The sequence below is a fragment of the Notolepis coatsorum genome (genome assembly GCF_963971535.1).
Source record: "Notolepis coatsorum genome assembly, chromosome: 18".
Lineage (NCBI taxonomy): Eukaryota > Metazoa > Chordata > Actinopteri > Aulopiformes > Paralepididae > Notolepis > Notolepis coatsorum.
In genome coordinates this window covers 84,793,182-84,937,360 of record NC_140182.1, presented here as the reverse complement: position 1 = coordinate 84,937,360, position 144,179 = coordinate 84,793,182, and the positions used below count along the sequence as shown (strand labels likewise).

General features: G+C 44.8%; 2 protein-coding genes across 2 annotated transcripts in view; one reads left to right on the top strand and one right to left on the bottom strand.

The window, feature by feature from the left end:
• The first annotated feature begins 43,065 nt into the window (after positions 1-43,065).
• ankrd26 (ankyrin repeat domain containing 26) lies at positions 43,066-130,592 on the top strand. Its single transcript, XM_084334562.1, has 41 exons — positions 43,066-43,221; positions 44,196-44,520; positions 45,206-45,320; positions 45,448-45,621; positions 58,735-58,841; positions 59,534-59,671; positions 59,792-59,949; positions 60,482-60,518; positions 60,608-60,671; positions 60,858-60,915; positions 61,007-61,194; positions 63,748-63,946; positions 64,072-64,133; positions 64,227-64,323; positions 66,790-66,872; positions 68,574-68,643; positions 68,740-68,784; positions 69,758-70,048; positions 70,136-70,237; positions 70,318-70,394; positions 74,498-74,673; positions 75,496-75,717; positions 76,007-76,037; positions 76,192-76,333; positions 80,216-80,429; positions 80,701-80,884; positions 81,497-81,643; positions 83,551-84,013; positions 84,395-84,900; positions 85,102-85,254; positions 86,815-86,990; positions 87,778-87,871; positions 88,906-88,983; positions 90,366-90,500; positions 93,292-93,404; positions 94,259-94,409; positions 96,015-96,305; positions 98,732-98,967; positions 110,352-110,583; positions 127,837-127,882; positions 128,054-130,592. The coding sequence occupies exons 2-41, from the start codon at positions 44,321-44,323 to the stop codon at positions 128,194-128,196; spliced, it is 6,198 nt and encodes a 2,065-aa protein (XP_084190688.1). The 5' UTR covers positions 43,066-43,221; positions 44,196-44,320; the 3' UTR covers positions 128,197-130,592.
• A 4,984-nt stretch (positions 130,593-135,576) lies between these two features.
• LOC311245417 (myoD family inhibitor domain-containing protein-like) overlaps positions 135,577-144,179 on the bottom strand; it is a gene marked incomplete at both ends in the record, with an annotated part of 9,361 nt that continues 758 nt past the window's right edge. The window contains 2 exons of the mRNA XM_084335260.1: positions 135,577-135,848; positions 137,175-137,444. Coding sequence (XP_084191386.1) covers positions 135,577-135,848; positions 137,175-137,444 — 542 coding nt within the window. The remainder of the gene's footprint in view (positions 135,849-137,174; positions 137,445-144,179) is intronic.

Genomic DNA, 144,179 nt, shown 5'->3' with positions numbered 1-144,179 from the left:
GTGCAGGTCAGGGTGAGGTAGAGAGGAGTCGGCCGCCGCCCCGTAAAGAAACTGCTGGGTGGCTTTGACCAGGTCCGTCCAGCTGCTGAACTGCGAAACATCGGGTGTTTGGGATGCCGGATTAATCTGTGTGAGGCCACAGAAGATACTCTGCTTGAGCTCGGCCGCATCTTCTGGGTCTGTAGAGGTGGGAAGCAATGGCCATCTGTCGGGTGGACCACGGAGGAATGATGGTCCTTGAATCCACCGATTTGGTGCCGCCAGTTCAGCTAGGGTTTTGCCGCGGGTGAGATCATCGGCTGGATTGTTGGCTGTGTCCACGTAGCGCCAGGTGTGCAGGGCTGTCAGGTCTTGGATCTCGGAGACCCTGGTTCCCACGAACACCTTGAACCTGCAGGACTCTGATGTCAGCCAGGTTAAGACTGTGGTAGAGTCAGTCCAGAGAAAGGTCTGGGAGATGCTTAGGGTGAGCTCCCGATGAATCAGGGAGCACAACTGGGCTCCTGCCAGTGCTGCACAGAGCTCTAACCGTGGCATCGACTGCTGACGCTTTGGGGCCACCCTAGACCGTGCCATAACAAATGAGACGTGGACTCTGTCATTACTCCTCATTGTGAGGTAGGCTACCGAGCCATACGCCTGTTCAGAGGCATCAGAGAAGATGTGGAGAGTGTAGTCTGTGGCTTCTGTGGCAACCTCCAGCGGTGCGTAGCTTCGCGGTAGGGAGATGTTCGGCAAGTCAGGGAGTTCCCTTTCCCAGCGTAACCAGGCCTCAAGGATGTCAGGAGGGAGATTTGGGTCATCCCAGTCCCTCTTCTTAGCCCACAGTCTCTGGACTATAACCTTGGCCCGTGTTGTGTAGGGAATGATGGCTCCAAGAGGGTCATATTGGCGGGCTAGCACCCTGTAGACATAGCGCATGGTGGGAATCTCGCTCTCCAAAGGCTTGGACTTGTAGCCAAGTTGATCAGTTGGACAATGCCACCGTAGGCCCAGGGCCGGCTCCTGGGTGTCAGTGTTCTTCTCTACAAGCCATAGCTCTGTGCTGTCCGATCTAGCGGTGGAGGGCAGATGGGAGACCGCGGATGGGACGTTACTCGCCCACTGCCGGATCTCGAATCCTCCCAAGGCTAGACACTGCCGCATCTTGTCCACAAGGTGCTTGGCAGCCTCTGGCGTTGAAAGGCTCTGGAGACAGTTGTCCACATAGAACGACTTCTCTATGGACTGCAGGATATCCTCGTTTCCCTCCACATGATCTTTGACATGCTTCTGCGGTGCAAATGTTGCGCAGCAGGGGCTGCTTGTGGTCCCAAACGGCAAGACTTGCCATTGGTACACGTCCGGTTGCTCCTCCCTTTGCAGGTTTCGCCAGACAAACCGCAGCAGTGGCTGGTCCTCAGGTAACAGCCGAACTTGATGGAACATCGCTCGGATGTCCCCACTAATGGCGACGGTGTACTGCCGGAATCGCAGGAGGACCCCGATGAGCGATGGTCCGAGGGTTGGGCCTGGAAGAAGTTGCTCGTTGAGGGAGAGGCCGCGACAGGTGAAGGAGCAGTCGAAGACCAGACGATCCTTCCCATTATGGTGGACAAGGTGATGGGGGATGAACCATGACTCGTCAGACTTGGTCACCTCTTCTTTACCCAGCTTGGTAACACATCCTCCATCGATGAGCTTCTGGATCTCTGCTCCATAGATTTGAGCCTTGGCTGGATCCTTTACCAGTCGTCGCTCGGTGCTACGGAGTATTGGCATGACTGCTTCGGCAGTGGCTTTCAGTGGCGGCGCGTCCTTTACGCGGAGCAGAGGCGTGGCGTATCGGAGTGTGTCACCAACCTTCACCCTCTCAGTGCGTGCTTCCAGGATGCCCACAGCCTCGTGGTCCAGACGGGACCTTACTGCTAGCTTTTCGCTTCTAAATGGAAGCACATCAAGCTGCCAGAGACGTTCAACGTGTTGATAGAGGTCGTCCGGTGCAGACTTGAGAGAGGTAAAGTAGCATGAAGTAGCATGCGACGCAAGACCATCTGGGCCTTGGAGTGCCCAGCCGAGCGCTGTGTGGACTGCTGCGGGTCCACCTTTGGGGCTGAATCTGATGGGTTCTTGCGGTGTGATCAGATGGGTGCAGTCTGCACCAATTAGCAGTAGTGGATGCACTTGACTGAAGTCCTGCAATGGGAGCCCCCTCAGGTGGCGATAGCGTTCCTGAAGTGCCGTCACAGGGTAAGACTGCTCTGACAGGGCTAATCGACCCGCTGTGAAGGCACCCTTCACCAGGTGCTGTTCAGAAGGATGAGTCAGGGAGGCCACATGGAAGTCTACAGACTTGCCAGTGAGGCGAGCCACGTCCTGGCGAATCGTCCGCAGTGCGTGGGACTCCGCTTCGCCTGTAAGGTCCAGGTGTCGAGCTGCAGCTGGCAGTATTATCGTGCGTTCGGCTCCATCGTCTAGGATCGCATAAGTGTGCAGTGACTTGCTTCCGTTGGTAATGACGATTGGTACCACCTTAAGGTACACCTTCCCTCCTCGTCTGGAGTTGGAGAGAGAGGCGCCCTCCTTCGGTGTGATGAGGTAGAAGCGGGGGCCTGGCTTGGCAATGGCGTGGAGGACTCTGAGGTGGACCTCCTGGCAATCACTGCATGCTTTCCTCAAGGTGCAGGCATCTTGCTCGTGGCTGGTACGACCGCAATGACGACAACGTTTGCCATTTGCTATCCACTCCTCAACCTTTCCTGGCGAGCATTGGACAATGTCTGGACACTGCGATAGGTAGTGCTCGGCACTCCTGCAGAAGAGACACATCCTCTTGAACTGCTGCTTCTTGGCTTCTGATCGAGATGTCTCAGCAGGCTGACGGCTGTCATGTTCAGGCTTGTCGGAGCCATGATAAACGTGGAAAGGCTGGTTGCGAGGTCTGGGTGGGGGAACTTGCTTATCTCTCTTAGGGAACTGTGTCCCTTCCATCCGATGGCGCTGTGCCATTCTCTCCGACAGTCTTTGAGCGTCAGCCTTTACCCTGAGCCAGTCGGCGAGGTCTCGAAGGTCGTACGGGTTTAGGCTGGTCGTGTCGAGGCGACCTCGAGCCTGTAGGTGCTCCACAAAGCCATCTCTCACTTGCGTAGGGAGTTTACACAGGAGCCGGTCCACATGGCCGGTCGACCTGACTTCCATCCCGTTAGGTCCTTCCAGTGATGTGAGCATTCCCACTAGCAAGTCGACGCTAAGGGCGAAGCTCTGGAAGGCTTTGGTATCTCCTGCTTTGAGATCAGGAGCGTTCAGTAGTGCGGCAATCTCGCTTTGTGCAAGCTGATATGGCTGTCCGTATTGCCGCTGCAAGGCCTGCATGGCGGCGGTGTAGGGTTGCGCATAATGCCTGCAGGACTGGGCTATCAGCTTAGCCTCATCTAGAACCAGCTGCTCCATAAGTACACGGTACTTGTAGTGCTCAGAAAGTTCAGGGTGGGCATCGAGCAGGTGATCCAGCGCCATCTTAAGGTCTGTAAACTCTCTCTCGCTGTCATGGACCAGGTTAGGCAGTTTAGGTACAGGGACTGGCTGCCTGGGAGGCTGGAGAGCGTATGGATCCTGTAGTGCTGTGTACTGGGCCTGACGGACATACTGGACCGGTGGAACTGCTACATGATAGTAGGGTGCTGGACCGGGTGTTGGATGCACCAGCTGGTAGGCTGGCTGAGTCGATGGAGCAGGCTGAGGCTGATACACTGGTTGTGGATGGTGGCTCAGTTGGTGCGGCAATGCTTGGTACACTTGCTGAGCAGTGATGATTGGTTGAGGCCGATATGCCCTCGCTGCTGCAACAGCGGTTGTGTATGGTGAACATGCCGCTGTCCAGGAGGGTAGTTGATGGGTAGACTGCTGAGGTGCACCTGCTGTATGTTGGCCCACTGGCTGGAGAGCAGTTGCAGTGGGCAACCGTTGTGCAGGGTAGAGCGCTGTTGCAGTCTGGAGTTGATAGTTAGGCTTGCTGCCTTTGGCCCGGTGTACAGGTTGTGGCTTGAGACTGTAACGTTGCAGTTGTTGGGCACAGCAGCGGTATTAGTGGCAGCGGGCTCGACCATGGTGAGCGGCTGGGTGGGACACTCAGACTATGATGTGACAATGGTGGTGGAAGGCGTAGGGGCATGGTAGAGCAAGGTCCTCTTGCGTCAGAGGTGCCACCTGTTAGGCTCCGACTGTGGTGGCTCTGCTCTGATGGGGATGGCGATGTGAGCCCCACACACACTTCCCGCTGGTCAGGCCGGGTGTTAGCATACGGTGATAGGTCCCCGTGTCGCGTCTGATCGACTGCTCCCGGCAATGAGTGGCAGGGAGGGGGCCCGAGCGCAGTGTGGAGCTGGTCACCTGTAGCTGCAACCTCGGTCTGCAGGCTGAGTGACCGCAGCTGCTGTGCGGTGGCACCTTCGCTGTCATCTGGTAGAGGCGGTGCAGTATTAGGCATGAGGGACTGTGGTAAGCTAACCTGATAGCCTTGCAGGTGTGCTGGAAGCTGTCGCAGCCTTCCTCCTCGTCTTCCATTTTCGTCTGCTGCTGTTCTCTGTGTGTCCATGGCGCCGTCGTGGGTGAAGTTCTCCGGCTCGAAGGACCAATATTGAAGATATAATGCTTGTTTGCAAAGTTTGCTGGAGCCACTTCATCCAGAAGGGCACACCCCGGTCAGAGAGCGGACGCAGACACAGAGAACAGTCCTTTCGTATTTATTAAGGATTCTGTTGTTGAGCGATATGCTTCCATCCAGGTCGTAGGGCTGGATGGAGCAATCAAAGATTGAGTGAGTGGTGTTCTGCAACAGATAAGCAGAACACACAATAATTAACAGAGGTACATGCTTATTAATCATAACCTGAACACACAGCAAAATATGCTATCTAGCATATTAGCATTGGCCGCATGGACCAAACATAATGCACACAACTGAAAAGATGCTATCTAGCATATTAGCATCGGCCGCATGGACCAAACATAATGCACACAACTGAAAAGATGCTATCTAGCATATTAGCATCGGCCGCATGGACCAAACATAATGCACACAACTGAAAAGATGCTATCTAGCATATTAGCATCGGCCGCATGGACCAAACATAATGCACACAACTGAAAAGATGCTATCTAGCATATTAGCATCGGCCGCATGGACCAACATAACAAGTAAATGGCAGAATGCAATGGCATCCAGAACACACAACTGAAGAGATGCTATAGCATTATTGGCATTAGCATAGCTCAATTAGCAGCATGAATTAACACAACGTAGCAAACCAAATCATAGTCACACATGCATGTCACAGCATCTCAACACATAAGGCAGGCTACATATGACATGTATCTATCATTACCATAGGCACTATATTTGTAGGCTATTGGTGACTTACTTAGTTCATGAACGCACTCTCTCACTGGGAAAGCAGACAGCAATGGAACACATGGGCGGCAAGATGGCCGCTGTATTTAAACCCATTAGGACCCCTGGGCTGTCCAGAGAGATGCCAGACTATAAATAATAGGACCCCTGGGCCATCAAAGAAGTGCCTGACTGGAAATGACAATACACAGCATAACAAATCATGGGGAATTTACAACAGTAACACTCCAAAAATACCATACATCAACATAAGATATATAGCCTAAAAATTATCCAACTTTTCAGTTATTCTCAAGGACGTAGTCATGCAAAAACTGAAAGAATGAGGCCATTTGACATCAGGCACATTATTTTGACAGTGACGGTTAGAGCTAGGAGAGATTTTTGTACAGCAAGAGGGGAGGCATTGCTGATTTAAACATGCTTCTCATTTATTTGGTAAAAAAAAAGGTTTACCTTTAATAATGTTTGGCACACAAAGACCGAACTGACTGAAAAATATAGGCAACATTTGTCAAAGTATTAACTTGTCAATATACCCCCCCTCCCCACTAATCAAACTGGTGTCGTGGAGTCACTTCTCTGTGAGCGTTTCCACGGTTAGCTTGCGGCTAACATTAGTAAGCTCGCGGCTAAAGTTAGTTAGCTCGTAGCTAACGTAACGTTATATAACCGAACAATACACACATGCCCCGAATGCGTACCGTTCGGTAGGACCTCCACGGTTCAAGTTCAAGTTTCAAGTTTCAAGTTCAAGTTTCTTTAATAGTTGTCATACAGAAGTACAGAATACTTTTATACAAAATGCTTCTTACTGTTGCGCTCCAGAGACTGTGCAAGACAAGATAAGTATGAAATAAAATAACATAGTAAAATTAGAAGTAAAAAAAAAATGAGGTCACAGTGTTCAGTTTAGACATATGTACAATGTTCGATGCAGAATAGACGTAGTTACCATACAATATACAATACTGTGCAGTGTACTAATATACAATACTATATAGTGCAAGGCAGAAATGGAGAAATGGGACGAGGTGCAATTTAGGTACAATTCACAGTAGGTGTACGAGTTGTAGTGCAAATCCTTTATCAATAAATATAAGTGTAAGTGTGTTTGTGTGATCTAAAGTGTGGAGAGTGGGTGCTGCAGTGTGTTGTTTGTTTGAGTGAGTGTGTGCGTGTGGGTGTGTGTGCTGTGTGCATTTGATGGTTGTTGCATAGTGATTATTGTTCGTTTAGCAGCCTGATGGCCTGGGGATAGAAGCTTCTTCTGAGTCTTTCTGTGCTCGCCTTAAGACTCCGGTATCGCTTGCCTGACCGCAGCAGTTCAAAGAGGCAGTTGTTCGGGTGGCTCGAGTCCTTAATAATTCTCTTAGCCTTCCCCTTGCACCGCTTGTTGTAAATGTTCTGGAGGGTGGGAAGCCCCCCTCCAATTGTGCGTTCGGCTGAACGTGTCACTCTTTGTAGTCTGCTACGGTCTTGTGCAGTGCTATTCCCAAACCAGGAGGTGATGTTGCCGGTCAGGATGCTCTCTATTGTACATGAGTAGAAGTTCCTAAGGATCTTCTGACTGACTTGGAACTTCCTTAGGCGCCTGAGGAAGTAGAGGCGTTGTCGTGCCTTCTTCACAACACTGTCAATGTGTGTGGTCCATGTCAAGTCCTCGGATATGTGGGCTCCAAGGTACTTGAAACTGTTCACTCAGGGGCATGTGTGTATTGTTCGGTACACGGTTCGAATGCGTACCGTAACCGTTCCACCCCTATAATGTATACATGCCCTCCCCAGTCTTTCACAAGTAATACATTGTTTTATGCACATTTGTCTAATTCTTCTCTCGATTTATACTTGCCTCAACATATGTTATATCACCACAGTATTCTAAGTGTGAATAACTGCTTCATTTTGTCGTACACACAGATATGCATACAGCCTTTCTGAAGTCATCAAATATCACATAGTATTCATTTCATCTTCTAAATCAATGTACTAAATAATTTCTTCATGATACAAAGGCATCATATAGGCCTGATGGTTCCATAGGTCCTATAATAATACTTTCATATAATATGATATTATATTATAGCTGTAATGTGTTTACAAAAACACTGGCGGAAAAGTGTGTCTCTGTAGTGTCGAGATAAAAGCACTTGCCTACCAATGCAACGTGAAATTATACATTTTCTGAAAACGTAAACAGTTCACATTGTTTGAATATTTAACATATGTACTTATTTGTAATACGCAATGTACATTGTTGATACAATATGTACATATATGGGTTATGGCTATAACATAACATACATATGTTTTTTCCTGTGGTCGATTAGTACTTTATTTGCACATTAGAACGGGCTGGCAATAAGCACAGTGTAACATTGTAAGACTTGATGTCCAAAGGTTATATATATACAGAGAACAAGGAAGCAGTGGCCTCTAAAACAACAGTGCAGGTCAGCTGTTGTAATAAACATCCCATTACACTAGTGTAAACATACACAAGGCAAGAACAAAACAAGGATGTTAAGCAGAGTGAAATGTCTTTGCCATTTGGGAGCCACTTCATTCCAAAGTGCATGTCCTAGTACCATAATTAGTGCGTACACGCTTTAGTACAGGAGGATGGGCGGTCCCAGTGGGACCCCTAACCCTGGCAATGTCAGCGCTACAGAGCTGCAACCGTTGAGCTACACAGGACCATAATTTCCTTCCTCAATTAAATTAAATTAAATTAAAGCCACTGACATGGGATACACTTCACTATGCTCCATGCCTAATTGCCTACAGGGCCTAAAATGATAAGATCTAGTGAAGGAATGAGTTATTTTCTGCTATAATAATTACTGTTTGAATTAGTTGTATCTGTGTTGTAACATGATATTCACCATTAACCTTGTACTGGCTATAGCTTCTGAACAAGTAGTAGTATAACCCATAGAATTATACAGAAGTTCTCCACTTCATTCTCCACATGGCTAGGCTATTTCACTTCAATGTTTACAGTAATTACCAATGAAAAAAACAAACCATTGGCTAGCCGCGTACAGCAAAGACCCTCTCTGATTGGTTTAGCGCCGAAGGGTCTCTTCCGCCTTGTACATATATATTCTCTGCTTCAAAGTGGTTATGCTTTGGCCCTCTTTCGAAGTGGGTTATGCTTAGAGTTAGAGTTAGGGTTAGGGTTAGGGTTAAGGTTAAGGTTAAGGTTAGGGTTAGGGTTAGGGTTAAGGTTAAGGTTAAGGTTAGGGTTAGGGTTAAGGTTAAGGTTAGGGTTAGGGAACAACATATCAATTGTTGTTGAATATGCGGAAGAGACCCTTCGGCGCTAAACCAATCAGAGAGGGTCTTCGCTGTACGCGGCTAGCCAATCAGAGAGCGTCTTCGCAAACATAGGCTACGGAAAAAAAACGCTCCCAGCATGCCACGCTATCATGCAATACATCATTGGAAAGCCCTGGATGTCCTCTGTAGAGTCCAGCAGGAATTGGCAGCAGATCAAAAGACTAAATGGAGATCCATGTGAACAAAATGTCAACTATAGAGGACACAATTCAATGGGCTGGGTCTCAGGAGGATATTTTATATATAATTTAGTACTCATTTTATAGGGTGAATGTGTAAAATTTTTAAATAAGGTGAACACATGATATAGTAATAAGTGAATGAGCGAGGTCTAGACCATTTCCTGCTTGCTGCCAGTGCCAAGAAACCACTGAGGCAAAGTGAAAAGAATGAGAAGGTCTGTCATCCTCAAAAGACAGATAGACACGTTACAAAGCAGTGCGTTCACTTCTTGGTATAGCGGCCTGTGCTGTTGCCCGTGGCATGGGAGACCCGGGTTCAAAACTCCCTCGGGGCATCGAAGTTTAAGGTGCCGATGTCACAACCGTTACATAGGTTTACATATATTTAATTAATTGCCTGAGATCATTGAAGAGGCAGGATGGCCTGGAGGTAAAGAGGCCGACCAGTAATTGAAAAATCACTGGTTCCATCTCTGCACTGACAGGAGGGTGTATTCCAGTGGTGAGCTGGTGACTGAAGCAAGGCACTGAACCCCAAAACTGCTCCAGGGGTGCTGCACTACTGTGGACGAACCCTGTGCTCTGACCTCTCTGAATAAATGCATGTATGGGGGACTGTGTGTGTATGTGTAATTAGGAGGGATATACAAAAAGACCAATTTCAATTGCCTCAAGTACATTGACAATAAAGTAAAATCTCGTTTTAGGGTGGTTTTTTCAACCTACTTTTCCCCATCAGTCCTTTGTGCCAGTAGCCATCAGGCTCCACAACCGTGGGCAAGGACTGACTTGGCTGACAGCTGGAGAACTTGAGAACTGTTTGACTCTTAACTACTGAACCCTGCATGGACTCTGGCACACCTTGCACAAGGACTCACACATCACTCATTAATTTACCAGCACCTTGTATCTTAATTGTATACGCACATCTGATGGAGATTCAGTGTTCAGAATAACAGAACATGAGGTGAGGAGGACCTTTAAGAAAGTGAATATCAGAAAGGCAGCAGGACCGGACGGCATCCCCGGCCGCGTCCTAAAAGTCTGTGCCGACCAACTGGCCCCGGTATTCACTGACATATTTAACCTGTCCTTAGAACAGGCTATCATCCCCACCTGTCTGAAGAAGTCCACCATCATCCCTGTACCCAAAAAATCTACGCCCGCTTGCGGCTTGCCTCAACGACTACCGCCCTGTAGCTCTCACCTCCATAGCCATGAAGTGCTTTGAGAAGCTAGTGAAGGGCTACATCTGTTCCTCCCTCCCCATCAACCTGGACCCCCTGCAATTTGCATACCGCCCCACCAGGTCCATGGAGGACGCCATAGCCCATGTGCTGCACACAGCACAACAAGAGGCAGGGGAACTATGTGAGAATGCTGTTCATCGACTACAGCTCAGCATTCAATACCATAGTCCCCTCCAAACTCATAGCCAAGCTCAGGGACCTGGGCTTGAACTATCTATGACCTCTGCCAGTGGGTCTTGGACTTCCTGACGGGTAGACCCCAGGTGGTAAGAGCAGGCAACTGCACCTCCTCATCCATCACGCTCAACATAGGGGCCCCCCAGGGCTGTGTTCTGAGTCCCCTCCTCTACTCCCTGTACACACATGACTGTGTGGCACAGCGGAACAACAACACAATCATCAAATTTGCTGATGACACAGTAGTGGTGGGCCTGATCTCTGCCAACGACGAGAGGGCCTACCTGGAAGAGGTAGAGAATCTGTCGCAGTGGTGTCAGGAGAACTGCCTCTCCCTGAACGTCAGCAAAACAAAAGAGATGATTGTGGACTTCAGGAGGTCGGGGGTCAGGGACTACAGCCCCCTCAGCATCGACGGGGCACCAGTTGAGAAAGTGAACAGTTTCAAGTAGGAGTCCACATATCCGAGGACTTGACATGGACCACACACATTGACAGTGTTGTGAAGAAGGCACGGCAACGCCTCTACTTCCTCAGGCGCCTAAGGAAGTTCCAAGTCAGTCAGAAGATCCTTAAGAACTTCTACTCATGCACAATAGAGAGCATCCTGACTGGCAATATCACCTCCTGGTTTGGGAATAGCACCGCACAAGACCGCAGCAGACTACAGAGAGTGGCCCGTTCAGCCGTACGCACAATTGGAGGGGGGCTTCCCACTCTCCAGAACATTTACAACAAGCGGTGCATGGGTAAGGCTAAGAGAATTATCAAAGACTCCAGCCACCCAAACAACTGCCTCTTTGAACTGCTGCGGTCAGATACTGGAGTCTCATGGCAAGCACAGAAAGACTCAGAAGAAGCTTCTATCCCCAGGCCATCAGGTTGCTCAACAAACAATAACACTATGCAACAACCATCAAAAGCACTCACAGCACACACATCCACACACACTTTAAACAAACAACTCACTCATTGTGGGGCGTCCAATGATTGAAGGGTTGGTGGTTCGAATCCCGCTCAAGCCCATGTCCATCCCACTGCCGTTGTGTCCTTGGGCAAGACACTTAACCTACTTGCCTCGTATGAATGTGTATGCATGTGAATGAATGTTGGTGGTGGTCGGAGGGGCCGTAGGCGATGATTATTCGCCACGCTTCCGTGAGTCTGCCTCAGGGCAGCTCTGGCTGCAATTGTAGCTTACCACCACCGGTATGACTGTGTATGAACGAATAATGGACTCTGTAAGCGCTCTGGGGTCACTGGGGTGTCATGAAGAGCGCTATATAAATCCAATCCATTATTACTGCAGCACCCACTCTACACACTTTAGAACACCTAAACACACTTTATATTTATTGGCAAAAAATTTGCACTACAACCCATACCTCAGTACACTTTACTGTAAATTGTACCTAAATTGTACCTCATCCCATTTCTGCTTTGCACTATATAGTATATTGTATAGTATATTGTATGGTAACTCAGTTACTTCTACTCTGCATTGAACATTGTACATACTGAACACTTGTGTCTACGTACGTGACTTCTATTTTATACTTGCTATACTTATTTTATTTTATACTTATCCTTTTGTCTAGCACAGTCTCTGGAGCGTAACAGAAAGAAGCATTTTGTATAAAAGTATTCTGTACTTCTGTATGACAACTAATAAAGAAACTTGAACATCTATATTTATTGATAATCTGCTTATTTATACCAGGATAGACAAAGACTCAGTATAGAGTATTGCACATCGTACAGAGTAGACTTAGCTACAGTATATATACTGTATTTGTACATGGGTTGACTTATATCTGTATATTATACCAGGGGGGGCTGTACATGTGCATTGGGTTATTATCATTGATAAAGTACACATGTATCACCCTTATCTTTATTGCATATTTGTATCTTGTCTTATTTTTATTGCATATTTTATCCTGTTCTTTATTATCTACCACACCTTTTATTCTCATATTTGTATTATATATATATTTATTATATTACTCTGCCTGTACCTCCCCTCCCCCGCCCCTGTGCTGTTATGACTCCTGAATTTCCCCAAGGGGATTAATAAAGATACATCTTATCTTATATTTCAGTCTTTCAAACACATTACCAATAGATTTATAAAAGCAAGATTTAATGACGTGTTTTAGTTAGGCTATTGAATGACTATATATAAATGAAAGATAGCGGCTTGCAATGCCAAGGTTGCTGAGCCCCAGACCAGACTGTCAACATATTGTGGAGTAGTGGCCATACATGATTGCAAGGCAATTGTCACCATCAAGTGGCAAAACTTTGCTAATGCAGAAGAGGTTGTCAAAGCAAAGATACAATGAAGATAAGAAAGAAAGAAAGAAAGACGGACACAGACAGGCCGACAGACAGACATAGCTGGTCTGTAATCTATGTTCCAATCAAAGTTGGAGGTTGAAGGTTCCAACTTTGACAAAAATATATGCAATGGAATAGAGGCCTTGTTTGTGTTTATATTGTTTATCTGTCCTCCAACATGGCTGCTTATAACAAAGCAGCCATTGTTTTGTACATGGCAATGGAAGAGACAATGGTTGTGTTGATAAATAATAATAATAATAATAATAATAATAATAATAATAATAATAATAATAATAATAATAATAATAATAATAATAATAATAATAATAATAATAATAATAATAATAATAATAATAATAATAATAATAATAATAATAATAATAATGCAGGACCTGTCGCAGATGTTTTTAATTGGCATGGTTAACAAACTACCCTCCCACTCAGGGCATTATGGGGTAGAACACATAGTAGCATACTACAAAAACCTAGGGGTCCACAAAGACGACTTCAAACTGGAAATGGTAACAACAGATGAGGTACTCAAAAAACTGAGCGCCCTCCAACCGAACAAGGCCACTGGCCATGACAACATCCCCTCCAAATTCCTCAGAGACTCAGCAGCCGCCATCACCCCAGTCATCACACACATAATAAACCTCTCCATAAAACAGGGACACGTCCCCAAGGACTTCAAAATTGCGAGAGTAACACCCCTGCACAAAAAGGGCAGCAAATTAGACCCAGGCAACTACCGCCCTGTTTCTATCCTTACCTCCATCTCGAAAGTCATGGAAAAAATAATATACGAACAGGTCGAAAGGTACCTGGCGGAAAAAAATCGAATCTACGAATTCCAATCTGGCTTCAGAACATCCCACTCCACTGACACATGCCTCCTTTAAACGACCACATCAAACAAGAGGTGGACGTGGGCAAATACTGCGGCATGGTCATGCTGGACCTACAAGAGGCCTTCGACACTGTCAATCAATCAAATCTGCATATGGCTCGCTGATAACAAACTATCATTACACCTGGGCAAAACGGAGTCCATTCTCTTCGGTTCAAATAACAAACTCAGCTGAGACACAACACTCATCCACTAGCTCTAGAGGATGGAGAGAATTCGGTTGGAAAAATGTGATGAGATTTTTTTATTTAAACAATTAAAAAGGCAACAACCCTGCTGGAGACAGTGTGGACAGATGAATGCCAACCACTCTCACATATTTTGGCTATGTGATAAAGTGCAACCATTTTGGAAGAGTGTTACACAGGAAATGTACAGAATTCTTAGCTATGAATTCCCCATGGAACCCCAGCTGATATACCTGGGTTTGATCGCAGAGGAGACCATACACAATGAAGACCTGTACCTGTTCAAAATCATGACAATAGCTGGTAAGAAGGCCATCACAAGGAGCTGGCTCAAAGAAGCTGCTCCAGACAAAGAGACATGGAGGGGCATAGTGGAGGAGATAAGCGACATGGAAAAAATGACATTCCTGCTGAGAATGAAGGCCGAGACGTACGACAGACGCTGGTCGAAATGGACAACATATGAGCCGTCAGACGGTTAAAGACTGCCATGACACAAACAAAACAGACCTGACATATCAAGAGCAAATACAGCTCTCTCTCCCCCCCCCCCACCATACAACACTGTATAGTCATGTGAGTCATGTTTGTCTTGTCTGTCCTGTGGTGGTGGTTGTCATATTATTAATGTAAATGTATGCTTATGAAAAAATTTAAAAATAAAGAGTTATAAAAAAAATAACAAACTCAGCAATACCAACGGCTTCTCAGTTACAGCGGGTGACAATATTGTCACAAGGAAAGATGAAATTACATACCTATAGGTTCCATCCTAGAGGCAAATCTTTCCTGTGACAAAATGGCATCCAATGTAATAAAAAAAGTCAACCAACGAACTCGATTCTTGTACCGGATCTCCTCTCTGGTAAACAAGAATACCCTGAAGACTCTGGCAGGAGCACTCATTCAAGGGTACTACGACTATGCTTGCACCTCATGGTACCAAAGCACCTCAAAGGCGCTAAAAACAAAATTACAAACATCTCAAAACAAACTGGTCAGACTACTGCTTGACTTTACTCCTAGAACCCACCTCACCCCTGCCCACTTTGACAACCTAGGATGGCTTAGAGTAGACGACAGAGTACAGCAACTTGCAATGGGCCTGGTCTACAAGATACACTACACGACTAAGGTACCCATGTACATGTCAAAATACTTCCCAAAGGTCAGTGAATATCACGATCACAACACCAGAGGGAGCTCCACAAATCATGTTAAACCCAGATTCGGCTCAAACAAGGGACTAAACACATTTCGCAATTATGCCACATCAATGTGGAACGCCCTACCCAAAGCTGTAAAGGAATGTGAATCACTACCCACTCTCAAAGAACACCTACGGGAAACTGCAATTCGAAACTGGCCCCTGTAAATGTCCTAACCCAACCCCCTCCAATGTACAGTAAATGACCTAACCCAAGAATACATGAGACCCTCCTCTTGGAACCAAGTATGGTTTAGTCAATATTCCAATGTACAGTTTTGCTTGTACAGTTTCACCCACCCACCCCTCCTACCTCGTTGTTGGCCGCCATGCGTTGAGTGCCAATGACGAGAAATCTCGTTATTTAATCGTTATTTCTTTTATTAGCGATATCCATTCATTTTTCATCCATCCAGCCCCACGTTATCATTGGGACTGGCTCTGAGCTCGAAAAGGGCAAATACCGCCACCTGTCGTCTCCCGGACGGTATTGCACCCATTGGAATGGAGTCAATGGGAATGCATCAAATAAAAACTCTGGGCTCCACATTTTACTTCTGAGGCATGTAACCTGAGTCTATTGCATCCACTGAGGGAACTGGAAGAAGCGTCAATTATGTGTTTCGAGGTATAACGTTGGATCAATAAACGCGATTGATATTTGGAATGCCGATCAGGAATTGGATTAATCTTTTTGCAGAACATCTGATGTAAGGTAAGGACTTTATTTGACCAGTATTGGGTTAATCAGAGTTTTTTTTCACAGCGAACACAACGTGTCTCCTATGTGTGTATGTGTGTGTGCGTAACGTTAGCGCCAGGCAGGGCATAGGTAATCGATTTTTCAGCCTGCTTCTCTAGCGTGCATAAGTACACATATACTATCGATAATCTAGCGTTTATTTGAAAACTATTCATAAATAGGCCGAAAAATGACAACGTGTTTTGTGTATTCCAGTAAAGAGCTATTTTCGCAGATTTTTCTGGAATCACTAGAAATCTTCAAAACTATACTCATATTCAAAACAGTATAAAACGGAAATGTACTGATGAAAAAACAATCCGTTTCATACATGTTGACTGCAAGCAAGTCATTGATAAGCGACGGGCGTATTAAACACATAGCCATCATTTAAGATATAGTTTATGCGTTCGCAAATGTGCTCGTCCTCTCATTGACTAAAGCGCTGGCACTCAAGCTATAAATTGCGCACCCCCTGCTGGCAACCAATGTGTTAAGTGTCATGCACATGCACATGCAGGTGTCAATCAACTCAGTACACCTGCAAGCCTTAATTGATTGAAATCCTGTGGTCAACATAGACCAATGAAAGAGGATATCCCTACTGAGTACAATGGCACAACCCGCAAGTCTCTATGACAAACGGTTCAAAAGATACACAAAAGGGGAGGAGCCTAACCATGGGGGCGTGGTCAACATAGACCAATGAAAGAGGATATCCCTACTGAGTACAATGGCACAACCCGCAAGTCTCTACCACAAACAGTTCAAAAGTTACAAAAAGGGGGCACGGCCTAAGGATCAAGGGTTAATCCCCTGAAGGGGGAGGAGCCGAACCATGGGGGCGTGGTAAACATAGACCAATGAAAGAGGATATCCCTACTGAGTACAATGGCACAACCCGCAAGTCTCTACGACAAGCGGTTCAAAAGATACTAAAAGGGGGCGCGGCCTAAGGATCAAGATGAATCCCCTATAGGGGGAGGAGCCGAACCATGGGGGCGTGGTCAACATAGACCAATGAAAGAGGATATCCCTACTGATTATGATGTCATAATAGAACATTCTAGAACATTTGTATATCTATTCAACAATTCTCTCAGAAGATCTCATTGTGCATTTTGAAACAGGACTGATCAGTCCTGTTCAGACAGATAGACTAAACAACACATCCACAAAAGGAAAAGGAAAGGAAAGGTGAGTGTCCACAACGGCTAGCTAGCTGTTCTACTTGAATACTGAATGTTAATATTGAATCAGACTAGGGCTGGGCGATATAACGATAACGATAATTATCGCGATATATTTTAATAATCAATATCGGGGGAAAAAATATCGAAAAAAGATTTTAATTTTTTTTTTTGTGACCTGCAACAGGGCAGTTTTAAAACCAGAGACAGTTGACAGACTTGTCTTTCTTGCCTACAACTTAAAGTAATGGCTTTGCTTGTCCAAATGACAATACTGACCACATTGAGATTTATTTTTCTCTTGTCCATTTATTTTGTTTGCTTTCTAATTTAAAATACAGTTTGAAACCGTCTGTACACAGTAGGCTATGTGTGCTAGTCTCCAGTCACGGTGCACATGTGCGGTGGTTTGTCCACCAAAAAAGCGCCAAAAGATAGAAAAGAAACTAGTAGAGCCAGAACTGTTCAACTCCCCTGGAGCCACAGCCAGCAGAGAAGCCTCTTTACTTTCGCTTTCAAACCAGCTGCAGCCTGAGAACGGGAGTGTGAGGGGCTGTAACACTAAAGATGGCGGCAACGACAAAGAATGGCTGCAAATACATCCGTTGTTTAAATTTAAATTTTCTTTTTTTAACTTATAACAATAATAATAATAATAATTCATTACATTTATATATCGATAATATCGAATATCGAGTGATATGATATTGTTATCGATATCGTTATCGCGATATCACAGTGGTGGCTGGTGAATTCTTCTCCAGGGGGGGCGCTATACCAAAAATTTTGCAAACATGTACAGAGGACGTATCACAATGTCACACACACACAAACACGCGCATGCATGCATTGGCGAAACCACACACTGAGTATAGCCTACTATCACCATTGCCATCAATCAATATATGATCAGTCAATGCAGCCACATTTCCAATAGCGCCTACACAAACACGCATGCACGCACGCTCTCTCTCTCTCTTCCAGTCGGGAGCACTACACTAGCACTGTAATATCTTTGTGCATGCTCCCACGCAGGGGAGGAAATTAGGCCATTTTACTCGCCAAATGCGAGTATTCTTTATGTTTGGCGAGTGTTGGTGACAGGTATACACAACTCGGGTTGTTAGGGTCACGTCATTCACAAATGGGTCACGTGGTGTCGTAGTAGTAAAATCACCTGTTCACCGGCGGGTTTGTGGAACAGTAACGTTGAGGGAGTGAACGGGGAAGTCACACTTTGCTGACCGCACGCACGTTACACTATGATGAATCAAACCGTGACTCATTCTATTTTTTGATACTATATGAACTGTTTTTAACTCCAATAAACTAACCAAACACAGTATCCTGGATCCGTGATTATGTGGCGAGCGGCGCGTCTGGCAGGTACCATTATTTCCCATGTTAGTCTCTCTGTGACTGCAGTAAGTTTGAACAGTCGCCATACATTTGTCAGCAAACGGTGACACTGAACGAAGGATTGGATCCACGAAAGGTCCCGATAAGTCAGACATTATTGGACGAGGAGCAAAGGAGCAACGCGCGCATGTAAACAATGGGATGATCGCACGCACGCACAAAGGACCGGACCGAGCCAGCATACGTCAACGGATTTGCGGTAATGTAACCCGACCCGTTGCGCAGTGTGGACCCATGTTGGTTCGTTTGGAACTATTTTGAGCTGGTTCTACCGCTGAGTGGAAAACTGTTATTATGCTGAAACACGCTGTGGATGTGTGTGCGCGCCCCGCCGGGCAACATTTCTATCATGTGTGTGTGACAACAAACAATTAACGTGCGCTGCACTGCACTGCTCTCTTGCTGTGGCTGATATATGTGGCGGGTTTTGCAAATGCATTGAACATTGGAATTGGATTCTCATAACTTGTGATAACTTTCTTGTGCATTCAAAATGAGTGGTTCAAATGTTGGGAAACAGGACAAAGAAAAGAGAAAAATAACTCTCACTGCAAAAGCTCTTGCAAATAAAGTCGAATCACTCCAAAAGAAATGCAAAGGGAAAGTGGAGGAAATAAAACGTCTGATAACCTCTGTCAAAGAGCTCATGAAAAATTAGCAAAATGTTGCACTGGTTAAAGCACAACTTGACGTTTTGATGCAAGTGTCTGACAATGCTAATGAACTTCATAACTGTTTCCATGCCTCTTATTCTACCCGATGAACAAGAACAACAAAATTACTGGTTCTCAAAGGTCAATAAACATAAAGATGGATTCATTAGCGATGTTAATGCCTGGTTTTCAGTAACCAAAGGAAACACACCTCAGTTAGAGGCTCATAACAGGCCTACTGAAATGCAGCAGCATGAGGTTGCAGAGGAGGAAAATGGAGGACATGGGGGTGTGGGAAATGTGGAAGTGACGGGGCCTCAGTTGCACAGTACTCGTTATGCTCAAGAGGATGTTCAACCAGGGGACAGCATATCCAACCATAGTAGCAAGAATTATGGTTCAAGATCTTCTAGATCAAAGGTTTCCTCGAATGCATCCACACGTCTCAGAGCCGAGGCCGACATGGCCGCCTTAATGGCTCTGCAAAAGTTGCTTGAACAAAAGCATGCTCTTGAAGACCAGGAAGCTCAAATAAAGAAACAAGCAGACATAGCAAGGCATGCTCTACAGGACCAGGAAGCTCATATAAAGAAACAAAAGGAACAACTTCAGTTGGAAGTGGACATAGCTGCATCGGCAGCAAGGCTGAATGTTCTGAGAACCTCTGGGTCAGGGCTGTGGAGTGCTGCTTCTCGTAAATCGGATGGAATGGAATCCTACTTTGAAAAGGGCCTCAACATTAATGCAGAGACATTTTTATCACACAAGGATGGAAGAGGACAACCTGCATATGTTGAAGGCACACGGCCAAAGCAAAGGCAATCTGACGGAGCCAAATACCTCCAGAAGCCCTCAGCACTCACACAGACCCAGACTGTGATCTCAAACGCTACAGGGTACCCAGCACTCACACCGAGACAGAGCACGGTCCCAAAGACTACATGGCCTCCATTGTCTTTGCATAGAGACATACAACCTGTTTCCAGGAACAACAGCAGTGAGCAGAACAACATAATGTCTATTATGCAAAAACAAAACGACCTCACTTCCATGTTGGTGCATCAGCAATGCATTGCTTCACTGCCTAAAAGAGACATCCAACCATTTGAAGGTGACCCTCTGCAGTACCATGGCTTTATACAGTCCTTTGAACAGACTATAGAAAGGAGGACTGACAATGCTGTTGATTGCCTGCACTATTTGGATCAATACACCAGGGGGCAGCCTAAACAACTAGTCAAAAGTTGTCAACATATGACTGATGGCACTGGATATGCTACGGCGAAGGCTTTACTCCAGGAACACTTTGGGAACGAGCACGTCATAGCATCCGCTTACATGGACAAAATCTTTGCATGGCCAGCTATTAAGTCGGAGGATGGGAAAGCCTTACAAGCATACAGCCTATTCTTGCGCGGATGCTGCAATGCCATGAAAGACGTACATAATCTATGTGACCTAAACACATCTGCAAACATGCTTGCTGTCATCAAGAAGTTGCCCTACAAGCTGAGGGACAAATGGCGAACAGAAGCATGTAACATCCAGGAAAGACATCGCAAACGTGCTATGTTCACAGATATTGTGATTTTTATGGAGCGTGAGGTGAGAATCGCTACATACCCTGTATTTGGAGATATACAAGATGCTCCAGTGGTGGGGGCTTTCAAGGAAAGTGGCAGAGCTAGACCTGTGCCTCGTCTTCAGGCTAGAGGGAGTAGTTTTGCCAGAACGTATTCCCAGATTGAAAGGGATGCTCATTGGGAAAACAGAGTTAAGGTTGGATATGAGAAGACTTGCCTTTTCTGCAAAGAGGGTGGACACACACTGGAGTCATGCACTCTATTGGAGAGGAGAGCTCACAGCGAGAAGATGGAGTTCCTGAAGAGGAATGGAGTTTGCTTTGGATGCTTGTGCACTGGGCACATCAGCAGAGAGTGCAGGGAACGTCTGTCTTGCAAGACATGTGGCTCACGACACCCCAGCTTGCTTCACATCCACTCTAAGGAAAATGGAGATGCAGAGAAAGGCAGGATCAACTCGGACAGGGCAGTGGACAGAGCTCTAGTCGAAATCCATACCGGTGGTCTCACTGGGGCCGGTGATCAAGATTGCAAGCTCGCCATTGTACCGGTTAAGGTTAAATCAAGCAAAGGTCAACGGTCAGTGGAAACCTATGCCTTTCTAGACCCAGGGAGCTCAGCGTCCTTCTGCACAATGGGTCTGATGGATAAACTGGGACTCTCTGGGAGGAAAACAAGGATCCTTCTACGTACCATGGGCCAAGAAAAGGTGGTTGACAGTTGCATTGCATCTGACTTGGAAGTCGCTGGATTGGACAGTGACCAGTACTGTGCAATGCCCAAGATCTTTGCACAGCATCAAATGCCTGTCAATCGAAGTAACATCCCACGACGGCAAGACCTGGAAAAATGGCCTCATCTGAAGCATGTCTATCTGCCACAGATTGATGCAGACGTGGAGATGTTGATCGGTCTGAACGTTCCCAGAGCCTTAGAACCACTGGAAGTCATCGGAAGCATGGATGGAGGGCCATATGCGGTCAAGACGATGCTCGGATGGACTGTAAATGGACCACTTGGAGGAGATGGCAGTGACAATTCTGAGACTCAGTCTGCAGTCAGCGTTAACAGAGTCTCTGCTGTCACTCTTGACGAGCTCTGGAACCAACAATTCAAGACAGACTTCCCTGAAAACAGCCAGGATGAACTGCAAGGGCTGTCGAGAGAAGATTGTAAGTTTCTGGAAATGGCTAATGAGACTGTGAAACTGGTTGATGGCCATTATGTCATTGGATTGCCACTGCAGGACAGAACTATCATCATGCCCAATAATCGTAAAGTGGCAGAGCAGCGCACCCTCAACCTGAAGAGGAGGTTTAACAGGGACGTGTCATTCCATAAGGACTACACTGTGAGGTTTTGCCCGCTGCTCACCTACTCTTTCCTTCCTTTTAGCCTACTGTTTAGGAATTCCCTTCTCACTCACTCTCACTAGCCCCCACCCTCTCGTTCTTTACTCTCGTTTTCTCTTCAAGCAGCCACACCTGGACTACCTGTCATTATGTGTTTGATTGGTCTGGTGCCGAACTCACACTTTTAGTTCGATTATCAATTACCTCCCGCACCTGTGGTGCATTCTAATTAGTTCCCCTTTGGGCTTTAAATACCTGGCTCTTCCACTCTGTTCCTCGTGGGGTCGTGTTGTAACATGCCGTAACATTCGGTATCATATTCTCTTTCATCAAGACTCCCTCGGGAGGTCCTCTGTTCTGTCTCTGCTGTTTTTATCTCCGGCGTAAATATGTGCTCCAGCCTTCGCCTCCTGTCGCCGTTGCCTGAGGGAGAGACTGGACTGCGCTCCCTAGACTTCCACGGGAGGCATCCCAGTGATCCACTTCAGACCTCCACGCAGCAGTCGTCCTGACGCACATCCAGACCTCCGCGCTGCAGACGCCCAGACACCATCCAGACCTCCGAGCTTGGCACGCTCCTCCGTACCAGCGCGCACTCCCAGCAGGCGCGCATCATCCAGACCTCCGAGCTTGGCACGCTCCTCCGTACCAGCGCGCACTCCCAGCAGACGCGCATCATCCAGACCTCCGAGCTTGGCACGCTCCTCCGTACCAGCGCGCACTCCCAGCAGAACGCGCATCATCCAGACCTCCGAGCTTGGCACGCTCCTCCACGCAGACGCACTCCAGATGCGTCTCTCTGTACCGGCGCGCACTCCAAGCAGTGGCGCACCACTCTGACCTCCGCTCGGACAGCCGGCTCCCCGGTGGCGACGCTCTCGCCCCGCTGCTGTTCCAGCGCTCTTTGCGCACAAACGTCTGGGTGAGTTTTTACTGACTGTCTTGATCAAGTTCCGTTTTCGTGTGTTTCTTTAACACTGAAGATTACCACCTTTTTAATCAGACAGTCACTCACCCAGCGTGTGCCTTTGTTTGTTTTCACTGGGATATTATTTTTGGACTTTACATCTCCCACTGTGTGTTTGTTCACACCGAAGATAGTATTCACATTTGGATTGTTTTTGGAACTTTGCTCATTGTGTATTTTACACGAAGATTGTTTTTACTTGGATAACTTTTGTATTTGGACTAGTCACCTCTCCTGCACCTGCTCTGTTTTCCCCCTTTGTACTCTAACCCTCTCCTCTCTCCCTCTCGGCCCCGTCTACCCACCTTGGAGATCTGCCGAGAGAAGTCTGCAGAGCGGCCCTGATGTTCCCACCTGCTTTCCCAGTCCTCCCTGTCCCCAGCCCGCCTCCGCGGGCCTCTGTCCCTAGTTCTCCCCTCTCTAGTTCCTCCTAGTCCTCCCGTCCGGTCCTCCTAGTTCCTCCCTGTTTTTCCTGCCTTCCCTTGCTCCGGCCCTGTTTCCCTTAGCCTTCCCTTGCCTTCCCCTTAGCCAGCTCGCCTCTTAAAGGCACTGTACCTTTCCCTTCTTGTTATTCCAGTATTTTGTGTTTCTCCCTTAAAGGGACAGTGCCGGTTTTTCCTTTGTTCAATAAATGCCTGTTTCTTGGCTTACCCTCATACCTGTCTTGTGTTGTGCGATTGGGGTCGGTTACAAACCATAACATACACTGCATTTATGGACAACCTGATATCCAGTGGATACGCAGAGAAAGTGCCAGCTACAGGATTGGACCGAAGTGACGGCAAGGTTTGGTATATCCCTCATCACGGGGTATACCATCCCCAGAAAGGAAGGATCCGCGTCGTCTTTGATTGTACAGCATCATTCCAGGGTGCATCGCTCAATGCACATCTCTTGCAAGGACCTGACCTGACAAGCGGGTTGGTTGGAGTCTTGACCAGGTTTAGGATGGAGCCCATTGTTCTGATGTCTGACATTGAGGCCATTTTCCATCAAGTTCGAGTGCCAGAGGCAGATACGGACTTGCTCAGATTTCTCTGGTGGCCCAACGGGGACTTCAGTCAACATATGGTTGAATACTGGATGGTTGTCCATCTGTTTGGCGCAACATCATCACCAAGCTGCGCAAATTTTGCTCTCCGGAAATGTGCCGAAGATAACAAACAGCTCTTCAGTGAGCAAGTGTTTGAGACCATCATGCACAATTTCTACGTTGATGACTGTCTTGCTTCCATAGCCTCGGAGGATGAAGCCATATCCCTTTATCAGGACTTGATAACCCTCTGTGCCAAAGGAGGCTTCCATTTAACAAAATGGCTGAGTAACAGTCGCCGTGTGCTGGCGGCAATACCAGAGGAGGAAAGAGCAAAAGAGGTTAAAACCCTGGATTTGGACCAAGACATCCTGCCAGTTGAGAGGGCATTGGGAGTGCGTTGGTGTGTCCAGTCTGACACCTTTGAGTACAGTATAACCTTTCAGGACAAACCACTGACACATAGAGGAATCCTTTCTACTGTCAGCTCTTTCTATGACCCTCTTGGGATTTTGTCCCCTGTGGTTTTCACAGCCAAGAGGCTTATTCAAGACCTATGCCGGAAGGGGCTAGGGTGGGATGATGTCATACCAACATCTGTGGCACAGGAGTGGGTCGACTGGCTCAAAGAGTTACATCTGTTAGAGGGCTTCCGTGTCAGACGATGTTTAAAACCGCCCAACTTTGGAAAAGCAACCAGCGCCCAGTTGCACCACTTTGCCGACGCAAGTGAGGAAGGATACGGTACCGCCACCTACCTGCTGTTGCGCAATGACCAATCTCAGACTCACATTGCCTTCGTAATGGCAAAAATCCAGGGTGACACCTTTAAAGCCTGTGACAATCCCACGTATGGAGTTGACTGCGGCTGTTGTGGCAGCTCGCATGGACAAGCTATGGAGGAAGGAGCTAAGACTGCAGCTGCAAGACTGTTTTCTGGTCAGACAGTACTTCTGTGCTGAAATACATCAAGAATGAATCATCAAGGTTTCGCATCTTTGTAGCGAACAGAGTCACGCAGATCCTCAAGATGTCCGACGCATCCCAATGGAGGTATGTGAATACAGCGCACAACCCTGCAGATCTTGCCTCCAGAGGCAAGAAAGCGGAAATGTTCCTCAAGGACGAGATATGGATATCTGGACCTCCATTTCTCATGCAACCAGAAGAGACTTGGCCTGTTAACCCAGACAACTTGGGAGAACTTCCACCCGGAGATCCAGAAGTTAAGGTGTCAGCCGCCATTGTCTCCATGGAACAAAAGGAGGATGATGATGCCGTGACACGTTTGATCAACAGCAGCTCATCTTGGAGACGTCTCACAAGAGTGATGGCATGGATCCTGAGGCTCAGAGCCATACTTCGGAAAAACAGGAAGATGAGAGAAGTCACCGGAGGTGCTTCTCAGCCAGCATCAAATGCAACTGAACAGAAAGACGTTCTCGACAAGGAGACTCGGCTCTCATTGAAAGAAATCAAGGAAGCCGAACTGGAGATAATTAAGTTCAGTCAAAGAAGAAGGTTCTCTGAAGAGTTCTCTTGCCTCCAAAGGGGAGAGTTTGTGAAGGGGAACAGTCACATTTACAGGCTCAGTCCCATACTGGAAGATGGTGTGCTGAGGGTCGGAGGCCGACTTAGTAAGGCTGCTATGCCCGAAGAGTCTAAACATCCAGCCATAATAGCTAAAGATCTCCATCTCAGACCTCATCCTACGCCAGATACATCAGGAGGTTGGCCATGGCGGTAGGAACCATATGTTGTCAAAGCTGCGCCAGCGCTATTGGATTCCTGCTGCAGGTGTTGCCATAAGGAAGATCGTTTCCAGATGTGTCACCTGTCTTCGGCTACACAGAGTTGCAGGTCAACAACAAATGGCAGACCTGCCCAGTGACAGAGTTTCAACAGAAGAACCTCCGTTCACTTATGTCGGAGTTGACTATTTTGGTCCATTTGAAATCAAGCGTGGTAGGAGTCTTGTGAAAAGATATGGAGTAATCTTCACATGTTTGGCAATAAGGGCTGTACACATTGAAGTTGCCTCATCGTTGGACACAGATTCGTTCATCAACGCCCTGCGGCGCTTCATCGCGAGAAGAGGACAGATCAAAGAGCTGCGCTCTGACAATGGAACAAATTTCATCGGTGCAGAGCGTGAGCTGAAACGAGCTATTGAAGGATGGAACCTGGAGCAGATCAATAATATGCTCTCTGTGAAAGGAATCAAGTGGACATTTAACCCTCCTACCGGATCACATCACGGGGGAGCATGGGAGAGGTTGATTCGTTCCATCAGGAAGATTCTGAACTCCACTTTGAGAACACAGTCAGGATGAGGAAGGACTCCATACAGTACTCTGCAAAGTGGAGTCAATTCTCAACAGTAGACCTCTCACTAAGGAATCCACGGATCCTAATGATTTGGAAGCCTTAACACCCAATCATCTCCTGCTTCTTAAAGTCAAGCCCAGCTTACCACCTGGTCTGTTTCACAAAGAGGACAGCTATGCACGCTGAAGATGGAAGCAGGTGCAGTACATTTCTGATCTGTTCTGGAAAAGGTGGATTAGAGAGTATCTGCCACAATTACAGGAACGACAGAAGTGGACAAAGATCAAGCGAAACTTCATCCCGATGACATAGTGCTCATAATGGACGATTCCGCACCACGGAATTCCTGGATCATAGGGAGGATTACAGAGACAATGCCAGACAAGAACGGACTTGTGCGACAGGTCCGGATTAAGACCCGGACCAGCCTTCTCTGCAGACCTGTGACGAAGATTTGCCTTCTTCAGGAGTCAACAGAGTCATGAAGGTTTCGCTTCTTTCCCACGACTTTGGATTACTTTGACTTTTGAGTGGCATTGGAGTACTTTGAGTTTTTTTTCGTGACTTTGGATTTACTTGATTCTGGGGGGGGGGGGGGGGTCGATTTGAGAAGAGTATCAAGACCTTATGAACTATGAACTCCTTGCGCACAAAAAAAATCGCCAAAAAAAAAAAAAGTGGTGTTTTATATTAATTGAAGTATTGGTAATTATTACTGTGAAATGAGATTATGTAATAATTAGGGGCCGGTATGTTGGTGACAGGTATACACAACTCGGGTTGTTAGGGTCACGTCATTCACAAATGGGTCACGTGGTGTCGTAGTAGTAAAATCAGCTGTTCACCGGCGGGTTTGTGGAACAGTAACGTTGAGGGAGTGAACGGGGAAGTCACACTTTGCTGACCGCACGCACGTTACACTATGATGAATCAAACCGTGACTCATTCTATTTTTTGATACTATATGAACTGTTTTTAACTCCAATAAACTAACCAAACACAGTATCCTGGATCCGTGATTATGTGGCGAGCGGCACGTCTGGCAGGTACCATTATTTCCCCGTGTTAGTCTCTCGGTGACTGCAGTAAGTTTGAACAGTCGCCATACAGCGAGTGATTCATGAAGAGCACTCGCCACACTGGCGAGTAGTAAACAAAACAAAAAAATCATTCTGCAATCTGCCTATTCGCTCACTGGCACAAGCCAAACTCTGACTCCCCCCTTATGATTCCTCCCATTTGCGCCTCATAAAAATCCATAACCAATGAACATCATCGTTGCGCTCTAAGCTCCTCCAATGAACACTCGTTTTCTAGAAGATGCCGCCCATCTACGGCAAGTGGACAGACCACTCACACGTTATTTTTTTTCCTAGCCGCATTTCTGGCAGACGCTCTCCGATTGGCCACTGACTGACGCTCTCTGATTGGCCACTGACATGTTTGCCCAATCGCGTGATGAGCTGTGTCTTTGCCCATTTCCGCGTCGAACAGCCTGCAAACTACCTGGCGTTCTATCGCCATGCTCTAAGACAAACTCTAACCTTAACCAACTTCGAAAGAGTGCCTAAGCTTAACCGTCGAAAGAACTTGCCGTCACGCTCTAAGACAAACTAAGCCAAACTAAGAGTGCCTAAGCTTAACCAGTGTAGAAACAGGCGTCGGCCAATCAGAGAGCGTCTTGCCAGAAATGTGGCTAGGAAAAAAAATAACGCACCACTCACTCAAGTCAACCAGCATTAGCCGGCTAGCTACCTAGCATGTAACAAGCTACCATAACGCACGTTCAACATACTGAGCGGCTTTGCTTAAATGCAGCCGAGTGACATTTTATTATTACCGGGTTTCCCCCATATCACCACTCGCCCATATGCCCTTCACAACGGTGATGTTTTCATACTTGTCATTCAGAATACACCTGCTGAACCCCTAGCGTTGACAGGAGATTCGATTCCAATGTATTGTCATCATACAGCACAAGTACACAAGTACAGTACAACCAGAATACATTTGGCATCCAACCAGAGTGCAAATGTAACAAGTCAAGTTCAAGTTTTGTTTTATTTAGCTATTACATTACAGTGAAATGCTTGGTTCTTTCACTGCCCAGCCCAGTCCAGCCCAACCCAGTCCAACCTAGACCAGCCCAACTTTCCCTGCCCAACCCAGTCCAGCCCAGCATCTTTCACTGCCCAGTCCAGCCCAGCATCTTTCACTGCCCAGTTGAGCCCAACCCAGTCCAGCCCAGCATCTTTCACTGCCCAGTCCAGCCCAGCATCTTTCACTGCCCAGTCCAGCCCAGCATCTTTCACTGCCCAGTCCAGCCCAGCATCTTTCACTGCCCAGTTGAGCCCAACCCAGTCCAGCCCAGCATCTTTCACTGCCCAGTCCAGCCCAACCCAGTCCAGAATAGCTCCCTCCTTCATGTTAATATGTGATATCCTAATATTTTGAAGAGTAGAGACGGTGTGATTAATATATGTTTTATGCTAATATTGTGAAGAGTAGAGACACTTATTAATGTTTTTGTTAGGGTTTGAAACCGACCTCAACAGCATGGCACAGACAGGTAGTTCAGAGTTAGCCAAACACTAGGGCGTATTTATTACAGAATCAAAAAGAGCCAAATAACAATTCTGAATCAACAAAAAAGGAGAATGCCTTCGGCAGAGTTGTCTGCGGCTCTGCAGATCCTCCCGGTGTTTAGAGGTGGGAATCGGCGTAGGCGCCGCTGCGGCTCTGCAGATACTCCCAGCTCCAACTCGGAGTGGAAACGGAGAGAGAGAGAGAGATCAACAACAGTCCAACAGTACACAGAGGCAGTGCAGTTCAGTCCTCCCTTAGCTGAGTCCAGTATGAATTACAAGTGACTTGATCTTCGGTGTAAACTACACACAAGTTAGCTGAGTCCAGTACAAAACAAAAACGGTACTTCTTCAGTGTTATCCAAACACACAATTTATCTGAGTCCAGTACAAAACAAAACGGTACTTCTTCAGTGTTATCCAAACACACAATTTAGCTGAGTCCAGTACAAAACAAAAACGGTACTTCTTCAGTGTTATCCAAACACACAAAAACAGATCATCCAAAAAGGTTTGTTTCCAAAACTCACCAAAGCGCAAACGCGTAAAGCGGGCAACGAGGCGCAGCTCCAAACGGATGATCAAGATATTCACCAGCGGCGATCCAAAGATGTCCTGGAGGGAAAGTAGACGAGGCACAACAACGGGGGGAAGGCAGGCAGTAGCAGTAGTATTCAAAACGACCCGACAACGATTGAAAGAAGGTCAGAGTATATGAAGCCTCTGGAGTGCTAATCACAAACTACAACAGGTGCGTGATGGAATTGATAATCGCTCCTGAAGCGTGTGGCGGGGAATGGACCAATCATCACAGTACCTTAAGAAGCGTGTGGCGGGGAATGAACCAATCCTCACAAGTACCCCCCCCTCCACGGGAGCCACCCGGCGACCCACTCGGCCCCGGCCTGCCCGGATGGGACCGAAGGAAGCCGGCGATCAGGGGCACTGGAGAGGGGGACAGAGACAGAGGCCCGGAGAGGGGGACCGGAGATGGGGACAGAGGACCGGCGAGGTAGGCTGGAGATGGGGACAGGGACCCGGTGAGGGGGCTGGAGACAGGGACACAAGGGGAACCCCGGGGCGAAGGACTGGACGCCGCCTGAAGACACTGGGCATGACAGGAGGGGCTCCACCCCCTGATGGTGCCGGAGGACCAGGCGATGTGGGGCTCATGCAGCGCGAGCCAGGGCCGACCCAGGACTACAGGGACGAGAGGGGATCTGGTAATAAAAAACTGGAGTCTCTCAACGTGGTTACCAGCAACGGTGAGGAGGACAGGACAGGTGTGTTGAGTGATGTCAGCCAGGCGGCGATGATCCAGCACGAAAACCTCCAAGGGCCTCTCGAGGTCCTCAAGTGGAATGTTGGCCCGGGTGGCAAACTCAACGTCCAGGAAACTCCCATCAGCACCAGAGTCGATGAGTGCACCCACCGTTGCCCGCTGGTCCGCCCAGGCTAGGGTGACGCTCGTCAGACGGTTAGGTGGTGCACGGGTGGGGGAACAGGAAAAACGGCTCACCAGGATCTCCCGGGGTCCCGGCGAGCCTGGTCTTCTTGGCCGGGTAGGGCAATTGGAGACACAGTGTCCATCCCGGCCGCAGTAGAGGCAAAGGCCGGACCTGAGCCTGGACTCCCGTTCGGCCGGGCTAAGGCGGGTGCGTCCCAGCTGCATGGGTTCCTCCTCGGTCACAGCTCGGGAGGGAAAAAACCCACCAGTCACGGAGGAGGCAGGACGGTCAGCAGAACGGTCATGAGGACGGGGGGTCTGGGGAACGTCTGGGGGTCCCAGTCGTGCTCGCTCACACCTTCTCTCCCGGAGGCGTCCGTCGATGCGGATAGCGAGGCTGATTAGGCCCTCGAGAGAATCGGGCTCCTCTTGGGTCGCGAGCTGGTCCCTTACTGCGTCGTTGAGCCCCCTCAGGAAGGTGAGACGAAGCGCTAGATCGTTCCAACCGCTCTCCGTTGCGGCCAGTCTGAACTCCAGCGCGTAGTCTCTGACACTGCCACTGCCCTGCCGGGAGGTGCCCAACCGAGCTCCTGGGTCCTGGCCACGAGCTGGGTGGTGGAAAACCCTTCGGAGCTCTGCCACAAAGTCTGGGTAGGAGAAACAAAAATCGGCCCTCATAGCCCAGGAAGCAGTGACCCACTGTGCTACTCGGCCCGTGAGCAGGTTAGTCATGTAGGCTACTCGGGCTCCCTCTGACGAAAATCGGCTGGGTTGATGAAGGAAGACCAACTCACACTGCATGATGAATGTGGCACAATCCTAGAACCCACCTCACCCCTGCCCACTTTGACAACCTAGGATGGCTTAGAGTAGACGACAGAGTACAGCAACTTGCAATGGGCCTGGTCTACAAGATACACTACACGACCAAGGTACCCATGTACATGTCAAAATACTTCCCAAAGGTCAGTGAATACCACGATCACAACACCAGAGGGAGCTCCACAAATCATGTTAAACCCAGATTCGGCTCAAATAAGGGACTAAACACGTTTCGCAATTATGCCACATCAATGTGGAACGCCCTACCCAAAGCTGTAAAGGAATGTGGATCACTACCCACTTTCAAAACCTCTCTCAAGGGACACCTACGGGAGACTGCAATTCAACACTGGCCCCTGTAAATATCCTAACCCAACCCCCTCCAATGTACAGTCATTTACCTAGTATGGTTTTGTCAATAGTCCAATGTACAATTTTGTTTGTTTGTACAGTGTCTCCTCCCCCCCCCCTCAATGTACAGTTTTACTTGTTTATACAGTGTGCCCCCCCCCAACCACCTCCAATGTAAATTACCCAGTATGGTTGTCAATATCCCAATGTACCCAACCCCCCCCACCCAACCTCCTCCTATGTACAGTTTCTACGTCAAATGTATATACTCCCTTTTCTTGACTCCTTCTGTATCACAAACAGTACTGTATTTGCAAATCTGGTATGTCATAAATGTATAGATGTAGCAGTACTGACTATCTGTATGTCATGTATGTCATATATGTCCTGATGAATTGAAAATGGGGGACCCTGATGTAAACAAGACGAAAGTCTTTCTCTGGTCTGCATCCCCTTAACAATTGTGTGTATTGAGCTGTACTGTATTGTACCCATTCTGCAATCTGTTAATAAAGTTTTCAATCAATCAATCAAAACCCTCGAACAGACGTGGTTCGGAGAGACGGGGCTCCCGAGGTGCGAGGTCTGCCGCGGCTGCGGGTGGTGATCTGGCTGAGACTCCTGGGACAGGTGGGTTTAAAAGCAGAGTGTTTAATGCAGTACTGAGAGCCTGTAGCTGGTGCAGAATAACAGCCTGCTGATTACCCTGGGTAGTCTGCTGGGTGGCCAGAGTGTCAAGGGCATCCAGAATGAGCTGGACCTGGGCCCGGAGGTCCTGTAAAGCAGCCGCAGCCGCACCCAACTGTTGGGTGTGGTCGTTGACCACCTCGATCTGGACCGCCAACGCTGCCCTGACCCTGTCTGTGTCGGCTGAGGTCGTCATGGTCGGGTCGTAATGTTAGGGTTTGAAACCGACCTCAACAGCACGACACAGACAGGTAGTTCAGAGTTAGCCAAACACTAGGGCGTATTTATTACAGAATCAAAAAGAGCCAAATAACAATTCTGAATCAACAAAAAAGGAGAATGCCTTCGGCAGAGTTGTCTGCGGCTCTGCAGATCCTCCCAGTGTTTAGAGGTGGGGAATCGGCGTAGGCGCCGCTGCGGCTCTGCAGATACTCCCAGCTCCAACTCGGAGTGGAAACGGAGAGAGAGAGAGAGATCAACAACAGTCCAACAGTACACAGAGGCAGTGCAGTTCAGTCCTCCCTTAGCTGAGTCCAGTATGAATTACAAGTGACTTGATCTTCGGTGTAAACTACACACAAGTTAGCTGAGTCCAGTACAAAACAAAAACGGTACTTCAGTGTTATCCAAACACACAATTTAGCTGAGTCCAGTACAAAACAAAACGGTACTTCTTCAGTGTTATCCAAACACACAATTTAGCTGAGTCCAGTACAAAACAAAAACGGTACTTCTTCAGTGTTATCCAAACACACAAAAACAGATCATCCAAAAAGGTTTGTTTCCAAAACTCACCAAAGCGCAAACGCGTAAAGCGGGCAACGAGGCGCAGCTCCAAACGGATGATCAAGATATTCACCAGCGGCAATCCAAAGATGTCCTGGAGGGAAAGTAGACGAGGCACAACAACGGGGGGAAGGCAGGCAGTAGCAGTAGTATTCAAAACGACCCGACAACGATTGAAAGAAGGTCCGAGTATATGAAGCCTCTGGAGCGCTAATCACAAACTACAACAGGTGCGTGATGGAATTGATAATCGCTCCTGAAGCGTGTGACGGGGAATGGACCAATCATCACAGTACCTTAAGAAGCGTGTGGCGGGGAATGAACCAATCCTCACAGTTTTATGGTAATAAATATTTTAAAGAGTAGAGACACGGTGTGATTATTACTATGATTGAAAATCAATTTAGACGAAGACATACAAAGAAGTAATTATCACAATTAGCGATTTATTTATGGCTGGTAAAAAATCTGTTTGGCTGGTAAAAAAAATCATATACTCGCCAGTTGGCTGGTAAGCCAAAAAGTTTGTTTCCTCCCCTGCTCCCACGTGCATGCCCGTATTCCGATCCGTACAATAATAATCACAGATGTATATATTGTCATTTGAGACAAGTTACCAATGCATTGTCCCATGGGTTATGCCCCCCCACGGCAAAATTAATTAGTATCCCCCTCCTCTATCTCTCTCTCTCTCTCTCACACACAGCATTAAGTACCTCGTGGAATCCCAAGCAGGCAAGCACTACACAATTTAGAAGATTGCAAAGGATCAGACCTACAGTATATACCAAGAATAACTTCAGTGTACAGCATATTTAGCATATTGTTAAAAGAGCCAAGGCTGGCTTGCAAATTAAACATATGACTCACTTACCATCAGAAGAGTTGAAGGGGGCAAGAGCTGTCCACAAGCCTTAATCCACTTTAAAAAAATTAAATAAAGTATTTCATGTCCTTTACTCCAGTAACAGAGAATACGGCATTTACATGACTGCATCCAGCTAGCCATATAGCTCCTTGTTAGCCAACACTTCTTACCGAATCAGCTAGAAAAACGACAGAAGCTCTTTCAATCTGAGTTTTTCTTGCAGTGTCCGTCTTTCAAATGGTGTTGCTTTGATGGATTTAACAGAATTATCCATGGTAGCTAGCTAGAAATCGAAAATGAAAATACTCCTCGAGGCAAGTATTTTCTGTTTGAGGACTGGTGACGAGTGAACACACAGAGTGGAGCACAGAGTGCGTGACTGCTTGCTTGGAGCGCCAGAAAGCCGCGCCCCCACAGATCATATTTATGACCTAAATTTATTTCCTTGATTCAGATGCCTGTATACTTTCCGTAGCCGCATTTCTGGCAAACGCTCTCTGATTGGCCGACGTCAGTTTCTACACTGGTTAAGCTTAGGCAATCTTCGAAGTTGGTTAAGGTTAGGCAAGTTCTTTCGACGGTTAAGCTTAGGCACTCTTTCGAAGTTGGTTAAGGTTAGAGTTTGTCTTAGAGCATGGCGATAGAACGCCAGGTAGTTTGCAGGCTGTTTGATGTGGAAATGGGCAAAGACACAGCTCGTCACGCTATTGGGCGCACATGTCACATGACCAGAAACGTCTGCCAGAAATGCGGCTACGGAAAGTATAGACACGATTCATTTACATTGGCCGCTTGCGTGCAGTGACGCCGAGTCAGTGTGCGTTAAGCCAAGCGCCCAAGTTTGGAGGTAGGTAGATTTCTGAAAGTGACGTCAGTCACAAACGAGGGGGGAGAAAGAATAGCATGCACAAAACAATGATTTATATACTATATTAACGTTATTGTGCATTCTAATAGTAATTATTATTCATTTTAAACATGTTTAGTTTATTTTTAGGGCTTCAAAATATCTAAAATAAAAAACACAAGTTCTTCTTTTCCTCTCTCTCTCAATCAGGGGGGGGGGGGCGGCGCCCCAGCGCCCCCTATCGGCCGGCCGCCACTGCCCAGCCCTAAATCAGACACTATTGAATACTGAATGTTAATATTGAATCAGACAATATTGAATACTGAATGATAAAGACTCATTTAATCAGATGAATCACTTTATTTGAGGATATTAAAAAAGAAAAAGAAATATATATTACTTTTTTTTATTAAAAACGAAGGTTCGATCGTCCGTTTAATCAGATTAATCACATTATTCAAATTGAGGATTTAGTTTGAGGATAAAAAAAATATTATAATTTATGTATAATTATTATTATTATTTTTTTTTTTATAATTTAAAATGAAGGTTCGAACGTCCGTTCAAAAAACCCTGACGAAGTTTGAATCCCAAAAACAGGCTTCGGGGACAGCCTTACCATACATATTATTTATATTATTCAAATGGACCTCAAACATGTTCAGTTGTGATGTCACAGTATGATGTCATAATAGAACATTCGTGATGTCACAGTATGATGTCATAATAGAACAGTCTAGAACATTTGTGTATCTATTCAACAATTCTCTCAGAAGATCTCATTGTGCATCTTGACTGATCAGTCCTGTTCAGACAGATAGACTAAACAACACATAGACTGAAGCCTGCATTTCTCAAACAAGATGCCTTGGTTTAGCTGTGGAAAGCTGAGTGTCCACAAAGGCTAGCTAGCTGTGCTACTTGAATACTGAATGTTAATATTGAATCAGACAATAAAAGTGTCAACATAGACCAATGAAAGAGGATATCCCTACTGAGTACAATGACACAACCTGCAAGTCTCTACGACAAACGGTTCAAAAGATACAAAAAGGGGGTGTGGCCTAAGGATCGGGAGAGTGGTCAACATAGACCAATGAAAGAGGATATCCCTACTGAGTACAATGACACAACCCTCAAGTCTCTACGACAAACGGTTCAAAAGATACACAAAGGGGGCGTGGCCTAAGGGGTGTGGCCTAATGATCGGGGGAGTGGTCAAGATAGACCAATGAAAGAGGATATCCCTACTGAGTACAATGACAGAACCCACAAGTCTCTACGACAAACGGTTCAAAAGATACACAAAGGGGGCGTGGCCTAAGGATTGGGGGAGTGGTCAACATAGACCAATGAAATAGGATATCCCTACTGAGTACAATGACACAACCCGCAAGTCTCTACGACAAACGGTTCAAAAGATACACAAAGGGGGCATGGCCTAAGGGGGTGTGGCCTAATGATCGGGGGAGTGGTCAATATAGACCAATGAAAGAGGATATCCCTACTGAGTACAATGACACAACCCGCAAGTCTCTACGACAAACGGTTAAAAAGATACAAAAAGGGGGTGTGGCCTAAGGATCGGGGAAGTGGTCAACATAGACCAATGAAAGAGGATATCCCTACTGAGTACAATGCCAAAACCCGTAAGTCTCTACGACAAACGGTTCAAAAGATACAAAAAGAGGGCGTGGCCTGATCATCAAGGGGTAATAGACCACTACACTTCCGCGTTACATTGAAATCGGGGAGGAGATTGCGGGGGGAGCAAATGAATGAATGTGGATGAGAGCCGTGATGTAAGTGGTTGCAAATACGGCTGTGGGGGTGCTAGAGACATGATCGAATAGACGTTTATGCGCCTCAATCTCCTGAACACGGCGCGAGCCATTCCTAATCGATCAGAACTAAATCGGCAGAGAAAAAGCCCATTTTAAAGCACCTATTCCGCATGCACATGCGCAGATTGCCCATGGAGTCTGGACGACGCGAGATGACGCACGAATGAATGTGGACTGTTCCATCAGAGGGGGGAGCTTCGGTGGCCAGTGTCCTTTCAGCCGAACAGGATAATGAAAAAATGATCCCACTAAATGGCCACACACTTTATAATTTGTTCCTCAACGTTATATAGACAGGTAATGTTTTGTAAACTAACATTACGTTTAGAATGGAATGAATACATCAATTATGCATCGGCAAAGATCGTTAGCTCAAAGCTAATCCGGCCCGTTTTCATCAACTTCCTGTCTTTTAGAAATATGTTTTTATAGTGAAAATTAGGGATGTCCGATATTATCGGCCGACCGATATTATCGGCCGATATCGGCAGTAAAATGTGATATCGGAAAATATCGGTATCGGTTTAAAAACAAAAAAAACAATAACAATATTTGTTATATATATATCCAGTGAAATTATTAGTTACCTGAAATTATTCAGTTTTTTGGACGGGGAAACCCTGCATATATTGGTATCGGTTGATATCGGTTGATATCGGTATCGGAAATTAAGAGTTGGACAATATGGGAATATCGGTATCGGTAAAAAAAGCCAATATCGAGCATCCCTAGTGAAAATCATTACCAAAACGTCTGGAAAAACCTCACGGGAGCATTATAGACTGTCATACAAATGTACAAATGCTATAAGGTGGCAAGAAATGCACTATAAACACTACTTTGCGGCGTCGTTTCTTGCGCTAGCTTCTGTTAGCCAGCATTAGCCTTAATTAGCGTGAGCAAGTAAACTAACAGTAAGCGTTTTTACATGAAATACAGCCCAAAAACTCTGCTGACAAACGTTTGCTTATTAAATACATTCTATAATATAATAATACAAATGTTTCATTACCTCTCTGTGACGACAAAGTTGTTTAAATAACAGGAGAAAAGTTGCTAAAAACAATGTATTTGGATGGGACCGGAAGAACCATTCTCAACCCGGAAGACCTACCGGAAATGCCTACTTCACGTTGTGCAAGTGGAGAATAGCACAACCCGCAAGTCTCTAGGACAAACGATTCAAAAGATACAAAACGGGGGCATCAAGGGTTAATACCCTGAGAGGTCATTGCTAGGTCAGCAGTACTGAGTTGATTGACGGCTCCCTCTGAGTCATGCACACCTGCTACCCTTAATTGATTCTAATCCTAACTGACGGCAGACTAATGGTCCCAATGTATTTCAATGAGGGCTGAGGCGTCCTTCACTCACGATGATTAAAGCAAAACAATAAGAGATGAAGCTTAGTCATCTTAATATGAGCACTTGAAGGGTTATGTGCGATATTGTGTAATTCCGTCGACAATTGTCGCCTGGGTGGTGATTTGAAAACAAGGGAAGAAACAGTAAAATCACAGATTTCTGCTAGAATGCAAACCCCATTCGTGTGTATGTGGAGCATGACTTTCAAAGAAATGGTCATAAGTTGAGATAGTCGTGTCATCGTTTTGATATGTTGTTTTTATATCTACGTCCAAAATTAAGATCACTGTCGCAATTTACAAAAGGTGAAGGTAAAAAAAAAATATGCAGCTTCTACACTCTAGTTCTGCCATTCATTCCTTATGGACCAAAATGTCCCGTTTAAAGTCGATTTGTAGCCAAACGGTGCGGTGAAACTTTCCAAAAAGTAATAGCAACTCGAGTTGGACCAAGCCGGTCGTTTTGATACCTTACACATGAGAGACAGAGAACGTTCCACAGGCTTGAGACGCCGTGTGCCAAGCAAGAACGTCCCACAAGAGGGTGGCTGAACGGTGTTCTGCCCTCCACTCTCGAACCATACGCTACTTCCCGGCGAGTTCCAGATGGCGTTAACCACAGAAGAGTTAAGACGCATCCCCACCAGATTCACCCTTTCAGCAGCCAAGCCTGGAGGCTGCCCCAGAACAGGAGGCAGAACAGAGTTCCGCGTGCCTGAGAGAGGGCCCGCGGTGACCACGGAACAGGCAACGGCGGGGCCACCAAGAGCTGAATCAGGGCTGGGAACCACACAGCCGAGCCCCGGCCCGGCGCGACCAGGATCAAAGTCCTGCGCTCCTGACGTACCCGCCCCAACAGCTGAGCTATCAGGTGTATGGGGGGGGAACGCGTACAGAATCCCGGGCGGCCACGGACACATCGAGAAGGTAACCACCCCCAGAGAGGGGTTGCCTTCCGACTGACCGAGAAACACAAGGGGCACTGGTGGGACTGTCTGCTCGCAAACAGGTCCACGTGGCCTCCCCGAATCGGTCCCAGACCTGTCTGACTATGTCTGGACGTAGTCCCCACTCATCGGGGTGAGGACCGCCCCGCGACATCACATCTGCACCCACATTCTCCCTGCCGGGGATGTGGAGAGCCCCAAGGCTGCGCAGATTGAGAGACGCCCATAGCCAGAGCTCGACCACCACCCGGTGCAGACGGGGGGAGCGTACTCCTCCCTGTCTGTCGATATACGACGCTGACGTCGTGTTGTCCGTCCTGATCAAAACATGCTTGCCCACCACAAGGTGGCCGAGCCGTTTGAGGACTAGAAGGACTGCCTTTGATTCCAACACATTGAAAATGTAGTGCAGACCGGGCAGCATGGTCCTGCCAGCTGCCCCCTACTGCGTTGTCCCGACACGTCCCCCCCCATCCCGTGAGGGAGGCGTCGGTGAAGACCGTGACGTGTGACAGCCTGCTGCCCATGGGGACCCTGCTGGTGAGGGCGAGATCCCCCAGTACTTACATGGGAACCTTCAGCCGCTTCCACTTGTCTCTCACCGGGTCTATTTCCATACTGGAAAACCACCTCTGTATCCTCCTCACCGTTGACAGCATCCTAGCCCTCCCTGCGGTTATAGCTTGCGGCTGGGTCAAAAGCTGAATAACCTCAAAACCTTGCGCGATGGTTTTGACGTCGGCTGGCCCTAAGGCCCCACCACCCGACACCATTTTTGACAGAAAAGCAGCCAATTGAGCAATGTTGTTAGTTGCTGCTAAATTCTGTACCGCGGCCAAATTCAGCCCACCAGCCACCTGCCGGGCTGACTCGCCTCTTGGCGTCGGCCGGGCGGGATACCGTTCCACCATGTCAGGGCAAAGGACCGATGCCACCTGCTCCACTAAGCACGGAACACCAGTGGCGGCTGCTGACCAAAGTCTATTACTAGTGAAGCACTGCTCCACTAGCAGCCATGCAACAACCTCCACTGCGGTGTGCACCCGTGAAGGGATAAATGAATGAATGAACGAAAACTCTATTAACATATTGCAGAATGGGCTAGCCCAATACACACAATTGTTAAGGGGATGCAGACCAGAGAAAAACGTTAGTCCTGTCTACATCAGGGTCCCCCATTTTCAATTCATAGATTCACAAAATGCACACCTGCCCTGAGCCCTGTCGTCAGCCCATCCACCCATGTAAAGGGTAAATAAGCCTCCGCTAAACCCCCAACATTAGACACCGATTGACCGTCAGCATGAATGGTTAAGAGGAGGGAAGAGTAAAGACAGCCCTGGCGGGGTACATGGGAACGGTGCCCCAACATTGTAGCATTAGCACCAGCTGCGCGCGCTAAGATACTTGGAGAAACATCCAAAAGTGAGTCATGATGACCACGTTTATCCAAATATCCCGCCCCCCCCCCCCCCAGCGCCAATACATCGCCCGGTCGTCTCACGAGACAACAAGCAGTATTACACATGCCAGTACCAACGCCTGCCAGCGCAGGTCCTACCTGAGTGTGACTGCCAAGCGTAGCGCGAATTCCATCGGTCCGCTGTCAAGCGACGAGGAAAAAACACAGGATAGGACCGCCGTGCTGTGGACGTGCCGAGAAGGATCCGGGGGCTGGCGTACCTCTGGCGAAGCCCAACATTGCGTAATTTTTCCCCACATTGTCGTATCCCCTGATACAAAGTTGTTCCAGTTCAAAAGTGCATCTGAGCTGCTTCCGCGTTGGAAACGAATGAGGAAGGGTGAGGGCGATACTTCTTCTTCTTATTGGGGTTTTACGGCGGTCGGCCACCTTTGATTGGGGCATTTACCGCCATCTTCTGGAATCCTTTATCCCCTACAGTGACCAGTTTCCCTTCCTCATCATGAAGTGCAGCTAATGCTGCTCCTCCCTGACTGAGCCCCCCTCTGTGAGACACTCCTTGTCTCCTATGGGCTGACTCTGGACTTCTTGGATATTCACAATCCCCTTCTCTAATTCTCTAACCACTTCCCCCCATGTCAGACCATCCATGCCCAAGTGTTGAACTGCCACTCTAACAATCATCTTAATCCTCTCCGTTCTGCCCTTAACCAATGCCGTAGCATTAACTACTCCTGCCACAAAGGCCACAATACTCAATTTCTCCTCCCACACCCTCTCTCTATCCTCCTGTACTACCCTTTCTGCCAAATGCCCTTCTCTAAACCCCTGTACCTTATCTTGACTTCCCTGTCCTACCCTCCTAGCCGCCTCTGCATATGATAGCCTACCTTCCCTTCTCACCTTTTGAACCACTACCTCTCTTTTCATCACCTCACAACCCCTAAACGCTACACTATGCTCCTTTCCACAACTACAACACTTCGGCCCCACTCCCTCTCCACACTTCCCATAGTCATGTTCCCCGCCACATCTTGCACACCTCTGCTTCTTCCTACACGTAATGGCTATATGCCCAAACTCTTGGCACCTATAACATCTCAGTGGATTCTGAACAAACTCCCTAACCCTAAACACCATATACTCCACCCTTCCCCCCCGCTCTCACCCCCCGCACCACACTCCATACTGTCATTATCCGACTCCTTTCCCCTGCCATGGCCGTTCCCATCCCTGTCGTCATCTCCCTCACTCCCACTACCCGCCTTAGCTCCCGACGTCGAGATCAGTCCACCAGGGGCGGACACATTCATCGCCTTGTTTCCACCCGGCACTTTTCACCTTGGATCCAGGAAACAAACCCCGGATACTTCTTGCCGTCCCCCGAAAATACAGCACGACAGCGGGAGCCCACCCTCCACGCTAGTGCCGCCTCCATGTCTCCATATCCCATTAAACAGTTCTCTCGAGGACTGGGCATTTATGTCTCTCACTCTCTCCCACCCCATTCCCTGTCAAACTTCTCATCGGAAGGGTGAAGCGTGACCACTTCCGGCGTAATATAGAGGACGCATGGGAGTGGCGTGGTCACGTGCAAGTGGGTGCATTTGTTTTGTTTCCCAGAGCACACTAGGTGCTGGAGATAATGATATATCTCAGTAGGCAGAGCGAGACGCGAAGCCAGATGATAACAGTAATATCATGCTATTCCAGTGTTTTGCCTACTCACTCACTGCACTCTTTTTAAGTGGTTACCAATGGTTACAGGCAGCCATACTGGAAGACAGAGAACTACTGGTTAGGTTACCAATGGTTACATGCGGCCAGTGGTGCAGTCGTGGTCACACGCGGTTACACGCCGTGTTACCAGATCACTGAGGCAGAAGTACGCGCGATCGCGCACGGATGTGTACTCGCGTGTACGCGCACACAAAAATGCGCTGTATCCATTCGTTGTGACTAAGTACCCGGCCACCGTTTTACATAACAAAAAGCGCAGGTAGACTAAGTGTCTGGGTGTTGGCTATCTGAATGCATCTCCCCCTTCATTCTGTGTGACACAGGCAGTGGAGGTGAATACTAATGTGGCTTGGAATTCGTGATGGGGGTCTACCTTATGATATTGAATCAAGCGTCTGTGCTGCGCGCCAGCTTTCCATGCGCACATTCACACAAATAGAGAGCAAGAAGAGCTTGTATGATAGAAAGATTGCACTTGCGTATATGCGCTTGTGTGTCTGTGTGTGTGTGTGCGTGTGTATAAATCAGTTCTGTGCGCATGCACGTACCCACACGCGCGCGCGCGTGTTACCAGTTCCCATATTACAACTGCACCACTGCATGCGGCCATACTGGGAGACAGAACTACTGTACATAAAAATTCCATGCAAAGCCTGTGAAGTCAGAATTCCGCTTAGAACAACTTTTCTGAGTGCAGTATCACGCCATGTCAACACAAACTGTAAACAACATTGCTTTTAATTAACGTGTTTATAATCTTTAGAATAACTGAAGCTACAGTATCCTATGTATTTTCGAGCTGGTCGGTTGGAAAGTACTGAGGTCGTAATTCCGACCTAGGTTTCCTATTTTCCATCATCCGACATGGATGGATGAATGAATGAATGAATGAATGAATGAATGAATGGAATGGAACTGCTTGGAACGAAGCAAACGCAACTTTGTTCCATAGGGCTACTTTCTGATTGGCCGTGGGTGGGTTCTTTCAAATGTGTGCGTATCTTTAATGTCCAGGGACCAGTGAAGCAGGAGTTGGTTCTGCATGCCACTCATTGTAGCTAACTATATGTTAGAATGAAGCAACTTTTGTGCAAGCAAAGCTAAATGAACTTCGTTTACGAGTAGAGTCGTACATCACAAAGTTAGCTACTGTTAGCCCCTAGTGCAGAGCAGTGCCTACTACCAGGACTCCTTGCTCCCTGTGCCTACACGTTAACGTTAAGATCAACAGGTTTTGTGTCTATACATATCCCAGGTAAGTAACGTTAACGGTTACACGTGCAGTTTGCTTTTCTGGCGTATTCGGTTTGGATAGCTGTCTACCGTTAAAGTTAGCTTTAAATAGTTGTTCCTATAGCTTAGCTAACAGTAAGAGCTCTGGCGTTAGCTAAGTTAGCTATCTGTTAGCTTGTGTGGTCTGAACAGAAACGAAACCAGACCAGTTACACTACATGTATGCTCTCTCATTTGAAAAAAAGTTGAGTGTTCTGTGTCAATTTCAATTCAAATGTGGCGGTTTGTGAAGTGACGACGACGTGGGTGGCGCAGTGCGGAGCCATATATTTTTCAGCAATTTGACTATAGCTAGCAAGCGAATATTGCCTGGCAACATATAATCTAGTAGCCAGTGTGCAACGTTTTGTCTGACATTAGAAACAAATCATGTTAAGAAGATAACGTTCGTTTTTTTTCATTGTCTGTCTGCATCCTGTTAAACAACAAAAGAACACCCTGCTAACCGTTTGGGCTTTACTAACATGATTTGTGCAGCGCTATTAATGTTGGTCAGTTGCCATGGTAACGAGCTCTAAGAGATAACCGTCCAAGCAGCGTTAGCTAACACGGTTCACTAGCTACCTGACGTCGGGTTATGTTTCATCTTTATAACGTTTCGTTGCCCGGCTAAACATTTTCATCCTGGTCTCCATCTTACGTTAAGGTATGGACAGACATGAGCACGCATAGCGACAACGTTAGGTGGCTTCTAAATGTAATGAAATGTGTTGCAGCCAGACAAGACTGTTTGTTGTTATTATGTTTGGTGACCAAACTTTGGTCTCAGAATTATCTTCAAAACGTCAGGTTAAGGTGCTAATGTAAGATTATGTTTGATGGTGAATGTGTGAACTAACTATTTACTTAACGTTACATATCCCATTGAACGTGATCTCAAAGAAAACAATACATTATTTGCTCTCTCAACATGGTATTGGATAATCCGCTTTGCAGGTCCTATTTTTAGGGATGGGGAGGAAGACTCCTGTGGCGAACCTCCAGCGGCACCGTCTGAGGTTGTGACGGTGCAAAAGCAATGCGGTCGTGCTACTCTCAGCCGTGCACCTATATAACCTACGATGAAGAAGATATTCAACTTTACTAAGAAAAAGAAATTACCCTCTAGTACCCCTGACAACGGGAGCGTGCTCTCCGCTGGCTATGAGATTAAGGAAAAGGACCTCGGCAAGGTCCACAAGGCTGCCTCGGTGGGCGATGTGTCAAAGTTGAAGCAGCTTGCAAAGAAGAATGATGTCAATCAGTTAGACAAAGAAAACAGGTAAGGAGGATCAGTAGCACTTGTTGCTAGTACCTGATTTCCCTCCATGGAGTTATTAATTGTTGGATATAGGCTACACGTGTATGTGAATTGTTGGTGTCACCCTGCTGTTCATTACTCCCCAACTCCTTAATTAATAATAGTTTCTGCAAAAGAAGACTATATCATTATTGTACTCTTAATTTTTCCACCCTTGTCTTCAGGTGCCAGGTAGAATTTTCATGGCACTAATGTTTCAAGTCATATCAGGTTACTTTTTACGCCTAGTAGTAGTATCTCCCAAGTAAGTAAGCGGAGTACCTGAGCCAATTTACACAATGGCATGGCAACCATGCACCTGCTCCGTAGTAAACAGCTCAGCAGAACCGTGCTAATCCCATACCCATAGTGAAATGTTTGGATGAACAAAATACATATATTGGGTTTATCGGTAGTCCAAACACTTTTAATTGAATATCCTACAATAAAATAAATACCATCACATTAATTAAGATAAATAGGTGTGTATCCAAATAATATTTTTTTTTATATATATATATATATATATATATATATATATATATATATATATATAACATGTTTGGTTTAATGGTCTATTTGGAAGCCTGGGACTTTTGTGTATCTATTTATTAGTTGACCTGATATTCATCTAAGCTTTTTTTGCTCTTTTTTTCCCCAATTACAGAACAGCTCTTCATATTGCTTGTGCCAATGGACATATCGATGTGGTCCAGTTCTTGGTTGAGAGCAAAGCCAAGCTTAACCTATGTGACAATCAAAACAAATCCCCCTTGATGAAGGTAATCCTGGATGACAAGATTCCCAGAGAGAGAGAGAGAGAGAGAGAGAGAAACTCTTAAACGCACACAAAAATATTCAGTAATGGGTCTCACTGCATGCATGTCTCATAGTCTTAATCCCTTCTAGGCAGTGGAGTGCCAGCATGATCGCTGTGTGAGTATACTATTGGAGAATCATGCTGAGCCCGCCCTGGTGGACATCAAGGGGAACACGGCCCTGCACCTGGCCACTATCATCCCTGCCGTGTCCGCTGTCATGCTGCTCCTGGAGCACGGGGCTAACATCAACGCCCAGAACAAGGTGAGCCAGTCTGGGCTGGGCTGGGCTGGGCTGGGCTGGGCTGGCCTGGCCTGCACAGCACATCGTCTAGGCCTCAGACCACACACACACAAACACTTGCCATGTCTGATAACCACCGCAGTATGGTCATTTCAGTATGGAGATGATGTAGTTCAAGTTCAAGTTCTTTAATAGTTGTCATACAGAAGTACAGAATACTTTCATACAAAATGCTTCTTACTGTTACGCTCCAGAGACTGTGCTAGACAAGATAGTATCAAATAACATAATAACATAATATAGCATGAATTTAGAAGAAGAAAATGAGGTCACAGTGTTCGGTATAGACATATGTACAATGTTCTGAGTTACCATAATATACAATACACAATACTATGCAGTGTACTAATGTACAGTACTATCTAGTGCAAAGCAGAAATGGGATGAGGTACAATTTTAGGTACAATTTACAGTAAGGTGTACGAGTTGTAGTGCAATCCTTCATCCATAAATATAAAGTGTGGGGAGTGGGTGCTACAGTGTGTTTGTTTAAAGTGGGTGTGTGCTATAAGTGTGTGGAGTGGGTGCTACAGTGTGTTTGTTTAAAGTGAGTGTGTGCGTGTGGATGTGTGTGCTATGTGCGTTTGGTGGTTGTTGTTGTGTAGTGTTCATTCATTGTTCGTTTAGCAGCCTGATGGCCTGGGGATAGAAGCTTCTTCTGAGTCTTTCTGTGCTCGCCTTGAGACTCCTGTATCGCTTGCCTGACCGCAGCAGTTCAAAGAGGCAGTTGTTCGGGTGACTGGAGTCTTTAATGATTCTCTTAGCCTTGCCCTTGCAACGCTTGTAGTAAATGTTCTGGAGGGTGGGGAGCCCCCCTCCAATTGTGCGTTCGGCTGAACGTGTCACTCTTTGTAGTCTGCTTTGGTCTTGTGCAGTGCTATTCCCAAACCAGGAGGTGATGTTGCCGGTCAAGATGCTCTCTATTGTACATGAGTAGAAGTTCTTAAGGATCTTCTGGCTGACTTGGAACTTCCTTAGGCGCCTGAGGAAGTAGAGGCGTTGTCGTGCCTTCTTCACAACACTGTTAATGTGTGTGGTCCATGTCAAGTCCTCGGATATGTAGGCTCCGAGGTACTTAAAGCTGTTGACTCTCTCAACCGGTGCCCCGTCGATGCTGAGGGGGCTGTAGTCCTTGACCCCCGACCTCCTGAAGTCCACAATCATCTCCTTTGTTTTGCTGACGTTCAGGGAGAGGCTGTTTTCCTGGCACCATCCCGCCAGGACCTTGACCTCTTCCAGGTAGGCCCTCTCGTCGTTGGCAGAGATCAGGCCCACCACCACTGTGTCGTCAGCAAATTTGACGATTGTATTGCTACTCCGCTGAGCCACACAGTCGTGTGTGTACAGGGAGTAGAGGAGGGGACTCAGAACACAGCCCTGGGGGGCCCCTATGTTGAGGGTGATGGATGAGGAGGTGCAGTTGCCTGCTCTCACCACCTGGGGTCTGCCAGTCAGGAAGTCCAAGACCCACTGGCAGAGGTCATAGCCCAACCGAGTTAGATGCTGCATATTGCTACTGTTGATGGCGCTGTGGTGGAACCGGAGAGGTTAATCATGTGCATGGTCAAATCTTCATGGTTGATATAAATGTATTGGTTCAGGAGTTCAGTAGAGAGGACTTGACACTCTGGCCAGCTTGTGTGAGCTTGCCTCTTAAGCTTTCGGGGGAAAGGGGGGGGGAGGGGGCAGAACAGGTGAGGGGTATCAGGGGGAGATGAAGGGGAGGATACAGGGGGGAGGGGGAGGTGTGAACAGAGGCCTGGAGTGATTGATTGAAAACTTTATTAACAGATTGCAGAATGGGTACAATACAATATGGCTCAATACACACAATTGTTAAGGGGATGCAGACCAGTCTTGTTTACATCAGGGTCCCCCATTTTTTTAATTCATCGTAACATTTATGACATACAGATAAACAGTACTGTTACATCCAGACATTTATGACATACAATTTATACAGTACTGTTTAAGAGACAGAGTTTCTAAAAGAGAGTATATACATTTGAGGGGGAAGAAACTGTACATTAGGAGGGGGTTGGGGTTGGGGGGGGGGGTGGATGTTTACAGGGGCCAGTTTCGAATTGCAGCCTCCCGTAGGTGCTCTTTGAGAGCGGTTTTGAAGGTGGGTGGGGATTCAAATTTGTTTTTACGGCTGTGGGTAGGGCGTTCCACAATGATGTGGCATAATTGCGAAACGTGTTTAGTCCCTTGTTTGAGCCGAATCTGGGTTGAACATGATTTGTGGAACTATAGAGTATAGAAACTTCCACAACGCTAATAACATGCAATGCGATTTATATTTCCATGACATGGGGCGGGACAAAAACGTTACGAGCCCACTGCACGGATGGAGCTGATTTCGGACCTACTGGGCGAAATGACTGAAAGGTAGATTCTACAAGCAGACTGTGGTTAGTAGGCTTAGTTGCTTCTGTTTGATTGTGTAGGCACTGAGGGATTTCAGACACGGCCACTGTCTGCAGGAGCACAGCTAAGACACAGTATTAGCAAAGCTTTGAGTAAGGAGCTAATGCCCCACAGGGTTTGAATGGAAAGAGGATGAGGCTGGAGTGAGAGGAGATCAGAATGCAGACTGATAATGGGATAGCATTGTTTTGCTGTCAAATCAATACAATATTGTTTAATGTCAGGCATGGAATCATTAAGTTGGAAGAATGATATGCTGTAATTTTTCAAAGGGTAAAGTCCGAATTTTGGACCCCTAGTAGCCCCATTTCCTATTTACAATCTACCAAATTGTAGTCCTTTATCAATCGGGCGACAGTGGCTCAGGAGGTAGAGCGGTCGTCTGTTAATCATAGCAGCAGCTGTGATCCTTGAGCAAGACACTTAACCCCTAACTGCTCCCAATGAGCAGGTTGGCACCTTGCATGGTGTGTGGGTGAATGTGAGGCATAAATTGTAAACCACTTTTGATAAAAGAGTTTTCTTGTAAACAGCTCACTTTTGTTTCTATTCACAGTTGCATGCAACTACTGTAGACTGTTTTCTATTGTTGTTCTATAGTCTACAAGTTGAATACATTACCTACATCGTATAACCTCTGCAATGTCCATTTTTGCTGCTTTATTTGCTCTCGCAATGTTCATATGCCATGTTAAGTTACACTTTCGATTTTGGCAAAGTGGTAAAAACATCCTTTGAATGACAGGCGGCTAGCTTGTTGGATTTTGAGGAAGATCATATAGATCAATCAATTTGAAGCACAAGGGCACCAATTTGACCAACTAGTGGTCAAAAGCTCCAATGAATACCAACATCAGTTTTGTGGCTAACCAAAGAGGAGCTAGGTATCCAGTATGAAGCACAGCATGAATTGTGCTGAGAAAGAACTTTATCATTTGACATCATGGATGAGTAGGAAATGGGGCTAAGCATCCAAAATTCTGAACGTACCTCTTTAACACTTTGACTGCCATGCTGTTTTTCCATCTTTACTCCCTGGTGCCAGCTTTTTTGACAATTTTCACGGTGTTTGTAGACTCATCGTATATTATAGCTATGGAGAGAATAGTATGGCTCATTTTACAGGCACTATTTATTAGGGATGTTCCGATCACGTGATCGGGATCGGGGCCGATCACGTGATTTTCCGAAGATCAGGATCGGCCAATTTTTAAAAAAATCAGGATTCTTTTTTTTAACTTCATTTTTATTCAACAAACATGACCATGTTCATGTCTTAAACTCATACTGAGGCCTTAGTTTTGGTTTTAAATTGCATATCATCATTCATTTATTTATTGTCACACAGAGCAGAAGAATTTTGCCAAAACAAACCAATAGTATCCAGCTGCAGAACGGCAGACCAGCCACACTCTCAGACCCAAACGCATTTCCTTTGATTTAATTATACATCAAATGATTTATGTCAAGGATTGCAATGCCTCGCTTGAATGAAGTTAACTTTTCACCTGGATAACGTCAACATTCAGGGTGAATGTAATGTGAGAAATTGGGATAAAAAAAAAGAAAAATAAATATATATATATATTTTTTTATCGGATCGGGAAAAATCGGTATCGGAAAATCACATGATCGGGATCGGATCGGGAGCAAAAAAAACGTGATCGGGACATCCCTACTATTTATACTCCCAACAGGGGGGAAAACGCTTATTTCTACATGCCTTCGTTCGTGCGCTATCCCATGCTAAAAATCATCCTGTTTCAAAAGAATCCAGTCTCGTTTTCTGGAACGCAAGATATGATGTGTGTTGTGCGGGTTGCGGGTTGCTCGCCTGAAACCTATATTATTTCCAGGTCAAAGGTAAACACAACTATATATAGAATTGTTTCTATTCACAAAGCCACCAAGGGGGGGACGGGAGGGAGACCGGACCCGACTGTGCGAAGAGGGAACAGTACCTCAAACGCACAGGGTGAGCAGACCGTGGGACTTACCTTTGCTTAGAAGGGCCCGCGACTACTCGGTTGCGCATCCCGCACGCCACCAGGGAACGGACGTGAAGCAAAAAACACACGTCACAGCCCCCAACATCGCAGGGTTGGGGTAAAAAAGCCCCGACCCCGTGGTAAGGCCGTCGCAGCGGGGCACGGAGGAGGCCGCGTGTATCGCTTCCGCAACGGAATTCGGTTTCCGGATTCCTCTGATTGGCTGCGACCCCCACGTGACCCGCCCCCCTATCCACCGCTCTGCCGCTGCCGCGCGCGGCAGAGCGAGCGGCCGCGGACTCGCTCGCTTCCTCAATTTATATGCATGGAAGTATTGACTGAATGAATGAGAACTTTATTTAACAGATTGCAGAATGGGTACAATACAGTACGGCTCAATACACACAATTGTTAAGGGGATGCAGACCTGAGAAAGACGTTTGTCTTGTTTACATCAGGGTCCCCCATTTTCAATATAGAACGACGCGATATTTTATTTGTTTGTCATGACAAACCAATTACATAATCCAACATATGTGTAAAGGCACAACATATTCCAGTTAACGGTATATTTTTTTAATGATTTGTTACGGCGTAGTCGTTCTATATGAATTAAAAATGGGGGACCCTGATGTAAACAAGACAAACGTCTTTCTCAGGTCTGCATCCCCTTAACAATTGTGTGTATTGAGCCGTACTGTATTGTACCCATTCTGCAATCTGTTAAATTAAGTTTTCATTCATTCATTCATTCAGTCAATACTTCCATGCGTATAAATTGAGGAAGCGAGCGAGTCCGCGGCCGCTCTCTGCAGCGCGCGGTGGATAGGGGGGCGGGTCACGTGGGGGTCGCGGCCAATCAGAGGAACCAGGAAACCGAATTCCGTTTCGGAAGCGATACACGCCCCCAGGCCACATCCCGGGGGCCAGGACCCCCCGAAAAAGGGGCCTGGCGAGGTCAACGAGGCCGCGGCATCGAGACCCCACCAGACGGTCACTGGTGACACCACACCACCCCCTACATCGCCAGAGTATCGGACAGGGCCTACAATAGGTGAAGGCCCTTCTCCACCTGGCACGCCGCTCCGAAGCACCCCAAAGAGTCTTCCCCCCCATAATGTTGTGGGGCTAGCTGGCGCCCGGAGCACTGCGGACTAGACAGGCACGCCTAAGGGGCTAACTGTAAGAACAGTATCGCGGCGGAAAGGGTGTTCGGTATGCCGTGCACCATGTCACAATCTCATGGGGTCAAGAACCTCGCGGAGTCTGTGTTAGCCAACTCCGCCAGCGAACAGATTCCACCACGAACCCGGCCCGCCAATGTATTAATCCCGCAGGGTCGAGGTTCAGAGAAAGAGTTTGACACAATTGGCAGACGTCATGAAACATGCAGGGGCAACCGGGCTCAACCGGAGAGTCGACTCTGCTACCAACACACCGGGGAGAGAACCATCCCCCTATGTTTATTAACAGAAAATGGTTGCTCCCTTAACCCATTAAGAAACCCCGGAAACATAACTGCGTGTATACACAGGCTATACAATGCAGTTCAAGGTGTTTCAGGTTTAAAAAGGGTTAACCCAGGCCAACAGGTCAACGAGGGCAAGGCCCGACCTGGGCCTGGAAGACCGGGACCTACACAGGGATGCATAGAGGAGTTGACAGAAGCAGCCTCCCCAACAGCCCCATCCCAACCCCGGTTTAGCAGGGAGGGAGGGGTGAAACGAATGGAGAAGGACCAACCCACCTAACATTGTGCAAAAAGGTACAACATAGTATGGACCAATGCACACCACTGTTAACACTTTGGTTGCCACTGGTTAAGATGGTAAAACATGGTTGAATGCCACCACCCACTTCAATGATAGCACTCTAAACGCATAATCTATGTCTTAAATTATGGCTATGTGTCTAATCTGCCCGTCGTTTATCAATGACTTGTTTGCAGTCAACATTGGTCAAACGGATTGTTTTTTAATCGGTTAATTTCCGTTTTATAGCATTTTGAAAAGCCCTCGTTTTCTTAAGTTTCAGGAAAATATATAGATTCTGTGATAAACGGCATTTACTGGAATATTCTGGAATACACAAAAAACGTTGTGATTTTTCGGCCTATTTATGAATAGTTTTCAAATAAACGCTAGATTATCGATAGTATGTGTACTTATGCACGATAGAGAAGCGGGCTGAAAAATATATTCTCCTTTCCTGATCAACACACACACATGGGGCAAACGCTGATATATAGGTGAAAACGGATCCGATTACCCCAAGACTGGTAAAATGAATTGCTTACCTCAGATCAGATGTTCTCTAAAAAGATTATTCCAATTCCTGATCGCTATTCCAAATATCGATCGCGTTTATTGATTCAGCGCTGGGTACTGTAAATATATATTCTATGTTGTTTTCCGGCTCGCCAATCACTTCGGTCTCTTCAGATGGCTCGCCGGATAAGTAAAATGAGGAAACTGGAACTCAGTCTAATCCAATGGGGTGCAGTTACACAGGGAGAGACGATAGGGGGCGGTATTTTCCCAATGGAGCTCAGAGAGAGTCTGCAGCACTAGCGTGAGGCTCGATTGATGAAATATTAATTCAAATCGCTAATAAATAAAAAAAAAACGACAAACAAACGCTATATAGCGTTGCTGGCATTCAACTGGCGGCATGAACCAACGACAAAAAGCGTCCGTGGCACTCAAAGTGTTAAGGGCAACTCGTAGTGGCATCTATATGACACACACATTCATGACATCAACCCCTGTGACGTCCGGCCCGCCCCCTGGCATTTTCCTGGCCGCCCCCAGTCCTAAGAGGGGGGTAGGTACGCATGTCGATCCAAAACATCACAGGGGGCGCCACCAAGACGGTCAGTACGCGAACGCACCGCTCCCGGTGACCCACCTAACGGGCGTGAAACCCCCCTGCCAATGTTTGATCTACTCAGTCATCTCCCCCCGGAGATGTACGCGAGTCCTCGAGTCTAACCTAGTGCACTGGCGCTCGGTAGAGATAAAAAATCTCCTTCCCAGCCGACCGCATAAAAAAACGCAGTTTTTATGATGTTGGGCAACCAAGGCGCGCCGGTCCCAAAAGGCGGATTCAATCATTGAAAAACACCCTGGGCCAGCGCTGATCGGTCTCGTAAGACCAAACGCTGATTTATGAAACAGCGGTGCATCAAAATACACATTTCCAGCGTATTGATTTGTCTGGGTGCTAAAAGTGTTACCATCCATATAAAAACAATACATGCTAAATAGTTTTTATGGCAAAGTGTCCCTTCATGCTATCCTCCCCCAACATGGCTGTGTGTGTGTGTGTGTGTGAGTTACACGCACAAGGTTGCAACATTGTTACATTTCAAGCACGGAGACCTGTCCGCTGCCATATTCCCGCACATTTTACCCTGTTTTGAAAAAAATATCTCGCACCTACAATTTTTTCGGGGATTGGCCTATAAATAGCTTTTCCTGTGTGGCTCTGCATCTCAATTCTGGTCAGCAATTCATCAGTTTACTCAATCCCTCAACGGAGTCAACGCCACCATCACCCACCACAGTATCCAGCTCTCCAACTATATCTCCAAGATGCCGTCGCCGCCCTTAGGCTCTCACCAGAGCAGCCGCAGCCTGGTCTCAGGTCTTGGCGCCAGCATAACCGATGCAGATGCCATCATCCCTGGCGCCAAACTGCCAAGTGGTCGCCAGATCTTGCGGTGCATGATGTACAACTGCCACACGCAACTGCATGCCAAGCGGCCAGGTTTGACCGGAGCCTTGTCACGGTTCCATGCGGCTAAGGACGTTTTTGAGCAGGTGCGGCCATTTTATGGAAAGGCCAATATCCCAATGGTGAGTGATCGTCGAGCATGCGACAAGATGGTAGCGCTTGTCGATGCTAGCAACAAGCTGCGGCACATTCCAAAGGCCAGGCGCTCCAGTGAGGCTACAGCTCGACTGGTGGACGCAATGGAGCACAAGCTGGACGCCACATTCCCGCTGTGGTCTCTAAATTCAGAGGAGCTGATCTGTGATACAGAGGACATTGCTTTCCTGGCCAGCATGAAGGGCGACAGAGTGGCCACATTTGGAGCATTTGATGCCAAGCGGCGACAACAGCGTAAAGCAGCGCAACAGGCATGCCTTACCAAGGAGCAGCAGGAGATGACTGCGAGGTCCAGCATGGCGGTGTTGGAAAGCGAAAGTGATGAAGACGGCAATGCAGATGAAAGATTGCACTGGGACAGCAAGTTGACACCAATGCTCAACAATGTGCGCCAGTAGGAGGAGCGTCTGACAGTGGTGGTCGGAGACGCGGAGCAGCTCAAACTGCTTGGTGTGCCAGCATATATGAAGGGGACTGACGAGGCATGCGGAACGATCTGTGCCCGGCTGACATGCAAGCTGCAGGACTGGTGCTGCACCGATCAGGTTGGCCTACATCGCCATCCAGCTCTCACTGGGTCGACCACTGCTCTGGTCCGGGTGCCGGCACCACATCGGCGAGGTGCTCCTCAGTCACATCTTAACTGACCTCAAGGTGGAGACGTCACGCTCGCCAGAGGTTACATTGTTTACACGTCTGCGGGACAACTGGAACCTTTTGCCACACAAGGACAGCGGCCCATTGTCCCGCTACATTCCTGGCGATGCCGAACCACTGTTCCTGGGCAAGTCGTGTGCTGAACTAATTGTGTGCTCTGCAGGAGTGCTCGACTACAAGCGAGACGACTATCGCGAGTTCGTGCAGCTATGTCTTGTGTATCTGAGTGCAGACAGTGCAGAGAACACTCCAGTTAACTTCCAACGACCGGGAGCACTACACAAGGCGCGGTGGATGGCCAAGCTGCTCTACACTCAAGCTGGCCTTGATGGGGACCATCACTACGCAGCAGCAGGTGCTGAAGATTCTGGCGTTTGCCAACTTCATCACGCACATCTACGCAACGTGGTGGTTGACCTGTGACACGGCCGTAGATGCGGCATGGAATGACCTTACACTCTACCACCACCTGTACGCATACAAGTCTGTTGACGAGGGCATCGCAGCATCAGCGATTAAGGCGCTGAAGCGGCACCTATGGTACCCGTCAGGCGAGATGCTGCCCCTGGCACTCTTCAGCACCAAGGTGCCAGTTGGTGAGCGGCGCGCACTTGCAGATGCTATATTGGAGCACAAGCCGGCTGATATAGCCATGCATGCCCCACAGCTCCGCTTTGGCACTGGCTTCGGCAAGCCACAGTTTCCAACCCTCTCACCGACCACCAGCTTGGCTGACCTCGGCCAACCCAGGCTGCTGGTTTGGCATGCACCTGCTGCACATCGATCTGCGTTTCTTTCACTCGATGTAGAGGATTGGGCTACCAGTACAGCATTTCAGATGGGTGCAGTGAATGTACATGTCATCAATGTTGTGAATGACTGCCGAGCGTGGCGTCAAACTGACGTCAGACTTTGTGGCAGCAGCCAGGAGCGAGGAGCACCTGCAGAATGTGCTACAGACAGTTGAGCATGACCGCTCAACACAGCCACATCTTCACTGCTGCAAGCGCAAGCTGGACCAGGTCTAGGACTCTAGGATGCTGGAGACATGTTTGAAAGACTATTTCAATGTTATCAAACATTTTGTTCTTAAATGTTAGGGTTAATAAATGTTGTTCTCAAAAACAATTTCTTGCCGTTTTTGAAATTGCCTTGTCATGTTATCTAGTAAAACGCCAAAAAGGCATTGTGTGCTACCTCTAAATCTCAACATCTTTCCCAAACTTTGCACAAATAATTTTTATGTGTCCGAACAAAATGCAACCTCAGACAGATTGATATGTTGAGATAAAATTTTTGCATTGCAATTTGATGCACCCTGCTCGTAAAGAACCCGAGAACAGTGACAGTGAATTTCTAACAAGAAAGATCCCCACAATGTTTCTCCCCGCTGTCTGGGACGAGCAGCAGGGAGCCGGTACTAGAGACACAGACACAGGCTCTTATACGACGAGCCTGGGAATAAAAATCGCATCAATTCTGCTCTTTATGTAAGAGGGGAAGACAGCGGTTTTCCCAGAGAGACCTCAACGCGAGTAAAACAATTGAAAAAAGGTTCATGTAACAGATTGGACTAAGTAGACAAAATGGCCCAATATACACTACTGTTCGAGAGCAGAGCAGAAGGACCAACAGTCTTGACTGCATCGCATCATCTATCCTTTACAATGACAGCGGTCTGTAGCACAGGCCCTGTAATCCACGGGCATGTCTCTTGGCCAATAAGAAAATGCGTCGTGTCCCACTATCCTAATTTGGTGTGGGAGACAGGGAAACCCCCCCCCCCCCCCCCCCCCCTCCCTGTGACGAGAGAGAGAATACCTTCGTCAGGGAGACTGATAGGTAGAAATGCACAACCTCTGCCAATCAGTTTCGTAAAGGATATAACTATCCGGGGGGGGGGGGGGGGGGGGGTTTATGTGGCAGAAGGGGTAATGTGTCCTACCTGTACCCCCGGGCCGCAGGATGACTGGCAGCAACAATGGTGGTCTCCCCGTCGACGAGGCCTCTTGCTGGCAGGGCCAGTAGTGGCGGCGGCTGGAGTCCTGCTCCGGCGTTTCGCCAATATCCTGCGGCCGGCCGTGGTACATCTTCTGCCAAAGATGACGCCGAATCAGAGTGTCCAGGGCCCGCTATCTCCCCGCGGCTATCGCTAACAGTTAGCTACAGGCTAACTGCTGTAGCTAACGGCTAGCTACAAGCTAACAGCTAGCTACTGAAGCTGCGTAAGGTGGAGTGCAGGCCTGGTCACTCCAGATAGCCAACTGCCTAGCCCAAAGAAAGGGCAGACCACGCTCGCCTCCCTCACAGGACGGCGTTGCCAGAGATACAGTGGCGTCGGCAGCGGAGCCCCGTTTGTACAGGCCGCTGCCGCCCTAAGCTTGGGGACAAAAAACACGCAACTCCCTTGCGTACTTTCCTCCGTCTCGCTCGCATCCCTCGCGGCGGGAGGCTCAACTCACCTTCTCTTTCTGATAGGCGGGAGCCAACGTCCAGTGCGGATGGCAGTAGGGCGTCCCGTCTCGGAGGTGGGACTTGAACCCAGACTCGGAGAACGGGGCTCCCAGGAAAACAAAGCACACTCTGCCCGAGGGGAGAGAGCTCTGTCTCCGTGGGGCGTCAAACAAGAACTCCCCACCCCCTCCATGCAATCCTAATCGGACACTACAGGCTAATGGCTAGCTACCGGCTAATGGCTAGCTACAGGCTAACGGCTAGCTACTGTAGCTGTATCAGACGCGATGGAGAGGTAATGGAGGAATCCTCGCCTGGAGCCGGCTGTTCTGCTGGGCCGTATGCCTGAGCAGCCGACCCCGCACAACTGACTCATCCATTTGGACCGTCCGTTCCGCCGCTCACCGCCAATTGACGTGAGCGAGTAGAGGCGGAGAGCCTGCGCCGCAAGACACCACCCACCCACCAGAGAGACCGTCGGACCAGCCGACTGCCTCCCGCGGCAATAGTATCCAGCTGCACAGCCGGAGAGCAACGCTGGCGGGGGAACTGCCCAGCGATGTGCACTCCCCTCCGGGCGCCGCTGAGGCTCACCTGCCTGCCACAAATGTGGAGCAGGAAAGCCCCACTATGCCCAGAGGAAGCCCGAATGTGAAGCGCCGGTGGAGGTCAGAATAATCCTCTAGACTCTCCGGTGGTGACAACATTATTCTTTCTTTCTCCCGAAAATTAGTGAGGGAGGGAAAAACAAAAGACAATGCCAACACAGCTCCTATAACTAACTAACTACTTCAGCACTGATCTGAAGAGGTGCCCTGCACGTACTTCCAGGTGGTGAAAGTAGGGAAGCAGCTGGTAGTATGGCCATGGCCCCGCTTATATGTGAGTGGATGTGGGCGTGGCCAGGCAGGTGTAGGTGTATGCATGTGGTTGAACGTTTTCATGATAGCATATGATTAAAGGGACAGTTCCAATAGAGCAGAGCGTAAAGCCATATGAAATATAACGTTAGTTGGCCCGTTAGCAGCGCCAGGGTAACGTTACATCCAGGTAACATTACATCCAAACAGCCTGTTTGAAAATACTAGAATCCAACATAGTCTGGTGAAAACGCATCCATAAGTGTGATCGTTTTGTCCTCTTCATAATAATCTCCAATAGTTTGCTGTCGCCCTTGCCGGTAAAGTTTTCAAGCCTCTGGAGTGCTCTCCCGGCGCCGACTATACCACGGAGCGTTGAACAGAATACGTTACCTCCTCGGCCGGTTTGACTATAGTATTTTTATGATTTACCATAAGTGCTGAGTCCAATGTCGTCTGGTGAAAACGCACGTTATCATCCATAAGTGTGATCGTTTTGTCCTCTTCATAATAATCTCAAAGTTTGCGATCGCCATTGGTACCGCTCTACTCACTGCTGCTCCTTCTCGAGTGCTCTCAACTCCGGCATGAGAGACCCCACACTAAACTAGCCCAGTTCAAAAGGTAGGCGATACTGCCACCTATCTGGATTCGATCGTCATTTCAATTCTAATTTACTCAGAGGTACCAGGAACACACACCAAGGTCCGCTTGACTGTTTAGAATAATAATAATAATAACAAACATTTAAAAAAACGAGAACTGAATTAAGCCATTTCTTGTTCTGCTTGTAGGACGGCTTCACCCCCTTGATCGTGGCAGTCCGTGACAACCATGTGGAGATGGCAGATTTACTTCTTAAGGAGGGAGCTGATGTCAACGTCAGCGACCAGGGACAGAGGTCAGTGCTGAACACAGACACTGTTGTTATTGATGTAGACTTTACTTCATTCTGCTGAATTCTGAGTTTATACTGTGTACTGTTGCTGTCATGTTGACTTGTGCTGTCAATGGTCGAAAGCAAAGGGTATATATATATATATATATATATATATATATATATATATATATATGCCGTTCCCAGTGACATCTTTTGACCATGCCCCCAATCTAGTTAAACAGTGTTTGTTTGGCCTGCCAATCTTTTCGTGCAACTTTTCAACTTCATAGGTCCTTATGGCAAATTTGTTGTCAATGTGGAGACTCATATCTGGATATCAGTTTCATGACAAATCAGGTGATACACCGATTTTTTTATTGAAGTGGGGTCACCAAAATCAATAGGGTTCTTCCTCTAGGGGTCATGAATGTGCACTGCAAATTTGAAAAGATTATAATGAGAGCCATTCGCACATAGGATCTGCCGCATATGGCGTTCAGGGTGAATCCATATAAACACTGTCGTTCAGGGATATAATAACATTTTGCTTAAGTGTAGCAATGTGCTTCACAACAGCAGTAATACAAATGAGGATGGAAGAAACTACACAGATACAGCAGTAAAATAGTGAGGGGGGAAAAACCCACAATGTGAGTTAAGACCGAAGGAATTAACTTCTTATCAAATTGTTCTTGTGAAATTCACACTCTCAGGTCCCCATTAATGATGGCTGCTTGCAATGGACATATCAACATGCTGCGGCTGCTGTTGCAGTTTGACGCAGACGTCGCACTAAAAGACTCCAAAGGATGGTCATCTGACGACTACGCCGTGATCAACGGACACCATGCGTGAGCTCCCCGGCTCCTTCTTGCTCGTATTTTAATGTTGCTGAATGGAGACTATCATGCTTTTGGCTGTAAGCAGATGGAAAGGCTTATATCGTATAATGTTGTGTATCTCCGTTTCAGGTGTTCCCATCTCATCATCGAGCATGGGACTAAGAGGAACACCATGCCCTCCCCTTCGCATCAAGTCCTGATTAAGAAGAAGAAATCCCTGCTGGGCAGTCCCGCCCACGGAGTGGAAGCAGGCTTCGCTCTGGGAGGACCGGCCACAGACAAAGACGGTAGGAAAATACCTTTTTTGTTTCAGCGAAATGGAACAATTGACATGCAAGCTTTTATCATTCTTAAACATTTATCATTACTTGCACTTTCACATCATTGACCTTGATTGTTTCATTTACCCCTCATGCGAAACCAATTGACTGGATCTAGAGCATGGAGCAAATGAAGCAGGGAGAGGTATATAGATGTAGCTTCAGATATGACAACACAAAATCAGACCAATCCCAAGTTGTTTGTCTTCTGTAAATTCAGAACTTCATATTTGAAGTGAATTATACAATCGATGCTTATTTATTTTGTTTTACCCTCCCCTTATCTTAAGGAAGTGTCTGATTTTGTTATGCTGTTTTGATTGCAGTGCTACATTGTGCTTTCCCTATGCCTCAATCTAGTATTTGGTATCTTAATTATGTCATTAAGTACCACAGACTTGTCTGAAATGATATCGAATACAGATTATTCTGGAATGCAAATGGAGCTATAGAAAAATAATCCACTGGGTATACAATTTTCTTTTGTGCTGGTTTGCAGATGCTGAGGACAATTCTCAATCGGAGTCGATAAGTCGGTGAGCAGATTTCTCTTTATAATATGTGAACTTGGACAATTGACTACCATGTCACATCGTAGCTCAGATCATTGTTCTCCTTTGTTCAGGGCTTCAAAAAGTGCAGCTGAGTGGCCATCATCAGATGACGATGAACTGGATTTAAGTCCAAAGGTGATTAACTAATTTATTGCATATAGACGGTTTCAGTGGAATTGCTTTGCCAGGGAAGGGCTTGGACTGCATTTTATTTTCTATTGCAGTGTTTACCTAACTGTGTATTACCTGAAGTTTTTACTACATTTCTTAGTAATTTCTTACCTTAAGTTTGGTCTGTGATCCCGCTGTTTGCTCTTTTAGAAACAACAGAAGCCAAACCTAAAGGAGCTCATTGCCTCAAAGAAGGGAGAAAATGCTGGTAATTATCAATTGACCTTTTGCACTCATCGTTGTCCCTTGGTAGTTTGTGGATGATTTGTAGTAACCTGTCACCCCTGCCTGCCCTGTAGCTTCAGCAGAGACATCCCTGAGCGGGGCAGAGTCAGAGCCTGAGAGCGAGGATAGAATCCAGAGAACCCCATCCCTATCCAAGGCTTTACCTCCAGGCAAAGCACCCCAGCTCCCCGTAGCCCCCTCCCCAGCCTCCTTTTCCAAAGCTCCCCAGATGACCTCCGTCCCTCTCCAAACCTCCAGAAAGGTAAACATTTATGTTGAAACCGTGTCGGTTGAGCGTCTGTGACATCACTTTGTCTCTTTTTTGTTTTCTATGTTCTCATCCTTTAATGCTTAAAACAAGTGGACAGTGGAGGGGCGGGGCCAGAGAACAAGGAGCCCCCAGAGCAGCCTTCATGTAGTCAACCAAGACCAGACTCTGAGGAAGAGGAGGAGTACGAAGAAGAAGAGGAGGAGGATGATGAAGATGATGATGATGAAGACGAGGAGGAAGAGGATGATGATGATGATGATGAGGAAAGTGAAGAGGAAGATGAGGAGGAGGAAGAAGAGCAAGCATGTGAGGTTGACAGTGCTGTGGCTTTAGTCCAAGACAAGGATATTGGAGTTGAGGATATTCAGAAGCCTTCCAACACTGATTCCTGTGAGTTGGTCGGTGGTGGTAATAGTCAAAGTGAACCTGCTAATGTTGACTCTGATAATGCCGTAGCTGGTCCTGGTCTTGCAGATATAGCTGGGAATATAGACACTCAAGACAAGAACGTTACCAGTACAGGGAGTCAAAATAACAACAATGTAAATGTAGCAGTATTATCAATCCATGGGTTGCCAGTCACGTTAGATGTAGAGGATGGCTTTGTCGTATCAGCCATTAGAGTAGAATCTAGATTTTCTGATGACGATGACAGCGTTGGAAAAGACTACAGCTCGTCCTCGGATCACAGTAGAAAATCAGCCTATATGACTCACAGACATGGTGCAGGAACTCCGTCACTGGAGAAGTTAGAGGAGGAGAATTTTGAAAAGGGGGAAAAGGCTGAAGTTGATCATCCAGGTACCGGCTCTGAGAGTGATGAACCAGACCCTGGTAGTACAATGTGGAACGACAGTGGTGATGATGATGAAGATAATCAAAAAGATGCTCTTGGTCGTAACACAGTGCTTGCTAAGCGAGGCAATGTGACACCTGATAGTGAAGGGGAGGGAAATTCAGACAACACTTTTGAAGCGAAGGATGATGATGATGGGCCAAATGCAGAGATTTCCAAAACAGGAAAACGCAAGTCTTCGTGGGGTTCCTCATTAGAGGAAAGTGACAATGAGTGCCATGCCTCGCCCACAAAAGACGACGAGACCAACAAGGATACTCCTGATCAGAAACCCGATGGTCAAGATTCAAGTTTGCAGCCCGCAGCCCCTCGCTCAAAAAGCACATCGCCTAAACCAAAGCCAGATGAATCAAAATCGGAGTGGGATTCTTCTTCGGACGATAACAACCAAAACGACGGCTGCTGCCCCACTAAAGACGAGGCTTTAGGGGTCACCGGTTCAGTAGAAGAAGAAAAGCTCTCTCCAGTTAGAAGCGTTGCATCACCAAAGGGCAAGACTGAAGAACGGCAAGGTTCTGATGACTCTTGGGAAGATGATGAAGACGATGGTGAGGAGATGTCAAATGATAACGTCTTCGTAGGAGTATCACAAGAACCTGAGGGAAAACAGAATACTGATATCCAAGCATTGGATGATGATGATGATGATGATGATGATGATGAATCCAATGCTCAATCTCCAGAAATTGAAGGAAAATCACATATGCATAAAGATGATGATAATTGGGATGATGATGATGAAGACAATGATGACAAGCCTGAAAAACCCATCTCTTCTGTTCAACACGAGGCAGATAAAAGTTCACCACCCAGGTGTACCTCCACCGTAATGTCCCCTAAACACAAGGCAGAGGATGGTGGAGTCTTGGAGAGAAGGTCTTCGACGCCAAGTAACATATCGTCGCCGATGTCCAGGCCAGTAAGTGTCATCGACGAGAAGTTACACGAAGGAACCGACGAGGTGCATATCTCTGAATCTCAAAACGATGCAGACGAGGGAGATGATGATGATGAGGAGGTTCCTGTGTCCGTGATCGACGGAGATGACGACACTGCAGGGGATAAAAGTGAGGATTCCGACAGCCAGGACCAGAAGCTACAGTATGATTTTGCCAGTGCTACAGTCAGAGTGCCCGAGGGAGGAAACGACAATCCTCTGGTCAGATGCCAGGATGAAGGGCGCCAGTCAGACGACGAGCTTGAGCCTATGTTAACCGCCTACGTTCCTCTGGGTAACGAAGATGGTGTTGTCCTGACGACACCGGTGTTATTGGATGACCTCGATAAAGAACCTGTGAAGGAAGTGACGACGCCTGGGACATCCAGTAAGGGTGACGCCACAGCTGTCCAACACCGTGTGTCCGACAGCGATGCGTTTTCTGACGACGAGTTGCCTCAAACTGACATTGATGATGTTGACGTGGACTCGCCTGGTGAGGATGAACAACAGGACGAGGAAAGTCCAGGGTTCAAGAACACTGACGAGCCTGTTCAACTGGTAAGACAGGCTTTGCTTGGTGGAACACAGTAAATAGGTATTAGGTTTGCAGTGTAGTAGTTCCTGTAATGTAGTGTTCCCTTGTTAAGAGCTCTGTGGGAATAATGTAATAGTTGGACCAAAGCTCTTGTAAATAGGACTGTGTTTGGGGAAGTATTTCATCATGAATGAAATGTATCTCCTCAAACAGAGAGAAGATTCCACCCAGGGGGAAGAGGATGACGACGAGGAGGAGAGGGATGATGATGAGGAGAAGGAGGAAGAAGAAGAAGAAGAAGAAGATGACGGAGACCTCAAGGATGAAAAGGAACAGGTTGAAGAGGGAGGAGACTCCGCTGTTGCCACCACAACAGTCCCAGAGAGTGAAGCCTCTAAGGACACGCAGAGAGGTCACGAGTGAATGATTAAATATAGGCCTTTCTATTCATAACGAGAAATCTTGATGTCAAAACAACTGTATGTGTGCCAAGATGCACCATGGTGACTGCTTCATTAAAACACGTTTCATCCTCAGATTTCCTCACAGAGTTGGGTCTGGAGAAGGGAGAAGAGGAGGAGGATTCATGGGACTCTGAGGTACAGTAGGAACATGCTTTGGAGTGACTCCCTCGTTGCATCGTTTGTTATTCACATTTCCCTAAAGGTCGTTTTTTTTTTTTACATTTTCAGTCCCGCTCTGAAAGTCCCAAGAAGATACACGATGGGGATCAGAGGTCTTCTGCTAAACTTCACAAAGAGATGTCCACCGTTACAGAGGAAAAAGAAGGTTTTTATCTTTTATGTTTATAAAAGCAAATTAACTGAATACCGCTAGGCTTTCTTTGGAATCATCTCAGCCACCATTTCATGCTGCGGAAAACCTTATAACTTTCCTATTAAACCACTAAAATATTGTGTTTATATTGGTTGGTAGCCAAGAACACTGTTAAAGGGGAACACCACTCAAATTAAAATGTTATTTCCATGGCCTAAGACAGAGCTACTAGATGAGCTTCTCTCAGAAACCAGAGACGTAAGAATCAAACTTGTGATTTCCTGAGGTATGAAGTCGGGAGCTGCTTCATTGTGAACCCACAGAATGTGCGTTTTCCTTTTTATATTCAAATGAGCTTTATTCTATATGGTTTCAGTTCTGAAACGGAACAATGTACCTATGAACTCTGGTTGTTCTGGGTGCTCTGTCATCCAAAAAATCTTTCCCAATTCAATGGGCCGCATTCATGAAACGATATAAGAACAGATTTTGTTCTTAACTACTATTTCTTCTTATTTTGTTCTTACCTGGGATTCAGCAATGTTTTCTTATTGTTGCTTTTCTCTCAGACAAGACCAAATTCTAAGAGTGGTAGAGAGCACTCTTACCCAGATAAGAAACTCTTACCCAGATGAGAAACATTTAAAAAAGCCTACCATTCCTAATAATAATAATACATTAGATTTATATAGCACTTTTCCTAATGCTCAAAGACGCTTTACAAAACAAACAATACAATACAATACAGTTTTAGTAGATACAATAAAAAAATATATATAAAAAGGTGAGAGAGGAAGGAGTTCATGGGTTGAAAGCAAACCATTGGTCAATTGCCCCCAAATACCCCCAAATACGACTTTATAAACCCAGAACTTTTCAATCATTATTATTATTATTATAACTTATTGCGTGCGTTCTTCTTCTGAAATTGATTATATATTGCTGTTAGAACAGTTAGATGCTGGCTGCCCAGGCGTACGCATAGAATGCATATTTACAACATCTCCTCTCTTCTCTGCTCCACACCTACAAGTTCTGAGCGAATTCTGGGTTTTAGCCACAGGGACCTTTCAGAGAGAGATGACAGGTGACAGATCCAGTATTTCCCTACTGCGCAATTGGTTCTTGACACGCATGAGTTGTTCAGTATTGACAAAGCCTACTTTGCTGGAACGATTTATTTCGCACTATACAGTACGCGGTATACGTATAAGTACAAATATAAGTCCGTCATCAGATTAACACACACACACACATGCGATCAGCAGCCCACAGGAACACATGCACTGAGTCGCGAGTTGTGAGATGTGTGTGTCATTTTGACATCAGTCGCTAATCGCTTCCTGTTGAATGGATCATCAGACAGCGATCAGATGCCGAAACTCGGCTGTTTTACACACTCCTCATTCGCCTTATAAGGAGATGGCGGGCGTGTCTGTATGCAAATGTTTTCAGCGCGAACTCTGAGATTTGGACCTTAAGAACGGCTTGATGAATGTGGCGGTGGCTTTTCTTATTGTTCTCTTAACAGACGGGTAAGCAAGAATATAAGAAAAATAATAAGAGAGTATTGTTGAATGAGGCCCAATGTCTATGGAGCAGCTTCAGAATTTATACTGGATGACATCACAAGTTAGATTTTTAGCACTCTAGTTTTTTATGTTTCTAATTTTCACTCATATTTTTGTACTGTCTTAGACCAGAGGAATAACATAAATCAATTCTGAAATTGTGCGCAGTTCCCCTTTAATTATGCTACTCTCAGTGGGGGGGAAAGTTCTGGCAATTCATGTTATGTCTTTGCTTATTTGTTGAACATAACCAATAATTGCCTATCTCTTATCAAACCAAACATTATTTTCTGCCACATAACAGTATGTTACATTTCTTTTGTAGATTTGTTTTATGTTCCCTCATTCTTAAGAGGGTCTGGAAGCAATAGGATGGCAATTCTAGAGCCTCGGAGGAGTATAGGCAGGCCAAGAGGCGGCCAGGGAGCGGGTATGAATGCTTGTATTAACTTGTGGGTCTGAAGAACAGCATGCTAATCATCTCGGATGACTGCTGCATCACCCCATGATCACAACAAAATGCATACCCCCCCCCCGAACTCGCTGAACTCTGTCCTGTCTGAGCCCTTGTCTTTGTCTGAGTGCACTAAACACTGTACCTTTTTACATAACTGGATATGAAAACTCACCCCTCTCAACTAATACTGAGCTTGTGTCCCACTGTGGCTAGAGAGGGGGAAAACGGAATGCTTATCCAATGTCTATCGCCTACTCATCTTGATGCTAATTAACCATGAGCTCCATCGCATGAGAACGCTTCTCCAAGGCGCTCTGGCTTCACGCAGTGCCCCGCCATGTAAACTCATTCAGCTGCACGAGAATGTTGCACCGTCTTGTCCAGTGAATGTTTCTCATCCTGCGTCAGCCGAACATAGTGTTACGATATGATAGGTTTCTTCTCTTTCAGTGGTGAGGAACGACAGCGGTGACAATGCTGGTGGCGGCAATGGCAATGATGTCGCTGACGGCGATGATGCCCCACAGAAAGAGGTAGGTTCAGCTAATGAATGTCAGTAGGGTTAGCTTAAAGGAAAACTCCAACATTTTGGGAAATTAGCTTATTTAACATCTTCCCTGGAGTTAGACAAGAAGATACATACCTTTTTTGTCTCTCTGCATGCATTAGGCTTAGGGAACGCGTACGCTTACGTTAGCGTAGCGTAGCGTAGCTTCATCACTGGAAGTGGGGCAGTCCTTTACCCTGAAGTTCCCTACAGTCCCGAAATACACTCCCAAATACAACTCCAAAATGTTCCTGTAAACATGTTGTGACCTGTGTATTTACCACGTGGAGAAATAAAAAATAATTGAATTTGACATTTACGTTTTCTAAGCAAATATACTCTGAACTATTTTTTGCCGAACCACTCCTCTCTGGGCTCAGTGATTTCACGCAACGCAGTGCTACTTTCTAACGTGACGCCAGTGTCCGGTGATAAAACAAATACTCGTTTTCTAACAAAACAGTTCCTGGGCTGTTCACGATAAGTAGGTTTCTGTCTCGTGGTAACGATGGTAGAGAGTTCAACTAACTCCCAAGTTGTGCCTCTTCCGCTTTCCATGTCTTCGCAAGTCCCACGGTGCTACACACACACACACACTAGGGGTGTAACGGTACACAAAAATCACTGTTCGGTACGTACCTCGGTTTTGAAGTCGCGGTTTGGTACGGGTTTTCGGTACAGTGGGGGAAAGTTTGGCTTTCCATGTTCCACTCAGGAGTGATGTATTGTGCAGTAACTAATTGTACTTGTATCGCTGTCAACGAATATTCTATATTGAAATTAATAATCGAGTTTTTAATTCAATTCTGCACCAAAAAAAGGTTCTGCACGTGCGTTCGTTAGTGGTTGTATTCGTTCGGTACACAGCTTTAGGTCCAGTACTGAAACGGTTCGGTACGGATACGTGTACCTTTACACCCCTAACACACACACACACACACTTCACGTTACTGCCTTCATCTGCTTTTCATGGTGTCCCACACTCTTCACGTTATTCTGCATGTCACACTCGCCCCTCATCGCTCTACTGTGTTCCATCAACCAGCTGTAGATCCCACATCACACCCATTCTTGCATCCCTTCACTGGCTCCAGGTATAGGATTGACTTCACATTACTTCAAAATACTCATCAAATACAATGCCCTCTCCTTCTGGAACTCCCTCCCCCTCTCTGTTAGATAGGCACAATCTGTAAACGGCTTTATAAAAAAAAACATCTCAAAACACATGTCATCAATCAACTTGCCTGTTCAGGGGCTGTACTGTAATGTTTTTATCCTCTTGCATTATTGTGTTATCTGATGCACCTTGTTTTAATTCTGAATCATATGAAGCACTGGAAAAAGGTGCTATATAAATAATCACTTACTTACTACTGCGTATCACCAGCGTCATCCCTCTGCATGTCCCACACTTTTCGCCATCCTCTGGTAACACAGCTGACCTTTTATGAGTGATTGGTTCCCGCTTCCAGCATACACATGCACACTCCTTCCCATACTTGTATCAATCAGCTTAATACCAAATTATTTCACAATGAAAACCAGCTTATACAAGGAAGGAAGGAAAGATGGAGAAGGGAAATAGAGAAACTCATATTCCTCTCATTAACTATTTTATTCCCCTTATTCCTAACACTTGGAAATATCTATGTCAAATGTAACCATGTCTTTTTTTTTTGGTCAGACCGAGAAGGCAAAATGGGAACCACTGTCTGTTCTGAGAAAACTAGAGGGAGAGGCAGACAGAAAGACTGGTAAATTGCATTTCTCTTGAGCTTCCTGATTCTGAATGTCAACTAATGAATTTCTGGTCCATTCGTCTTATCCTTGTTTTTTATTCCATTCCATAGACATAATGGAAGAGTTCGGTCTTGGCGATGTTGATGATCTCGAAGGTAAGCTGAGCAATTTGAACATTAGTATATTTGAGTTTGAAGGTATTAATCACTCATACACTGTCTGAATCTTCCCGATTGGACTATTATTCATATCTTCTATCTTTCTTTTATCACACTTTTATGAAGCTCACAAAGCAGGTCAGTGCACATGGCTAGTTGATTAGATTCACTTGATACCGCTGCCTGTAGTGCTTCCCCAGCCCCCCAACTAGACACAAGGCACAGGGTTCTACAGTGCTTCCCCAGCCCCCCAACTAGACACAAGGCACAGGGTTCTACAGAAGCACATGCTCCTGACCTAACACATTTATTTATGCTATACAGAAGATTTAAAAAAGGAGCATGTATGCATCTTGAGATTAGGGCTGCTAGATTATGGCAAAAATCATAATCACAATTATTTTGATTGATGTTGAAATCACGATCATTAAACACGATTACTCATTGATTTGAAAACGTCATGTGACGACAATGACTAATTAGTTTTGCCTTTCTTTTCGACCAAAGGCTGCCTTTCCGTCATCTTCTACAAGTTACCAAATACGTTTAAAAATAACAGGAGAAATGCGCTATGGCTCCCTCCCTCTCAACATGAGCTGAAACTACTGTTTGGGTTTGGGGTGTAGCGCACCGCTGTGAAGGAAGGGTGCACTGCATTTACAACACAAGACAAAACGCGGCATGCGGCACAATAATCACTTTATCTCGATTATCTTGTTTTCATGATCGTGGGAAGCCAAAATCATAATTTAAATTGAAACTCGATTATTCGACCAGCCCTACTTGAGATACAAAAGAGGAACGTACATTTTAAATTATATTCACAGATGATCCCAAATTTCTCTCCTGTGGCACCCATGTAAGGACACATGTGCTCGTTGAAAAAGACGACTCGCTGTAGAGCTCTGCTGTAGTGCTGCCAGACCCACTAGACCGTGTCCCTAATGTTCTCATCGTGTCTCTGCGCCAGATGCCTCCGACTGGGATTCAGCCAGCACCACCAGTAGAAGAACCCTCCCCGGCCGCAGAGTGGCCTCCCCGGGGGTCGAAGAGCTTCCAGAGGGCTCTACTCCGTCCCCCGTTCCACAGCCTTCTGCTCAGGACCAGGAGCAAGACACCATCACAGCAGTGCCTCCCGCAGATCAGAAAGAATCGCCACTTCCCAGTCCGCGTTCCTTCACCTCACCCGTTACCCGATCCCTGCCCCTGCCGCAGCCCCGCTCCAGGAAGTGGCAGCCTCAGAAGCCAGGAAGCGAAGATGGTAAGGAACCACTGGATTTCTTTTCTACAAGGTTATAAAACAACACCGGCCATAATAATTCACAACTCTTCTCTTTCTCTCGCTTAGAATCAGATTGGGACTCCGATAACGCATCGTCCCCTTCCAGTCCAGTGAAGACTGAAGATCACCTGCCAGATATACCTGAGACTCTGGCAGCCTTGAAACCAGGTAAGGCACCCCCTGTGGCTTTTAAGCAGAACTATTTGTGTACATGCCATCTGCTCTGGATAAGACTTTTTTTTCCACAGGTTCCGCTGTGCGTGAGCATTCACCAGTTGCAAGAGATAATGAAAGCAGTCCAGAGCCAGAGGAGCAGCCACAAAAGGTGGGTCTTTTTCACAGAATGCAACTCACCACCGCCATCCTACCTAATGGACCTAATCTCAAACCCTGCCCTCTTTTCTTGATCCTCCAATCACAACTCTTGCTTGCTTCGGCCAAACTTTGTTTGGAGGGAAGCAACAGTTGTGATTGGAGGATCAAGAAAAGAGGGTGGGGTTTGAGATATCTCCATGTCTCACCTTCTCATGTTTTTCCCATAGTACACAGTTATTACACAGTTCAAGGTAAAATCACCCAAAATAATAGATAGACTTGTTGCTAAATTAAATGTTATACTGGTTAAAAAGAATCGAGCATAGCTGAACAAATTGTGTTCAGTTTTTGAAGTTCTACTTTTCAAGGTCTTGAAATCCCAGGGTTTCCTTTGCCTCCCTCCCATTTCAAGCAATGTAGATTAGATGTGGTGCTTGTAAGAAAAGTCCAAAGGCAAAGATTCTAGTCTTACAGTCATCACAGAAATTGCAGCACTACTTTACAGGTATTTACAGGTAAGAGAAAGCAAAGCAGAATGTTGCTGCGTTCTGCACTTAGCACAACCATTCAGCCTGGCTTGCACCCTTTATTATATAGTCCAATGTGTGCGCCATACAATAGTGGTAGAAGATTACTTTAACTAAATATGGTGGATTATTTAATTGGCTGATATTTTCAAAACTATTTCCCTAAAAATTGCAATACAGGATATAGTTGGATATGGTTATGCCTGTTCATTCTTTATTATAGTAGGTTTTTCAAATGCATGTGCAAAACAATTATTGAATAATACGCACCAGTTTATTGAGTCATACTGTATTGTACCTATTCTGCAATCTGTTAATAAAGTTTTCAATCAATCAAGTGACAGAGTTGTTCCCCAGGCATTCACTGACTGCAGGGCGTATAGCTGACTGCAGGGCGTATAGCTGACTGCAGGGTGTATAGCTGACTGCAGGGTGTATAGCGGACTGCAGGGCGTATAACTGACTGCAGGGTGTATAGCTTACATTCAATTGAAAATAGTTTCCAAAAATAGAATAGTTATGCATGTGTGTTCTCTGATTCAGCAAACAACAAAAGGCCTAGACCTTATTGTGGGGATTTTGGGTTGATTTTCCCTATATTGCATTAAAATTCAGTGTTGTGGTCTGGTAAGTGATGAAATTATATATATATATATTCTTTCTATTCTTTATTTTGTAATCCTTGTGTATTGGAAAGACAAATTTTGCCTTTTCTTTATCCGCTGAGTTCATGTTACTTGTATGTATCTCTTTGTCTACTCATGCCCTCAAAGGAGAGAGGAGATGCGTTAGATGTATCTGAGTTAGGCCTAAGTAACCCATGCCACGTTGGCCCTGTGGCGTCCACATTTGGAGATGGTGGTGATGAGAGGAGTGCCGGCGATAGGCCTGAAGACACAGAGGAGGGGTTCCCATGGGAGAAGCGCTATGAGAAGATCTGGGTGGAGGTGGAGAAGAGGGAGGTGAAGTCTACCTACAAGAACGTAGCGGCTGAACTGAAGGAGCGGTTCGGAGAGCTACTCCAGCCAGGAAAATCTACCCCTGAAGACACCACAGAAGAGGAACAGGCCAAAGTTGAATTCCCCTCAGCGGAAGAAGAGTCAAGCGAGGAAGAGGAGGGGGAGCCCATCGTGCGTCCCGTGGCCAGGACGACGAGGAGGAGCAGCAGCGTGCTGCTCACCATTCCCGAGCAGAGGGAGTCAGGACTGGAGGACTCCCTCACCGAGTCTGCTGAGAACTCCCACTGTGAGGACAGGACTCTGCCCCCTGAGCCCCCGGGCGGGGAGAGCGGCCAGGCCGTCGACTGGGATCATCTCCCGAGCAACGGTGTTCTGGATAAACGCAGGTGTCCGTCACCACAGCTCTCTGCAGGAGGCTACACTGCAGAGGGAGAGTCTGACATAGACAATGCCGACAAGGCTTTTACCGACGTCCACGCCGAGCCCAGGTCTGACGACGGGAACCGTGACTCATCCTTGACCGATGAGGTGACCAAACCAGAGCCAGTGCGATGCCCACCGCCAGAGCCTGCCTCGGAGGACAGCGATGCTGCTCCAGGTGATGCTGAGAGGAAGAGCCCCGCCACTTCAGAAGAGGATCCTGAAGACCTCCTTCGCTCTCCGCCTCCCTCTCGAGGCGCTCATTCCACGGCCACCACAGGTGTTTCCGACGAAGTGTTGGAAGAGGACATGCAGAGATTCAAGCACGAGGTAGGGATGCTGAAGGTTGTGTTCCTGGACTTGGAGAAAGAGAAGGCCCGACGCCAGAAAGAGGTAGAGGATGGCCGCCCCTTTACTCCGATAGCCCTTCTTAGTGATCTTTTACTTCTTCTTTTTTCTATCTCATTACCATCATCACTAAGTTTGCGAAAAATGCCACCATTCACCACTTCAACTTATTTATCTCTGTGTTTTCCAAGTCACAATTCTCAAACTGTTTTCCAGTGTACTTTTAGATGTAGAAAAGTGAGCCTTGCATGCTCCTCTTTTCACATTGTCCGTTTGCTTAATTTGCCATTCCTTGATTGTCGTATAACCTTTTATCATTCATTCCCGTGTCCAACACAGTCGCTCCGCTCTCTTTTCGATCGATCTGAACAACATTGCGGAAGATCTACACCACCCTCAAGAAGCTTTTGGGCCTTTCAGTCCTTTCAGCTGTAGTGTGTGTGGTATCCTGGTTACAACTCCCAGGCTCCATCAAGGCTGTCTTTCATCTTCTTCAGTCATGACTCTTTGCTTTTAACTCATATGCTTCGCATGCAGCCTTTTGTTGTGGAACAGTTCTGTTTCTCGAACTCTATAGTTGGTGTGATGTGAAGACGTGGTGTGATAAATGATGCCCTTCTTACCATGATCACAAGTGCATTTGATCCATCTCAAATCCTGCCCTCTTTTCTCCATCCTACAATCACGTTGTTGGAGGGAAGCAACAGTTGTGATTGGAGGATCAAGAAAAGAGGGCGGGTTTGAAATGGATCAATTGAAACAGTGTCATTTGCGGCATTTGGTTTTCTGTTATTTTTTGCATGCTTTTTTGACGTTAGCCTTTATACTCTTATTTTTAAAACATTTATACATTTATTTTCCTTACTAAGAAAAAAACAACGTTTTGGCCAGCCTTTTGAATGGTTTATAGAAACAATAATATCACAAACATTTTTAAATATGTCAAAATATGATATTCATGAATTGAAATTAACTGATGTCATTACTGTCTTACCCCATAGCCAGAGAGAAGGGCTGTCTTGCCCTTGAATCTGTGATGCCACACAAATACATAGCTCCAGAGAGCAATGAGTTGAAAAATATGGAAGAACAAGTGACATTATGGTATCCAGGAAGATTTCTGGGAGATAAGGCTACATTTTCTGTTTTGAATTTGACAGCACAACATAAGCTCATAAACATTATCGGGCAAAATAGTTATTTTTACTGCAAAACAAGAAATTTTACATTTAGAGATACCTTTATTATATTTTTTGGGTGAGTAACATTACTGTTACAAACAGCGTTTTTATAAATGATTTACAATGAGATTAACATTAGCTAGCTAACTGTCAAACATATAGCAAAACGTTATCATGGTGGCCATGTTACTTTTCCCTCCCTTTTCTCCCACAGGTCTTGTAACACAATTTGGACACTCAAAGTCCATATTAAGTTAGCTTGTAGTAATACAAAATTACAAGTCAGGTTTAAAGTTGGGTATATTTTAGTCTAAAGTGGCCCCTGGTTTTCCGGATTTTATTCATACATGCGTGATAATTGAGCCATATGCAAAGTCTTGAGTGGCGTTTCTACACGCTACGTTCGAGGATGGTGGTTGTAATGAGTAGGGCCTCTATTAAAATGCATAGGAATGGCCATGTCTAATAAAGACGATTAACCGTGACTACTGTGTCACATCGTGTAACCACATGAAGGTGTTTGGTCTCTCAAGGGAGGGATGACACACTGAATTATGTATGGCAAAGTAGACCTGCTCCAAATTAGCATTTTAAAAGGCTGGCCCCAACCTTGTTTCCCCGTGTTTCAATGCTGCAAATTTTGATCATTACAAAACATTTCCCCTTTGTCTTTTTCAGGTCAGCGAAGACGAGATAAAGACCAAGATGGAGGTGCGAAAACCCAGGGTTTCTGGGGGTTCTCAAGGATGGGAAGAGGAAGGAGAGGACGCAGAGACACCTGAGAGCAGTTTAGGATACTTGGGAGAGGTGCAGAGAGGAAATGGAGCAAATCCACCATCCAAAATGGCAAAGAGGTATGCATTTTTCAGCTTTAACGGTAGATTGTTAGGGTTGTCAGTGTTGGCAGCTGTGCAGCAGGGCCTCCATAGTGTAGAAACCATAGAAACCTGATCCAGCCCCTGTTGCAGGTAGGGTTGGGTACCGTTCACGTTTGAACCGATACTGTACCAGTTCCTGGAATTCGGTATCGGTACCCAACGGCACCTTTTTCGGTACATAACTCTATCTGTAATAACAAAATTGTTTATTTTAGTTGAAAAATCAATTATTTACTTAGAACATTTAGTTATTTATTGTTGTAACACACCACACAAAATAAATTGCATGATCATGTATTATGTTTTTAAATGTTTAAATATCAATATTATCTGGCCATCCTCAGTAAATATGATCAAACTCCTCTGACCTTGTCTGGTCTTTCTAAAGACCCAAGCGATGGGGCAGTAATATATAGTATATATTTTTGTGGAAAAGGCTTTATACTAAATATGTAAAGGTACCGAAACTTGGTACCGATTGATCTAGCGTGAATCGGTACTCGGTAGTACCGATGTCATTCGGTCTGTATCCTTAAACCCTAGTTGCAGGTCCTCTGAATTAAGGAAACGGATATTATCTAATCAACTAAATGTACAAGCATTCACTGCTCCATCCACAGATAACTACCAGATACTTTGTCGCTGGATGCAGCTAAGAGAGGGACCCCAGTCCCAAGTTTTTAATCCTTCCTTTTGCCGTAGCCTTGCCGCGAAGTGAAGGCTCCCAGGGCCGACGCGTGTGGGTGTAAACATGTCTCTGGGCGTGTCATTCACCACTAGGTCTATTGCTTTCCTTAGCGCCAACAGGGTCCCAGTGCAACTACATGCCCCCCTCCAGCAGAAGTACAGTAACAGCAGTCGGGCGGGGCGAGCTGTAACTGTAGAGGGAACCGTCCCGCAGGAGCTGGTCAGAGGGGCCCGGCGCAGCAGAGCCCCTCAGACCACCGTCCGTGTTAACGGAGACCCTCTCTCTGTGTTTGACGATAGCACTTTAAGCGAAGTGTCGGACGATGAAGGAAGGTATATATGCAGTATGCCGCTTTTCTTTTTCCGACGTCACCTCTCTCTTCTCTTAACACTTCCATTGTCGGTGGTTTGAGGGAATCGATCAGGACCTCATCCTCCAGTTTCCTTCTAGTTAGCTGCATGACTAACATCTCTGACAAACCGAATAGTATACTGCATTATACCATCACATCTCAATTAAGCCTCCCTCCTCAACTCGTGCAAACTGAGCATGAGAAGGTAGTCTCTTGAAATGATTTCCCAAATAACACCTCTCGTTCTGCCTTGTGTTTGTCTGACCTAGGTCTCCATCTGCAGGCAGGTGGACAGAGGAGGTAAAACCCTACCATTGGCATCCTGTCAATAGCCTTCTTCTGTTCTGGTTCATCCCACTTGAATACAATTTTACTCTTTTAATTTGGTCAGAATTTCAACGTAGCATGTGAGGAGCAATATTGATATGATCCTCTCACGTGTTCTCCGATTCAGAATAGCGGAGCGATGGAGATGGCGGAGGACTTGGATGAGCTCACTCAGTCCTCGGACACAGCCACAGATGACATGGACTCTCCCACCGCAGGCTATCGCCACGCCTCTGTGCTCATCCATCAGCTGGACTGCACCACACTAGGTACTGTCGCAGCTCAAGAGATCAAGTCAAGTGTTCCTTTATTAATTCCTACTTTAAGGGTTCAGGTGTCATAGCAGTGTGGGGATGGGAGGTACAAGCAGGAAAAAAGATAATAATAGAAATAATAATAATAATAATAATAATAATAATAATAGTAGAACATAATAATAATATTAATAATTATAGAATGGCAATTACACTGTAGACAATGTATACTCTTATGCAGAATAGTAGTAGCACACTGCGCCAGAAATATATTTTGTATAACTCATTAACCAAAAATAAATGTATAAACTGTCATGGAGACTAGTCAAAGGGATTAGACTCATTGAAGATGTGCTTACATTCTGCAGTTTGTTCAACCCTTTTAAAGTTAGAGCTGTTTTAGGAATAGGGTTGATTTCCCACATTATTTAGTATTGTGCAAGTAACATTCTTTAAAGGCCATCCAGACCTCTCACCCAAGTTATCATGGTCTTGATACAAACAAAGTAGATGATTGTGGACTTCAGGAGGTCGGGGGTCAAGGACTACAGCCCCCTCAGCATCGACGGGGCACCGGTTGAGAGAGTGAACAGCTTTAAGTACCTCGGAGCCTACATATCCGAGGACTTGACATGGACCACACACATTGACAGTGTTGTGAAGAAGGCACGACAACGCCTCTACTTCCTCAGGCGCCTAAGGAAGTTCCAAGTCAGTCAGAAGATCCTTAAGAACTTCTACTCATGTACAATAGAGAGCATCCTGACTGGCAACATCACCTCCTGGTTTGGGAATAGCACTGCACAAGACCGAAGCAGACTACAAAGAGTGACACGTTCAGCCGAACGCACAATTGGAGGGGGGCTCCCCACCCTCCAGAACATTTACAACAAGCGGTGCAGGGGCAAGGCTAAGAGAATCATTAAAGACTCCAGTCACCCGAACAACTGCCTCTTTGAACTGCTGCGGTCAGGCAAGCGATACCGGAGTCTCAAGGCGAGCACAGAAAGACTCAGAAGAAGCTTCTATCCCCAGGCCATCAGGCTGCTCAATGAACAATGAACACTACACAACAACCATCAAACGCACATAGCACACACATCCACACGCACACACTCACTTTAAACAAACACACTGTAGCACCCACTCCCCACACTTTATAGCACACACTCACTTTAAACAAACACACTGTAGCACCCACTCCCCACACTTTATATTTATTGATAAAGGATTGCACTACAACTCGTACACCTTACTGTAAATTGTACCTAAATTGTACCTCATCCCATTTATGCTTTGCACTATATAGTATTGTATATTAGTACACTGCATAGTATTGTATATTATATGGTAACTCAGAACACTGTACATATGTCTATACCGAACACTGTGACCTCATTTTCTTCTTCTAAATTACATGCTATACTATGTTATTTGATACTATCTTGTCTAGCACAGTCTCTGGAGCGTAACAGTAAGAAGCATTTTGTATGAAAGTATTCTGTACTTCTGTATGACAACTATTAAAGAAACTTGAAACTTGAGAATAGACGTAACTGAGTTACCATATAATATACAATACTATGCAGTGTACTAATGTACAATACTATATAGTGCAAAGCAGAAATGGGATGAGGTACAATTTAGGTACAATTTACAGTAAGGTGTACGAGTTGTAGTGCAATCCTTCATCAATAAATATAAAGTGTGGGGAGTGGGTGCTACAGTGTGTTTGTTTAAAGTGAGTGTGTGCTATAAAGTGTGGGGAGTGGGTGCTACAGTGTGTTTGTTTAAAGTGAGTGTGTGCGTGTGGATGTGTGTGCTATGTGCGTTTGATGGTTGTTGTTGTGTAGTGTTCGTTGAGCAGCCTGATGGCCTGGGGATAGAAGCTTCTTCTGAGTCTTTCTGTGCTCGCCTTGAGACTCCGGTATCACTTGCCTGACCGCAGCAGTTCAAAGAGGCAGTTGTTCGGGTGACTGGAGTCTTTAATGATTCTCTTAGCCTTGCCCCTGCACCGCTTGTTGTAAATGTTCTGGAGGGTGGGGAGCCCCCCTCCAATTGTGCGTTCGGCTGAACGTGTCACTCTTTGTAGTCTGCTTCGGTCTTGTGCAGTGCTATTCCCAAACCAGGAGGTGATGTTGCCAGTCAGGATGCTCTCTATTGTACATGAGTAGAAGTTCTTAAGGATCTTCTGACTGACTTGGAACTTCCTTAGGCGCCTGAGGAAGTAGAGGCGTTGTCGTGCCTTCTTCACAACACTGTCAATGTGTGTGGTCCATGTCAAGTCCTCGGATATGTAGGCTCCGAGGTACTTAAAGCTGTTGACTCTCTCAACCGGTGCCCCGTCGATGCTGAGGGGGCTGTAGTCCTTGACCCCCGACCTCCTGAAGTCCACAATCATCTCCTTTGTTTTGCTGACGTTCAGGGAGAGGCTGTTTTCCTGGCACCATCCCGCCAGGACCTTGACCTTTTCCAGGTAGGCCCTCTTGTCGTTGGCAGAGATCAGGCCCACCACCACTGTCGTCAGCTAATTTGATGATTGTGTTGCTACTCCGCTGAGCCACACAGTCGTGTGTGTACAGGGAGTAGAGGAGGGGACTCAGAACACAGCCCTGGGGGGCCCCTATGTTGAGGGTGATGGATGAGGAGGTGCAGTTGCCTGCTCTCACCACCTGGGGTCTGCCCGTCAGGAAGTCCAAGACCCACTGGCAGAGGTCATAGTTCAAGCCCAGGTCCCTGAGCTTGGCTATGAGTTTGAAGGGGACTATGGTATTGAATGCCGAGCTGTAGTCGATGAATAGCATTCTCACATAGTTCCCCTTCCTCTTGTCCAGGTGTGATGCTGCTGTGTGCAGCACATGGGCTATGGCGTCCTCCGTGGACCTGTTGGGGCGGTATGCAAATTGCAGGGGGTCCATGTTGATGGGGAGGGAGGAGCAGATGTAGCCCTTTACTAGCTTCTCAAAGCACTTCATGGCTATGGAGGTGAGAGCTACAGGGCGGTAGTCGTTGAGGCAAGCAGGCTTGGATTTTTTGGGTACAGGGATAATAGTGGACTTCTTCAGGCAGGTGGGGATGACAGCCTGTTCTAAGGACAGGTTAAATATGTCAGTGAATACCGGGGCCAGTTGGTCGGCACAGACTTTTAGGACGCGGCCAGGGATGCCGTCCGGTCCTGCTGCCTTCCTGATATTCACTTTTTTAAAGGTCCGCCTCACCTCATGCTCTGTTACCCTGAACACTGAGTCTCCATCAGCAGCAGACCCCCCCCCCCCCCCCCCCATTGCCGTGGCTTGTGGGCTGGTGTTGTTATTACCAGCATCAAACCTCGCATAGAAGGTATTGAGGTCATTTGCTAAGGAGATGTCACTGTTCAGTTTGAGGGAGGTGCCTTTGTAGTCTGTCATCGTTTTGTAGTCTACATCTGTTTTCTGTAAGTGCTTTGAGTATGTGTGAAAGCGCTATACAATTAAAATTTATTAATAATCCATCTTTGCCCTGAAATCAAGACTGCTTTTAGATTTAGTGCGGACACGTGGAATAACCTACAATGCACATTACATATTGATTCCCTGATAACATAGGGACATTTAAAAAAATATATATGCTTATAAATCGTAATGTTTTTCAATGTATTTATTATAACTAGGTTATAACCAATGTTAATATGTGTGTTCTTATTGTCTGAATTGTTTTTGTTTTGGTTATCTCAGTTCTTCTTTCTGCCTAATGTAATCTCGGCATCGTTGGAAATTAGGGTCCAACCCTCAATGTTTCCCGAGAATTGAATGAAGATTAAATGAAAAATAAATGAAAACAATCATTAATCCACAATGTGGCCTCTGTGCAATAAGACCCAGAGACCCCTCCCTTACTCCCATGCCGTGCACCCCTCAGACTCCAGAAGCATGGTGAAACTACAGAACATATTTCACGAGTACGAGCGCTCCATCCAGAAGACGAAGAGCCGCCTCGGACATCAGAGTAGCAAGATGAGCCAGCTGGAGATGGAGCGGGCCGAGCTGAGGAGCACCCTTGATGAGGTCAAGGAGGTCAAGTCCGGCCTGGAGCGCCAACAGCTGGAACTTCAGACTGGACTCGACAACCTCAAGTGAGAAACTCTGCCATGTCTTTGTGACAGCTGGGTACAACTCTCCTTTTTAGCGCTCTTCGCTGTCCTTGGGCTTTCTCTTGCTCTGTCCTCTTTTATCTTCTAATTTTAGTACAGATTTTCACCTCCTTCATATATATATACATATAATCGTTTCCTTTTTTTTTTATCGATTCTCTACGCCCTTGTTTTGTTCAATTCTGTACAGATCGGAGGATTCATTGAATTAAAAGAAAAATGCTCTTCTACTCTCTTTTTGCTCTCGCTGTAGATTTCAGTTAAAGCAGGAGCAGGAGAACCATCGGAATGCCAGTATGATGTACAACACCACCAGGGAGAAGCTGAGGAGGTCGGAGGAGCAGCAGCATCTGGAGGTGGAGGAGAAACAGAGGGTGGAGCTTACCCTCAGGAACCTGGAGCTGGAGATGAGAACTATGGTCAACAACATCAAACAGGTCCCTCTTTACTTTGCCTATTTCACTCGTGCTGCAATTATTTTAAATTGTATTGATTAAAATGAATTGATAAATCATGTATAGAGAATGTATGTATAGAGAATCACCAACTCTTTATTTGTTCAATTCAATTAATGTGTAGGAATTGTCTGGGTGACAATGGTCCAATGACAACAGGACCTTCCATACATTCAGCTCTGCTTACCACTTGAATGAAAAACCTGAAGCACCATTCGTTGAATCTGTACAACTAGACAATCTACAGCTGCAACTAACGATTATTAAAAACAAATTATTAATCCAACGCAAGACAAGGCAACTGAACATTTTCATTTAAGTGTACTTGCATTTAGTTTTTCCCATGAATGCACACAGAAATCAAGCCTAAAGCATGAACTTTAACCAGGTCTTTTTATTCATTATGTTTTGCAATCGATTCAGTCGAATAATTGTGACACCCCTAAATAATTATTAGCTGCTTATTTGTTTCACAATATATTAACGATCTGAATCCATAAACAGTATGTACTGTACAGTGCATTGATAGAATTTGATGGATGTAAATGGATGTAATGATACACACCTAGTAACGGGTGTGCTTTATGTCCCCAGCTGGAGGAGGACAGCAGTGACAGCCAGAGGCTCCTGGCCCAGGAGCGCAGCACCAGAACCCTGCAGGAGAACCTGCTCAACAACCACCTGCGCAAGCAGCAGGAGATAGAGGAGGAGAACCGGAGGAACATCAGCAAGAGCAATGAGGTAGTCATCAGCGAGAGCAACGAGGTAGTCCTCAGCAAGGGCAATAAGGTAGTTCTCAGCAAGGGCAACGAGGTAGTTCTCAGCAAGGGCAACGAGGTAGTTCTCAGCGAGAGCAACGAGGTAGTTCTCAGCGAGAGCAACAAGGTAGTTTTCAGCAAGGGCAATAAGGTAGTTCTCAGCCAGGGCAATAAGGTAGTTCTCAGCCAGGGCAATAAGGTAGTTCTCAGCAAGGGCAACAAGGTAGTTCTCAGCAAGGGCAATCGGGTAGTTCTCAGCAAGGGCAACAAGGTAGTTCTCAGCAAGGCCAACGAGGTAGTTCTCAGCAAGGGCAACAAGGTAGTTCTCAGCCAGGGCAATAAGGTAGTTCTCAGCCAGGGCAACGAGGTAGTTCTCAGCAAAGGCAACAAGGTAGTTCTCAGCAAGGGCAACAAGGTAGTTCTCAGCAAGGGCAACGAGGTAGTTCTCAGCAAGGGCAACGAGGTAGTTCTCAGCAAGGGCAACAAGGTAGTCATCAGCAAGGGCAATGAGGTAGTTCTCAGCAAGGGCAACAAGGTAGTTCTCAGCAAGGGCAACAAGGTAGTTCTCAGCAAGGGCAACAAGGTAGTCATCAGCAAGGGCAACGAGGTAGTTCTCGGCAAGGGCAACGAGGTAGTTCTCGGCAAGGGCAACGAGGTAGTTCTCAGCAAGGGCAACGAGGTAGTTCTCAGCAAGGGCAACGAGGTAGTTCTCAGCAAGGGCAACGAGGTAGTTCTCAGCAAGGGCAACGAGGTAGTTCTCAGCAAGGGCAACGAGGTAGTTCTCAGCAAGGGCAACGAGGTAGTTCTCAGCAAGGGCAACAAGGTAGTTCTCAGCAAGGGCAACAAGGTAGTTCTCAGCAAGGGCAACAAGGTAGTTCTCAGCAAGGGCAACAAGGTAGTTCTTAGCAAGGGCAACAAGGTAGTTCTCAGAAAGGGCAACAAGGTAGTTCTCAGCAAGGGCAATGAGGTAGTTCTCAGCAAGGGCAACAAGGTAGTCATCAGCAAGGGCAACGAGGTAGTTCTCAGCAAGGGCAATGAGGTAGTTCTCAGCAAGGGCAACAAGGTAGTTCTCAGCAAGGGCAATGAGGTAGTTCTCAGCAAGGGCAATGAGGTAGTTCTCAGCAAGGGCAACAAGGTAGTCATCAGCAAGGGCAACAAGGTAGTCATCAGCAAGGGCAACGAGGTAGTTCTCAGCAAGGGCAATGAGGTAGTTCTCAGCAAGGGCAACAAGGTAGTCATCAGCAAGGGCAACAAGGTAGTCATCAGCAAGGGCAATGAGGTATGAATAAATGAATGAATGATAGGCTTGAAGCCGAAGGCTTATAGAGCAACCTACCCCTAATTCAAAAAACAAATTAAAAAAAGTGTAAAGTTTTCAAGATCAAACAAACAAACAAACAAACAAACAAACAAACAAACAAAATCAAAAATCAACAAAAACCGATCCCGGAAAGAACAAAAAAAGTTAAAGTTTGCAAGATAAAACAAACAAACAAAAAGAAAAAGACCCACCCAAAGAAATAAAGCAGAAGTCTTCCTTTCTTTAATTTGGTTTGAGAGCTGTTGAGTTAAAGAGATGGGGTGTGTGATGTCACATATTTCAGAATTCTTTTTTTTAAATAGTTTATCACTCTATGGTCTTGATTTCTTCTTAAATTTATTTTATTTCACTATAGTGACATCACACATTCCAAAAACTGTCGAACCAAATAAATGTATATGAGACAGTTTGTTGTTTTGGGATATGTGTGAGATTATAGGCATAAAATTATCTTAATTTGTGTTGGGACGGAGTGTTCCTTTGACCCAGTTGGATCAATGTTGTTGAACGCTATGATTTTCATCTGAAGCATCATGATGTTTCTTGACTCTGGTGTTTCTCTCCTGTAGGCCTTGTCCCAGCTCACCGAGGCCAGCGACAGGGAGAGGGAGCTCCTCCAGCAGACTACCGTCCTGCACGAGGAGCGGATCATCCTGAAGACGGAGCTGGAGCGCTCTCGCGCCAACAGCAGCCTGGAGGAGAGCCGTCTGGCGGAGGAGAGCGAGGCCCTCAAGGAGCGCCTGGAAGACGCCCGCCGAGACCTCAAACTCAACGAGGACGCCTTGACCCAGACCGTCTTCCAGTACAACAACCAGCTGGCCAACCTGAAGTCCGAGTTGTCCGCGTCCTCCGCCCGTCTGGAGCACGAGCGGCAGGCCCGCGAGGCGCTAGAGACGGACATTGCGTCGACCCGCAACCGCCTGACCGGGGCCCTGCAGGAGGCCGAGCGATGCCAGGCCACCCGCACTGAAGCAGAGAAAGCCTTGCTGCGGGAGAAGGAGGAGCGCCAGCGGGCTTCAGACAAACACACCGGCAAGTGGGAATCTAATCTATATTAAATTATCGTACACATTGCAATAATGCTGCGATCTTTGATATTTTACACTCAGTGTGTGGTGATTTGATACAGCCATTTATTTCAGTTTGCTCTTCTGTTTTGTATTGAGTGAAGTAAACGTCTGAGATAACGTTTGAGCCGATACAGTGTCAAAATAAGTTGTAATTGACCTTTCAGACTTGACAGATAATTCTTTGCCATGTTCAATAATGTTACAATGGAACATCGATACTGGATGTGGTCTTTCATTAACAGCCTCGAAATGCAAACGGAAATATTGACACTTGCCGTTCTTGATGCAATTACTATGCACCACGGCGTGATTCTGTACTGATTCTCCCATGCCGCTCCAACAGGACACGCGGACAGCCAGCGGGAGGCGGTGAGCACGCTGTCCCAGAAGCTCGCTAATGCGGAGGGCCGTGCGAACAGCATGGAGAACGAGGTCCACCGGGCCACCCTGCAGTTGACGGAAAAGAGCCTGCTGCTGGAGACCCTTCAGCGGGAGAAAGACCGGGCGACGGCGCGTGTCAAGGAGCTGGACACGTCCCTGCTGGCAGAGCAGGGTCAGGCCAGCCGGGCCGGCGCCCGCCAAGAGGCCTCTCAGGAGCGGCTCGTCCAGGCCCAGAGCGAGGGCATGCTGCTGCGGCAGCAGCTCGAGGAGGCTCAGAACAAGGGCGTGGCCAAGGAGCGTGCTGTGACGGACGCCCAGGAGCACTTCAGTGACACCCTGTCCAAGCAGCGGTTGGTCTGCGAGGACAGGGTGCAGCTGGTGGAGGAGAGGAGCAAGGAGCTGGCCAGCAAGGCCGCCGACCTCCGGGAGCAGGTCTACAAGCTGGAGGAGGAGAAGAGCGGCAGAGAGGTGAGTCCTGGATAGAGGAGATTAAGAGGATTATACTTCCTTGCCCAACTTAAAGCCTTTCATCCATGTGTCACCAGTTAGTTTAGGATCTCTCTCTCTCACTGTCTAACGAAAGTGCTCCCTCTCTCTTTCTCTATCGCTCTTTTTCTCTCTCTCCCTTTCTGTCTCTCTCCCTTTCTCTCTCTGTCTTTGTGACTCCAGACCGGTCTGAGGCAGTTACAACAGGAATTGGCCGACTCTCTAAAAAAGTTGTCGATGAGCGAGGCTTCCCTGGAGGTCAACACCCGCTACCGCAATGACCTGGATGAGGAGAAGGCCCGGCTCCTCAAGGACATGGACAGGCTCAAGGGGAAGGTAGGGGAAGGGGACAGTGCCCCCTTGTGGCTGTATACCCTCACTGCGTCTCTTGATACTGACGGGATGCGTCTATACTTTCCATAGCCGCATTTCTGGCAGATGTTTCTGGTCATGTGACATGTGCGCCCAATAGCGTGACGAGCTGTGTCTTTGCCCATTTCCACGTCAAACAGCCTGCAAACTACCTGGCGTTCTATCGCCATGCTCTAAGACAAACTCTAACCTTAACCAACTTTGAAAGAGTGCCTACGCTTAACCGTCGAAAGAACTTGCCGTCAAGCTCTAAGACAAACTCTAACCTTAACCAACTTCGAAGAGTGCCTAAGCTTAACCAGTGTAGAAACTGACGTTGGCCAATCAGAGAGCGTCTGCCAGAAATGCGGCTACGGAAAGTATACAGGCTGACGGGATGCGTGAATACTTTCCCTAAGGTGGTTGTCGGTTTGCGCGATCTGATTGGCCACTGACGTTTCTGGTCATGTGACATGTGCGCCAATCGTGTGACGGCAAGTTCTTTCACCGGTTAAGCTTAGGCACTCTTTCGAAGTTGGTTAAGGTTAGAGTTTGTGTTAGAGCAGGGCGATAGAACACCAGCCCTGATTCCAAACTCTAACCTTAACCAACTTCGAAAGAGTCGCCTAAGCTTAACCAGTGATAAACTAGGCGTTAGGTAGTTTGCAGGCTGTTAGACCCGGAATAGAACTTGCCGTCACACGATTGGCGCACATGTCACATGACCAGAAACGTCAGTGGCCAATCAGATCGCGCAAACCGAACTTGGAAGTACAACCACCTTAGGGAAAGTATTCACGCTGACGGGATTGGGAACGTAGTATCAATCCAGAGGCATAACGTGTGCCGAGATTACGACGGCTCAGGAGTACTAATCATGCTGATGCGAGTGTTGACCGTGACACCTTTAAGTGACGGAGGAGGCGGTCTTGCACAGCGTTAAGTGTGACTTGTGCTTTACCTTACAGTTGTGACCAGTAGGCGTAGTGTAGTCAAAGTTATAAATGGGCTGCATTTATATAGCGCTTTTATCCAAAGCGTTTTACAACTTATGCCTCACATTAACACTCTCACTCACACATTCACACACCGATGGCAGAGGCAACCATGTAAGGTGTCAACCTGCTCGTCTGGAGCAGTTAGGGGTTAAGTGTCTCGCTCAAGGACACTTGGCCCGTAAATCAAAAACCACTGTGGCTGGCTAGTATGTTTACATTTAAAGTTTGGTAGCATGAAAAGAGGGCACCGTTTGTATTATGCAATTTGAGACTTGGATTCCAGAACATTCCAGTTCCCTTGGAACAGAGCACAACATAATAGAATTTGGAAACCTACCAGATACTGTGGCTAGTGGATAAAAACTGTAATTTCCCACCCTCGTATATGCAGGACTGTACCCACGTCTTCTACTCGTTCAGAGTATACCCTCCTATCAGTATCAGACTAATCACAATATGAAGCACCTCTTCAGCTCCCGCTGCACCAGTGGGTGTGACCTACGGTTGACCTCTCTGATCTGACGTACGTCCTCTGTCTCTGTCACAGCTGGCGGAGAGCGAGGACCAGTATGTTCAGTCCGAGAGACGCATCAGCGGTCTGAAGAGCAGCCTGGATGAGAAGGAGAGGGAGCATTCTATTACCGCCCAGAAGCTCCAGGAGGCGCTGTCGGCCTCAGGAGGCTCCGACACTACCATCGGACAGCTGGAGGAGGCCATGCAGAGGTATCCAGATCCACATGGAGGAGCTTTACTGAAATAATATCACTTCTAATGTCTTATACAGTCTTCAGTGTTTCCTGGTGGTACCTCGTAGTGTTAAGACCATTTTTTTGCCTTCTAAAATGGCCTGATAAAATAGCCTAAATAAAGGTATTCAAAATGTTCTTCAATCCAATTAATTGTAATTTTTACACAAATATCCATGAAAACAAGAATATATTAATAAATATTAGTAAACTAAATAAATTACACCAACAGTATTTCTGCAGCAACACCCTCCCTAACATATCCTTAGCAGCAGAAATAATCTCTCTCTCTCTCTCTCTCCTACTCTATCTACTTCATAGATGTACCTCTTTCTCAGATATCTTAGCAATTTGTGTTAACATTTGTATACGTCCATGTGTTTTATGGTTATTTTGGATACGGTTGTTCTTGTGTAATGCGCTCATTACATGTCCATTACACTGTCCAGCATTAGCTAACCAGCATGCATCCAGAGCCACGCATCTTGAGTTGTGTAATGATTATATATCGTTAGAGTTTTTGCAGACATTGAGCATTTTTGGCCCAGTGGGAATCTGCCTTCAAATTTTCTATGCAGGAAAAACCCTGTTATGCCTGTCCTTGACTAAAAACATTCTTAGTCGAATAATAGTGAGGTATTTTGTCGACTAATCGATTAGTTGGTTTAATCTGTTAATCTTGGTCGACTAACTAATTAATTTACTAAGAGGGGCAGCCCTGGTATCATTGCCTGTTGCTGAATGTCGGTGTGATGTGTCTCCAGGCTGGAGATAGATAACGCCAGGCTGGAGGCTGCTGCCAAACAGCAGTTTAACAAGATCGACACTCTGCAGAAAGGCTCCCAGGAAGCTGCCATGGTAAGTGATGTCATCCAAAACCAACCCATCCCTTCATTTCCCTGCACATTATTATTTTTCACAGAAGACCTCTGGTATCAAATCTGCTCAAATGAGAAATTAAAAACATTTCAACAATGTTTATGAATCTATATTTCAGCGGTGTATGTTTATGAAAGTACTAAATAGATGTTTTTGATAATTTCCTCACTGTAGACACATTATAAGGTATTCAATCTTTTTACAACCATCTGACTTCATGAAGGTATTAAATAAATAGCTGTTTTTTTTATCATCTCCTCACTGTAGATACACTATAAGTTATTCAATCTTCTTACAGCCATCTGACGGTTCATCTGGAGGAGGGGTTTGTATTTCGGATGTAGTCTCTCTGTGGGTTGATCTTGTTTAATAGAGAGAAGAAAGAAAAACATTTTCCCTATCACTGGATGGAAATAAATTATGCACTCAACTAATATAAATTTAATGGGACACTTACACAATCTGGTACACAATAAATCTAAAGACAAAGCATAATCAAACCTAAAAGGATACTTTGACATTTAAAATTGTACTTGTTATATTGTTTATCATCAGCCACTAGACATTGTGAAGAAAATGATCTACATTTGTCCTTCATTAGCATTGTTAGTATTCAGATAGCTGTGAAGGTTTCAATAAAGAATGCTACAAGCAATTTCAGGGAATTTCACTGAAGGGCAAAAGTGAAATATTTTATGTCTGGTGATGCCATAAATCAAATTGAATTAACAAGTTAAAATAAAATTGTCAAATTATCACTTTAATCAAGAATTCTTCTGGCTAGGTTTGTTTTTCTCCTCGGTGGCGGGTTCTATAAGTCTGTTTTCTCTTGATAGCTTCATCTTGGTGTGGGATTCCTTTATCCACCCTTCCTCTGCATGATGCATGTCACATCCTCTTGAAGTGTTTTCTCCAAAATAAATATAAAAAAAAAAGAAATGAAACAAAGCAATTATTTTCGTTTAAAATAAAATTGTTCCTCACACATCTCTTCAATGGTCCCGTCTCTTCAGGTCAGAGGTCGTTTGGAAGACATGGTGTCAAACCTCCAGGGTAGTAAGATGAATTTGGAAGACCAGCTCAATCAAGAGGTGTGTTTTGCACGTTCAGTGTCTCGTGAAATTATCAGCTCTGGGCCCATATTTATCATACCAAGAGTAGGAGTACTGATCTAGGATCACTGCTGAGGTCACATGACCATACACGCCTCACAAGGACTTCCTAGCAAATCTGTTCTCAGATTAGCACTCCTACTTTAAGATGCTTGATAAATGTGGGGGGCGGCTAGGTGGTGTAGTGGGCAAGGCACTCGCCACCAATGTGGAGACGCTGGGTTCGCGTGTTCGAATCCAGCTCTCCACATTGTTTTCAGTTTAGCTGGTCGTCCGCAGTAATACACATTGGCCGTATTACGGGGAGGGAAAACTGAAGGGTGGGGATCGAACGTTGTGAACAAGCGACTCCTACAAGTCGGTTGGTGCGCCTGCGCAGTAGAATCAGGAAGTGTCGGGGGCAGCGTGAGCCTCCCACGCGTTACTCCTCGACACTGAGAGATCGAGCTGCGCAGGTGAAAAGATGCGACTGCTGTTACCTCAAGTACCGGAGGGGACTTGTGCTATGTATGACTTAGTCCACATTGCAGCCGGCTTGTGGGAGGCAAGAAACAGCGTTCGTGACAGGGGAGGGGTTGAATTGGATGATACGAAATTGGGATGGGAGAAAATATAGAAAAATGGGAGAAAAAGTGGATCAAAAAAGATGCTTGATAAATGCTTGATGCCCTGGTGTTGGACTTCTTGTCCTCATCTCCTTTTCTGCTGCTTGCTGTGTGGAACACAATGCATTCGCAATCTCCCGGAATTTGCTTTCATAGCAATACATATAAAAGAATGGCGATGCAGAGATTTTTTTTTTACATTAATCGCATAAACACACATTTTAAAACATAGCAAAATGCATTGGTAGGATCTGCATTCATAACTAAATGCATGGAAAATGGTTAGGGAAAGAATAACGTTGAATGGTGATACATTTTGTCAATGAATTTGTTCTCTGATGTCTGATATGATATTTGTTGCCAGATGACTATCAGAATATCTACTTGGGTATAGATAATCATATTTGAAGAAGTAATCCAGTTGATGCTCATCATATTGGACTGCAGGGTAATGGACGGTGTGACACAGTATCAAAAGAAATGTGTAATCTTTAGTTTAATCAAATATTTCACTTTTGAGAGAAATCTGACTCGATAGTTACTTTTTATCATTGATTTTTAGACAATATTTTCTATCACAATTCACTATTTAAAAAAAAAACAATGCGATAACACAAGATGATAAACTATAAATATATCTATACATACTGTATATTGAAAGGTATAATATTCCCCAGCGCTAATTTAAGCTTAATGTCGAGGCTTCCCTACATCATAACTTATACCAACCTCCTGTCCATACTTGCGTTCCCCCAGGTACAGAAGCAGAGCATGCTGTCGCACACGGCCCATGACTCCCAGGCCTTGTGGGAGGAGGAGCTGAAGAGCCGCTCCAAGCTGGGCCTGCGTCTGGCAGAGCTGGACAAGGAGAAGGGAGAGCTCAGCAGCCAGGTGATCATCACCACACACACAACACACACACACACAACACACACAACACATACTTCTGCTCAGCATGTACAGTCAGGGCTCTCATCCAGGTCTGGAGAGTCTGGGAAATTATTCAGATAATTTGTGGGTCTGGGTAAGAAAGAAAAAAAACATTCTGGAATGAATTTGCCTCTTGGATTGACAGGACACTACTAAGTATTAGTAACATTATTAGCCTATAGTCAAAGGTGTAAAACAATGAGCAATACCATCTGCAATTTCTAAAGATTAAAGTCTGGAAAAGTATGACATTTAATAGGTGAATATGTGTAATTAGTTACATTTACATTTTAAAATGTTGTGCTCCTAAAAGCTTGATTACCGGTAATTGAACCTACAAATTACAGATATTATCATATTACTAAAACAACCAATGGTACACACTACGCTGAAAAGCATGTGCATATCTGTTTGTGGAGTGAAGTTGTGGAATAATTTACCTGAATACATCAAACTGAGTAAACATATGGCACATGTGTTCGAGCCCCGCTCTCCACATTGCTTTCAGTTTAGCTGGTCGTCCACAGTAATACACATTGGCCGTATTACAGGGAGGGAAACTGAAGGGTGGGGATTGGGCGTTGTGGACAGCGACTCCTACAGGTCGGTTGGTGCGCCTACGCAGTAGAATCAGGAAGCGACGGGGGCGGGGCCCCTCCAAAGCCCAGATCCCCGACGCTGAAAGATCGAGCCGCGCAGGTGAAAAGATGCGACGGCTGTTACCTCAAGTATCGGAGGGGACTCGTGCTATGTATGACTTAGTCCACATTGCAGCCGGCTTGTGGGAGGCAAGAAACAACTTTCAAAGACAGGGGAGGGTTGAATTGGACGATATGAAAATTGGGATGGGAGAAAAATAGAAAATGGGAGAAAAGTGGATAAAAAAAAACATATGGCACAATTTAAAAAGCAGCTTAAAAAATACACATTAGAGAAATACAGAAATGAGTAATGCGGATAAGCAAAGTTATGTTATATTGTGTTATGTAGTGTTGTATTGTATTTACTGCTGTCAAGCGAATCACGTTTTTTCTTTTTGTACTATAAGTAAAATAAAAAATAAAAAAAATTCTTATACCAAATTATGTTATATCTAGTCGAATTAATGGAAGAACAAATGTAAATGTATGGGGGTAGGGATCAATAAGCTTAGCTTCCCTCTACTCCTTTTTTGAACATGTCAACTAACTACCGGTAAATACATTTCTCTTGACTTTTTATTTATAATTTTTTTTTTATTGTATTATGATTGTTCTGTTTGACGGAGCTAGATACTATGATTTGTTTGGAGGAATATAATAATAATAATTAATTTAATTTATATAGCGCTTCTCAATAACCCGAAGTCGCTGACAGTAGTCGGGAGCAGGAGTACAAACAAAGAAACTAAAGCAAAGAAACAAAAACAAAAACAACAAAGAAAGCAAAGAAACAAAAACAAAAGGATCATGAGACCATGGGGGGAACAGGGGAGACAGCCTGATAGCACAAAAAAGACTGGAGACAGACATCAATCAGGTTGGAGGGGAGGGGGGGGTTTAGGGGTGGGGGGGGTTGAAGGCAAGGGAGAACAGGTGGGTTTTGAGGCGAGCTTTGAAGGTGGAGAGTGTAGGGGAGTCTCTGATGGACTGGGGGAGGGAGTTCCAGAGTCTGGGTGCAGTGCGAGAGAAGGCCCGATCTCCGAAGTTTTTAAGCTTGGATGTCGGGACAGTGACGGAGGCAGTGGAGGAGGACCGGAGGGAACGGGTGGGGCGGTAGGGGAGAAGGAGATCATTCAGGTAGGGGGAGAATACATGTTCAAAAATAAACTTTTTCATTCATTCATTCATACTAGGGCTGCCCCTAGTCCATTAATTAATCAGTTAGGTCTTATTCGACTATGTTTTTATGCTTAAGCACATCACTGATTTAACAAGGTCTTCTGCGTTATTACATGTGAGAAACTCATTTAATAAATGCAAAAATTAAATCAACTAATTGACAAAATCCTATGACTATTCTACATTACCCACCAGCAAGCACTGACTCACTGAGCGCGCTTTGACATTAGCCTACTTTGGAGTGTTGAACAATGTTCTTATTTATTTATTTTTTCATTTTTCTCCCATCCCAATGTTAGTCGTTATGCCAATTCCCAATCCCCTTCCTGGTCGTTGCGCACTCTACCCTCTACCGTCGGTCCGGGAGGGCGGAGACTATCACATGCTTCCTCCGACACATGTGTACCCAGCCCACCACTTCTTTTCACCTGGCAGCGCGGACTATCACTGGGAGAGTGTAACGTGTGGAAGGTCACACTACCTCTCCTAGATCCTTCCCTTGCTGTGCAGGCACCCCGACCGAACTGTAGGAGTCGCTGTTTACAACGACCAGGACCCACCCTCGCCGGGTTTCCCACCCGCTAACACTGCCAATTGTGTTAGTATGGACGGTCGGCCAACCCGGGAACAGTGTTCTTTTAATATCATTTATACTATGGTCTGGGTAAGGGTGTAAAACATTATTATTATTATTATTATTATTATTATTATTATTATTATTATTATTATTATTATTATTCAAAAAAAATTAAATGTATGCATCAATATGAATGTGGAAATTCAATTTTATCAATCTGTAAAATTTATCATAGACATTAATCTAATGAATGAATGAATCAAAATTCATCTGAATGAATTTGTAATCCTGTGAACTAATATCTGGGTGTAAGTTTGGAGCTTCACTCAAACCTCTGCCCCTCCCGACGTCCCAGATGGATCTAGAAAGGAGGAAAGCTAAGAAAATAGGCGAGCAGAAGAAGGCGGCAGACACCCGGCTGGACCAGGAGATGACGAGAAACACGGAGCTCCAGAAAGAAATGTACAGGTGACACCTTACCTCCTCCTCCGCGCTCTCCTCACCCATGGCAGAATCTCCTCTTCATCGTGTTCCTCCAAGTAGAGCGCAATCATCCCCGGCTTCCGTGACTGGTGCACCTCCGTGTTGGTGTTTGGCCTGTGCAATATGTTTTGTGTGTCCAAGTTAGATGTTCCTGGTTTTGTCTGTGTTTTAGTCGTACATGTATCTTTTTGTGCAATACGTTTTGTGTGTCCAATTTAGATGTTCCTGGTTTTGTCTGTGTTTTAGTCGTACATGTATCTTTTTGTGCAATACGTTTTGTGTGTCCAATTTAGATGTTCCTGGTTTTGTCTGTGTTTTAGTTGTAGATGAATCTTTCTTTTTTGTCTGTTTGTCACGTGCATCGTTGTGTCTGAATTTTAGTCCAATGTGCCTTGTTTTGTCATGGTTATCGTGATGTAACTTGTACCTTGAGTTGGTTGTTTGATGTGGTTGTCGTATCTTTGCCTGTTCTTTGTTGTATCCTGTTTTGGATAAATAACAGATTTATTTGAGTTTGTCATATTGTCCGTTTACAGCTGTCTGTTGTAGAATTAGTTTGCACATATCAGAGGACCGGTTACTCTTTCATAGCAGAGTAGATAGTGTGAATGATACACAGTTAAGGATAATGTATCGTATCTTTACGGTTACCTCTGAGCAGACTTTATCCCTTGGGTAATTAATGGAGGTGAGGTTGTGAGTCAGGCAGTTTCTGTATTCTGTGTAAGACTCGAGTTTAACATAGTCTGATGAAAGGTTGAATATAGAGCTATTGCGTTTCCCGTAATAACATTACATGTATGTGTCTGTATGGTGTTTTTGCTACATGTGTGTTTCAGGTTGCGCACTCTACTGAAGACTGCTAAGAAGAGGCTTCGTGAGCAGGGTGGAGGAGGAGGAGTTGACCTTGGCTCTCCTATGAGCAGTCATAGGGGGGAGATGGGACGATATGGGCAGAGTGAGGGCACCATAGGACGGATGAAGGACAAGGTATGTCTATCTTTTACATTTTACATTACCATCACCTCACTGTCTGAACCGAGCCTCTCTAGACTGATGCATGCAAGGAAAATAAACACTTAAAGGGCCACTTCGCCAATTTTCAACCTTAATCCCGTCGTTATGTTGTGAGGAGGAGGTGATAATTGGACAACAAAGTGTTTCGAGAGCTTGGCCATCTGCCCCCCGAGAAACACTGCCTGGTGACAACGGAGAACAGACCTCTAGTGAACTGCAAGATGCTATTTCATTAACTGTTTTCAACTGTAGTAGGCTCAGGAAAGTTGTTGAAATAGTGTATTTTCAGTTCACTAGAGGTCTGCTCTCAACCGGGCGGAGCTACACATTTTAACTGCTGCTGTGACCCACTGTCACCGCCATTTATATTGTAAACACTGAATCGGAACGTGCAATGTAACTCACTGTGCCTTGTATGTTGTATATATTATATGCATCTATTTTTACCTTATTTTTTAGCACTCGCTTGTATTTAAATATGTTTTAGTTAAGTATTGTGTGGTTTTGTGTGAAGGGCGGTCTAGCAAAGTAAGATTTTCATTGTAAACAACAATAAACAAATCTTGAATCTTCTCGGGGGTCAATATGGCCAAGCTCACGAGACATAGAACATGTTGGCAAGTTTATGACCCCAATTGATTGATTGTTCTGGTCCAGAACGCAGACTTCTAACTCACCACATCACCCCAGTCCTAAAAGATCTCCATTGGCGTCCGGTCTCCCACCGGATCAACGACAACATCCTGGTCTTCACTTACAAAGCCCTTCACCAACTGGCCCCTCCATATCTCACTGACATCCTCTCCCCCAACCAACCCTCTCTGTCCCTCAGATCCACTTCAGCCTGCCTTCTCTCCACCCCCAAGTCCAACCTTCACAGTTTTGGGGACAGAGCTCCAGGGCAGCTCCCAGGCTCTGGAACTCTGCCCCATTAGAGACTCGGAGTCCCGTGCCGTTTTCCAATTCCAGCTGAAGACTCGTCTCTTCTCCATTGCTTTGTCTTAGCCTCCCTCCCTCCATCTTTGGGTGTTATTGTTATAAATGGTGAATGGTGCATTTATATAGTGATTTTATCCAAAGCGCTTTTCAATCTTTTGTTCCTCAGATTCACACATTCATTCACACCGACGGTGGAGGCAACCATGCAAGGTGCCAACCTGCTCATCAGGAGCAATTAGGGGGTTAAGTGTCTTGTCTACCAGACGACCACTCTACCTCCCGAGCCACTGTCGCCCCTGTTATATTTGTCGTACTACCTCCGCCCATTAGTGTAAAGTGACTTGAGTTCTAGAAAAGTGCATTATAAATCACATTTATTATTATTATTATTATTATTATTATTATTATTATTATTATTATTATTATTATTATTATTATTATTATTATTATTATTATTATTATGTCCAATTATCAAATGGCCTTCTCTCAACAGAAAATTGTCTAAATGTCTCTTTACCTGAGACACTTCAGGTAGAAACTTCAGTTGTTTTATATGACTGTCCATTCATGGCAGGAAGAAACCTGTCCTCCGACCCACGTCCCCTGATCCCCTGATCCTTATCCCCTGTGTCCTCCAAGGTGGACGAGCTCCACATGCAGCTGGAGAAGGAGGCGTCTCGCTGCAGCCAGCTGGACCGGGTGAACGTGGAGCTGAAGGAGCAGCTAGCCAGCCTGAAGGGCCTGAGCCGCAGCCACGAGCGCCTGGAGAAGAGCAAGCAGAAGCTGGAGGACGAGGTGTCTGGGCTGAGGCGGCAGGTGGAGGCGGGCGTGACGGAGCAGAGCCAGGCGGAGCATTACCGCAGGGACGCGGAGGAGAGGGCCCGCCAAGAGATCCGCCAGAAACTAGAGGAAGTCAATCTCTTCCTGCAGGTAACAATTATGCAGGGTGTTTTGTTTTATGGATCAAAATAAGGAAGTTTCAAGTTTTGGTTTTATTTGTCACATATAAGGTACATGTACATACATAGTGAAATGCTTGGTTCTGTATGACCCTCCTGAGATTGTGCTGCATACAGTAAAAGAGTAATGACCAAACACTATACAAAATATACAAAACTAAAATGCAAAAAGACTAAATGCAAAAATGAGGTAGAAGAGGTAGTGCAAATTTGTAAGAATAAATAGATAAAATATAGTGTAGTGTTTAAAAAGTGTTTACATACATGTGCCGTTTGGCTGGATTTACATGGCAACTTTACATCCTTGTTACAGCCCTTTGTAGCGTATCATTTGCGTTCTGTAGTTGAACCAGCCGGTAAAAAAAATCACGAATTGCTCTGCATCATCATTTGGAATGTGCAACTAATTGGACAAAAGTCAGCAGTGAACGTCAGTCTATGACATAACCAGTGGCGAATCCTTATGGAAGCCAACGGAAGCCATGCCTCCCTATAAATTCATATCAAATATGAAATATGAAATATGAAAAAAATATATATATATATAATTTTTTTTAATATAGTTTACATTCTTTTTCATCTGTGCATCTGTGTTATATATATATATTTTTTTTTAAATGTCTCCCTCTTCTCCTTCTCACTCCCTCTAACACACTGTCAGACTCACTGTGCTCATTGCAGCTAGTATAGGAGAGAGGCAGTGGGTAGGTCTCTTTCTCCAGGCTTCCAGCATTATAGAGTCCAAATCCGATCCTAGCCAATCAGATTCGAGCTGACTGCCACACCCTAAAAGTTTAAAACAGAGCTGGGAGGAAAACACTCAGCATATTTTCCCCCCTGGAGGCGGGGCACTCAGAAGTTCACGTTTCCACCTGACTACCTAACGTGACATCCCATTAGTAGTATAAAACTGTCTGGCGTCACTCAGTCTAGTAGTCTACTACAAACATGTCTGAACATCATCCCCTCGCGGAATTGATTGAAAATGTTATTAACAGAGCGGGCACGTTCGAATCCTCTATTAGTGTATCTAACATTTAGCACTTTAATAGCAACTTATTTTCGCCGGCGGGACATTTACTGAGGACCAGCAGAGCACACCACTGTGGATATTATGATTTAACAAATCTATCTGGCAAGAGGAGGACCACATTATTGACCAGGTAAGCACTGAGCAGCCTGACTGACTAACTAACGTTATCAGGCAAGCTTGTCTACCCTTTCATGACTGCAATGCAAGCCAGGGGCTGGAATACGCAGTCACTTATTCCTCCGTAGTAGCCAGGTTAATGTGCACCATCAAGCACTGCTTAAAAGCTAGCGGTGGGTCCAAAATATATCGGATATAAATGTCAAAGGTACCCAGCGTTCCATTAGGGTTTCACACACAGATGCGGCGGGGTTTGAAAGCTCAGCGTTGCTAATAAACATTTTAAATCATTTTTATAAACGAGTAAAACTGAGGCTGAAATGGATGCTTCCGCATTTTACAGTAGGAGCGCTCTGATGGCTGTGCGCGCCGCGCAACAGACACTTGAATGAATTAATGAAAACTTTATTTAACAGATTGCAGAATGGGTACAATACAGTACGGCTCAATACACACAATTGTTAAGGGGATGCAGACCAGAGAAATACGTTTGTCTTGTCACGTTTGTCTAATAGACAGTCATATTCTCTCCCGGCCGTATGTATATTTCTCTCCCACCCACCCACCCCCTCCTAATGTACAGTCCCCTCCCCATCATATGTATATACTCTGTCAGGATCTATGGGTAACAGTACTGTATATTTGATGTCATGATGTCTTGTATGTCATAAATGTCACTATGAATTGAAAATGGGGGACCCTGATGTAAACAAGACAAACGTCTTTCTCTGGTCTGCATCCCCTTATACAATTGTGTGTATTGAGCCGTACTGTATTGTACCCATTCTGCAATCTGTTAAGAAAGTTTGACTGGCCGCCGAGCCATACTGTAGTGTACATGGTGACTGCTTGACTTAAAAAAAAATATATATATATATATATTAATAAAAATATTTAATAATTTTTTTTTAATAATTTTTTTTGGCTTCCCCTGTTATTTTACCCACGCGACGCCACTGGATATAACATGCCCACCCTGTTCAGTTGTGGTGTGTGCAGTATGTACAGTATATCTGAGGCACTATGTATAATTGACGTCTTGCAAAATGTCAGTCTTGCCTCCCCTAGTTACTGTTTCTATGTCTAATCACAGGAGATGAAAATAACACAAGTTCCACAACAATACATTTCACCATTTTATCCCTTTATTTATTTATTATTTATCAGTCAGTCACTTTGCTCAGCCAGGCCTAGTAAATACTCATTATGTCTAGTAAATGTAACATCTGTATGCGTTTGTGTCCCAGTCCCAGGCAGCCTCCCAGGATGCCTTGGATCAGATGAAATCCGCCAACGAGGCCAATCTGCGCTCCCAGCTGGAGCAGCGGATCAGGGAGCTGGAGGGGGAGCTGGGACGGTCCCGCTGCACCCAACAGGACAGCCTCACCCAGAGGGACTCCACGCACACTGAGCTGGAGCGCTACCGCCTGCTGTACACTGAGGAGCTACACCTCCGCAAGTCCCTGGCTGCCAAGTTAGAGAGGTGAGACCCCTGTCCTCCATGCTTCTGATTCCAGGTTAAGATTAGCTAGCTAGTTATTAGGGCACATAGGTCAGTTCAGTGTAGGTACTTGGTACAAAACTACACATTTTAATGATAGGTCACATTACGATAACGATAATTATCGTGATATATATAATCGATATCGAAAAAAATCAATAATTAAAAAAAAATTAAAGATTTTGTGACCTGCAACAGGGCAGTTTTAAAACCAGAGACAGTGGACAGACTTGTCTTTCTTGCCTGCAACTTAAAGTAATGGCTTTGCTTGTCCAAATGACAATACTGACCAAATTGAGATTTATTTTTCTCTTGTCCATTTATTTTGTTTGCTTTCTAATTTAAAATAGTTTGAAACCGTCTGTACACAGTAGGCTATGTGTGCTAGCAGAGCTAGTCTCCAGTCGCGAGTCACGGTGCACATGTGCTGTGGTTTGTCCACCAAAAAAGCGCCAAAAGATAGAAAAGAAGCCAGAACTATTCAACTCCCCTGGAGCCACAGCCAACAGAGAAGCCTGTTTACTTTCGCTTTCAAACCAGCTGCAGCCTGAGAACTGGAGTGTGAGGGGATGTAACACTAAAGATGGCGGCAACGACAAAGAATTGCTGCAAAATAAACATACATCTGTTGTTAAAATAAAAAAAAATATATATATTATTATTTTTTAATACTTATAACAATATCGATAATTATCGATATCGAGTGATATGATAACATCATATCGTTATCGTGATATAATTTTTGGCCAAATCGCCCAGCCCTAGGTTGCATCAATCACAACATTTGTCTTTTCTTTCTGGCCCAAAGGCTTCTTGTAAGGTAAGGAAACATACTTAGCGTGTTATGCGATACCGTTAGTGGATCTAGGCCTAGGGCTACTGTAATTCTGTGTTACCAGTAGATTGTGAGGAGTATTTGGTCATACACTAGCTATTTCCCAAAACTGTTAAGTACAATGAAAACAGTAAGCTCTATCCACCTACTGTCAAATAAGTGCAAAACTATCAACAGCATGACAATTTCAACTTACTACGCAAGCCATACTGCAACCCATGACACCAACTGATGTCTAGCCATGTGATTGGTTATTTCATGACCATGATTTATGTCACAGAGCATTATGTATGACCTCTCATACAAACCTAGAATATCATAGAACATCCAGGCATTATTACTGGGGGGCATTGTACTGAGGTTATCAGATACAGGCAATGTTAATCACGCCATTCCATAACTTTTAGGACTGCACAAAAGAAAGTGTAAAATTCATACTTTGCCATTGACTGGTCAGTGACCAGCTCACAAGTGCTGCCCTGTCCGTCTTCCTGAGAAGTGACACATTGTATTTACTCTAGGTAGCCTACCCTTTTTTTTTTATCAACATGTTTTTATAAAAGAAATGTAACAACAACAAACATAATATCAACAGTAACAATAATAATAATGACAAAACAATAAGAAATAATGAATACAGATCTAAACTTAACTAATAAATACAAATATACCAAATAAAAACTAAAAACACAAAGGACATTAGACAAACATTCCCCCCCCCCCCCCCCCCCAAGGCCACCGGATTACCTAGGACCAACACCCTACCCCCACTCCGCCGCTACATGGGGCTTTTCAACATCCACATTTCAATGCCCGCCTGTCCCACCCCAACCACCCGAGCAGTCGATATCTCCAAATACATAACGTCCGGCAATGTCGGGGACCAGTGAATTACGTGAGATTCTCAGGTTTTTTCCCTCTCATAGCGATATGTTTTTTGGCTGCTGTAATGCCTGCCAGAATAATTATTTTCTGTTGTATGGATGTTGGTAGTAAAGATGTATCGTTTAGAAGTAATGTTGCTGCCGTGACTCGTGAGTGGAATTGATATATTACAGATGTTTGATAGTTTTGTTGCTATAGATTTCCAAAAATGGGCTACTGGTGGGAAATCCCCGACTATATGCATATCCGTGCCAGTGGCTCTTAGATAAAGTGCACCGGGAGCAGGGGTGCCACGCGGTACCACGCCGTTCCACCACTTTTCTGAGCAGAAGCACGCGCGTGCACACAAAAATGCGTTCACAACCTTCACTCGACTCGTCGTGCCGTGCGCCAAGTACCGGTACTCACCTGACTACTTGTCTTTGCATAACAATAGCATAACAAAGAACGAGAAGAGCAAAACCAAAATACAAGCCCTGTACCAATTGGTGGGGGGTTTGCTTGAGCTGTGGAACCTCTCACTATGTGACAAATGGTCCCGACTGGAAGGATGAGACATTTCTTAAGTTGTGCTTCAGAAGGAAACTGTCCTTCTGTAAACTGTAAATTACATTGTTAACTCATTCAGCGCCGGAGTTTAATCCACGAGATGACGCTAGTGCGCCACCGCTGTAAATCAATGGGAGGACTGCGAAATTTGCGAGTGCTTAAAATATATCTTTTAAATTATAGCTATGGGTCTAATACACCCGTCGATTATCAGTGAGTTGCTTCCAGTCAACATGTACAAAACATCGGTACATTTCCGTTTTATAGCCTTTTCAATATGAGTATAGTTTGGGTGCTTCTGAGTAATTCCAGAGAAAGACGCGATAATAGCGTTTTAGTGGAATACACTAAACACGTTGTAATTTTCGCCTGATTATCGAATCTTCCTGAAATCAACGCTAGATCATCATTATTATCCTTCCTCGTGCAAGCATGCAATGTGGTTTAGACCGGCGCCCCCCCCCCCCTGCTGCCACCAACGGCACACAGCCATACATACGCACACAGAGACAGCGTCGATCGGGGTAGAAATAAATATCGGATCAACGATCAAATTTATATATAGTGTTCTTACCTTGTATCTGATGTAATGCAAAAGAAATAATCCAATTATCTGATCGCCATTCCAAATACTGCTTGTGGAGGTCCGTACCACATTACCAACCATTTCACAATGACGGGCGGGCGGGGTTACTGTTCCAATGCATCACTGTATCTGCCTACCTCGCCTGAGTATTTAAACCCCGCCCGCACGGCTCGGATCGTCCCAGAAAAGAAACAACACCATTCCCAGTGGAGTGCAATACCCGCTGGAAGGCGTAGGTGGCGGTATTTGCCCTTTTGCGAGCTCAGACCCATTCCCAACGATAACATCAGGCTGGATGGATGAAAATCAATGGATATCGCTAATAAAAGAAATAACAATTAAAACCTGACTATACTCGTGATTGGCGCTCAAGCGATGGCGAGTTAACCCGACTATCATCGTGACTGGCGCTGAATGAGTTAATTTAGTTTGTATTTACTTTTCTAGTTTAAGTTAATTCAATTAAAGAAATTGTAACTACAATATTGTATCTACAATTACATTTAAAACATTGTTTGTTTTTCAACCATATCTGTTGACAATATAATTTCTTTAATATATTGAATGCTACATCCTGCTACCTTTTTCAGCTTCTCTATTTCAAGGCAATATTTACAAAAACTAAACTAAAACTAGTAATTCCCTATACAAACATGTTTCCTACTATTTATGTGCACGTGCAGTCATTAAAACACCGTCCAACCACTTGTGAAATCACCACTGCATCACTGACCGGGAGTTGGCCACCAGTCCCATAGCAAACTGTTTCCTAGGAGTGAGATACGTCCTATGAATATAATAAAAATTGATTAGTTTATGATTAGGGTTGCGGTGCGGTAGGCTAATATAGCATTTTTCCAAACGTCGTCCCAGTCAAACTCAAGGTCTAACTCTGGGATGTCCCCTCGCCAGACTGTATCTAATGTTAATTTTTTATATGTCGATTTGATTAAACGTATATGAAAGTCTGAGACAAACCCTCTTGTGGTTGTCCTGTCACAGATAAGCCAGACAAAAGGGTGTGGGTGCAACGCCTGAGCCCACGGTACACCGTGGGCCCTGAGCGCCGACCTTAGTTGTAGGTAAAGGAAGAATGATTCTCCAGGTATATCATAAAACTCCTTTAGGTCCTGAAACACTCGAAGACTATTTTTATCGTATATATCTTCCAGAGTATGAACTCCCCTCCTCTCCCATTGAGGAATATGAACCGGTTTGTGCTCAACAAGTAGTTGCTGGTTATGAAAGTTCGGAGAGTCGAGGTGCCACAGGCATTTAACCGCCCAGGACCTCTACATTACACCACGTTTGAATCACGTGCGATATGATTGGTCCATATCTTAGCTGGCATTTTGATATAGGAATAGTGGAGTATACTACATCCTGTAGTTTTTGTGGTGAGACCACTGCTGCTTCGAAGGAGCGCCATGACACAGCAATTTCAGGGTCCAGCCAGTTTATCAGGGGCCTCGGAGAGAAGGACCAGAAATATAACTTAAAATCGGGGATTGCCAAGCCCCCATCTTGTTTCAATCAGTCAATCAGATTTATTTATATAGCACATTTAACAATGACACATGTCAACCAAAGTGCTGTACAGAGGGTAGATACATAGATGCATATGGACAACAATCACAACTCTGTTTTACGGGAGGGCACACAGGAAAACAGGGCATGAGTCAGTGAACGGGAAAGGCTAGTAGGTAGAAGTGGGTTTTGAGCCTAGATTTGAAGGCATCTATCGAGGGGGCAAGCCTAATGGAGGTGGGGATGCTGTTCCACAGTTCAGGCGCTGCGACAGCAAAGGCACGGCCCCCCCTGAGCTTAAGGTTAGACCTCCGGACTGTCAGGAGCCTCTGATCGGCTGACCTAAGGGACCTGGTGTTGGAATAGGGGGATAGGAGGTCTGAGATGTAGGAGGGGGGCTGACCATTAACACATCCCACGCCGGAAACGGCTTACGACGTGTTTCAAGTTCATGCGAATTCTGCCAGATCACGGCGTACGACGTTATTCTGATCATATTTCATATTTTTGCCATGGTATTCATATTTCACTCACGGAGCCTTGTCTGATGCTGTGTGAGCCGGCACAACTCTGCAACGCTTCAATACTGCCACCTGGTGGCTGATCGGCGAGTTGCCAAACCGGATATGCCCGTTGGAGCTCGGTGCGTCTCCCAAATCCGTCCGGCCACTCGTATATCGTCGCAGGACTCAAGACACACACCGTGGATATGGATCGTTGCCATAACTCAATAATCCACATGATTTGGGCATGTATTAGTATTATACAAACCGGAAATGGATCGCCTCGATCCCCATCACATAACTGGGATCTGTTTGCTCCACTCATCGCCCAACGGTAAGAGGAGACTGACGTGAGTTTCAGCGTTTTTGTTTATTATTAATATCCATACAAACTGCTCTGATCTATATATCACCCATACTACATAAATCATTTAACGACTCACGGAATTATAAACGACCCCCCCCCCCCCCTCCGTTCACCCGCGCATGATCAGTCATAACGTTTAGGACCATGTACAGTTGAAATTTTTAATATAGCGTGGATCGGTATCAAACGGCATTTGATAATCTAATATACCGTATGCATTTATGCCTATATCTCACGTTCTAGGAAATACTGCAGAAAACGATAAAAACATATTTATACTCTAGACGGTATTTTCGTATGAATGTGTGAATGAAAAAGTAAAACGTTCCTACATCCTGAACGATAGATAATCGATGTTGAATGGGCCATAGTAATGTCAATTTAGCAATACAATTAAAAAGGTTATAGCCCTGCAAAGAAGGTAAACATCTCCATAGACTTAAGTGTTGGCAGTGATCAAACATTGATGGATATAAGCGTGGCAGAGAAAGTGTTAAGGGCTTTAAAAACAATATCGTACTGGAAGCCAATGAAGGGAGGCAAGGACAGGGGTGATGTGGTCTCTCTTACGGGTTCCGGTCAACAGTCTGGCAGCTGCGTTTTGTACTAGCTGTAGGCGGGACAGGGAAGACTGGTTGATGCCTATATAGAGGGAGTTGCAGTAGTCTAATCTAGATGAAATGAAAGCATGGATAACTCTCTGAAGTCTCTGCAGGGGAGAGAAGGGCTTTGAGTTTAGCAATGGTGCGTAATTGGAAAAAACACGCCTTCACCACTGAATTTAAATTGGGATCAAATGACACCTAGGTTCTTGACATAAGGCTTGACCAGGGAGGACAGGTTGCCAAGACTGTTGGTAAGGGTGGTGACAGCGTCTGGGGGACCGAAGAGGATTATTTCACATTTGTTTTCATTTAGTTGTAAAATGTTTTGTGCCATCCAACATTTAACATCATCATGTTTCCTACATGGTTCTCTGGTGTTTATTATTCCAAATTAATTTGGATATCATGTATTGGCCATGTATTGTCCACACGTATCTGGATCTTTTGCCAAACGGATATTCTCAGGCTCAGTTTAAAAAAAAATCATCGTCCACACGACAGTGTTAAAAAAAAAAGAAACTGATCCAGACGCAAACACATAAACGCATATAAATTGCTCCAACAAGCATGCGGGCCAGTAGGTGGCGATAAGCGATATCTCAAATACCATAGTGGTACGAGCGGTCAGGACGACTGAGAAACTATAGGAATTGTCCATTGGTTCACCCAGCCCATGTGACCATTCCTAGAATTTCCATTGGCTATATTGACATACATAGATGATAAATAGATAGATATAGCGGAGGATTAGATGCAGTCCAGAGGAAACAACCAATCTAGATATGTCACGATTCAATGCTTTACTTCTGCGCACTGGGCGACGGAGAGATACAATGTCAATGTTGAGATCACAATCTCCGGATTCTGAAACTAAATATGGCGAGTCCTTATCACAAACTATATATATATACTAATTACAACAAGACATTCATTAATTGCATTGTACTGTTCACGCGTGATGCCAACATCCTCAACTATCCGCAACATCCGAGCGCATCAGGTGCAGACCTCTTCTGTCGCGCGTCTAATTTGGCTTTTAACTGACGCGTCTAATTTGGCTTTTTAACTAATTTGGCTTTTAACGACCCTCCGCTGCACGTCGGGCCTAACAACCACCCCTAGGCGTGATCTAATGAGTATAACACACTCCTGCGCATGATGTAATGCTTAAATATGTGCCTGTGAAGTAAACTTTTGTTGTCTGATTCAGTGTGGGAAAAATCTCTATGCCTAAGTGCTTAAATTGTTCAACTATGGGGATGTCAGCCGGTAGTTGCACCGCTTTGGCCAACTCATTAAGAGGAAGACAAGCTGATTTGGGCCAATTCATCTTGAAGCCCGATAATTTACCGAAGTCATCGATTATATTAAGTAACTTTGAGGCTGATTGGGAGGGATCTTCCATGAACATTTATAAATCATCCACATATAGAGCAATTTTGTGTGGTGTCTCATTGATTATTATAGGGGCGATTTCTTCTGATTGTCTAATGAATTGGGCTAATGGTTCGAGGGAAAGCACGAATAGTCCGGGGCTCAGAGGACAACCCTGTTTGGAAGATCTAGACACCGGGAAGAGTGTGGAGCATAATTTGCCAGTGAGGCATAGAAAACCTTAATCATGTGTATAAATTCCTTTCCAAGTCCCATGGCCTCCAGTACCGTCCAAAGATATGACCATTCTAGTCTTATCGAATGCCTTCATGGCATCTAAAGACAGAATCGTTGCCGAAGTTTTATTATTCTTACTGTTGTCAATTACATGTAACAGTCAAATCTAATTTATTGGTAAGGCCCAACAACACACATTAATGTCCCCATGGGCCGGACACGTCTTCTTTAACACTTTGGCGTCTGCAGTCTTGCGGCGATTTATGCCTCAGAGGACAGCGGTTTGTTTACAAACCTATGTACTTTCTAAGAGATATATATATCATTTATAGTATTGCTATCTGTCCATTCTCATTGTCACTTGAGTGCATAAACCGTGCCTTCATAATGGCTTAAAGAAAATAAAAATCCATCGGTTGGTTGTCATTTTATAGCGTCGTGAATATAAGGTTTATCGCGCATTTCGTCTAGTCTTTTTTCCAGGAAGCTAGAAAATAGGCTAAACGTTGGCGCCTTTATATCAAACGCCATTTCTGCTGTATATATACGAATGAAATAAAACAAACTGCGTCGCATCCGGACTATTACAGAGCATCTATGGATGAAATGGGGGCGGCGGGGAACGCCGATAGTATTATTGATTAGCAATATAGTGTGCGTTCAATCAGCCATGTTCACTGATCATCACGTTAGGTTTTAAAACAATGTCCAATCCAGCTGTAATTTGGGGGAATAGTGTCCTACCGTCAGGCCATGTGATCGCCGGCAGCATTTCCTCATTAGTCATCGGATTCTGGTAGATCGATATGTACATTGGCTAATCATAAATCCCATTATTCCAGCCTGAAAAATACATTCGGTAACTGGATCAAAGATGGAGGGTCTTCGTTTGGAATCGAGGCTCATATGATCTGCCCACAGGACTGTAAAAGATTTTTTTTTAATCCCCTCAATGATACTGCAGTGGAGCGATGGCGCCTGTAACTGAGGGGTACAATTCCCTGACTGTATTGAATAAGTATGGTATCATTAAACCACTACTGCGTTATGTACATTACTACTGGCCATACAGTACACAGGTATATGTGATGAACACCCCCACAATAACACGGCTTCACAAGAAATACTGTTTAGAATAATATTTATTAGAAGAGCACCAAGATGATCTTACATTATTTATTAAGATTGAGAGTTGCGCTTGTAAGGCGAAGAATGTGCATGAATAGGTCAAGAGCGTAAGTCCATGAGCATATTACGCAGGGGATAATTAATACCACCCGTAGCATAAGAATTATATATGGTACACTCGTAGGTCAGCTGGAGATACTAAGGGGTTCCCTCCGGTTGTAAGCCAGCAGGGGGGAGGAATGTTCGAATGCAAAAGTCTGGATCAACGGGGAATCAATAAGCTCCAGCTACGGGAGGCGGTACATTACTCCCTTGATCGGCAGACGAAAGCAGCAGCTATAATCCAAGTATGCGCGACAGCATAGGTGAAAGCCAGCCAGCCTCTCCTAGAGACGGGCTCGAGTGATGCTCCTCACGGGTAAATCCCACACAACAGCGGGGTAGACGGTTCTCTGATCCAGCAGCCACAGTACCAAAGCAATAATCCAGCCGGAAAAGGCTCTGCATTCACCGGTGTAGATTCTCCTGTGCACGGTACTTCACATTTAACTAGGTCGAACTTGACGTTATTTCACTAAGCTCTGACACTTTTACTATCCTATTCGCACGCGGTTATAAGTGCTCTATTTAGACGCAAGGTTGCTCACTTCACTTGGTCGTTGACTCGTGATGAAGGCTTTACTAGTAAGGAACGAACGATACGTTGAACGAACGTTTTAGGATAAGACAAGACTACTGCTGTATCCACCTGCGACGTATTTATACGTACGGTGAATAATCTAGTACCAACCTCATTTCTGTCTCGTATTCCTGCGCAAAACTGGGCATGTTGAGACAAGCCTTGGCGGTGGCTTTGAACTAGACATTGGGGGTATGGCCGTGGCGCCTAGGGGATCGCTTCCAATAGGAGAACGAATATTATGGTCTGTCCTGTACCAGGTAAAGGGATATTCCGTGTATATGTACAAAGAATATACAAGGGATATCAAACGATATACAAATATTATACATGGGATCTCAGGCAATAAATATATATATTCGGTTTAATCTGACCCTTTGTAACAGCGCCCCTAAGCGGATCTGGCCGGTAGTGCATGTTTCGAAAATCAAATATGTGTGTAGGTAATGGATCTCGATAGCGGACGTTAATAGCGTTATAAATATGGAATAAAACAATAACAACTTGCCACGAGTATATACGTGGCTCTGGTCCACAACGCATGGAATCGAAACACGTATATACTCGTGGACGGACGGCATAGTGTTAAACAAGTCAAGAAGAAACATCACAATAAATCAAGAACAAAACAAAAACACCATAAAGTCCAAAAAATTTTAAATAAATGCAACACTCCCAGACATACCCCACACGAAGATAAGGAAAAACTGACTAAAACCTAGCAATAGGAAAAAATGCACCACAGGCAATGTGGAGGAGAGAAACCTTAGAAGGGCCGTTCAAGGGGGGATCTCCCTTCTTAGATGTTGGTGATAGTAGTGTTGCAATAAAACAGGCGAAACAGTTGGTAAGCATGCACTCATATGTGTAATGAAACGCAGATAAGTGCATGCAATAGCAACTGAACATTTTGAAAGATAAAAAATAGAGCTGATGGCGGATCTATTTGAGGCATGGGGGTGGCGCAGAGAGGGTTGCATCCTCCTGGTCATCACGGGACGTCCAACACTCCGCTCATCACTACGAGACAGCCACTCACAGGGAGACGGGACAGGCGTTAGACGGTTCACGTGATTGTGATGGGCGGACATAGCAATAGATACATGTGGTAAGCATATATGTGAATAGAATAAAATAGTTGGGGGGGGGGGGGGGGGGGGGGGGGTAGTAGAGAGTTCCCATGTTTGTAGTGGGCGGAGATGGGAGCAATAAATACATGTAGTGAGCATATGCATACATGGTGACAGTAGAATCAAACTATATAAGAAAATTGTGAAATTGAGTAATAGATATAACTACTGCAAGCATATATGTATACAGGATGAGATACAATTAGACAATAGCTCATGGTCGTATGCCCCGGGAGGGCAGGAGAAACCACTCAGAATTGGTCAGGGCAGAGCAGGTAAGGTTCAGCGCTGCAGGCCAGACAGAAGGCGTTATGAAGCTGTTCCATGGGACCGGTTGACACAGAGACTGAGGTTAAAAAGGTTCTCCCATGTCTGCAGAAAGGCAGACATGGGAGCTAATAGACATCCTAACTAAACTAGACAGATTAATCTAAGGGTCAGTCCCCGACCAAGTGAGATCAGGGAAGGTTGAAGGAGAGAGAGAAAAGATGGGTCTTAAGCAGGGATTTAAAAGCTTCGACAGAGCAGGCGCCCCTGACGACGGCAGGTCATTTGTAAACCATCTCTCCGGCTAATCGACCTTGAATAAATCCAGTTTGATCAGTGTACCAGCACCATCATATACTTCTGCAGACGACGGGCTAGTATTTTGGCAAAAAAGTTTAAGATCGGCCCGAGAAGACTCAGGGGCCTATAGCTGCCACAGTCATTGGGGTCCTTATCTTTTTTAAGTAACAAGAAGATCAAGGCCATGTTAATGTCTCTCGTGAATCCCCCCTGTTCAATAGCATGCTGAATCATCTTGAACAGCAATGGGCCCAACTGGTCCCAGAATCTAGGTAGCCTACCCAAGATAAACATAAAACATAAAGATAAACATTCCCACAATTTTCATTAATTTCAAATGTTATTGTCACAAGAATATGATGAACTCAGTATGGGGCTGGCCCTCCGTCCTCAGGTCAAACAGTCGCCTGGCTGAAGCCAACGACAAGCTGCTCAACGAGCGCCACCGCAGCAGCAAGTCGCTCATCACCAGCAGCATCGTCAACAGGAGCCTGGGAGCGCCCTCGCTGGACATGGGCTCGCACGGGACCACGCTGGGGCCCCTCAACAGGAGCCTGGGCCTGGGGTTTCCTCTCAGCCCGATGGCGGATGTGCAGAACAGCAGAGTGGAGGACTACCTGACCAAGGTCGGCACATTTCAGGTTCTCTCACACACGCATTCACTGATATTGCCAGAGAAATAGTGTTGCTCCTGTGGATGAATTTATTAACTTTTGGCCATTTTCATCTCCATAGTGTCAGTGTTAACTCATTCAGCGCCAGTTATTAGACAGGGCCCGTCGTAGCAATGCCACGCTTTAAACGATAGGAGTGCGTCACCTTGTTTATAGAGCTATAACTATTCTATATTATAGCTATGGATACAATACTATGGCCCATTTGACATCAACTATCTATCGTTCAGTATGTTAAAAAGAATAAATTTTTTCATCCATACGCTCCCGTGTTATACTGTGGTGAATATAAGTATGGTTTTAGAGTGGTCTGGCCGTCTGGGGTCATTCCTGAAAGGCTGTGTTATAGCCTCATATGTGAATCCTACTATAAGCGTTGCCGTTTCTTGCCTGGACACGCTACTATTCCCAAATCAAATCTATATAATGGGTATTATGTTCCATCATGAATGCATGAAAGGGGGGGGGGGGGGGTCGTTTCTGATTATTTGATTGCCAGTAACGGCATTCGTATTGAACACTAAAAACACTTATCAGCCCGATCGGTATAAAAGCATTGCACGATCAAGCTAAAATTTACGTCAGATAGTCCTTAACTGTAATCGGGAGTATTCCAAAAATAATATTCCAATTCTTTGATCGCCATCTGGTACATCCGATGTCCATTTGGTCCACGGCATAACCCACCACACCATATGGATCGGGGATATTTGACGCGCTTCAATGGAACCGGGAGAACCGCTCGACTGGCCCGACCCAGAACACTGCGCCCGGTGACATTTGACCATTGCACAGGCCAAGATATAAGGTTTCAAAGGGTGCTCGATACCGCCGTCTAGCTGGATGCGGCCGGTATTGCACTTTGGCGATCTCAGACTCATTCCCTATGGTAACACCAAGGTCCCTGGATGAATAATGAATAAAAATATCAAATAAACGACCAAAACCCGAGATATCTCGGTTCTGGCAGCCAACGCAAGTTAACCCGACTTATCTCGGGTTTGGCAATTAAAGAGTTAATGTGTAATTTTGTATCTTTTCAACTATTTGAATCCATGGAACATGTTTGTGCTGTAAGTGGTATTATTTTGTTAAAATAAGTAACTCTACATTCCAACAACCATCACTGATATAGTGTTTGGTCAGTAACATGGGTCTCCAAATCCCTCCGCTCTGCAGAAAGAACCCTAGATATCTTTACTTATTTCAAGAAATCTTGCCAAGCCATATTTGCTTATTGCATTGGTAGATTATTTGACTTGTTTCAATGACATATTTGCTTAAAACTATTTTTTTTCCCTTATTTTTGTCAGACCATTCTTTCAGTGTGGAGTTCTCGCTCCTGATTGGATAAAGTGGGAAATGTATTTTGTGTTTACTGCAGAGCGGACGGACTGGGAGACCCAGGGCTCTACAGTGCGACTATTTCACTCTCATTTGCTCCTAAAAATAGATATGTGCGAACTGGAAAAATCATTTAGGAGCACAGTGTGCGAGTAATGGCTTTGCGTAGTGGGCGTGTCAACGTGCAATTGTCATTTCATAATAGACACCGAGCAGAGCGGACCTTCAATTCTAGAAGCAAACTAGCTCTTCAGCCCTGCGTTTGACAGCTGTGTGACAACTTCTCTCGCAAGTCACGCAGTTTTTTAATTTTTTTTATCCACTTCTTCTCCTTATTCTCTATTTTTCTCCCATCCCAATTTAGTGTTTCCAATTCTCCCCTCCCCTGTCTTTTTTTTTTTTATTGATCTTTTTCCCCCTCCTTTTTTCCTCCGATTTTCTCCCCTCCCAATGTTAGTCGTTATGCCAATTCCCAATCCCCTTCCTCGTCGCTGCGCACTTACCCCCCACAGTCGGTCTGGGAGAGTGGAGGCTATCACGTGCTTCCTCCGACACACGTCCAGCCAATCAACCGCTTCTTTTCACCTGCAGCGCGGACTCTCACTGAGAGGGTGTAACGTGTGGAAGGATCACACTACCCCCCTTAGATCCTATCGCGCTGAGCAGGCGCCCCGACCGAACTTAGGAGTCGCTGTTTACAACGACCCGGACCCACCCCGCCAGCTTTCCCACCCTCTAATACTGCCAATTGTATTAGTGTGAACGGCCAGCCAAGCTGGTGACAACGCCGGAGCTGTGAGCTGGATTCGAACAGGCGAATCCAGCGTCTCCGGCGTAGGTGACGAATGCAATCTCCGCTACGCCACCTGACCGCCCTTCCCTCCCCTGTCTTAAACATTGCTCGCATATGCCCCCCACTGGTCGGTTGTAGGGAGGATAGAAGCCTTGCATCGCGTGCCCTCGGTACACGAGGAGGCAGCCTGTCACATCTTTTCACCTGCCAGCGCGGACTCTCATTGGCGAGGTACGTGTGGGAGGCTCACACTACCCCCGCTATTTCCTGTCTCTGCTGTGCAGGCGTCCCCAACCGACCTGTAGGAGTCGCTGTCCACAACGTCCAGATTACCACCCATCGACTTCAACCGCTGACTTGCCAATTGAGCCAGTATGACGGCCGGCCCAAGCCGGAGGCAATGCTGACACCGGATTCGAGACCGGAGTCTCTTGTATTGGTGACTAGCGCGATCTCCGCTGCGCCACCCAGCCACCCGAGTCGCGCTGTTTCTATGTGTAATGTAAACTCTGCGACGGGTCCAATGATCTAACATGCTTTGCATCCTCGCCATTCTGGAATGCCCACGTTGCGCTAAAAGTTTTAACTAATATTAGCTGCTAACGCTAACTAAACCTATCCCTGGGAACGCTCGGATGCATCCAATAGTGATGGAAGGGGGGGCTGAGTCCGTCCCCCCTCCCTCCCTCTCTCTCCCCCTCCCTCTCTCTCTCTCTGCTAACGATCCTGATTCGATTCTTGAACCTATTTTCATTCAAAAGGAAGATATTGATGGACATTAGCTATAGTAAAGCTCAGCAGCTGTAACAGAATAATTTTATTATTTTTTATTATTATTAGTTTCAACAGCGTCAAAATATTAATTACCTTACCTGCCCGCAGACACTTGAGTAAAGGTACTTGAGAAAAGGTTTTGCATTTCTATTGCTGTTTTGCACAATAAATGTTCTTAAAAAAACCCTGTACTATGTGAAATATGTCCCAGTGTTTCCCATCAATTACCTAGACTGGTGGACCGGTCTAATTAGTCCCGCCACAGTATTATAATGAACCGAAAATACAAATTTTAATATTTAAAAAAAGATTTTTTAAATTTAATTTTTTTATATAAAATGTGCCAATAGTAGTATTGGCAGTGGTAGTAGTCGTAATAGTAATCCAGTATATATTTTTTTATTTATTTTTTTTATCCACTTTTTCTCCCATTTTTCTATTTTTCTCCCATCCCAATTTCGTATCATCCAATTCAACCCTCCCCTGTCTCGAACGCCGTTTCTTGCCTCCCACAAGCCGGCTTCAATGTGGATGAAGCCAATACATAGCACGAGTCCCCTCCGATACTCGAGGTAACAGCAGTCGCATCTTTTCACCTGCGCGGCGCGATCTTTCAGCGTCAGGGGTCTGCGCTTTGGAGGGGCGATCTTTTTATTTTCTAAAGAAATAAACGTCAACGCAGGTAACCACTTTTGCTTCATTTCTTTGATGGCTCAAATGTATGCTCGAGTCTAGTCGATTTTGTGTTTTGAGCACAAAGTTCATCATAGATCTAGCCTCTTTATTTTGCTCTCAAAGTGCACCAGATTGATGCATTTAACTTTACAATGTAAAAAAAATTATTTAGGGGGGAGCATAGAGGGTCCGAGGTTCACCCACCAGTCTCACAAAATCCTGTGGGAAACACTGATGTCCTAGTAATACAAGAGTACAGTAATAGCGTTTTACCCCTTCAGAATAATTTATATAGAAATTTTAAGATAAATGAATATACCGTGATATATACCGTTACCGTCTATGCTTCAAATTATACTGTGATATAAATGTTTATATAGTGTAGAGCTATTATTTTAACATGTAGACTTATTTTAACAAACAAGAAAATACCACTTACAGCACCTTGAAGAAGAAACAATTCTAAATCTAAATACATTTAGAATTATTTCTTTTCTAGCACATCTTTCGTCCCTTGTATTGACCCAGCTGTTTTTTTGTTGCTTTTTCTAATAATATAAACATTTACAAATTCTGGCAGAGCATGTGGACGATGATGAATGATTAATTAATCTGAGGGATTCAAGTCTACATGTATATCTATCTATCTAAATTGTCAAGCCAGGTTTAGTTTAAATTAAGGGCGTTTTCACACCTGGCTCGTTTGGAGCTGTCCGAAACCTGGAGCGTTTCCCCCCTATTTCGGTTCAGTTGGGCATATATGAACACAGCAATCACATTCTGTTGCGGAACAAAACAAGCGGGCCGAGACCACCTAGAGAGGGTGATCTCGGCGCACTTCCAAACGAACCCGACGCGACTCGTACGCTGTGAGAATGCAATCGACTTAACAAACCGACACAATAATAATAATAACACGTCGTGGGTCAACGTGGAGCAGCGATGAGGTACACTGCGTCGTTGATATTTGGGCAGACGATCACATTCGTCAGATGCTGGAGGAAAACACAAGTACACTGAAGTGTACAGACAGTTTAGTGACCGAATGAGGGAAAGGGGCTTTGAAGGTCTGTCGAACAGTGTCGCGCTGCTGCTGCTGCACGTTGTTACAGCGGAGATACAACAAGCAGAGCAGATCCTCTCTCTCTCTCTCTCTCTCTCTCTCTCTCTCTCTCTCTCTCTCTCTCTCTCTCTCTCTCTCTCTCTCTCTCTCTCTCTCTCTCTCTCTCTCTCTCTCTCTCTCTCTCTCTCTCTCTCTCTCTCTCTCTCTCTCTCTCTCTCTCTCTCTCTCTCTCTCTCTCTCTCGTCCGCTATTAACACAGCCGTGTGAACACAAACGAACTAAAGGACAAGTGCAACATTGTATCATTATAGTCCCTGTGTCTCCCTGAATCGGAACAAAGCAAACGAACTACAGGTGTGAAAACACCCTGAGATTATTAACCAAACAGATCTAATGCCTTGTTGAAAATTCTCTACATGGCTCTCTTCCTTTCCTGACGAAACCTCACAAACTGAAACGTTCTTCCTGCTCCTCTGTTCTGCACCTCGTATATTATCCTCTGGTCCAGTCTATCCTGTCTGTAGTCTAGCCTGCCTGTAGTCTAGCCTGTATGTAGTCTAGCCTGCCTGTAGTCTAGCCTGTATGTAGTCTAGCCTGCCTGTAGTCTAGCCTGTATGTAGTCTAGCCTGCCTGTAGTCTAGCCTGTATGTAGTCTAGCCTGCCTGTAATCTAGCCTGCTTGTAGTCTAGTCTGTCTGTAGTCTAGCCTGTCTGTAGTCTAGTCTGTCTGTAGTCTAGTCTGTCTGTAGTCTAGCCTGCCTCTAGCCTGTCTGTAGTCTAGCCTGCCTCTAGCCTGTCTGTAGTCTAGCCTGTCTGTAGTCTAGTCTGTCTGTAGTCTAGCCTGTCTGTAGTCTAGTCTGTCTGTAGTCTAGTCTGTCTGTAGTCTAGCCTGCCTCTAGTCTGCCTCTAGCCCGTCTGTAGTCTAGCCTGCCTCTAGCCTGTCTGTAGTCTAGTCTGTCTGTAGTCTAGCCTGTCTGTAGTCTAGCCTGCCTCTAGCCTGTCTGTAGTCTAGCCTGTCTGTAGTCTAGCCTGCCTCTAGTCTGTCTGTAGTCTAGCCTGCCTCTAGTCTGCCTCTAGCCTGTCTGTAGTCTAGCCTGCCTCTAGTCTGCCTCTAGCCTGTCTGTAGTCTAGCCTGCCTCTAGCCTGTCTGTAGTCTAGTCTGCCTCTAGCCTGTCTGTAGTCTAGCCTGCCTCTAGCCTGTCTGTAGTCTAGCCTGCCTCTAGCCTGTCTGTAGTCTAGTCTGCCTCTAGCCTGTCTGTAGTCTAGCCTGCCTCTAGCCTGTCTGTAGTCTAGCCTGCCTCTAGCCTGTCTGTAGTCTAGCCTGCCTCTAGCCTGCCTCTAGCCTGTCTGTAGTCTAGTCTGTCTGTAGTCTAGCCTGCCTCTAGTCTGCCTCTAGCCTGTCTGTAGTCTAGCCTGCCTCTAGCCTGTCTGTAGTCTAGTCTGCCTCTAGCCTGTCTGTAGTCTAGCCTGCCTCTAGTCTGCCTCTAGCCTGTCTGTAGTCTAGCCTGCCTCTAGCCTGTCTGTAGTCTAGCCTGTCTGTAGTCTAGCCTGCCTCTAGCCTGTCTGTAGTCTAGTCTGCCTCTAGCCTGTCTGTAGTCTAGCCTGCCTCTAGCCTGTCTGTAGTCTAGCCTGCCTCTAGCCTGTCTGTAGTCTAGCCTGCCTCTAGTCTGCCTCTAGCCTGTCTGTAGTCTAGTATGTCTGTAGTCTAGTCTGCCTCTAGTCTGCCTCTAGCCTGTCTGTAGTCTAGCCTGCCTCTAGCCTGTCTGTAGTCTAGCCTGCCTCTAGCCTGTCTGTAGTCTAGCCTGCCTCTAGCCTGTCTGTAGTCTAGCCTGCCTCTAGTCTGCCTCTAGCCTGTCTGTAGTCTAGTATGTCTGTAGTCTAGTTTCTCTTAAGTAGCAAAACGTTGTGCTTAACCTCTTCTCTATTTCTTCAGCTTCTAGCTCAAACGTCTGTTTATCACCTCTCCTCTCGTCAGCCAGACCCATGATCAGGTGTGTGTAGTTGTGTGGAGCTACTGGGTTAACTGGGCTGCCTGCCTGCCGTCCCCCTGCCTCAGTCCCCTGTATACCCTCCTGCTAGCCCACGTTCACAGCTCTCTCTGTGCAGCCATGTTCACACGGCGGTGTGTAAACATGGTCAATGCAACCATGGTTTTGCATTGAGCAGTAGTGTGAGTTGACATGGGATGGCAGTTGTCATTTGTAGGGCTGTCAGTTTTTCCACCAAATCCAGTTTGAATGACTAAAAAGTAAAAGATAATTAGTTTGAACTAATTTGAACTTATGTAATCAGAAATCCTCTTATCATAACCCTCCCTTGGCAGCCCCATGTATTTTCATAATCCCAAGCACTCTCAAAGCAATTATTAATGTCATCAGTTTGGATGGTTGTCGCTGCGTATTTCCTCTCTGAAGGACAATGCGCACCCCGATAGAAAAAGAGAAGGAGCTACTGCACAGAGTCACTGACGGGCACTTCACAATTACAAAAGCTATAATTTCCAGCGAAATAACGTCACGATTGATCAAATAACAGACTTTAACAGATTTTATTCATAATGGCGGATAAACACCTATAGCAAGTTTTCTGCCCATAATGATTTGATTAGTTCCTGCCTCTGCCGTGTTCCTGCAGTGGTGCAGTCCTGCTGCTAGGCAGAGAGGAGAGAGAGAAGTAGACGTACAGTGGAGCAGTCCTGCTGCTAGGCAGAGAGGAGAGAGAAGTAGACATACAGATCCAGCACTGAAGAATCTAACCTCTGCTGCTCCTCTGCTGCTGCTCCACCACTCCACGGGCCAAACTGATTTTGTGACTCCTATTGTTCTGGGCCGGGCCAGATTTCACACCTCCACTGCCTCCCACTGGGGAGACTTTTTCATCTTAAATGTTTATTCGTCCCAAACGCCCCAGCTCCATCCGATTCCTTAGCTTTATTCACTGTTTACTTATCATGCATTGCAACACTAATATATGGGCAGTACCCCAAGTCAGACTGCCCATATACAAATTATCTTGGGGGTCTGAGGGCAGTAAATGCCGTAAATGCCCAAAACCCCCACCACCTCCTAATAGACAGTCTCCTCCCCACCGCATGTATATATTCCCTCCCCGCCGTATGTATATTTCCCTCCCACCCACCCACCCCCTCCTAATGTACAGTCCCCTCCCCATCATATGTATATACTCTGTCAGGATCTAGGGGTAACAGTATTGTATATTTCAATACCGCTTATGTCACAAATGTATCAGTACTAAATACCTATATGTCCCTATGCCATAAATGTCATGTATGTTGTGTATGTCATAAATGTCTATATGAAATGAAAATGGGGGACCCTGATGGAAACGAGACAAACGTCTTTCTCAGGTCTGCATCCCCTTAACAATTGTATGTATTGAGCCGTACTGTATTGTACCCATTCTGCAATCTGTTAAATAAAGTTTTCATTCATTCATTCATTCAGTAGCCCCCGACCCCCTCCCTGGTTAAGTTAAGTACCAGCCAGCCACCAGCCCCCGAAATATAACACCTGAGTGATAGTTCTCAAGTGGTAGAGGACCAGCAGAACAGCAGCAGAAGTGGTTTGAATTTTCAGTGCTGCATCTGTACAGTGGAGCAGTCCTGCTATTAGGCAGAGAGGAGAGAGAGAAGTAGACATACAGTGGTGCAGTCCTGCTGCTAGGCAGAGAGGAGAGAGAGAAGTAGACGTACAGTGGAGCAGTCCTGCTGCTAGGCAGAGAGGAGAGAGAGAAGTAGACGTACAGTGGAGCAGTCCTGCTGCTAGGCAGAGAGGAGAGAGAGAAGTAGACGTACAGTGGAGCAGTCCTGCTGCTAGGCAGAGAGGAGAGAGAGGTAGACATACAGTGGAGCAGTCCTGCTGCTAGGCAGAGAGGAGAGAGAAGTAGACGTACAGTGGAGCAGTCATGCTGCTAGGCAGAGAGGAGAGAGAAGTAGACATACAAATAACAGACTTTAACAGATTTTATTCATAATGGCGGATAAACACCTGTAGCAAGTTTTCTGCCCATAATGATTTGATTAGTTCCTGCCTCTGCCGTGTTCCTGCAGTGGTGCAGTCCTGCTGCTAGGCAGAGAGGAGAGAGAGAAGTAGACGTACAGTGGAGCAGTCATGCTGCTAGGCAGAGAGGAGAGAGAGAAGTAGACGTACAGTGGAGCAGTCCTGCTGCTAGGCAGAGAGGAGAGAGAGAAGTAGACGTACAGTGGTGCAGTCATGCTGCTAGGCAGAGAGGAGAGAGAAGTAGACGTACAGTGGAGCAGTCCTGCTGCTAGGCAGAGAGGAGAGAGAGAAGTAGACGTACAGTGGAGCAGTCATGCTGCTAGGCAGAGAGGAGAGAGAAGTAGACGTACAGTGGAGCAGTCATGCTGCTAGGCAGAGAGGAGAGAGAGAAGTAGACGTACAGCGAGAGCGTAAAACTGTTTTGGGAGCATAATGAAATACTTCACCTATAAACATACATGTAAATGCACATTTTGAAAGACAATTTGTTACTTTTAGCATGATTTACATTAATCATTAATCAATCTGGGACACTGGAAAGTAGATTGTGAAATTAATGTGTTACATTAACACCATTCCTGGGTTTTTGCACAATACTGCACAATTGCCCTGTATTTTTATTCTAATTTAGTGTATATACCCTACTACAATCCTGCACAATTATTGTACAGCCCTGTCCTATATTCTATTATATTGTACTTATATTCTAATTTAGTTTATATATTCCATTTTATTTTATTCTACTTTGATTGTCTGTTAATGTTGATGCACCAAAAGACCAAGACAAATGCCTTGTATGTGCAAGCTTACTTGGCAATAAAGACATTTCTGATTCTGAATAGAAAGGCTATAACCAGCCTCCCATTCAAACACACCATTACAGTTGGAACAACTAACATTTTACCAAGTTGAAAACGAAAAGTGACAGCCCTAGTAACGCATGTCAAACTGAACCTCTGATTCCTCTGCTTTGAGCTAGTTTCCTCCACGCTGTGACTGTTTAGAAATGATTTGTCACTTTTAACAGGCCACAGTTTGGTATTTCACAAAATCTTGATCGAACCAGGTAGGGATGTCACGGTATGAGGTTTTGATGGTACGATTATAGTCTGAGCAATTGTCACGGTATCATGGTCATTATCTGGTCATTTATTTTGCAACTTTATGGAGTTTTGCAATACAGTTTGTAAAATTACAAAATGTATCCTTTTTTGGTTGAGTTTCTTAATAAAAGAAATTTGTGACACACGATTACATCTGTACAAGAAGATATAATTATAAATACGTATTATAAATAGCTGAGTTTGGCACAAAAAATAAAGATATATATATACCATAGCTTATAAAATGCTTACGGTTAATTAACCGTGACATTTTAATCACGGTTAATAGTGAAATCGGTTGATTGTGACATCCCTAGTTGCAGGCCACCCTGCTGAATAACTGGCTTTGTTTAATTAATTTGTTTGATGAGAAATACATTTAATGACTGAGCATCGTGTGTGTGCGTGTTGTGTGGTGTGTGTGTGTGTCGGTCTGTCTACAATGGATAAACTCAAAAATCCATAATCATTTTCACATTATGTAAATTATAAACTTAATTGAAATTGACTTGTAATAGATTGAAGAGAACACAGGGCTTGGTGCAATTTCAACATTGTATATTAAGGGCGGTGCAGTGGGCAAGGCGCTCACCACTAACGCAGGAGATGCTGGGTTCGAGCCCAGCTCTCGCCGTTGCTTCCGGCTTGGCTGGTCGTTCATACTAATACAATTGGCAGTATTAGGGGGTGGGAAAGCCGGTGGGTGGGGATCGGACGTTGTGGACAGCGACGCCTACAGGTCGGTTGGTGCACCTGTGCAGCAGAATCAGGAAGCAACGGGGGCAGCGTGAGCCTCCCACGCGTTACTCCTCGCCGCTGAGAGATCGCGCTGTACAGGTGAAAAGATGCGACGGCTGCCTCCTCGTGTACCGGAGGGGACACGTGATGCAAGGCTTGGTCCACATTGCAGCCAACCAGTGGGAGGCATAGTCTAGCAACGTTCGAGACAGGGGAGGGTAGATAATACGAAATTGGGATGGGAAAAAAATAGAAAATGGGGAGAATAAGTGGATAAAAAAAAACATTGTATATTACATTAAAACAATGCATCTGTTGACTGAAATAAATTGCATTCAGTTGACCTTTTAGCCCCTTCCTGTTTTCAGTGTGGCCTGACGGTAACTATACAGCCTGTAAAACACTACACGGACTGTACTGTAGAAACACTACACTGACTATATACTGTAGAAACACTACTGATGTACTGTAGAAACACTATACTGATTACTGTAGAAACACTACACTGACTGTACTGTAGAAACACTACACTGACTACTGTGGAAACACTACACTGACTATACTGTAGAAACACCACTGATGTACTGTAGAAACACTACACTGACTGTACTGTAGAAACACGACACTGACTATACTGTAGAAACACCACTGATGTACTGTAGAAAAACTACACTGACTACTGTAGAAACACTACACTGACTGTACTGTAGAAACACTACACCGACTACTGTAGAAACACTACACTGTAGAAACACTACACTGACTGTACTGTAGAAACACCACTGACTACTGTAGAAACACTACACTGACTACTGTAGAAACACTACACTGACTGTACTGTAGAAACTACACTGGGGCACCCAAGTGGCGACTCATGTAACACGCTGTGTTGCAAAGCGGCCGACCCGGGTTCGATTCCCGGACCCGGCGTCCCTTGCCGAATGTCTTCCCCCTGCTCTGTCTCTTGTTCTTCCTCTATGTCTCTCTCTACCGGACTGCCCGGTAGTACAAACAAATAAAAATAAAAACACTACACTGATGTACTGCAGATACACTGACTACTGTAGAAACACTACACTGACTGTACTGTAGAAACACTACACTGACTGTACTGTAGAAACACTAGAAACACTACACTGACTGTACTGTAGAAACACTACACTGTACTGTAGAAACACTACACTGTACTGTAGAAACACTACACTGACTGTACTATAGAAACACTACACTGTACTGTAGAAACACTACACTGACTACTGTAGAAACACTACACTGACTACTGTAGAAACACTACACTGACTACTGTAGAAACACTACTGTACTGTAGAAACACTACACTGACTACTGTAGAAACACTACACTGTACTGTAGAAACACTACATTGACTGTAGAAACACTGTACTGTAGAAACACTACACTGACTGTACTGTAGAAACACTGTACTATAGAAACACTACACTGACTGTAGAAACACTGTACTGTATAAACACTACACTATACTGTAGAAACGCTACACTGACTGTAGAAACACCACACTGACTGTAGAAACACTACTGTACTGTAGAAACACTACACTGACTGTAGAAACACTACTGTACTGTAGAAACACTACACTGACTGTAGAAACACTACACTGAACACTACACTACTGTACTGTAGAAACACTACACTGACTGTAGAAACACTACACTGTACTGTAGAAACACACTGACTGTAGAAACACCACACTGTACTGTAGAAACACTACACTGACTGTAGAAACACTACACTGTACTGTAGAAACACTACACTGACTATAGAAACACTACACTGTACTGTAGAAACACTACACTGTACTGTAGAAACACTACACTGACTGTAGAAACTCTACACTGTACTGTAGAAACTCTACACTGTACTGTAGAAACACTACACTGAACACTACACTGACTGTAGAAACACTACACTGACTATAGAAACACTACACTGACTGTAGAAACACCACACTGACTGTAGAAACACTACACTGACTATAGAAACACTACACTGACTAGAAACACTACACTGTACTGTAGAAACACTACACTGACTATAGAAACACTACACTGACTGTAGAAACACTACACTATACTGTAGAAACACTACACTGACTGTAGCACTGACTGTAGAAACACTACACTATACTGTAGAAACACTACACTGACTGTAGAAACACTACACTGAACACTACACTGACTGTAGAAACACTACACTGACTATAGAAACACTACACTGACTGTAGAAACACCACACTGACTGTAGAAACACTACACTGACTGTAGAAACACTACACTGTACTGTAGAAACACTACACTGTACTGTAGAAACACTACACTGACTATAGAAACACTACACTGACTGTAGAAACACTACACTGTACTGTAGAAACACTACACTGAACACCACTGACTGTAGAAACACTACACTGAACACCACTGACTGTAGAAACACTACACTGAACTAGGGCTGCAACGATTAGTCGACATAATCGACGACGTCGATTATAAAAAATCGTCGACGAGAAATTGTTGCGTCGATTAGTCATTAAAAAAAAAAAAAAAAAAATTTTTTTTTTGCACTACCTATCTTTGTGAGAGTGGCTTCTCAGGGTTCCAGACAACATCATAACATGATGATCCCATAGCAAATTTTGGACATTGAAAACATTGTTCCCCTGCAGGAGATGATGATCAGACTAGACACACAATACATTACACACGCACTCCTCTCACTCACACACAGCAATCAGAGTAAGACACACACATACACACTCCTCTCACTCACACACAGCGATCAGAGTAAGACACACACACATACACACTCCTCTCACTCACACACAGCGATCAGAGTAAGACACACACACATTCACACTCCTCTCTCTCACACACAGCAATCAGAGTAAGACACACACACATTCACACTCATCTCACTCACACACAGCGATCAGAGTAAGACACACACACATACACAAATTACACAGTACACACCTCTCACTCACACAGCGATCAGAGTAAGACACGCACACAAATTACACAGTACACACACTCCTCTCACTCACACAGCGATCAGAGTAAGACACACACACATACACACACGGACTCCTCTCACACACAGCAAACAAAAGACCTAGAAGTCTGTCTGATCTGACTCATCCCCCTCTCCCCTTACAGCTGTTCCACGTCACCCTCCTGGTCCTGGACAAAGTTACAGCCCCATCAGCCGCGGTGCTGGGGGCAGATGCTGCTAGTTATTTTTATTTTTTATTATAATTTTTTTAGTTATTTAAAGTACACTTCCACTTTAATTTGTATTATTTAATTTATTTATCTTGTTATGAGTGATTGCTGTATTGTTCTTCAAATACATTTTCATTTAAAGTGGCTTAAGATCCAAATTCAAATGTTTCATGAGTAATTATTTTAATTTGCTATGGGATCATCATGTTATGATGTTGTTGTTTGGTCCTGACAAGAGTCTCAAAGTCTGGGGTGATGGTAGACAAGCAACTCTGAGGTCATGCTCAATGTCCAATCTGTTCCTCTGCTCTGTCTTCAGCTGGACCAGAGCTGAGAAGCCACTTTCACAAAGATAGGTAGTTTAAAAAAAAAAAAAAAAAATTATATCCTTTTTTGTTTTGTTTTTTTTGTTTACATAATTGGTTTTCGATTAGTCGACTAATCGAAAAAATAATCGACAGATTAGTCGACTACCAAATTAGTCATTAGTTGCAGCCCTACACTGAACACTACACTGACTGTAGAAACACTACACTGTAGAAACACTACACTGAACACTACACTGACTATAGAAACACTACACTGACTGTAGAAACACTACACTGACTGTAGAAACACTACACTGACTATAGAAACACTACACCGTACTGTAGAAACACTACACTGAACACTACACTGACTATAGAAACACTACACTGACTGTAGAAACACTACACTGACTGTAGAAACACTACACTGACTATAGAAACACTACACCGTACTGTAGAAACACTACACTGTACTGTAGAAACACTACACTGTACTGTAGAAACACTACACTGACTATAGAAACACTACACTGACTGTAGAAACACTACACTGACTATAGAAACACTGATTGTAGAAACACTACACTGTACTGTAGAAACACTACACTGACTATAGAAACACTACACTGACTGTAGAAACACTTCACTGACTATAGAAACACTGACTGTAGAAACACTACACTGACTACTGTAGAAACACTACACTGACTACTGTAGAAACACTACACTGACTGTAGAAACACTACACTATACTGTAGAAACACTACACTGTACTGTAGAAACACTACACTGACAATAGAAACACTACACTACTGTAGAAACACTACACTGACTGTAGAAACACTACACTGACTATAGAAACACTACACTGTACTGTAGAAACACTACACTGACTATAGAAACACTACACTGACTGTAGAAACACTACACTGACTATAGAAACACTGACTGTAGAAACACTACACTGACTATAGAAACACTACACTGACTGTAGAAACACTTCACTGACTATAGAAACACTACACTGAACACTACACTGTACTGTAGAAACACTACACTGACTATAGAAACACTACACTGTACTGTAGAAACACTACACTGACTGTAGAAACACTACACTGACTGTAGAAACACCACACTGACTGTAGAAACACTACACTGTACTGTAGAAACACTACACTGAACACTACACTGACTGTAGAAACACTACACTGACTAGAAACACTACACTGACTGTAGAAACACCACACTGACTATAGAAACACTACACTGACTGTAGAAACACTACACTGACTGTAGAAACACTACACTATACTGTAGAAACACTACACTGTACTGTAGAAACACTACACTGACTATAGAAACACTACACCGTACTGTAGAAACACTACACTGACTGTAGAAACACTACACTGACTATAGAAACACTACACTGTACTGTAGAAACACTACACTGAACACTACACTGACTGTAGAAACTCTACACTGACTATAGAAACACTACACTGACTGTAGAAACACCACACTGACTGTAGAAACACTACACTGTACTGTAGAAACACTACACTGTACTGTAGAAACACTACACTGACTATAGAAACACTACACTGACTGTAGAAACACTACACTGAACACCACTGACTGTAGAAACACTACACTGAACACCACTGACTGTAGAAACACTACACTGTAGAAACACTACACTGACTGTAGAAACACTACACTGACTGTAGAAACACTACACTGACTGTTGAAACACTTGACTGTAGAAACACTACACTGACTGTAGAAACACTACACTGACTGTAGAAACACTACACTGACTATAGAAACACTACACTGACTACTGTAGAAACACTACACTGACTACTGTAGAAACACTACACTGACTACTGTAGAAACACTACACTGACTGTAGAAACACTACACTATACTGTAGAAACACTACACTGTACTGTAGAAACACTACACTGACTATAGAAACACTACACCGTACTGTAGAAACACTACACTGACTGTAGAAACACTACACTGACTATAGAAACACTACACTGTACTGTAGAAACACTACACTGAACACTACACTGACTATAGAAACACTACACTGACTGTAGAAACACCACACTGACTGTAGAAACACTACACTGACTATAGAAACACTACACTGACTGTAGAAACACTGACTGTAGAAACACTACACTGACTGTAGAAACACTACACTGACTGTAGAAACACTACACTGACTATAGAAACACTACACTGTACTGTAGAAACACTACACTGACTGTAGAAACACTACACTGACTACTGTAGAAACACTACACTGACTACTGTAGAAACACTACACTGACTGTAGAAACACTACACTGTAGAAACACTACACTGACTGTAGAAACACTACACTGACTGTAGAAACACTACACTGACTATAGAAACACTACACTGACTGTAGAAACACTACACTGACTGTAGAAACACTACACTGACTGTAGAAACACTGACTGTAGAAACACTACACTGACTATAGAAACTCTACACTGACTGTAGAAACACTACACTGACTGTAGAAACACTACACTGACTACTGTAGAAACACTACACTGACTACTGTAGAAACACTACACTGACTACTATAGAGACACTACACTGACTACTATAGAAACACTACACTGACTACTATAGAAACACTACACTGACTACTATAGAAACACTACACTGACTACTGTAGAAACACTACACTGACTACTATAGAAACACTACACTGACTACTGTAGAAACACTACACTGACTACTGTAGAAACACTACACTGACTAGAAACACTACACTGACTGTAGAAACACTACACTGAACACCACACTGACTGTAGAAACAGTGCTAGAAATAGTGCTTGTATGTTTTTAGTTTTTTTTTTACACCAGCTGTTTTTCATTCAGTGTGTTTTCACGCTGTTTCACGCTTTTGTGTCCTGCTTTACAACATCTCACTATTGCATTTATCATAGTGTTGTTGTGTTTTGTGGCAAATTCTCATTTTATATATATTTTTTCTTTACATAATGTTGACTAAAAGGCCACCCAATCATTTCAAATCGCATTTCACTAAATCTTTTGTTTTTGTTTTGGCCCTTTCTCCAGATGCAGAGGGAATTGGAGAGGAACATATCCAAGGAGTTAGACCATGGTGAGCGATATTCAGCAATGTGGTCTGAAAACATCTGACATATCTCGGTTCTCTCTCTCTGCAATGGATGATTTAGTGTGTCAATCATTACTGTAATGTGGACCGCCACGCCATGATGATAAAAATTTCACTCATTAACTCCTTGTCTTGTCGTCTCCGTGTGGTCCTCAGCGACGGCGGAGTTGGACGGGGGTTCGGCTCGCGTGTCCCCGGTGGGTTCTGCCTCTGGGTCGTCTCATGGAATAGAGATGGACCTGCTCAGCAGGGCCAGGCAGCAGTACGTAGAGGTACTGAAGAGGAACTACATGATCTGACCCAGGCTACACATACTGACAGTCGTACTGAAAATCTGCATCACGTCAAACTTCGCCTCTACACGGTTGACATACTACACCACTAAGGTCAAAGCTCAACACAAAGAGGCCACTACGCTACTACCACTACACTACACTAGTGTTGTCACGATACTGGAATATCTAACTTCGATACGATACCTTGAAAAGTATTGATATTCGATACCATTTTCGATACCACAGGGAAAATATTTTAATCTTAAAATGTAGATTTCTTTATTATTATCAATTTGTTTTGCTTTTATTGCTGGTCGATTCTCCTCACCTTCTCTCTGGTATTATAAGAGAAGAGAAATATAACACTTTTAAAACCCTTTGTTTTAGGGCTGGGCGATGTGGCCTAAAAATTAAATCTCTGATTATAATTTTTTTAAATCCGATTTATGATTTTAATCGATTTTTTTCTCTTGAAAACTAGAAATCATTCAAATAACCTTTATTTTTATATGACAAAAAAAATATCAAACCAAGATTAATTTCCCTATTGGGATTGAAGTGCAAACCTAATTTTCACCAATCTTCATTTTAAAAAATTATAATAATAATAATATATATATAAAATGTTACTCTTGATCAAACAAAGATGAATGTCCCTATTGGGATTAATTGTGCAATAACTTGCTTTTTCACCAAACTTCACTTAAAACAAATAAAAGGTGCCTCTTGATCATCAAACAAGAATGAATTTCCCTATTGGGATTAATAAAGTGCAAATCTAACTTTCACCAAACATCATTTTTTTTTCTTTTTGAAAATCGATAGTGCAGAAAGTATCAATATTGCGGGGAAATTAGTATTGAAACTGTTTTAAATATTCAGAATCTATATGTATCGAAAAATCGATATTTTTGACAACACTACACTACACCCAACTTACATATCTGTTTCACCACCATCATCATCATCAAACCTTTATTTAAAACTTGTAAGATCACATGGAGAAAGCAAATAAAATGCACTTTGCACTTATCCACTCAGGAGCAAGATGGCATGATTTTATTGAATTTTTTTCTTGAAAGTGTATTTGAAGCCATATTTTTGAACACCTTCATTATTGATGGGTACGACCGGAGAGCACGTCATGAAGTATTTGTTTCCTCTGAACAAGTCTTTCTAGCACAGTATGTATATACAGTATATAGGATTGTAATTTTTGGATTTGTCTTTGTGAATTTTTGGTATTCAGATGTTTTAACTTTTAAGTATTGGATCCATGTACCATGAATAATATTGCCAAGATATTTCACTTAGTACATGCCATGTAATGGTGCAATATTTGTCTTGGTCTTGTAATATTAGACTCATTTGAGTCTCCTTTTTTAATGTCATTCCATGTTTTGGTTGGTTTGTTACAAAAGGTTACCAAAAGAGGAGCATTTCAGTATTTTTGTTTTGTTTAGTTTTGAAATTCATAGTCTATTGTAAACTAATTGATGAAGTCTATTGTAATGAAACGTATGAGGGAACATTTCGAACACCTGTACATTACAGGAGATTCTGAAAAGAAAGTGTAAATAAATCTCCACAAAACCTAAACTTGTGTATACTGTAACTTAATGGCACCAAGTGAGCAAATGACTATGTTGTTTACTCTCGTCCAGTTAAAACAAGGAACATTTGGAATGTGCACTGGCCAGTAATTGTGGTATAAATCATTCTTAACAGCTAATGAACTGTTGCAACATGTGCAGGTGGGGAATATTATTTGTTAAATATTGATTTGTTTTCTAGTGCAATTAGTTTAAGATTCGGGGCTCGCTGAGAAGCGGAACACAGTAGCTGTGCTTCATTTGGTATTGACCCTTAGTTACTTCAAGGTTACATTTAGATATGGCCTTCAATTATTCTGTGAATAACTTGGGTCTGGACTCCAGGCGTCGCATTCGAAAATAAAATCAAGCTCGCCATCAATATTTCATGCACACCCATTTGTAACCCAACCCTCATTAGCTAGTTCTTCTGATACATCTTGCTTTACCCCTCCCCCCTCCCTTCTTTCACACACAAAAACGTGATGGTTTGCGCTGGTTTAGAAACCATTCCCCTCACTTATTAAAATGAGAATGTGTTTATGATTGCCCCCACTGCTGTGTCTCTCCTCCCTTTGATCTATCCTCTCTCTGTCAGCCTCAAAATGTTAGATATTCAAATCTGGTTACATTTATTTTTGTTTCCTTTACAGAACATCTGACAGACTGACTATTAGGTGGATTATTATTCCCCCCCTTATTTCTTTCTTTTAGTTTTTTTTTCATAGACGCCACTTCATACGCTACATGTGAACCATGTTTTGATTGAGGAGGGTACAAACATTGTCACAGAGCTTTAGAGCAGGGACGAATACAAATAGACAAGAATCTGAATAAAATGTGTGTTGAAAGTTTTTTTTTCTTTACCAGCGTTATGCTTAAAACAAATCATTCGTCAGCGGGTCACACTGGGTCTGTGATGCCCACTCTGGTTCTTTTAGACTGCCAGTCCAACAAATCATGGGTGTTGTTAAGAAGAGAAGAGGATAAATAGAAAGGTGTCAGATTTCAACTAAAAGACTCGCAACACATAACGAGCTTGTGGTTAATGGAAGTCATTTTTGTTTGTTGGAACTTTTTTATTAGTATCATTACGTCCTTGTACGTATCTGCAATTTAGAAGTTTTTGTCCTTTTCTCAAATAAAAATTATAACGTTATAAATTATAAAATGTATACCCAAGATAAGTTAAGAAATATGTAACCCCCAAAGAAATATTGTATTTAAGCATTACATCACGCGCAGGAGTGGTTTGTGAACAATAAACCATGCCTAGGGGTGGTTGTTAGGCCCGAGGCGCAGCCGAGGGTCGTTAGACCCCCCTAGGCATGGTTTATTGTTCACAAATCACGACTGCAAGTGGTGTAAAGCTTTTATACAACTGCCACATTCATCCAACCTTATTGCTATACAATAAACACACATTAATCGAAGATTTATTGAAAAAACCATCCGCCAGAAAAAGTAGTTCCCACAACTACAAAAAAGACAATTTGCCTCCATGTGGAAGCAGCTCGGAAGTGCATCCAACCAACTAACACATCCAACTGTGTATTATTGGAATGATTGAGAGAAGTTGCCTCATGTGGAAGCAGCTCGGAAGTGCATCCAACCAACTAACACATCCAACTGTGTATTATTGGAATGATTGATTGAAAATTGTATTACCAGATGCAGAATGGGTACAATACAGTACGGCTCAATACACATAATTGTTAAGGGGATGCAGACCTACTTTCTATAGAACTTCATTCTTAGATGCTTCTATAGAAAGTAGGTAAAACAAATTAAAAAGTTTTCTTTGCCCTATAGGAAAAAAAAGTTTTCTTCGCTCTATTTTTTTTTTTTTTTTTTTTTTTAAACCTACTGTAGAGGGCCTAAACTTAACCAGTTGGAAACCAAGCGTACAGTAATAAAATTAGCAATCAATCAATCAATCAACTCAATAGGCCATGCTCACTTAGAACAGCGCAGCACCCAGCTCTCTCTGTCTGACTATCCCCCGCGTTGCAGACAGGGGTGTGTGTGTGTGTGGGGGGGAGGTGGGTGGAGACTGAGCCAGCGTCGGACAGTGTGAGAGTGAGGGCTGCAGTCAGAGAGAAGGAAAAAAAAATTGAAAAAAAAATCGCAAATTAATCAATCAATCAATCCGCGATTTTTCTTTTGTTCTGTATTGACTCATGACCCATCAATTACATCATCCAACATTGTTTAAAGGACTAAGACATTCGCTGTGACAGAATCGCTTCATATTTAGTCGTTAGGACGCTATCATTGTTAAAGATTATTGTGCGCCATCTTGTGATCCGGCGGATTGATGCGATGTGATTCGGTTGTGGGCGGGTCCTGGGCCAGCAAGCGTGGACTGTTCGCAATACATACGTGTAAATGGACTGTTTCAGCCAATCAGAATCGAGAAATTTGCATGCCGTTGTATAATCGTTATTATTACTACTTGAGTGATTGTCATTTTAAAATGTATCCAGATTCTCATTTGACATTTGAAGCACCCCCCCCCCCCCTAATATTCCCTAATAATAATAACAGATGGTTCAGATCAGTTATTTTACTCCATCCAAAACTAACTAGCTTCAATGTTTTGATTTTCCGGCTACTGAATATTGGCAACATATAGCAATTCTAAAGTTTATTTTGAGCTATTTTAAGAAGTTGCCAGTTTTATATACAGTACAAGTTTGGACACACTCTCATTCAGTTCAAAAGAGTGTCCAAACTTTCATTCACATGTAAATGTATCTCCGCCCCCACACAAGGAGGAAAACTTGTCTCAGAAGAGCAAGTTTTAAACAGAATTGTTACTATTAGAGATACTATAACTGTTCGCTTTTATAGTAAATGTTCTTAAACTGTAATAATATGAAGAAAATAAATACACCCCAAATTTTTTTACTAAAACTTCTATTGTGATTTGCCGTGATTTGACTTCTGCGACTTGAGGTCGCAGTCACTGGGCGCAGTCACAAAATGTTGTGTATCCAATTGTATGCATCGGACTGTTGCAAGCTTTATTCCATATTTCTTCCCATTATTAATGAGTCAATAACTGGTCAAAAACTCTTAGGAGGTTGCTGCACATGGTTTTTGTGTCCTTTTGATTTGCAGAGGCCATATCTCAATAAGCATAACCGCACCACAAACGGCTAATAAACGTCTCATGAGTCCATCCTGCCTACATATCATTTGTTAGACTCTTAATGTAGCTGTTTTACATTTCTGTGGGACTGTTCGGTCTGATGAGCTGCCATCACTCAATCTGCAAAGAAGACCATATTCAATATCCTATATTAAGTAACCTATGCTGCTGAAGGTGTTTGCGAACATGTATGCTAAGTGTTTGGGAGGCACCGTAGACATGGGGTTCAGGTGATACCTTGAAAAGGTGGTTGGAGGGTGTGACAAATTGAACGGAACAAGTGGAACATGACTGTTTATTTGCTTGTGATGGACACCATGCTCTAAATTAGATGTCATCACTGGTTTACGTGTCACTCGCCGAATCCAAATGTGTTGTGGGTAAAAGGGACACTTTGAATCGATTTCCTCACGGTAACGTGATTTAAATGAGCCTCTCGGCTCGCCAGGACAGATTGACAGTGTTGTCTTTAGTGGTGCTTTGTTGTATTTTTGGCTATTTACTCAGCCTCTCCCCCGTCATCTCACAAAGAGCTTAAAAGGAGCTCACTTCGATCTTCGGGATCTTGAGAGAATAAGCAGAGTGTGCTTTCATGTTCCAAGTGCTTTATCTGACAAATATAAAAAGGAATTCAAAAAGCAGCTGACAACTTTCGTGTCGCCCCGTTCCTTTTAGCTGCAAAGCGATATGCGGGGCGAAGCCAAAGCGGGGATGTTTCACGGTGAGAACCCCAGCCTTAACCGAGAGAGAAGAGGAAGGCCCCTCTCGTGAAGGAATTCACACGGGTCATTAAATGCAGGCTAATGTGCCTACAGCTATTTCATGTGGAATAATAGGATATGAATCACCTGTATGTGCTGTGGACTATTGATGGCTTGGCGGTCGCAACGGCAGAACATTTGAGTGCGCTGTATGTTTTTATCGTTTTCTTTTTTGTATCCACTTAATTGACACAATGAGTTCAGCTGGAGACTGAATGCTTGGTCAGCTGCAACATCAACGTGGTACTAATGAGTCCCATATTGGCTTGGAAATGTGTTATTTACCCTGTTGTTTATCCAAAGAGATTCGGGGTATTGCGCACAAATGACCTTGATGGAATTTGCTGTAATATTTCAAAAGGACTCCTTCATGCCTTTGAATCTGTCTCCCCCAAAATCACACAGGGGATAAATATTGCATTTATTCCTTTCTCTTGTCAGCCTTGTTGGAATGAGCAGAGCGTCTCTCTTTCATGTTGTAAGTGCTTTATCTGCACGTAAGACGAGGCATTTAAAACACAGCTGACAACTCCTGCGTCGCACCATTCCTTAACTGCAAAGGGCTGAGCAGCGCAGGAGTCAAAGGGCTGAACAGCACAGGAGTCAAATGGCTGAGCAGCACAGGAGTCAAAGGGCTGAGCAGCGCAGGAGTCAAAGGGCTGAGCAGCGCAGGAGTCAAAGGACTGAACAGCACAGGAGTCAAAGGACTGAACAGCACAGGAGTCAAAGGACTGAACAGCACAGGAGTCAAAGGACTGAACAGCACAGGAGTCAAAGCAGGGATCTCACATTGAGTGAACCAGACTGAACTGAGGGCCTCGCTTTTTGAGTGACTTAATGTGGGTCAAAGTCACTAATGAGATGATTAATGATCAGGGTGGGGAGGTATACCAAATTTGAAGGTATACCGTCATGGATCCATGCAATGTATGTATTTTTACAGTAGTCATCCATGATTTATAGATTTTTTTTAATCATAATTTAAAGAAAAGTGTTCCTTGCAGCAATATTAAAAAAGTTAAGGTTTTGAGTGAAATGGCACCATGGCAGTTGTATTTCAAGATGCTGTAAAAACATAAAAAAGGATGTCATGTCGCATTGTAATATGTACCGTTGAATACCATTATACCATCAAAACAATCACTTTATGCTGTGATATTTTGTCCATATCGCCTAATGTCAATGTGCCCAGAGTTATTTGATGAGGGATGATGGTGATGAATCGTACCTATACAGTGAGATATTGAATAAATTACCTCGACACATTCCCATGTTATGGGTTTTAATAAATACAGAAGTCAATATTTTGAGGATTTGTCAATGTGCTCATTAATTAAAGATATTTAACACCCACCATGTTCTCCATAGAGACAAATGCCATGGTGATGACTTGACGTCAAAGCAATATCCTAACGTAACACTACACGACCAGTGTCATAGTGCCGACTAATAAAGACCATTGGTCTTCATTCTTCTTGCAAGCAACCTGTGCCTGGGAGATTTCACCGACCTTTTCAGTGGAATTGCGTTGCTAGGGAACAGCTTTCGCCCACGATTATCTCCTGTCTGCTATTGATAATAGCAAACACTGCAACTAGAATAACAATAAGGGGAGGGGCCACAGCCCCCACATTCTCACGGAAGTTGTTCAACACAATTTCTTACAACGTGATTTGTCTCCCGAGGAGACGGAAGCCATTTTCAAACAATGACCCACCCTCTTACAATTCTAGCACTGCAACAGGAAATAGCGTAAAAGTGGGCCAGTGTTTATTTCCTGTCAGCGATTATTGATATCAGCAAACACTGCAACAGGAAATCGGCCCATTTAGAAAGTTTATGTTGCCAAGTTTGAAACAGTATGGCTGAACTTCAGCGTAGTAGCCGGCTGGCGGCCCTAGCTGCGGTGGCAGATCTGGCAGCACTCCAGACAAAACTCCAGACACTCTGTGGGCTCACAGCAGGACTCAAACAGGACAGAGTGGCAATGGGCGTGGCAGTTGAGCTCCTCCACGGGCGCCTCCTGGAGGGCCGCACAGCACCGGGCGCAGCAGTCGCAGCAGGAGGTGCAGAGGGTGTGGCAGCAGAAGGAGCACGCTTCCAACAGGCCCAGGAACAGTACAGAGCACTGGCAGGACAGACAGGCCAGCACCAGGTGCAGACACACGCCTGTTGGTATTAAAGTCAGACAACAGTATTGTTATTAAACAGTATTGGTATTAAAGTCAGACGGCTGCACTGGCTTCACATCGCCGCACGAATCCCCTCCAGGTCCTTGACCTGGCATACCATGCAGTGAAGGGAACAGCTCCCGCCTACCTCCGGTCAATGGTCTCTAACTACACGCCCTCAAGACCCCTCCGCTCTGCATCTTCTGGCCGCCTAAGACCCACTTCTATCCCAGCTCCTGAGGGGGGGTCATCAAAGAGAAGCTGCCTATTCTTGGTCCTTGCTCCACAATGGTGGAACAAACTTCCCACCACATTCAGGACAGCCGAAACCCACCCAATTTTCCATCATCGACTAAAAACACACTTCTTCAATCAATATCTGACTTTTTTTTTAAACTTTCTTTCACTAGTATTCACTCTGGGGGTGCCATAACGAGTAATCGTTTCCTTCCAATATAATTTTATCACACAAAATTTGCACAAAGAGAAAATGTAAAATAACCACTATTACCACTAAAGGTTTCACACTTTACAGCATATAGGATCCAGAGTTACAGGTTACGACAGAGCCACCGCATAACCCAAATGGCTGTCAAGCGGGGAACAGGGATTAACAACACTATTAACCCCAAATTAATCTCATGCATGTTTATTCTGCGGCACCATTTAGAACTTAAAAGAGACACTACAGTGCTGTGGTGATCAAGTGTGATTGTGTTTACTTAATCACAGAGCCCGGCTCAGCCCTCAGGGAGAATAAAGAAGAAGGTATTAAAGGCCACATGTGATAAAGCAACAACCAGGATGAGCTGTCAGAGGATAATTGCTCTCATATCCAAATTGGGTACACTTGGAATTGCATACATTAACCCTAGTTATGCCTAATGTCTACTGGTCCCCCTCCATTGTATTACTACTCCACTGCTGTTCTTTCCATTCGCGAGGACCAGATAGTTGGCAAGCGTATGCAAATCGACGTGTTTTATCCTGTTTACTCAAGGAAGTAGGATGAAAAGACGATGGGAGAATTCCCAGGGGAGTGGGGTTCAACTTTTTCTTGCTTTGCTGCTCGAATTATACTCCCCCACACATAACGTATGCTAATGCACGAGCGTGTACATGCGTGCGCAAGTGAGTGGATAGATGAAAAAGCATTATGTGGGCCTACAGTATTGCTTTAATACAGGGCTTTTATGAAGATAACAACCTCAACACAATGGTAAACAAGGTCTGGTGTATGGCAGGTTTTGATCGTTTGGTTATGTACTGTGAGAAAGAAAAGACAAACACTATGTCATGTCTGCCTGTGAGAGCGAGCCCATACCGTCTTGTGCGGCAGCAGATTTGCGTGAGCTGGCCAGGCTGTCCCTGCTCTTACTCCTCTGGCTGCTGCTGTTGCTTTGCACTGAGAGGCTGGAGCCCTGGAGTCGGCTCAGTGCCGGGGAGAGGGGAGACGGCCTGCGCTCTGCGACTCTGGGCGAGGAAGAGCAGCCGCAGTGAGGACAGAGCTTCTGGACGTCACCCTGGGGCTCCTTCACCTGTGACGCCCATGCTGAGAGAGCCGGGGGCGGAGCAGCAGCGGGCAGAGGCTGGCCTGGAGAGCATAGAGGAATGGAAGTCACAGATCATGTCTATTTAAGTTCACGATTGCTTGTCAGCCGCATTCGCTGTACTCAACGTGGTTGATGTGTTCGTGCAGATTTGATCACATTAGATCCGGCTGGGATACCCACTTTGAGAAGCCTTGTTACAAACTGAGTTAATTCAGTCCATCCAGTCACTTCCAGTGTATGAATTATACCAAGTCTTTTGGGGGGGGCTCTTTTAGTTAAAGGCAATCTTTAGTAACCTAGTACTATAGATCAGGCATTCTCAAAATTCGACTGACATGACTTGCGTGATGCCTACTTGCGGGACATATTACGTCATTATTGCAGGTATGCTAGCCTACGGTTTCAATGATTGGCATTTTTGTGAGTAGGAAGACACGCACCGTTAGCCTAGCTTAGCGTCAGTCACTGGAAGTAGGTTCCTCCATTAGCCTAGTTCCCAACGTCTTCCTACTCCTACTGCATGCACAGAGAAGAAAAAGGTATGTATCTTCTTGTCTAACTCCAGGGTAGATGGCAAATAAGCTAGTTTCCCAAAATGTTGGAGTTTTCCTTTAAGGTTTTCATTGTGAGAGCGATATGAAGGAGCCAGGCCATCACACAAAGAACATTGTGTTCGTTTTTCTTGGACGACCCTCAATCCACTGTTGGGCCCTTACATTGGCCCTCAGTCATCACACTTTGAGAACCCATGCCTCTGGCATTACGTTATATTATGAATAATCCCATTGTAACACATATTTGAAAAGTCAGGAAAAGCTATGGATGGTAGAAGGGCTCTCTGATCGCCCCTGTTTATAACTGCTCAGCCACCTCTTCTCCCCCTCTAAAATGGAGGAGTATTTTGGCATATGGGAAAGGAATGGAATAGATCATATGAAGATACTTTATAGAACATATTACTTTATATATTCAATATTTTTTACCTTTGAACAGCTGCAAAATACATTTAATTGACTTTCAGATTCCTCCAGATTCGCAGTTATATTAAAGCTAACACACCTTCCTTTTCCTGATCTGCCTGATGAATCACTTATGAAATCTCTGTTTTCCTTTGAGCCTTCAAGAAGTGGTGCAATATCATTTACCTATGATTTATTGTCTAATTTGGGGAGAAACCCTAGAAGGGGGTACATATGGCATCAATTTGTGCTCAACATGGCCTCATTCAATTTAAGGTGCTGCATCGCCTGCATTTCTCGAAATTTTAACTCTCCAAAATGTCCCCAATTGTGGTTCCCACGTGGCGTTCTCCAGCATCTCTAGCCCACTCGTCTTGGCGGTGTCCTAAACTGGAGCTCAGTCTTTAAAACACTGTCGGAAATCTTCAATATGGTCATTCAGCCAGATCCTATGATAGCTATTTTTGGCATAGTAGGGTAAAACAATGAGAATCTGAGACTAAACTAAATGTGTAACACTGCTGGCACAGAGACTGACTCAGTGGTTGAGAGATGCGATGCAGCATCTCAAGGTTGAGAAACTCAGACTGACAATAAGAGGCTCCTCAGACAAGTCTGATAAGGAGTTCATTTATGGACTATATTAAGGTTAAGTTGTGCCCCCCACCTTCTGTAGCTCCTGATTTGTGTTTGTTGTTTTCTTTAATTTATGGGTTTTCAGTTGTTTATTCTTTTCTTTAATTATTGTTGGATGTGTGTTTTGTGTTGGGGAAAATATGGAAAATAAATGTCAAAAGATTAAATAATAATAATATGGAAAATATTAGATATTAACTCTTTAATTGCCAAACCCGAGATAAGTCAGGTTAACTCGACATGCATTGGCTGCTGGTCGTTTATTCTTTTATTTGATATTTTTTATTCATCCAGGGACCTTGGTGTTACCATAGGGAATGAGTCTGATATCGCCAAAGTGCAATACCGGCCACATCCAGCTAGACTGCGGTATCGAGCACCCTTTGAAGCCTTATATGTTGGCCTGTGCAATGGTCAAATGTCACCGGGCACAGTTTTCTGGGTCGGACCAGTCGAGCGGTTCTCCCGGTTCCATTGAAGCGTGTCAAATATCCCCGATCCATATGTTGTGGTGGGTTATGCCATGTACCAAATGGACATCGGATGTACCAGATGGCGATCAAACAATTGGAATATTATTTTTGGAATACTCCCGATCACAGGTAAGGACTATCTGACGTAAATGTTTGCTTGATCGTGCAATGCTTTTATACCGATCCGGCTGATAAGCGTTTTTAGTGTTCTATTGAATGCATGCCGTTACTGGCCATCAATAATCAGAAACAACCCCCCCACCCCCTTCATGCATTCATGATGGGACATAATACCTATTATATAGATTTGATTTGGGAATAGTAGCGTCTCCAGGCAAGAAATGGCAACATTTATAGTAGGATTCACCTATGAGGCTATAACACAGCATTTCGGGAATTACCCCAGACCACTCTAAAACCATACTTATATTCACCACGGTATAACACGGGAACTTATGGATGAAAAGATGTATTCTTTTTCACATACTGAACGATAGATAGTTGATGTCAAATGGGCCATAGTATTGTATCCATAGCTATAATATAGAATACAGTTATAGCTCTACAAACAAGGTGACGCACTCCTATCTTTTAAAGCATGGCATTGCTACAACGGGCCCTGTCTAATAGCTGGCAGTCAATGAGTTACTGAAAATAAAACTTTGAGAACCCCTGCTGTTAGGGATGCCCCGATCGATCGGCCACCGATCATTATCGGCCGATAATCAGTATAAATATGCAATCGGTGATCGGTGATAATGCTTTATTTTCGCCGATCGTCAAAACCGATCGAAAAACATGATCCAATTCTTAGCGGAGATCTCAGTCACTGCACAGAGCTGCTTGCAGCTTACGGCGCCTCCTCCTCCCCAGCCCCTGCCGCTGCTCTAGTCAGTGCATGCGACGTGAGCTAACGTTGGCTACCTACCTAATGTTACTGTTTAAACTAAATGACCCAGTGACAGTGACTACATGAGGCATTGTCTAACGTTATCTAGCTGGCTAGCTACTGATAGCTGCTGATATCAACAAATGCTCCAGCAATAGTCGAGTGCATGATAAGTTACCTCCGTTGACTCGGTAGCTCACGTTAGCTCACGTTAGCTCTAAACTAAATAGTTCACTGAGGCGTTGTCTTAACGTTATCTAGCCGGCTAGCAGTAGCTACAGATAGCTCCTGATATCAATGTCTTATAACATTGATTCGATGCGTATTCGAGCTGAGGGCTTGCTGAATGTGATTTATACCAATACTAGGGTCCAGCTGCAGCGCCGGAGAATCCTGGCCGTAGCTGGAGGCTACTCGAGTACACAGACAGTGGAGCTGTTTGCAGATAGCGAGCATTTTGACTTGTTGCGTGGTGGCGATGTCTCGCAGATAATACAAGTACAAGTCTAATTATATAATATATATATTTTATTAAAAAAATATATATATTTATATAAAATAATAAAAAAAAAATTTAATCAAAAACGATCGGTATCGGCCGATATGGCTCAAGACGATCAGTGATCGGTATCGGTGGCAAAAAACGTGATCGGGGCATCCCTACCTGCTATAGATTATTGTTCCATAATTATGGAGTCTATCCAAAAAGCACAGATTTGAGATACTGGAAGCAGAAATCGTTAGCATTTTTTACCAATGCTAGTGGAAGTCAATGGGTTATGAACACATTGACTTCATAAGGATTTACAGTAAATGTAATCTTTTAGAGATACCAGTGTCTCATTTTCCACTTCCACTAGTTTAGCTAACAAATGCTCATAATCTTTACTTCCAAAATATCAATAAGCAAAACACTGGTGCAAGTGTTTTTGTGATGGACTGAAATTACTGTTTATAATGGTATATATTTCTTAAAGATTTGGTACAATGAAAATCGTGTTTTTCAATCTCGTTGTTGATGTAAAATTATGGAAAATGTTAGAGCTGTTGTTGGGAAAATTATGACTAAAGCCCTTTGATGTCTATCCTATTTTAAAATATTTCAAAATGTTCAGTTGCTATTGCATGCACTTATGTGTTTCATTACACATATGAGTGCATGCTTACCAACTGTTTGCCTGTTTTATTGCAACACTACTATCACCGACATCTAAGAAGGGAGATCCCCCCTTGAATGGCCCTTCTAAGGTTTCTCTCCTCCACATTGCCTGTGGTGCATTTTTTCCTATTGCTAGGTTTTAGTGAGTTTTTCCTTACCTTCACGTGGGGTATGTCTGGGAGTGTTGCATTCATTTATTTTATTTATTTGAAATGTTTTGGACTTTATGGTGTTTTTGTTTTGTTCTTGATTTATTGTGATGTTTTTTCTTGACTTGTTTAAAGAAGACGTGTCCGGCCCATGGGGACATTAACGTGTGTTGTCGGGCCTTACAAATACATTTGATTTGATTGGATCCTCAGATATCAACAGAATCAAACTGTTTCAGATATCCAATCTACTTCCCTGAAAATATTGCATAATCTACTGTCCATCAGTCAGTTGTCAGTAGTTGTAAAGGATATGAGCTATTTAGTCCATGTAATGTGGTTAAAACATCAACAGCAATTGTAACCATTTATTTACCACCTTCTAGCACAGGTTAGCCCATGTTAATCTCCCATAGCAACCGATCACACTGGTCCTATGAATTTGTTCACATTTGAAAGCCTCAACATACTCATTGAGGTTGGGCCCCTGTTCACATGTGGGTAGGAGCCATTTTCAACAACTTAACTGGCTCCCTGTTGAAGCAAGGAGCACACAAATCTAACTGAGCATGATTCACAGAATCATTCATAACGTTCATAATGCTCCAATTTACCAGAGAAATGACTTTCCATATGTAAGAGAAGGTCAGAATCACAACACCGGGGGCAACATAGCTAATGTAGGAGTCTACAGATGTTAAAACCTATCAGGAAAATGTACATTTGCATATCGGGGTGCCCGGGAATGGAATAAATTGGAATTACAAATTTAAAAAACTGTCTGCCTGATGTCTTTCAAGCTGAAGGTAAAGAGGGATGTTTTGTAACATGGCAGAGTAAACCACTTATTTTACACTCGGGAGGTCAACAAGTACTTTTATTTGAGCTGACGTGATCTGTGAGCTCATTTTATATTATATATAATATTTTTTTTATATTTATGTGTATGTATTTCATGAATTTCCCCAAGGGGATCAATAAAGGAATATCTAATCTTATCTTGTCTTTATAATTCAAAGTGTGTTAGACCTGTCACTGTCATTATTGGTCCTCATTCTCTAACATGTTCGTAAGTACCTTTTGTAAATATCTTGGTAAAAATGTCATACTAACAAGTTACTAAAATCCTCCTCCGGATTCCTGAACGTGTGAAACGGTCTCCATAAGTGGCCAAAATCATTCTTAAACTGCAAAGCGCGTTCTCGTACACTTACATTTGCATACAGACATGCCCCGCCAGTCCATTATAAGGTGAAGGAGGCGTGTGCAAAACAGCAAGGGCTGTGTGCAAAATAGCAGAGGCTCTGCATTGCATCTGCACTATGCTGACCCATTCAACAGGTAGTGCGGAAGCGATTTGCGACTGATCTCAAAATGAGATTAGATTCAAATGTATAGTCATTATACAGCACAAGTACAATTCACCATCCAACCAAAGTGCAAATGTAACAGTGCAATAGTAATATACAATGCACAGGTGATGAAACCCAGATGCTTGTCAAGAGCCAATCGCACAGTCGTTCAGTATTGACATTACTAAATGAGATGTCATGCTAATATATCATGTTCTACAGTAGGACTTACTACTATAATACCTAATAAAACAAGTCATTAGAATAATAGAAGCCTACTTTGCTGGAACGATACATTTTTCACGTATACAGTACAAGTGTGTGTGTATGCTCGTGCGCTGAGGCTGCCTCACTAAGCCGTTTCTCCATGCATTTATTTAGTTCTAGCAATAGGAATAAATCAAACCAACAATAAATAATATAGAGAAGAAGACAGTATATGGCATAGGGGTGTAACGGTACACAAAAACCACGGTACGGTACGTACCTCGGTTTTGAAGTCAAGGTTGGGTACGGGTTTTGGTACAGTGGGGGAATGTTTGGCTTTCCATGTTCCACTCAGGGGTGATGTAGTGTGCACTGCAGTAACTAATTGTACTTGTAGGGCTGTCAACGAATATTCTATATTGAAATTAATAATCGACTTGTAATGTTTTTTTTTTTAAATAATCATAAATGGGGCGCCCGAGTGGCGAACCACATAACGCGCTGAGTCGCGGCACGGCCAACCCAGGTTCGACTCCCGGACCGGTCGTTATTTGCCAAATGTCTTCCCCCCACTCTGTCTCCCGTTCCTCCTCTCTCTCTCTCTACTGGACTGCCCAGTAGTAAAAAGCGATAAACGCTAAAAAAGAAATCTTAAACAAATTATAATAAATATATTACATTGTGAAAAAAACAGCCCCCGGTGGGCGGTCGTTAGTGGTTTACATACCGTTGTATTCGTTTGGTACACTACACAGCCGTTCAGTACGGTACGGTACACACTGAAACGGTTCGGTACGGACATGTGTACCTTTACACCCCTAATATGGCATATTAATACAGTCTATTCCACTATACAGTATAGCTATATCCGCGGCGATCGGTTTAGTTCTTATTTATTTAGTTTGCAGTGTGTGTGTGTGTAATGCTCACAATGCCTCATTGAGTCAGGACT

Bases quoted from the DNA above. Each gene is read 5' to 3' on its own strand.
- ankrd26 (XM_084334562.1), top strand. From the start codon at position 44,321: ATGAAGAAGATATTCAACTTTACTAAGAAAAAGAAATTACCCTCTAGT. The intron at 68,644-68,739 runs GTAAATTGCATT...TCCATTCCATAG, and splicing joins AGAGGCAGACAGAAAGACTG to ACATAATGGAAGAGTTCGGT. The intron at 84,901-85,101 runs GTGAGTCCTGGA...TTGTGACTCCAG, and splicing joins AGGAGAAGAGCGGCAGAGAG to ACCGGTCTGAGGCAGTTACA.